The following is a 101,611-nucleotide window of genomic DNA, read 5'->3' as shown; positions in this document are numbered from 1 at the left end:
CATTCTATCTCCCCATCTTCACTTTTGAACAACAAAATATTACTCCCTCCGTCCCACTTTAGAAGTCCCATTTGACTTTACACACAGATTAAGAAAACATTAATTATTCTTGTCTTTTCATGTTTTTTCATGTTTTGCCCCTATTAATGATAGTGGAATTTTCCATAAAACTCTTTTAAGATAACTAAAATAAGGGTAAAATGGGGTATTCAATGGAAAAGTATTCTAAAAATAGTAATGGAACTTTTTAAATGGGACATCCCAAAATAGAATATGGGACTTCTTAAACGGGACGGAGGGAGTAGTACACAGTAAAAGAGTAGTAACTTGTTACCTGCAATGAGGGCTAGTTTATTGCCGGTGATATAGAAAGTTGATTTTTTCTTCTCATTATTTTTTCAGTATTTAAGGAAAAATTCTTAGGTAGACTCAGTTTACCACGTCTTCCGTGGACTAAACCTATCATATTATGACACGTCATTAAATTATCATAATATTCCTATTCAAAAGTGTAAATAAGTAATAAACAAAATTACGATAATGCCATTATTTTAATGACGTGTCATAATGTGATAGGTTAGTCCACGGATGACGTGGTAGACTGAGTTCACCTAAGAATCTCTCGTATTTAAGTTATTGTAATCTCTATTTTCAAAAAAAAAAAGTTACTTTAATTTCTTAAAAAAATGTGAATTTTTTTTTATCTGAATTCTTCATGTAATGGTTTAGGAGTTTATACGGATATAGGAGATCTCTGAATTCGAACCAAAAATCAAAAGAATCCAAAATCATAAAATATTTGTTGATCATTGATTTTTATGAATCGAACCAAAAATTTAATAATTACGGTTCTAAATTTTAGGTAAATCTCAATACCGAAATTGTATCAAATTAAACCGAACCAAAAAAACAAAACCAAAACCAAATGTTTATATATATATATATGATGCAATTTAATAATTTGACATTAACTATTAATATAATTCAGTATTAAATTAGAATGCTTACAGTAATAGTTTTTATTATAAAATCTTCTTTTAAAATTAATTATTAAATTATAAATTTACAATATTATAAGAAACAAATATTTTTTATAATTTGTATTGTATTAACCACAATATTAATATTACTTTGATAATTTAATAAATTTTATAATTTTTTCAAACTTAATTTTAAATAAAATGTATAATTAATTTGTATGCATATTACTATACTACACTATAAAAATTAATTTATAATATAGAAAGTATTTTTCAACAATACTCATGATTTCAATTTTATTAATTTTTTGTTTATTATGAATACACTTATGCTATTTCTCTAAGACCAAATAATTTAGATTTAATAAAAAAATTAATTTTTAATTTAAATTATATTTATTAAATTCCAGTTTTAATAAAACCATGCAGTATCAGATGTTTTACTTCGATAAAAACATGTTTTAGGAGTTCTTTAACTCCTATAATATCTGAAATTCTAATTTGTTGTTAAGTCTGGTTGAAGAGCTATAAAAACTCGATTTAAATTGAAAATATTGTTAAAAAAAAGTTTAGAATCAGACATGTCATATTTGTAGTTATTTTTGATGCTTTTCAATTGGCATTTTCACACGTTTCATTAAACTTGTGTTCTTTTTTTAGATATAACTCGATATTTTACTAAATTTAAAAGTGAATTGCTTAGATGATGCGCTAATAGTCAAACATTTGGAGTCAAAAGATATATGTTTTTCTTAGAAATTTTATGAAATATTGTTTTATTGTAATCAATTACTATTTTAGATTGGAGACTCCTGATAATTCTTTATATACGATCTGTGTATTGTATTGATTTGATCATATTTAAATTTTATAAAATATTATCTTTGTATTTGAAAAGATGTTATTCAATTATTTGAAGAAAAAAATATAGGAGGAATGACGATAAGATTTTTGGTGGTAAAGTTTAACATTTCGTGCTCATTGAATAATTATTATACAATCAAAACAAATTAATTATAATAACAGTTCTTAATTTTTTGATTATTCAAAGATGTTGGTTAAATTTGACAAAAACTACAGCTTATAAATATCATTGATTATCATTAATTTTTTATTTTTCAAGTGAAAATACATGAAAATTTAAATGTATTCAATATTATGATTTTAATATTATATTTTTTAATTTTATTATCAAGTAATGTATTTTTAAAAATATAATTTATATGATTATTCTAAAATGGTTCTAATAATATCCATACCGAATTGTACCAAATTATTAGAACTGAATCTGCGAACCGAACTATACCAAAAAATAAAATTTTCAAACCGAACCGAACCGAGTTATGATAGAGTTTAAGAGATCTCATTTTAAAAATCACTAATATTATTTATCCCTTTATTCACCTGAACCTTACACACCCTAATCGTCATTTTTAAATATTGTCTTTATTCATATGATATCAATCATCCCTGAATTCAGTTTAAATAAAAAAAATCTAAATTTAGAATTTCGTTATAAAAATAATAATTATTGATCATAATTATTTAATTTTTAAATTTAAATAAAATTCAATTATTCACTACTCTGGTCAGGAGTGTGCATCGGTTGGTTCAATTTGATATTAGAAACTAGAGATCAGATTGAATAAAAAGGTAAAATTTGATTTTGGTTTGGTTTTTTATTTAATCGAAATACATGAATAATTTTAAACAAAATTAAAAATTGAAAGATATTGAATTTAAAAATCAAAACCAACTAAATTGCAATGTATCATACATTCTAACACATATGAAAATAATAGAGCAAATTACTCTAAGGCCCTCACGTTTGTCATAATTCATAGTTTGGAACCCATTTTTTGAAAATCAAACGATTTGATACCTCAGTTTTAATTTTGTAAATACTTATAACCTTCTGTTAAATATATGTATCAAATTGTTAACGGAATGAAATGTGAGGTACCAAATCGTTTGAAAATGAGGTACCAAATCGTTTGAAAGTTAATATCAAAAACGGAACTAACAGAAGCCCCTAATTGTCGACGGAACCAAAACTGAGGTATCAAATCGTTTGATTTTCAAACAAGTGGTATCAAACTGTAAATTATGACAAACGTGAGGGGTTTTAGAGTAATTTGTTCAAAATAATATTATTCTTATTACTAAGTTATATCATATACTGTATAATTTAGTTTTTCAAAATTACAAACCAAATCAAACTAAAATTTAAAAATGAATAAACTGAACCATCCATCTTTAATTTAGTTTGATTTTCAGTTGTTTGGTTCGTTTCGGTTCACAACCCTAGCTCCAAGCAACAATGCATGACATGGTTAAGGCTTATTGTAAAGCAAAAAGCAAAAGAATTTGAAACCCTTCTACTTGGAGTGTTTAGAATTGTCTTGGATTCTCTGATAAGTAGAAAGGAAGTGAAAAGAGTAGAAACATAAAGAAAAGAAAATGAGGCAAAGAGGATTAATAAAAGAAGAAGAATTTGTGGGGTTCACTAAAGTAAAGAAAAAGCAGAGAATGAAAGAAAAAGTAGAGTGTCTTTACGCTATAGTAGTAAATGGGTCTCGTGCGCACTTCACTGCTCGACCCACAAATTTACACTTTCTCGAAGGAATATACAGTCTATAGTCTTTGTCATGCATAACCATGCTTTCTTTTGCTTTCCTCATCTCTCCATTCTCTAGGGTTTTACAAATTCTCTCTTCTTCCCCATTCCCTCCCCTTTCTCTTTTCTTCTTAAACCCTATTACCTCCGAGGGTGATCAAGCCAGATCCTAACTTGAGACGGACTATAATATAATTTTTTAAAAAAATTAAACTAAAAAAGATATATTAAAATATTAATTTCTTTAGTTATAAGGTAAGATATTATTATTTTTATCAAAAATGGTAATCGACTATTAGAGTCTCCATTGTTAGTTTTTAGTTACGAAAGCGGGATTGAAACCCACAACCTCTCAATACACTTAAAGATGCATTAGTCATCCAAAATAGGCCAATGTTGACGGAGATTATTATAAACAAGCTAATATTTTAGTTTTTTTAAAAGTAATTCTATTAAAAAAGGATTTGAGGTAGGGTGCAGGCACTACCTGACCCTACCTTGGATCTGTCTCTGACTTCAAAATTTAATCATTTAAAAATATTTCATACTTGTCTTTCATTCAAGAGGGCAAGGGTTCAAATCCCCTTATCTACAAAATGGTGTTTACCAATGGGAGTTGGTCCAAGTGGTAAGCGGCTTAGTATCGTTTAAGTAAGGTCTCGGGTTCGAGTCCTTGTGAATGCAGAAAATTCTCACTGGAAGACACATCCACCATGCCAGGTGCGCGACACGGGTCGGATCCGAATTAGTCAAGGCGAAGCCTTGTAAACCGGATGGGTTTACCAAAAAAAAAAAAAATATTTTTTTGTCATGTATACATATACTTCATAATTTTAAAGAATTTAAGCCATAATTTTATAAAGATAATGTAGTTTTAAATAAAGCTTTCGATGCGATTTAGATTAAAAAAGTATATATTCAGACTCATGGAACCCAAAAAAGGAAATTCTCTAGTCCTAATTAATGGTACTTTTTTAACAGAGATAGAGATTACAATACTACTCTACAAACAAAGTTACAAACAAACTATATATATACTACTATTTATAAATATGTGCAAATTTAAACGTCAAACACGCCATCCACACTGTTTACGTTGAATGCATCGCCATTACAAGTCGTCAACATGCGGGAAACGATGTCGCAGCCGCTGCTTCTGACACTGTGAGCCTTCTCCAAATGCCTTTAATAAACCACAAAAAATTTCTCCCTCTTGTCCACGCGAGAGATCGAACCCAAGACCCTTAGGTCATATAAAAACCGTCCACCATAAATTAAGTTTGCTGAAAAAATTATTTGTTTAAATTTTAAAGAGAACTTATGCCCATTTATCATTTGGATGAGCCACAACACCCTTCATCAATGCATAGCCTGATTGCTTAAATTTAATAGTAGTTCAGTAGTAGGATTGTTCTTTCCAACTTTTAAATCTCTCCATATATTATCATCCAAATGTGCTAAAGAAAGTCAGAATTTACAGCAAGTGGTTGACTCATTCGGCACTATCTAATTACTAGATAGTATCAATGCAGCCTGCACATTCTGATCTATTTTATGGTGCAACCCTATATTCCACTACTGCTCATCTGCTCTATCCACTATGTATATATATATACACACTTCACCCACCAACTGGTTTTTGGATATTATAAGTTTGAATTTGATCTCAAATTCAAATAAATTTAAACTCTCAAATTTGAATTCGAACTCAAACAACATCTAAACTACTTGAAGTCGAGATCAAGTTTTGCTCGAGTTTAGTTAAAAATAAATTTTATTATTAAAAATTACTATATTTGTCAGTGCTCTTGTAGCACAATGGTAATAGCTACAGAAATCTTGGTAAAAGGTCTTGTGTTCGAGTCTCACTCCCCTTCCTTAATTATCAAAAGAAAAATTACTACATACTTCCAAAAATGAAATTCAATCAATTAAAATGATACACCTAAATTTAGAGATATGTAAGATCAGTGTATTAAATATATATTATATAATTTTTATGTATGTAAAAAGTTCGTTTATACTTGCAGCCTCACAAACCTCTTCTTAATTGATATCCAAATTCGGTTCGAGATGAAACTTGAGCAACTCGAACTTGAATCTATCTCGAATTTTTTAAGTCGGTTTCGAGTAAGTTCCTAGTAGTGCATCTCGTTTATATCACTAATTATAAAAATTATAATAATATGCCGAATGATCAATTCATCCAAAATTTCAATTGTTAGGTGCAGTTTCAAGTATAATGGCGAAGTCGCCTCAACCACCTTTAGCTTTAAAAAAAGAAAAAAAATCATATATTTATCAATTTTTATAAATTAACTATTATTTGTATAATATATCGCACATTTTTATTATCGATATTAGAATTTTGACCCCCTTATAAAGTATTTCTGGCTTCGACGTACAAATTATTTTCAAGTTCTGCGACACATAAATATCAATACAAATAATTGTCACTATCATCAAATGCTTGCCCAATTAGTTCATTCTCCACTTTGAAGATCATTTTGTTCATAAATAATTTGTCTTAAGATTACACTTTGGCGATAAATATTATAGGAAAAGTTCATTTATGCCTGTTATAGGCTGTAAAGAGCACTACTGTCCAAACACGACATATAAAGCTTCATTTTTGTACTCTTATATATACTAGTTAATTAATTAACAGTGAAATTAAACACTTTTTATAGTTAGTTAGTACCTTTTCTGATTAATATTTATTAAGTATTAATTATATTTTGTGTCTAATTAAAATGAGATAGGCCTGACGTGAAGCCGACCCAACCCATTTCCCTTGAATAAGGGTTTCTATATCTTTATTTGTAGGGTTTAGTGTTCTAAATAATTATCTAGTGGTTCAAAAGGTGACCACTTATAAGAAAAAAAAAAGGAAAAACTGTTTTTTATGAATAGAAAAAAAACTAATTTTTATTTATATACTTTGATCAATTGTATGAAAGATATTAGACTATTTTTTAATTATTATTATTATCAGAGAAAATGACGCTTATAAAAAATATTGAACTCACGACTTTAATTGAGCCTTGTCCATTATTCATGTCATTTGAATTATAGTTCACTAATTATTTTTATTTTTTTTTAATATGCATTTATTTGTGTGTTAGTATTTTTCTATAAAAAGATAGAAATAAATAACTCCTTCTTCTTTTTCTTCTTCTTCTCATAACGTTATTTTTTTCTTTCGCATCATTTGTTTTTATTCAACACTTTTTCTAATTCTATCAAAAACCAAATAAACAAACATATAATTATTTTAATTTCTATAAGAATCGAAGTTTGAAAATTGATTGAAAAAAAAGAGTGAAAGATTAAATATTACAATTTAAATTTAGTGATATCTTCATCAGTTCATTGATTCTAAAAGAAATTATCATTAATTGTATTATTACAACTGGAAATAAAAAGAGAACACAAAATTACAGCTCCAGAAATATTTTTGCAAGAGAGATAAAAAATCATATGTTTAAGAATTATTTTTTACACAACACATAAAAAAATTACATATAATTTGTTTAAATTATATACATATAGTATATTTTTAATATACTAATTTCGCATTACGTGCTATGCACGTGGCTCATAATGTAACTCCTCAATGAACATATTAGTAAATTTATTATAATTATATCAATTTTTTATTTATAATTAATATTAAATTAGTTAAGAATTTTTATAAAAGTAAATATAATATACTCGGTTATTAAATTTTTTTTCCATACTAAATGTATTTTTCTTTTGGTTTTATAATAACCATAATTAAATAATTAACTTAATTTTATTAATAATATCTTTAAAAATAATAAGATAGAAATTTAGATAATAATATATTGACCAAATATAGTATTTTAATTTTGTAGTTCAACCAAACTAAAATATAGGTATTTCTACTAATTTGGAGACAATTTAGTTACTTTTTACATACTAAAAATTAAATTAGAGATAATTTAGCTACCTATTCTAATTAGGACTTTAATTACAATAGTGATTAATTAAATAACTAATTAATTAATGACTGTAAAACCTTTATTTAGTAGTAAACTGAAAAGGATTATTCAGTAAATTTGTCTGTCCCCCCAGTCCGTGCTTTTATATATAGTACTAGTTTCGCATTACGTGCTATGAACGTGGCTCGTAACGTAACTCGTCAATGTACATATTAGTAAAATTATTATAATTATATCAATTTTTTATTTATAATTAATATTAAATTAGTTAAGAATTTTTATAAAAGTAAATATAATATATTCGGTTATTAAATTTTTTTCCATACTAAATTTATTCTTCTTTTGGTTTTATAATAACCATAATTAAATAATTAATTTAATTTTATTAATAATATCTTTAAAAATAATAAGATAGAAATTTAAATAATAATATATTGATCAAATACAGTATTTTAATTTTGTAATTAAATCAAACTAAAAGATAGGTATTCCTACTAATTTGAAGACAATTTAGTTATTTTTTACATACTAAAAACTAAATTGGAGATAATTTAGCTACATATTCTAATTAGGACTTTAATTATAATAATGATTAATTAAATAAGTAATTAGTTAATAACTATAAAACCTTTATAAAATAATTAAATATAAGATAAAAAAAAATATTTATAATAATTTTTAAATTATGTGCATCTAGTATATTTTCAGTGATTGTTAATTGTAATTTCTTCTTAATGGGGTTTTCTCCAAAACAAAGACTTTTGGGCTGGGTTGAACAGATGAAGCTAATGTAACAAGTCCTATTTCATAGAAGGCCGGGCTCTCAATCCAATAATAATTCAGTAAGCCTCATCTTTAGGCTGTCAAGCTTGCCAATAAAACTCATAACCTATTTTAGGCCTCCGGTAAGGAAGTTGAATTCCATTTCATTTATTTAAGAGGAAAAAATTAGGACTTTTTATATAAAATATTGTTTGTTTTTTCTACATTTACTTTTTTACTATTTTTTTAAAATTTTTATATTTCATATCAATTTTTTTTATTATACTATTTTTTGAAAAAAATTTACTTTTTATATTAACTCCCATTTTCCAACATTTTCTTTCATCATTTTTTATAGGTTAATTACATAAAAAATCACGATCTTTGCATGTAGTTTCATTTTAATCATGACTTTCAAAAGTTGGAGTTTAAAGGCACGACCTTTCAATTTTTTTTTCAAATTCATCATTTCAATGTATTTTTGTTGATTACATTTTTCACTAAACCATTAATTAAAAATTCAAATTATAAATCGACAACAAATATTATTATCTTTCGGTTAGAGTATGTGGATAATGAATTTTTCGTTATAAAAAATTACACCGAATTTCACTTTGGTAATAGATTTGAAACAAAATGAAAGGTCGTGTATATAATGCCAACTTTTAAAAGCCGCGATTAAAATGAAACTATATGTAAAGGTCGTGATTTTTTATGTAGTTATTCTTTTTTAATATTTCTTTCACCATTATATTCTTGCACTTAATATTTATCACATATTTTAATTTTAATGTTTTTAATTTTTTGATTTTTTTTGGAATTTAACTTTTTTTACTATTGATGTTTTTCGTCAGTTTTAATATCACCACGAAATCAACACAAAATCAACATATGTAATAAACTAACTAATTTAATTTTTTCAATCTCTTTTTACAGTAATTTTTATTTTTTCAACTTTTTTTCAATTTAATTTCATTTTTTTATTTTATTTCACATATAATGTGTTTTTTTACGTTAATGTTAAAATCAACTAAATATCAACATAATATCAACATAAAATCAACATTGTAACATTACAAGAATTTAACATTATTGATGTCTTCTTCACCAATGCTAAAATCAACAAAATATCAACCGACAATCAACAGAATATCAACACTATAACATTACGATAATTCAACATCATTATTTGTCTTCTTCCCCGATGCTATTATATCATTATCTAGCCTCAATTTATTTTAATTTAATTTATTTTTTTTAGTTTATTACACAGACAATATTATCTTATTTGTCAATGTTAAAATAAAAAAAATCAGTTGATATCAACATAATATCAACAACACTATAATATTACAATAATTCGGCAAACAATCATCATCAAAAAATCATTCTGCAGAATAAAAAAATACAGAAATACAACAAAACACAAGAAAAATGCAGAAATAACAGAATTTTATTCCATAAAATCACAAAATTATTCTACATAACATGAAATGAATATTATATTCTTTAAATATACTATTTATACATATTTAATGGTGAAAAACAGTAAAATAGAATAAACAAATTACGGATTTGAAAATGAAAAGAATAGAACAGAAAATTCTAGATCTAAAATCAAAAAGATAAAAGAAAGATGACGGCGAGACGAAGGCGGAACGACGGAGGCGGAACAGTGCGCAGATCTGAGAATTATGTGAAAGGTGAGTTGGGACAGAAAGAAGAGGGAAATTTGAAAAGAGAGAAAATAATTATAATTATGATAGTTTGTTTTATTAGGATTCTATTTATATAATGGTATAAAATAATAAATTCTTTCTTGTATGGCAGTTTTGAAATATCAAACATGGTCAATATAAAAATAAATCAAATCTCAATATTGTTTATTTGAGTAAAAATCCCAAAAAATAATGATCCACTTACATAAATATAACAAGTATTGAAATTCTTTTCAATCATAAATTTAAATTATCTATTAAAATAGTTGATCTCAATCAATTGAAAATCCATTTTGTAGTGTATGTTATTCATACAATTTTTTATCTATGCAGATTACATGAAAATCTATATATAAGAATAAAAGTGAACCCATTGGGTTCATTTACTAACATAACCTTAATTTGTCATACATATTTCAGTAGAATAACCTAACACAAATGCTTTATTTGGCCCAATTCCGGAACTTCCTGCTTTTTATAACAGAAAAAGCCAGTCTTTTCTATTTAATTACAGAAAAGTTAGACAACTTTTATGGTCATTAATTTTTTTGGCTTTATGTGTTTATAAAATACCCTTATTTTCTCTTCTAATTTTCAAACAAATATGCATAAGTTTAGACATTTCATGCCCTTTTTAGTAAAGTAACATAAGCTATTCTCTAAAGATTCAAATTTATCATCATTACATGTCCTTCCTACGTGTCATTGCTGATGTTTGACAGCCCAAAAAATTTACATTATCAACTTAATCTTCAAGATAAAGATAAAGATATGCCACATATGTACTTGGTGTCCAAGTTTACCATAACATATCCATATAAAAATAATCTAAAGCATTGCTTAGACTCTTTATAGAAGTTATCCAGATAAATTAGGTTCATTATTTATCTTGCAAATTCTAATAGGGTAGAAGATTTTTACAGCCATGAAACAAATACTAATAAATGTTTGTTTTTATTTATATAAATAATATGTACAAAAATCTAAACATTATCTTATAAATGTAGCCTCCAAAAGAAACTTAGCCTCCAAGATAAAAATAAAAATATATCAACTACTTGGCGTCCAAGTTTACCTCAATTTATCCATATATAAATCATTTCCATGACTCATGGTTTACCTTTCAAATTTTAATAGAGCTTATCACAAAAAACAAGCACCTCTTAATTTATTTTTTCTTATAAATTTATTTTCTCATGATCTTCTTTCTGAAGAACCGAGCAACTTTCTTTTCTTCTTGAGCTTTTACTCTCTTTCTCTCACACCACCACCATCCATCATAACAACAACTACCATCTATTGTTTTATCTGTCTTAATCAATCCTATCGTCCTAAACCCCAAGCCATGATTTTGAGAAACTAGAAGCTTATAATTTGATACTATCTTTTTGACCGAGGATATGTAGTTTTTTTTCTCTCTTTCTTTTAGACATTTTAACAAAAATTAAGTTTGAATACAACCAAAAGATAAAAAGAAAAATAAATAAATAAAAAAGAGAGTCGGCCGGAATTTTTTTTTTTTTTTTTGAGAAAGCTAGGGTTTTTTTCCCTGTTCTGCAGAAAGCTAGGTGTGACTTTGAGTATATATGTCAAATGAATAACTAAGGGTCTAGATTGATCCCTTTTTTTATCCAAAAATTAAAATTAAACCATAAGTTATATGGTAGATGGATTCCTAGAATTTTATGGTGGAAATTGACATGGCTATAATTATAATTAAAACTACTATTATCATTTTTTGCTATTAAATTAAAATATATTTTTCAGTTTATTTGACTACTCTTTAATTAAAACTACTATATAATGATTGGTTTTGTATAAATTTTTGGTGGCTACTTTTATAAACTGTTTCATTTGTCCTGCAATTTTTGTTTACTCTTTTAATTATTTTATAAGAAAAAGATATGTCAACTTATTAATGAAATTTGTTTTATTTTTCAAAATATTTTTTTGATGACAAAATATTTTAAATAGTTTTTGATGACAATATTTTAATTAGGATTAGTATACTTTTTTATTATTAATATATATAACCTAATTTTTTAACTATAATATATATTATTTTATAGTACACTATAATATTTATTTTTATTAGTTTAAAGTTTTCTATATATTAGAGTAAAAAAAAAATCCCCGAAGCAAAGCGAGGGTATTACACTAGTATTATTTAAACACAGTCAAATTAGTTTTTTACTTTTTTGTGAATTTGTACATTTTCATGATTTGATAAGTAATTATGATAAAAAAAAAAATGTGTACAGCTTAAAATTAACGATCTTTTAAAACTGAATTATTTAAATTTAAATCAATGTAATTAAATTTTTACAATTAATTTAACATTTTAAAAGTTGATTTTTTTTCTTTAAAAATACTAGGGATTAAATTATAATTGGCTATCTAATTATTTTTTCGTACTAAATTGATAAATATACATCGAATATAAAATTCAGGTTAACTAGATAAAATAAATAAATCTATAAAATAAATTTTTATTCAATTTAACAATGGCTTTGTATTTTTAATAAATATTTTTAATATATTATAATAAAATTAATGAGATTATATCTAGTGAAGCTTAGTTCAAGTGACTCAGAATATCATTATATTTCTGAAGTCTCGATTTTGAGGTTCAAATAGTTTAAGACTAATTTAAAATTTAAAAAATTTAACTACCAACTACTTTTGTAGTTAGATTCCATCTCCGTAAAAGAGAGAATAAATATATAATCTAATTATTTAAATAATATTTAAACTTTAATAAAATAAAATAAAAAAGTCTTTTTATTAAATTTATACTTTTAAAAATGAGAAAACTATTTTATTAATTTAATCTCTGATTTCTTTTAGTAATTATCCTTTTCAATATTTCAACGAATAAATCGTAATTTACTTTAAGAAAAGAAATAAAATTAATAATTAGTACTAACTTTTTTAAATTAAATTAAATTAAATCAAATTATTATTATTACCATTTATTAACTAAACCCACTCTAGAGAGGATCCGAGCGAGAGAGACCCGAAAGAAAGAGGCGAGGCCACATCTTGGATATTTTCCTTTTCTCATCAACGCTTCGCCGGACTTTCCCTTCCATATACAGTTTTTCACTCTTCTTCTAATCTCAGGTAGATTTTGCTTCTCCCCGTCTCTTGTTTCGATTTAATTTATTTCTATTAGCTTCTCTGTTTGGAGAAATTGTTTGATTTTGGTTACCGAACAAGAACATTAAATAATTAATGTCAAAAAGTGTTTAGGTTCAGCTGATTATCATGATATTACGTTATTTTTCATTAGGTCTTAATTATAATCCAGGATTTATTGGTTGTGCTTTGTGCGTTTTAAATACAGAGGTAGTTAGGGTTTTAATCATTTGTTGATTGCAACTATTCATATAGTTGTTAACTGTTTATTTGAGCTAGTTTTAAGCTGTTTATTAATTGTGATTTTATGTCTTCTTTGTTCAATAATTGACTAGTTGCGATTTGTACGATAAACATGAAGTTCGCTGCTGTATTAATGAACAATTTGCATTCGATATTCAATTGATATATTATATGTGATTTAATAGAATTGATACATGTGATTTAACTTCCTCTGGCTAAAATTTTGTACTCTTCAGGTGAGTATACGTATATTGTGGAAGTGGTGAAAAGACTAGGGTTTTGATCTGTTACTTGCGATGGAGATGGACTTGCCTGAATCGAGGTACGAGGATGGGGTTGAGAAACCGAGCTCTCATTCCACTAGAGATAAAGATAGGAAGAAAAGTAGCCGTGGAGAAGACAGAGATACAGATTATCATAGAAGCAAAGACAGAGAACGGTCCAAGAGAAGTAAGGAAGATATTGGCAAAGATTCCGAGAAGAACCAAGATGAGAATGTTGACAGGGAGCGGGGAAAGGATAGGAGTAGTAGGGATAGCAAAGCAAAAGATAAAGATCATGAGCGGGATAAATCTAGAGAGAAGGATAGGCGAATGAAGGAAAAAGAGTCCGAGAGGGATAGGGATAGGGAAGCTGACAGGGAAAGGGGCAAGGATAAGAATAGGGATAGGGACAGAGAGAAATATAAGGATCGAGAGAAGGAGAGGGAAGTACATAAAGACAGAGATGTCGAAATGGGAAGAGAGAAGCCTAAGGACAAGGAGAGGGAGAGAGGGGCATATCATGATAAAGAAAGGTTAAGAGATAGGGACAGGCTGAACAAAAGAAGTCACGAGGATGATCATGATAGAAGCAATGATAACATAAATGAAATGGGTCATGAAAAAGGCAGGGACGGTGTAGTTAAGCGAGCAAAGGTTTCATTTGATGATAAGAGTGACGATGACCGGAGGATTGAAGGCACATCAGGTGGAGGACTTGCATCTACATTAGAATTTGAGGAGCGAATTTTGAAGTAAATCTCTATTCTATTTTACTCTACATTAGGACTTGAATATCCTTTTCTCATTGCTTATTTCCTTAAAATGAATTGACTATGATATCTCTTCTATGTGACATGGACAATAATAATATAAGCAGTGGCTATGCTAGTACTCACACCTTCTTTATATTAATTAGAAGCAAGAAGACAAAACACACACACACACTAGTTGTTGCACCTGAAGAGTGTTGATAATTTATTTGATATAAAACCTAGTTATTATCTGGCTAAATAATCTAACTATAATTTTCTTAATTGGGAAAGGATTTCAATGAGAAAGGTTTCATTTCTGCTTCAACTTATCCTGTCAAAGTTGTTTAATTTTTTTAGAAATACTTTTTTTTTTGTGGTGAACAATATAGCCATGTCTCACATTTATCAGTTTTTTTCAATTAGTATAGAGATGCCTTACATAAATAGCCTTTCAGTTCAAGAAAAATTATATGATATATGTATCTTTTTAATATGTTCAGGATGAAAGAAGAAAGGCTAAAGAAAAATTCAGATGCAAGTTCTGAGGTCTTATCATGGGTTAATAGAAGTCGTAAGCTATTAGAGAAAAAGAATGCTGAAAAGGAGAAAGTCAAGCAGCTGTCGAAACTTTTTGAGGAGCAGGTCATTAAATTCACCAATGTTCCCTCATTATGTATTTTTGGATATGGCTTTCTTTTCTTGTGATGTTAATCGTCAATCTTTTGTGTTAATAATTTTCAGGACAAGATTGTTCAAGGAGAAAGTGATGAAGAGGAGGCAGACGAGCTTGCTACTAGTATGTTTTTTCATTAGAAACAACTAGTGATTAAAAATGTTTCCATAACCGCTTGAATAAGTATATCTTATAGTTTGCTCATTTATAAAATAGATTACATAGTTGCGCATGTTTGCACAGTTTTAGTCAATAATATGTTACTGTGAAATTGCTCAAATGAGCTGACATATATTTCAGGGTCTATTTAATGCTCTTGATGATTGCGGGCACCTAGTTATAGAACTCAAATTAGTATCAGAATTACAGTAGTTCATTCTAGGGATGTGTATGATTTATGAGACCCAGTTTCATTCTACTTTCTGTGTAGCTTGAAAATATCTTAAATATTTTAGATGTCACAATTTTATAGTTCTAGATGAAGACTTGGTCTTTAGCAAGGACACGTGGTTTATCTAGTGGAATTGATTTGTTTTTTTTATGATAAAACCTGTTGATAGATGATCTAGCTGGAGTTAAGGTTTTACATGGCCTTGAGAAAGTAATGGAAGGTGGAGCAGTTGTTTTGACACTTAAAGATCAAAGTATACTTGCAGATGGCGACCTTAATGAAGGTAATAAAATTGAGCATCACTTGTGCTGTTTCATATTTAATTTCTCTGAAATGACAAAGCATTTTTGGATGACAGAGGTTTTTGGTCTGATATGACAGAGGTTGACATGCTTGAAAATGTGGAAATCGGAGAGCAGAAACGTCGAAACGAGGCTTATAAGGCTGCCAAGAAGAAGACTGGAATTTATGATGACAAGTAATGGGGAAACTACATAGTGCATTTTGTTACTTATATAAATGTTCAGAAAGTACTAACTAGTTTGCCATATTCCAACATTTTAGATTCAATGATGATCCTGCTTTGGAGAAGAAATTGCTTCCACAATATGATGATCCCGCTACAGATGAGGTTCAAACTTTTCCATCCTCTGCTGTTAAGGCTGTGCTTCTTATATTATTATTGGAAAAAGATCATAATAACTGGTGATTGTTACTCAGGGGGTAACCCTCGATGCAAGGGGACGCTTCACTGGCGAAGCTGAGAAGAAACTGGAAGAGGTAGGTTTTGTCAATATAGTGATGAACAGCTATCAAAAGATAAATTTAAGAAATTGTTACACTCTCTGCCAACTTTTTTTTCGTGTTCTTTTATTTTTGGTTAATTTGCACACTATATTCTCCGATATGCAGCTCCGCAAAAGGTTACAAGGTACTCCCACAAATAACCGCATTGAAGATCTTAGCTCTTCTGCAAAAATGTCTTCAGATTACTATACTCAAGAGGAGATGCTTCAGTTTAAGAAGCCCAAGAAAAAAAAATCTTTGCGGAAAAAGGAGAAACTGGATATAGATGCCCTTGAAGCCGAAGCTGTCTCTGCAGGATTGGGTGTTAGAGATCTTGGTTCTCGAAATCATGGGAGAAGCCAGGCCATTAGAGAGGAACAGGAGAGATCTGAAGCAGAAAGGAGAAGCAGTGCATATCAATCTGCATATGCTAAAGCAGATGAGGCTTCTAAATCACTGAGACTTGAGCAAAAGCTTCCTGTTAAACTAGACGAGGATGAGAATCCTGTATTTGCAGATGATGATGAGGATTTTGTCAAATCCTTGGATAGAGCAAGGAAACTAGCTTTCAAAAAGCAAGAGGAAACATCTATTCCTCAAGCCATTGCTAGACTAGCCGCTGCCAAAAAAAGTGAAACTGCAGATGGTCAAAACCCTACAAATGGAGAGTCACAGGAAAGTAAGGTTGTCTTCACGGAGATGGAAGAATTCGTCTGGGGCCTGCAATTGGATGAAGGTATTGTTTTGTTAACGTGTATTTGCATTCATCTAGAGGGAAATAGTAAAACTGAAAAGTCCTTTTTGGCAAGATTAAAATCTGTGTCGTATTGGACTCTTAAATGGTGGTACAATTCACCAACTTGGAAACATCATGGATATAAGATTTTGAGCTCTATAGCAATCACCAAGAATTCAAGATTTCATGTTGCTGACATCTTATTATCCTGGTCAGTCAAGTTTATTGACTTCCCATAATTTTAAGAAATTTTGTATATCCAATTCTGATTTTTCTGTCCACTGTACTATAAAGTCGCTCGTAATTTGAGAAATTTTGTATATTCAATTCTGATTTTTCCATCCACTGTACTTTGAAGTCGCTCGTAATTTTATCTTTCCAGTTATTTAAAATACTTCATGTAAAAGGGTTCACTTGGATTATTTCACTTTCATGTCCCTTCTAGCATCCGATCATTTCATTTAAATAGCTTTGTTTAGGTTGAAGGGATTGAATTTCAGTAGCCACATGCTTCCAAGAATGAGAATTTCTAAGTAGAGTTCGATTGGATTAAATGTCCACAATTTAAGACATTTGAAAAAACTCAGAATGGCTGGAAAAAAAATTAACACACAACTCTTGCAATTTCAGAGTCGCATCAGCCTAAGACTCAGGATGTTTTCATGGATGAGGATGAAGCACCAGTAGCTTCTGATCAAGAAATGAAAGACGAAGATGGCGGTTGGACAGAAGTAAAAGATTCTGTTAATGATGAAAACCCAGTTAATGAGGCTACAGAGGACATAGTCCCAGACGAAACAATTCATGAAGTTCCAGTAGGGAAAGGATTATCTGGTGCCTTGAAGCTACTCAAGGAGCGGGGAACACTTAAAGAAGGTATTGATTGGGGTGGCAGGAACATGGACAAGAAAAAGAGTAAACTTGTTGGCATTGTAGATGATGATGTCAAGAATGAAAAGTTTAAAGACATTCGGATTGAGAGGCTGGATGAGTTCGGGCGAGTTGTAAGTACTTGATTGTGCATCAACTTTCTAGTTATTGACATTACTTAAAAAATTTGCATTTATTTTGTGTGGTGTACAAAGTTTGGCATTTAATCTAGCAGATCCACTTCAGAGGTACTTTATAAGTAAACTTTCTGTAGCATGGAATGAACATGTAGGTTTATCTCAGTGAAACATATGCGGAGACTGTCCTTATATTTGTTCAGTTAACTGGAAATGCTCGGTTAGAGTCTTTAGCCCTAGATATCAATAGAAATCATATGCCAAATTTAAACACTATGTTCAGGTATGCTTTTTCCACAACCGTTTTTGGGGCTGTTGCCATTATTTGCTTTAAAGTTTGTAGGCAACATGATATCTTCTACTGTAAAATTTATGGTCTCACTCGCTATCACTTGTGGATATAGCATTTTCTGTTTGTCATTTGCTATAGTTCCTCTTAGGTTACGAGTCTTGGTCCCACCATTCTCTATTTGAAAAGTGTTAGTATGGCATGACCAATGTGGTGTGCATTAGTTGTACTATATTCATTCTTAGTTATGCCTAACTTCCATGACTATATATTTATTTTGTAACAGATGACTCCCAAAGAAGCCTTTAGGTTGATTTCTCACAAATTTCACGGAAAGGGTCCCGGAAAAATGAAGCAAGAAAAGCGCATGAAACAGTACCTGGAAGAGCTGAAGTTGAAACAAATGAAAAATTCAGACACACCTTCAGAATCTGTTGAACGGATGAGGGAAACCCAGGCTCGGTTGAAGACACCCTACCTTGTCCTTAGTGGTCATGTTAAACAAGGGTATGGTTTCTTGTGTCCATTTGAATTCTCAAATTTATTCTATCTATTGCTGATTATGAATGGGTAAACTCTGTCTGAAGGTTGTTTTTCATGTATGAGTTGCAATATTAAAACTCCCGTGTATTTCTTACAATGAAGTTTCAAGTCCTGATTTTGGATTCTGGATACCTAATCTAAATCTGAAGTCCTGCTTCAGAGAATTGCAGGGTTGATTTGCTACAATGCCTTTTACACACTGAAAGGCTTGGGAAATAAAAGTAAATGTTGAGACCTCGCCAATTCCATTTTGGAACAAAATGATTATAAAGCATGTATAGGTGTATTATTTTATTTGACTTTTAGCAGAACATACTTTTCTGCATAAATTGTCGCTTTACTTACAAATTTTGAACTGTTAGTGCACTAATGACAAGTTTGTGTCATGAAATCTGCAGGCAAACTAGTGATTCTGGAAATGGCTTTTCAACTGTTGAGAAGGATCTTCCAGGGGGATTGACGCCTATGCTTGGTGACAAAAAGGTCAGCAATTCTTGCACTTTTGTGTGAAATTATAATAGTTTTAACTTATAAGACTTCTATATCCTAGCATGCTTGCTACACGTTCTCTTATTTTGTGTGTGCATTAGCTAGAAACTATAGGAATATACTTTATATATCTGTCTAGAAGCTTGAGGAATAATTGGGATGCAGTTTTATTGTGTTAAAACAGGACAATTAACTGAGATTACTTATAGATTGTAAGAAGGGGATGGATACTGTTGCCGTTGTGAATATACAATGATGTGAACATTGAAACTTCGAAGTATTTGTGTGTGGTTCTTTCTATCTCTAGCTGAAAAATCTAAAAGAATTTGAATATGTCTAACTGACTTGATCGCTGTTAATGTAAATTTCAAGTTTGAGCAGAAAGTACAATACAATGGTCCTCAAGCGAGTTTTTTTAATCTTTTTATCTTGGGTTAATTCCTAAAAAAATCACGAACTTTACACGAAGTTTCATTTTAATCATAACCTTTAAAAGTTGCCATTTAAAGGCACGAACTTTCATTTTGTTTCAAATCTATCATTTCAGTGTATTTTTGTTGACTAAATTCTTCAATAAACCATTAATGAAAGACCCAAATTATAAATCGACATTAAATCTTATTATCTTTTAGTTTGAGTATATAGGATTAGGAATTTTTGGTTCGATAAAATACATCGGATTTTACTTTGGCGATAGATTTGAAACAAAATGAAAGTTCGTGTCTTTAAATGACAACTTTTAAAGTTCATGATTAAAATGAAACTTCGTGTAAAGTTCGTGATTTTTTTAAGAATTAACCCTTTTATCTTTGAACAGCCCTCTGTTCTCAAAAGCTAATACAGTAGGATCTTTCTTTAGGTGTTTATTTTAGGAGTAATTACAAAAAAAGTCATGAACTTCAAAATGTGTTTTGCAATTTTAATACGAGTTTTCAGTTTTTATAATATAAATACGAATTATTAAATTTTTGCAATTCGAAACACCAATCAATTTTCTGTATTAAAATGCTAATGTAGAAGCCGGAACAAGGTATTCTAGTGTCCACGTCAATATTTTTTTATTAAAAGATTCTCAGGTGTTCAGAATTGCAAAATAAAATGATAGTTCGTGTTTTAAATTGCCAAAGTTGAAAGTTCGTGTTAAAAGTGTTAAAATTGCAAAAAGAGAGAGTATTGGAAATTTCGTGATGATTTACTTTTAACGTTTTATTTTATACAAAGGAGGCATACTACTTATTGGACTTCGTATCTCCCCAAGAAGGAGAGTATTTGAACTTCAATACTGAATATCGTTTCCAAAAATTACAAATAGCGCAATAAAAATTTCAGATGGAACATATTTATGATATCTTTTTGGAATAACGCCATTTATATGTATATTGCGCCATTTTCTTCTTTCATCAGCATTTAACACATTATTTTTACATCTTTTCAGGTTGAGCACTTCTTGGGAATAAGACGCAAGGCTGAGCCTGAGAATTCAAACTTGGGGAAGAAGCCTAAAAATTGAAAACTGAAAACCAGGTTACAAAGTGATCTTAAAAGGGATAAATTTTGGATAGTGAAATTAAAATCGAGTCGGAATGTGTAACATTTTTTTAGGCCACTGCAGAACCAGAAGATTAGCCTGCAAGTTAGTCTGATAAATACTGTATTGCTTTTAGCTGTAAATTAACTTTTGACTATATAAGGAGTTGCAAAATTTTTGCATGATGAATTGAACTGTTATAGAAATAATTATACAAAACAACCGTTGCGTCATGTCATTCGTGCAACAAACCAATTGCGCGTTAGTTATGTGGAGAATTGAATGATAGAAAAAAGTAATAATTAAAAGATTTCCTATCGCAGATGCTTATTGGCTTGATGTGAAAATAACGTAACACAACAGTTGCATGGTATAAACACTTATGTTATAGTTGAGGTTAAGATTGTGACATTTGTTTTCCAAAAATGACCCTAATGTTTTTGCCTGCGTCTTACTTAAGCCACTAATATTTTTTAGCACTGAAAAATGACCTAATGTTATTAAAATAGAGCATTTAAATCCTTCTATTAAAGACACTTCCAAAAAAGATGGAGAAGATGAGGACCTTGTCTCCTCCGTTAACCTTTAATTGAGGAGACTAGATATGGAAAAATTATTGTATGTACTGTTGCGCTATGTCATTCCTGCAACAAATCAATGATGCGGTAGCTAAATGGAAAAATTAATAAAAAAAATTAACTAATAATTAAAAGATTCCATATCGCAAATACTTATTGGCTTGTTGTAAATATAACATGGCACAACAAATACATGGAATAAACACTCCTAGATATGTTCTCATCTCCTCCTTTAATGAAGGAGACAAGATATGTTCTCATCTCCTCCATTAAAGGAGGGAAAAAACAGATCGTCTCCTTCATGTCATCTTCTAAGAAGAACAAGATAGGTTTGTCTTCTACACATATCTCGTCTTCTTCATTAAAAGAGGAGACAATCAGATCGTCTCCTGTCTAAGAAGAACTAGACTAGTTCGTCTGCTCCAAATGAAGTAGACGAACCTAGATCTATTTGTCTTCTCCATTGGAGAAGATGAATAGTGATCTGTTCGTCTTCTCTATTGGAGAAGACGAAAAGATTTGAGTTCGTCTTTTATGAGACGAACCTAGATCGGAGAAAAAAAAACAGAAATAGTTTTTCGTTGGAGTTGTGGCCGGAGTGGGAGCCGGAATGGTAATTAGAGTGCGAACACCGACAGTGGGAGTGAAAATTTTGGAATAATTTTATTTTGGGATAAAATCCGATTTAATTCAATTAATTGGAATTTATAATTAGATATAAATATTAATAATTTTTTTAATATATAAACAATTTATAATAATAAAATAAATTAATTTGATTTGGAGATATGGTTTGATTGTGGTTTGGTTATCATCGGTTTGATTGGATGAGGAGGCGTTGCCACGTCAGCAATTCGCTGAGTTGGCAGTTATGTGGATGCCAAATTGGCAAAAATTTGGTTCGATCCAAAAAATTGTTAGAAAAATTGTGAATATTTTAAAATGGGCTAATCTTGCCGATTTTGAAAGGTTTGGCTATAACTGGCAAAATTCGAAAGTTTAGTATTAAAAAAATTAGCCATTTGTATTATTTACATTTAACCGTAAAATTTAATTATAGGGTTGTCAACTCAAAATATTATTTTGTTAGTAACCTTATCCTAATAAAAAAATTGTATAATTACCCATATTAGTAAAGCTTATATATATATATATAAATTCAATGGTTAATTTTTTAAGTCAATTCTGGAAAATAGCTAGAGCTTCGAGCAAGCTTACAATTGGAAAAAATCTAAGAAATTCTTGTTTTTGCTATATCTCTCATTACACAAGTTAAAGATAGTTTAAAATTGAGTCTGGCGACAGTGTTGAATTGTTGACAAAAATCTTTTTGATATCTTGTAGCTTCTTGCATGCTCATTTCTGAACCTCAGTTTAGTCTTTTACCAGCTTCTGAGCATAGCTTACAAACCCAATTGCTAGAATGAAAGAACTGAACTTTAAATATATCATGTTGAATGCAATTTTCTTTCAGGAACGTATTATAGGAGCGAATCTACTTCTGCAATGTGTAATATCATTAAGTCCAATAAAACATCTTCGGTACTATACCAAACCAACTACTAGGGTACTCTTAGACGAGATACCACCATTTTCCCACAAGGATATGTTAGTGATATGCACTATGTCAATCATATTTGACCATATTTTGACTTTATCATTTTATTATTTATTGATTGGCAGTTTTTATCATTTTATATTATGATTAAAATACTTGAATGGTTAATTCTTTCTAAACTCATCAAGTATGTGACTTGATAGTAGAACCCTTAGATTTTATAAAAGAATTATATTTCATCTCCCTAATCTTAATAGAACATTGAGACTAGTATGATGTTAACTTATGATTATGTTTTACTAATCATGTATATGAGATATTAAGTCAAATCATAGGTGCTATTTGAGAAATAAGGCACTGGATGACCCACTATGAGAATACTACGTAGATTACTGTCATAAGTAATTCTCATTACAGTTCTATTAGTATAATCCTTTGACCTTGAAATCATCATGGATTTCGATATAGTTATTTCATGTTTTGATACAGTCTTACATTATCTTTAACAGGATAGTGGAATAGATTGTCATTGGATATGAAAGTAACTATGTGAGAAATGTGAGTGACTGAGAAGGAATTTGTCCCTCATTTATTTGAGTAAGATATCTATGGGCCCTTGAAGAAGATATACTGAAGGAAATGCATGGCCATGCTAAAAGAACTGATAAAGAGTTATTATTTTCAGTCCACTTAGAATCAGGAAACTAATGATTGAATATTATAAAGATGACAGGACTATGCCTTATATTCAATCTGGATATCGAGAGACAAAGGGATTAAAATATTATTGTAAATGGTTAAATCGGATTATCGATATTCGTATAACTTGGATAGTCATAATGTCTTGCTAGAGGCCACTTATGACTTGTGTGTTGAAATAGGGATTTCGGGCCTACTGCCAACGTTATATGAACCTACAGGGTCGCACACTAAGAACAGGCTCAAAACAGTTATGGGTTGTACAAGTTCAATGAAATTAAGTGATTAATTATTATATATATATATATATATAATTCGTAATATATATATATATATATATATATATATATATATATATATATATATATATATATATCATTCGAAATTTAAGGATAAGTGTTTTCCTTAAGATATTATCTTTTGAAGATAATAATAATAATTAATATATATGTGTAATTATCAAAAAGAGTTTTTGATAGACATGAACTCAAAGAGTTATAAAAAACGTAGTGTTTGCATATGATTTCAAAACACGTTTTTGAATAAATCCTAGATGTCCTGTTTTCCTATAAATAGACTCTTAAAGTTAGGGTTTTGAGTTATGTGTTTTTCGAAATAAACAGAAGACATAATCACTAAAATTCGAAATTGCTTTGTGAAGCAATAGTGCTAGCACACAAACACTAGTTTTGGCTAAGGTCTGTTCGTGTGGATACTCGTGGAGGACGCATTCTTTTGAAGGCGTTTCTGATCTGAGACCATGTATCACCAAAGTGAACCACCTCATTCCTTCCTACATTGCTGTTTGAATTCGACATATAAGTAAGTATTAATTATGTTATTAATTTATTAATTCGAATTACATGGATCTTGGTTTGGGTTTTAGATAAATTTTTGAAATTCCGCTGCGTTATGAACCTAGAAAATCCAACAGGATATACCCACTGTGATCCAGAACTACTGAGATATATCCACCTAGGACGACCTTTTGGTTAACTAATAACCTTCCTTCGAGATGTAGGCATATTCATATCTAGAAAGACACGCGTCTGGCAAGAAGTTGGGGACCATAGAAGATTTCCTGACACACGAAGTGTCCCCTGCATCTTACGCACCTGACATACAATCCAAAAAAATAATCAAATGCTACAGCTCAACAAATTTGATAGCAATTAGTGAAGAGATCATCCAACAGTTACATGTCTGCCTATATAAATCACCTTATGAGGAAACGTGAAGATATTTCTTTTCATTCCGTTTTACATTTGTTCTTTCTTTTTCTCTCTTCTTTTCCTGCCCAATACTAACTTGAGTGTCGGAGAGAACGACCAAAGTCCTTCAATCTAGTGTTTTTTTCTAACTTCTGTTGCTTGTTCTCAGGGGGCTTGTCTTGCATAGATCATCCCAGAGTAGTGGTGATTTATCACTTGACACCGTTTGCGAGAAAGGTTTTCCCTTTTCGTTGTTCTTTATTCTTGGTTGTCTAGTTACCATCTCCGCCGTGTTGGAGGAGATACAAGATGGAAGAGGTAGACCATGTATTGGTTCAGATCATACCTCCAGGCTAGTCGGGATTTTGGGGAACTGTAACGGTATCCATTAAAGGTGATGGAAGACCTATTGAAATTCCATGATTGAGTGGAGGAACCATCATATCATTGGTAACCGCATGAGTAAGAAGCACTTTGGCCACTGGTAGAAATCCAACCGTCATTCATCCCTACAGTTTGCTAGGGTACCCCACGAATAAACCACCGTTCTGAGCACCGCAATACTTCACAGCACTGCAGTGGGGTGAACCCACCTCAGTTCACTCTTCAACAGTTTCATACACCCACTCAACATGTACCACAAAATTTCTTGCAAAACACTCCACTTATGCCTACAAATCTTAGTTATCCCACTATAGCTACCACCGCCACGACGACTGCCGGAGTAAACTGCTCGGCAGCCGCTCTACCCACTTTGTTATATATATTCAAGAGTACATGGAACATTTGGCAATGCATAAGGCATCTCTTCATCAAATGCAATGATCGTTGTTAACACAACACCACCTAGCCACGCATGCAACTTCATTTACTGGCATACCGCCACCACCTATAATCCCACCAGATTATCAACAAGACAATAACACCCCTATCATTTTAGACGTGGTGGAAATGAATAGATCGGTGTCACCCTTGAGCACTACTTTGCCGCCCAGGACAACATGCCCAAATCTAGTTTGTAATTCCCTATAAGTATGAAAAACCAGGTTTTTAGGTTGTGAATCGAAAGATTAAACTCTTTAAATGCGGAAAAAAAGATTAAGAAAGAGTTTAAAGGACAGAGGATTGACACAAGAGATTTAGAGTGGTTCGGATCATAAATCGATCCTACTCCACTACTCAATCAAAAATTGAGATTTAGAGTCCACTAAATGAGATTCACACGAAGTTTTATAAGGTAACTTCAAACTTAGTGTTTTATAGCTAAACACCAACTATAAGATTTTCCAAAGCTAATCACTACCTTACAAGAGTTGAGTTTTCCCAAAGCTAAACTCTAACTTACAATGATTAGAAGTTTACAAGCTTACTCCAAAACTACAACAAACAAAATGTAATTTAAAGTTGCGTGTTTATTGTTTCGAAGTTTGTAATTCATTACCTTTAAAACATTGCAAATGGATTTATATTTATACTCAAAGAAATCACCAAGTAAAGCACAAACAAACAAAAAACTTTTTGCTAACCGACTCAATTTTGAGCTCGCGACAAGCTTCCTTGTCAAAAAGTCTCTAACGGCTAGTGCCACATGTCAACCATCCATTGGGGCTTTCAAAATATATCTGTTGTGTCTTCAACGGCTCTGAAGTCGCGCCCGTGAAGCCTATTTTTGCGCCCGTGATAAAAACATTAAAAACAGGTGTTGCTAAAATGTCCCTTGTCACGAGCGCGACAATGTGTCGCGAGAGCGACCAAAATCTGTCGTGAGAGCGGAAACCTCTTGGACAACTTTGAATCTCAAAAACTTGATTCCCACTAGAAGGCTCTAAATTGACTCCTGATGGATCCTATGAGTTCCTAGACACTTATAAACAAGATTAGAAGACTCATAGTTGATTGTCAAAGTCAAAATCAAGAAGTATGAAAATATAAAGATCCAACATAGTTGTAGATCCACCTCGGGATAGACGGACGAAATTCATTGATCCCATGCTAGTGAGGGGAGAGCAAGTACACATCTCTGGTGCTGATTCTGCATGAAGAAAACACTGCATGAGGACATATCAAAACAAGCAAGAGCGGAGTTGGAAAGGCAGAAAGGAAACCAGGAGATTCCTGACCAGCAGGGTTCACCAGTCTCATATCACCTTTGTCGAAGGCCATCCGATATGAGCCATTTCTAAATAAGTATAAATTCCTGGCACTTTGAAGAATTTTATTCAACAATCTTTAATTTTAGGTTTAGCAACATGAACTTCCTCTTCAAAATCATCATTAGAGTCTTTTGACTTGATAACTCTCTTTTTCCTACTTGAAGAAAGAAACTTTCTCTGTTTCCTCTTGATCTTTGTGAATGCTTGTCTTCCCTTACTCTTCACTTGGATTCATCTTCCCTATGCTCCGCCACCACCAACCGCCACTACTGATTTCTTCAACTGCGCCTCAGATTCTTCTTTGTGCACCTCCATGAACCGCTTTTTCCAACCCAAAAACATCATCAAGAAACCCCCGAAACCCGCTAGCCACCATCATGAATCAGACCTTCCTTGCAACCCTTTAGACCCGTTAACCATCCAATAATTGAATAAAGTTTGTAAAAGTTTAAAATCTCACGAGCTTTTCAAATCATATTGTTTCTCTTTACAATTCGTAGTACTCGACGAGCCAGAAAAATCTATTGTTCTTAAATGGCGGAAAGGATACCCCAATGCTACCACGAAAAGCACACGTCGTGGCACGAGTGGACGGCAAGTCGCACGTGCTCACAGTGGAATTAGACACAAGCGATGTTTTTTTTCAAGAAAACAATATGCTCACTGTTTATCCGATGATGACATTGGAGGATATGACTTCAGCGACTTACGCTCCACTAGATAACGCTGATTTCAACCGTATAATCATTGAACATGGAGTTGATTTTGAAGACTTGGCTTGCTTGCCGCTTTCTTTAGGGTGGTTCGGCGAAAATGAAGAGAGTCAGAGGTTAATAAAAGTTCAGTGTTTTTTCATAAAAGGTTATGCAAATTTCTACATGAGACCGATCGAAGGATTGACCGTACTTCTTGATATGGACACTAAAGCAGTGGTGGAGATTTCCGATAAAGGTAAGCATATCCCGATACCATCGGCGGATAATATAGATTATCGTTATTCTTATGTAGAAGCGAATTAAGAAATAAAAATGATTAATCTAATTTCTATAGAACAACTAAAAGGACCGATTTTTACGGTAGAAGACGAGCACATGGTGAAATAGGCAAATTGGAAATTTCATCTTAATCTTGACTCGAGAGCTAGAGTGATCATTTCTAATGCTCTGGTCAAGGATCCGGATATTGGAGTGATGAGGACCGTTATGTGTTATATGGATGGTGTTTTCTCCACCGGTGATGGAATTTCATATGTTCGATCAATATGATTTGCATTTTTGAGAGTTACGCTGGTGAAATTGGGTGGAGACACGCTGAAAGTCCAATTACGGGCATCCAGGTAAGAATGTTTATAAAGAGAACTTTTAGAAGTATTTTTGTAAATATTTTCTATTTTTCGCTATCGTGTAAAAATTCTTTAATTTCCTCTTAATTTTATGGCTTAATTGCATAAAAAATCACCAACATTCGCGCGTTTTTGGTATTTAACATAATTTTTTTTCTTGTCATAAAAAATCACAAGCTTTCATTTTTTGGCATATTTGTCCATGGGATTTGAAACGGCGTCGTTTCGAATATAAAACGGCGCCGTTTTGCACTTATTTTTTCAAAGCAAACGGTTATGTAGACGAATATGTCAAAAAATGAAAGTTGATGATTTTTTATGCCAAGAAAAAAAGATTACGTTAAATACCAAAAACACGCGAAAATTGGTGATTTTTGGTGCTTTTATTCTTTCAAAATTCTAATAAAGCCCAAAGAATTGGAATGGCCCAATACACACCTGATTCACCTTCTCCGCTATCACCAGTTTCCCCCTCCAACAGTAGAAAAAGCGAAACTTCACCTTTTGTCTCCTCCGACGATAAAACCATTAAAATGGAAGGTTCCGAAGGCTGCCACCACCACCATCACAATCACAATCAGTCCCCGCCGAAGTCTCCAGCACCACCATCACAATCATCATGCACTAACTCAACTTGCATAAATTGCGGAGGTCCAACTGCCTACCCTCCACCACCACACCAGCAAACTCCATTTCCTTCAATGTCGCCGCCCCCAGCATATCGTCCGATCCGATCTCCGGCGATAAACCTCCCTCCTAACAACAATATACAGCAAGCTATAATCCTCGCACCTGTCCCTCAGTCCCAAAAAGTACTTCCCATTTCCCCTCCTTACCACTTTCAAACCCCAATTAAACACATTCAATCTCCCGACGATATCCGACGCTTCCACAGCTCCACCTCCGGTCAGAATTTCCTCGGCTTCGTCGTCGCCCTCTCCGAATCCATCCGCGGCTGCAAAATCTCCGACCCCTTCCACGAATCAGTCACCGTCGCAACCCTAACTTTCATCCTCCAAACCCTTATTAATTGGATAGAAGAAATCCCTCCCGTCCAGCAATCCGCTCGTTACGGCAACATTTCCTACCGCACCTGGCACAACCGTCTTGAACAAAACAGCGAGTCACTAATGCTACAGTTTTTGCCCGATCATCTTAAACAATCAACGGTCGAGATTATTCCTTATTTTACTGATAGTTTTGGGAATTCTAGTCGAATTGATTACGGGACTGGCCACGAAACTAATTTCGCTGCTTTTTTATATTGTTTAGCTAGAATGGAGTTAATTAAAGAACAGGATTATCAAGCTGTGGTGGGTAGGGTTTTTGTTAAGTATATTGAGTTAATGAGGAAATTGCAGTTGGTTTATTCCTTAGAGCCTGCGGGTTCTCATGGTGTTTGGGGTTTGGATGATTACCATTTCCTGCCATTTATATTTGGTTCTTCGCAGTTGATTGATCACAAGTATATGAAACCTAAGTCTATTCATAATGAGGATATTTTGGAGAATTTTTCGGATGAGTATATGTATCTTTCGGGTATTGTCTTTATTAAGAAGGTTAAAAAAGGTTTGTTTGCCGAGCATTCTCCATTGTTGGATGATATAAGTGGTGTTCCCAATTGGAAGAAGGTTAATAGTGGTTTGCTTAAGATGTATAAAGCTGAAGTTTTGGAGAAAGTTCCTATTATGCAGCATTTTCTGTTTGGGTGGCTCATCAAGTGGTACGTCATTTATTTACGTGTTATGAGTATTTAGTTTATCCACTTCTTCATATGCAACTTTTGTTTTGTTAGATGAGTTGTGTTTTATGGTAACTATAGTTGTGTGTGATTGAGGACAAAGTATATGGGTTCGTTATCTATTGATTTCTGTTTATGTAGATCATTTGATAAGTCGTTTAGCAAGGCAGCAAACTATACATGGTCAAGTACATATTTGTAGATAGCGAGCAACATATATTCATTGTTTTCCATATCGCAGCATGTGGCACTTCATATTTCAGAACATTATCATTAATATTTATTGAAGTTTGAGTAGATGAATGATCCATATAGCTCTACGCTTGTGTTGTTTTAACTATGTAGTATGTAGATTTTAGAAATCTGTCTGCGTGAAGCATAAATCTCTTGATTCTTTAGTCTCAGACCTGTTGTTGCTTTACACCTAATGTCTAATCAGATATATAACACCGGAGTGGTGATGCCTTGCTTCATATTTATACTTTCAAAAATATTTGACATGTATATTTGGGTAATTAATTTTGGTGACTCGTCTCGTCAGATTTTTTGTCCGTCATGTTTGTTCTTTACTATACAAGCATGTTGTTAGAACATGTAATATGTGTGCTGGCTCTGGCTCATACTTGTTTGGCCTGGCCTAGGTTTTGAGATTACGGCCTAGCATGCAAATTTTTTACTGTTACATTATGTGAGTGAAAGATTGCTTTTTTTAGTTGGGATGGTAATTCTGAGAGTAGAAGGTCGTGCTTGTCATGACCTTGCCCCGCCTTTGCATGATGAATATGAAATCGGTTTTAGGGATAACAACTATATTAATTTTTTTGAGTTGCTTGAAAAATCTCCATGTCTAAAACTCCAAATCAAAGATTTTTTAAAGGTTAACTACAAGTTTTACATGCCCTTCATTTGTCATTAAACCATATAGATTGAATTTTTATATTATTTTTCTTTCATTTATACCACATAAATTGTTTTTTTCCATTTGATTGCAAAACCAAACTCCTTTTGTTTTTCTTAGAACAGTAGAACAGACTTTGTAGGCTTGCTTGGTTCTGTAAGAATTTACCTTCAGCATAAACTCATAAGGTCATCAACAAGAACTAATTTTGGACTGATAGTTATGTCACTTTGTATCTAGAACTCGGTAACATGTGACTGATTATTTCCGAAGAATGTAATTGAGCGGCCTCATATTTACACTAGACACCAAGGAGTGCATGATCGTTCATAACTTTCCAGTTATAGTCAGGGCAGGTTCTGTATTATCCATTGTTTAAGATGGCATCTTGCCATCTACAATGGTATACTACGTACTTATATTTCTGGGAGCATCTGAAAGCAATGAAGATCTTGTCCTTGGTGTCTTTTCTGAGCTTTATTCACAAGGAAAGCTACTTCCCATCATATACATATCTTCGCATGGATCCTTTCAATATGAGTAATCTCTAAGACTATGATAATTCAACTTGATGGTAGTTGCTGTTAGTTGATTTCATGGATTTGTTTTTGCAGTGGAAGGCATATTTGAATGCAGTTGTCATAATGATAGTACCATTGAAAGACCACCTATTATATACACTTAGTCCAACTATATAAAGACATTGATTCTCATAAGATGCCAAGATTTATTGCTCATAAGAGCAAGGTGATGAATTCTTCCAGTCATTGTCAGGTTCATGTTGGAGTTTTCCCATTAAGCTTCTATATGGCATTGTGTTTACTGTCCTACCTTTGTGTTTGGGAAAGCATCTCTAGATATACTTTTCTCAAGCCATGTTTTACCAGAAGCACTTACAGAAGCATTTTGAGAACATGTAAAACTAATAGCATTTTTGCAGACACAAGGCTAATAAAACCTATAGTTTTAACTTTTTTTTAATTATTTTATGGATACACCTTTCCTTGGACATGTTTTTGTCTGCATGGTAGTCATACGGGTGCAGAATAAATGTATTTTAGGATTTCTAGGAGAAACTAGTTATACTTAACGGGGGACGTACATTGAGGCACATTGGTAAATTCAAATTACCTTATGGGAGATATTGTTAAATACTTAAATATAGCAACCCTGCAAGCCTGAGTATGTTTCCATACGTTGGTGCTGTAGCAGTAATTATGGTATTTGAGTCCTTTTTCACTTTGATTGTTGCATTACATGCATGATTGTATTGATTATATTCTCCGTAATCCCATGTCTGATGCTACATCTTACTCCGATCGTTGTATTATCTGTTAAAACATCTGATATAGCCGAGCATATTGTTGATTTAAAGCTGACATTTTGTTCATTTCCTTGTAACAGGGAGTAGTGTATGGTTATCAGCTTTGTAGGATCATATGCTACAAAATCAAGAGAAGCGTTTCTTGTTTGTTTTTGCACAGTACAATTATAATTGATCATCATCACTGGAATAGAAATATGATAAATTTTGTACTGTGAATTCACTTGAGGTTCCTCGCTCCCCATTGTTTTTATCTTATCATGCTACTTTGAATGGCGAATGCAGATGCAGCTCCTGCTTTTTTTGCTAACAACTCAAACTCACAGCAGTAAACAATTATATTGAGTTCTATTTTCTTGCTAGGTTGTAGAACAAGTATTGGGGTGTGGTTTTCATTTCCATGGTCGTCAGTCCAATTTATTATGGTTTATAACTTTGGCAATATATATATATATAGTAATTATAGTGTTTGCTATTATAACACTTCCCGAATCAATAGAAGGATCGGCGGTATAAGATACCGTGCTGGTTAGACCTTCAAGGATGGCTTTAACCTGGCCGCTGACGGTGTTAAATGTTCAGTGATATGTAGATCTTGGCTATTATCTGTCAGAATTGGAAATAATTTGAGTGTAATTCAAAATGAAGAAACATGGAGAATCTCTTGAGGTCAAGTCACTCATTCCAATTGTCAATCCAAGATTTGCAGCTTATTGATTTAACAGCTTTGTAGAGTAATTTAACAGTGAACCTACTGCAATATTAACCTCCCAATCCAAAGGCTATATAGTCTTTTCCTTGTTATGTAAGGACTAAAACTGAACTTTTACTATCCATCCGAATTTTTTACGTATTTCTGTAAAAGCTGGACTCTCTCTGGGCCTACTGTCAAAAATCAAAGAGAAGCAGAAGCAACCCTTTGGTGTGTGGGAAATAACTCTATTAATGCATTCTACTGATTATCATGTTTTGGTATTACCATACAACTATTGACCTCATCACTTGTTTTTTCAGCTTTATGACACCAGAAAATTGAGTGGAATAATAAGAATTTTACAGCTTAAACATTTGGGTTAATTACTTTTAACCAATAATTTACATGTGAACTATTATTTTTCCCATCAATTTTAAAAAAAATTACTATTTCTCTCCTTATAATATATTTATTTTTTAACTAAAATCCCCCTTAATAAAAGGGTTTCAGTTATATTACATGAAGGTCAAAGAGATAATAGTGATTTTTTTAAATTGAAAAGGGGACAATAGTTCGGACCTAAACTTAAAGAAATGATGGTAATTAATTCTAAAAAAAAACTGTACAGCAACTAATGCTTCTCTAATACTGAAAATTGCAAATCAAAATTTGTGCGAGTTCAAATTTGATGATAACAAAATAATTTTCAAATAAAAAAAAAGAAAATCATTATGCAAATGGGAATTGTACAAAAGTCTATTCTAGTGAAATATAATGGTGTAGTCACTACACATGTGATTAGACAAGGTAACATGAACTGAAAGGACAGGGAACGTAAATAAATAATTAAAATGGCACAATAACATACGCAATAATTTCCAATATGACCTTATTATTATTGTTTTAGCATTTTAGGTACCTCCAAGATGAGATTAACTTCCATCTAACTCCCAACATCATTTAGTGGACATTAAAAAAGATAAGCGGTCTTTTTTAACACCATAGCCGGATTTATATAGAAGATATAGTAAACAATTGTCTATTTCGTAAAATGAAATTTTTAAAAAATTGATTTATATGAATATTAATGGCATACAAAGACGGATGTAATGTTACACCCGTATTTTATCGTTAGATTATGCATTCATTAAATATTCATTATCATTCATTAAATTGATAGAGTCCATTTAGAATATCAATTCATTGGTTTGAGAATTGATATGACTTAATTGAAAATGAAGTTCGTCGGTAAACTAGGTTAATTTTGTTTGTTTGAAACGAATTGAAACTTTTAGATTTAAATGGAGTTTATGGAATTTTGCAAGGACTAAATGAAATATTATTATTTTCATTATCATTTATATATAATCAATTATTTTATTTTACATAACAAATATCCTTTAGTATAAGTTTAAAAGCACCCCTTTAATATTTCTTTTGTTTAAAATCTAAAATCTAAGAGAACAAATTATCAAGGTCGTGGGTTCAATTACTCCCACAAGCGCTTCCCCTCCCCCAATTATCAAAAAAAAGAGAAAAATTTGAATTTCATCATCCCTAACTCCATTTCAGCAACCTAAATCTCAATTCTTCAAGTTTTAAAGAATTAGAAGGTGTGAGAGAACCTACTTGATAAGTTCTTGTATCAATTTGTGCTCTGAGTTATAATTTGCCTCTTTATTGTTTTGTTTTGTGACAGAAATTATAGCTTCTGCATTTTGCACATAAGTCGAGGTATATAACTCCAAATCAAGTAATTCTTGATTCTAGAAAAATTTTAGAGTGTCTCCTACAGCTTTTGTTCTTTGAGTTTAAATTGGTTCGACCGTTTTGATACCTAAAATAACCCCGACATGCTATTACTTCAAGTGTGAAGGCAGTTTTGACCTCAACTCACTAAAACTTGCATAATTCATTGCTCAGATATTGAATTGATGAAATTCTTTTGATTTGAATTCTAGACTCAGGAGGCTAAACTTTCACTGAAGTGTTTGTTAAAATTATGTCTATATTATTCCCATAACATGTTTGATTTAGGCCTAATGTTATGCCTATTAAGGCAGATTTGTTGCCAAGTTTATAATCATGCATAAATCATATAGAAATTCATTTGTAGGAGCTGAATTTTGGTCAATTCAGTATTAGATATGTGTATAAGTATATATATGTGGTTGGGATGGTGTTTTGTGATTTACATTACTCATTTAGGTGCTCGTTTTGGCAACGATGGTGCAAATATGAAGTAAGGCAACTTGTGACGTGATTTTGGATGAGTTTTGGTTGTTGTGGAGTGAGTAGATATACTAACCCTTGAAACTGAAATCAATTTGCTATTTTGATATTCAAACTGTTAAGGTTTATTGTGTTTTAAATGGTTATATATAGTTGTTTTGATAATGCACGAAAGGTGTTCGATAAAATGTTTCTTTGAACGTTTTAAATGATACATTATGCAATGTTGTTTATAAATGAAAGATGTGTTGATTTAAACCAATATGTGAATTTGATTATGGTTAATATATTATCCTTTGATATATTGACTTATTGGTTGTGAAAGTGTTATGCCTTCCAGCGAATTCAATAGTCATTTAATTTGGTAAATGATGCATGAAAATGTTTGAGTTGGTTAAGTTTTGAATGATAATTTGAAATGGTTTTTTTATTAAATTGTAATGAGCTTTGATGAAATGATTTGAGATTTTTTTTATATGATATGCCTACTCTATAACAATAAATTTATGAGGTATTGAGTTGTGATATGCACCTGGTTATGTGCTGAGTTAGTTATATGCACATGTGAGATATTGTGAGTGTCTATGTGAACACATGGCACTTGATTGATGGACAGTGTAGGGAGAATGGTTGTGCCGTGTTAATGACGGAGAAGAGTTAGCCGTAAAGTGTGCCTAGATATGTTGGTTAGACTGCAGATCAATGTTGTGTTTCTGATTATAAGTCTATGGTGTATATTATTTTATAGAGTAATATATCAATTTTATAGTTGATGATTGTTACAAACTATGTTTCATATTTAAAGTGAAATTGTTTTGATTTTCGTCAATATTTGTAAATGCTTTCGTGGTGGACTTTACGAGTATTTTGTGTTGTATTAAACTGTTTTCTATTATCCGTTTTAGATATACTTATTTTAAGTATATAAATGTCTTATACTTGTTATGTATTCACTAAATTTTCGCTCACTTTAGTTGTTTTAAAACCTTTTCAATGAGCAGGACAATTTATAGTACATTTGATTAGAGATGGAGTTAGGTATAGAATTTGGACTTGAGAAATTGAGGTTGGCCGCACCTCCGAATTTTGAGATGTCTTAATGTTTTGTTTTAGAATAAACTTATTTGTACATATACATATATATTTGTATTATATGTATAAAAGTTTGTAATAATACTCAGTTTTCATATAATGGTTTAAAATAAAATATTGTATACAGACTTTTTATATATTTTAACTTAATTATTTATAAAACACGTTTTACAATTATGATTTGATAAAAATATTTTAAATAACTGTTAATCTCATGCTATGTAAGGTAGGGCCAGACAGGACCTGGGCCCTACCTCCCATATTTTTTTTTAATCTAAACTATTAATATAATTTCCTAAGATAGTTTTAAACTTTGATAATAGTGTTAGCCATGTACAATTTCATTTGATGACGTAGAAATACTACTAAGATTAGGATTGTCCAGGAAATCAAAATGTGTAATAAATCCTAATATTTATATAAATCAACTTACAATTTCTCTTAGGTTGCATTATTAAATTTTAAATCTAAAATTTTCAATATTTTTTTAACTCTTTTCGAATACAGTAAATTTAACTAATTTTTTCATTTTTTTTTCTAAATCCTCTTCCATTAATCTGAACAATTTAACGCCACTCATCGGCCTTTGATTTGAAAGTACGTAAGCTTTTGAATATAAATTTATAACTTAAGTTTAGAACCAATTTAAGTTGATTTATATAATGATTAATTATTGTATGTAACAAACTACTCTTAAAAATCATCAATATTTTGAAAAAGAAAACTAAACATGTTTTTAAAATAACAAAAGAATTGAATTATATATTTTACATTAAAAAATTTACTAATTATATATTTTAGTTATATTTTTTGTGATATGATATTTTGATTTTCTTGAATTGAATTTGTAACTTACCTGGATTTTGGACGGGCTTCGTCACCGATGACATAGGTTTGATTAGTTTTATTTTATTTATCATTTTATAAAATTATAATAAATAGGGTTAATGTCAAAAAAAATCACGAACTTCACATGTTTTTTTCATTTTAATCACGCAGTTTAAATTTTCTCATTTTCATGCGCATACCATTTTTTTTTCAAATTCATACACGGTGCTGAGATGACATTCATTCACTGGTGTAAAATGATCTCCATCTCAGCAAATTACACCAATGGAGCTGTGACACCTCAGTACCGTGCATGAATTTGAGAAAAAGTGATAGTTCGTGCATGAAAATGAGAAAATTTAAACAACGTGATTAAAATGAGAAAACGTGTAAAGTTGGTGAATTTTTATGACATTAACCCTAATAAATATAACCATTTTATAAAATTTTAACAAATATAACAATTCTATAAAATTATAATAAATATATATTATTTTGTTAAACAAAAGATTAACTCCGCCCAGCTGGTGCATAGATTTATGTTTTTTCGCAGGATAGAGAGAAGTAAATAAATTATTACCTCATCAAAATTGACATTCCACATCAGTTAAAATTAAGAGAAAAACTGCCAGGACTTGTGAAAAAATTTAAGTCAATGGAGTAAGATTATGCATTGGAATTCAAATTTTCAATTCCACAGTTTAAAAGATGAAAAAAATATTTTTTCTTGTTTCAAAATCATCTGTTCAATCTTAGTTTTCCATTAATATTTTAAATGCGAAATATATTTTTAAAAACAGCTTTGCTTTTCTATTCAACTTAATGTTAAAGCAATGGCAGTTTCCTTTATTTCCAACAAATATTCTCTTGTAATTATTGTTGGTTCACAATATTTAAAAATCTAAAATTAAAAATCAGAATAAAATAATGTTCACTCAATTTTTATGAAAATAATTCTCAGTTTTGAGAAGATTTTACAATTTTTATATTATAATATATATATATATATATATATATATATATATATATATATATATATATATATATGAAATGTTGATTTTAACCTTTTTATCTATAAGTTTATTTTTGTTTTGAACTTTTTTTTCAATATACTTTTAGGGAAAAATATTCTGAGAACAAAATTATTATTTGAATAGTGATAATTGAAGTTATTTAGTTTACTATTTATTTTGTCAAATAAATAAATGTTTATTTTTTTAATTCATTAAGTAATTTTTTTAAATATAAATTTTTAAACTATTTAATTTGATTTGTCTTTTAAAGATGATTTTTCTAGCTAATAAAAAGTTAGATTCTTTATTTTTCTGAAAATAAAATACATCCAACTAAAAAACTATTTTTTTTAATTTATTTAACTCCAGCTAAGTAAAAAGATGGTCCAGCTAAATAAAGTCTTAATACGACAAACAGAAAAAGAAATACTTACTTGGTTTGTTTTGTACTAATTTCCGAAAAGTTAACTTTCCGGGAAGTATAGTTCCTGGGAAGTTAACTTCCCGAGAAGTTTAACATAAATTGCTTGCTTTGATTTTATTTCTGGGGAAGTACAAGTTTAATTTTAATATAATATATTAATTTTAAAATTAAAAGACAAAAATGTCCTTTTATATATCTTTAAATTGTTACATAAACAAATATTATCTTATTTATATAAAATTAATAAATAATTTAATTATTATTTATTGACTCTTACCTTACGATTCAACTACTATTTGAGTGAGTTTTTAGATATTGAATAAAAAATTATTAATTGTATTATTTGATTTTAAATAATAAAAATATTGTCAATAATATATTACATAAAAAATATTTAATTTTATTATAAACAATAAATAAAAATAAATTAGTTGTATTTTATAAAGTAAAATAAAATATTTTTATATGAATTTTAAAAAAGTAGAAAAAACTACTTAACGATAAATCAAAAAAATAAATAGAATATGCTAAAAAAGTTCTACTTACATAGGTTTTGTTTAGAGAAGTCACCTCCCTTTAATTAGGGAAGTTAAACTGTTAACTTTCCGAGAAGTACAATGCTCAAGTTGAACAAAATACGAAAATTTTGCTATTTTCTGAGAAGTAAAACTTTCCAAACTTACTTACCTCCCATCAAGCGTTAGTTTCTTGAAAATTTGTTAAATTAATACCGGTATTTTTTTATAAGTATAAAAGCATCTCCGATGGTAATTTTTGCAGCATATTATAAAAAATAAAGAACATCTTACATATAAAGAAAACACAATTTTTAACTATAATCTGATAAACTCTTTAACATGTAACACTTTATTTAATAAATATTAATTAATTCAATTGTTATGTTTATTTTCTGTTATTATAATTTTTTATATTTTTTTATGTTGAAATAAATTTAAAACACATCTTTTCAAAAATAAAAAAATAATCCATATGTTTTCAATTTAAAATTTATTAAAAAGATAAAAAAATAGATAGTGAGTTTGTCTCTTCACATGTAGAGAGCCAGATATGTTTTCTATTTTAAATTTATATTATAGAAAATCCATCGAATTTTTATTCTAATATTAAATCTTTAAATAAAGAGTTAACTTTTTTTAAAGAGCTTATTGGAGATATTTTAATATATTTAAAAAAATTGAAAAGTGGATTTTAAATACTTGAAATCCCCACCTAAAAAAAGTAAAAGCATAAAGTCAAAAAAACAAAAAAACTAATAGTGATTACTTTTAGTTAAATAATAAATAAGTATTGAATATTAAAATTTAGAATATGTAAAATCATAGAATTTTTATTTTATATGCTTATATTTTATAATATTTTAACATAAAAATAATAAAATATTAAATATAATACATATTTTAAATTTTGCCTCAATTTTAAAATAATATATTGAATAAAAAACTTTTAATTTTATAACTTACAATTATTAATAGTCATTTTAAATGTGTATGTCTGTAAAAAAAATTAGCATATGTTAAATTTGGCACTAAATTAAATTAGTATGGGTATAACATTTGTAATAGAGATGTGTATTTTATTTTAGGATGGTGCTACTGTTAGAGCAACAAATGATCGAGATACAGTAATATCTTTTACTTTAACAAAATTAGTCTCTTTTAATTTGTATTTATTTATTTCTTATCAATAAAAGAGTGACGTTTTGTTAAAATAAACTTTTTTTTATTAACAATTGTTGCTCTGATAATAATGTTACCAATGCCTTATATGATAAATTTTGACTAAACCCATTTTTGGATTCCTAAACTATACTATTTTGATTTATCAGATCCTTCAATTTTTATTTGACTTCCTCAGCTAAACTTTCATTTTTTATATATCAGGTCCTTCAACTTCTATTTGACTTTCTCAAATCCCTAAACTTTTGTTTTTTTTATTCATTAGGTTCTTAAACGGAAATCTATTTAAAAAACTTAATGAACCAAAAAATAAAAGTTTAAGCACCCAATGAACCAAAAAAATAAAAGTTTAGAGACCCGAGAAAGCCAAATAAAAGTTGAAGAACCTGATGAACCAAAAAAATAAAACTTTAGGGACTTGAGAAAGCCAAATAAAAGTTGAAGGACCTGATGATCTAAAACTATATAATTTAAAAACCCCAAAATAGGTTTAACCATAAACTTTTATCATTGTCATTTTGATTTACCATTGCAATGGAAATATTTAAATGTCAAATTTGACATGACATATAACAAATTGCTAAATTAGCACCAGCAATAGTATTGCATTGATTAAAATTTTAAAACTCAAGATTAAATTACACTCCCTCCGTCTTTTTAATTATCTATTTAGCAAAATATATTTATCTCTAATTAGTTGTCCATTTAAGATTTTAATGTGATTTTAGGTATTATCTTTCAAATTTATCCATCCCTAATAAATGACGAACAATGCTATATAACCCAACACTTTTAACCCACCTTTTTGTACCGTCTGACGTGACAATCAAAAAGTAGATTGATTAAATTATGTTTTTTGACATATACACTTTTAGATGGGAATTGGACGAAATGAAATATTGCCACGTAAGGTGGGTTAAAAATATGTGTTATAAAACATTTTTTATAAATGACTCTATGTTTTAATTTGAAAAGCATTTACTAACTTATGGGCTATATTAGTATGTTTTTTTTATCAACGAGTTATAGCTCAGATGGTATAAGCGTTGGTAGTAAACTGCTAGGACGTCCTCCCACAAGCGCTTTCCCCTTCCCAATTAGCGAAAAATGTACTTTTTTTTATAAATTAAGATAAAAAGAACACTATTTTGGTATGTGCAATATTGGTTAAATGAACAACTAAAAAAACGAGAGAGTAGTATTAATATACTGCAATGCTGTAGTGACACTAGTTGAATGATGAAATACTTTTGAATTTATAGGTTTTTGTTAATTTTAATTGAAATGTATAAATTTTGTTAATCTAAGTTCATATATTTTTGGGCCTAAAACAATGTAGAACTCCTCCACTTGTTGTCGGTAGGGTCATTTAAGATTAGTAGTAGTAGCTTATAACAACAGCAATCACTCTCCAGCAAAGAAATTATTCGAGAAATGAAACTGTAAGAGTAATTTAAGGCTGAACAAAAATCTGATGGATATTTAAAACTTATTTTTGAGAGAAATAAATAGGGTACCAAAATCAAATAAAATCCCATTATTAAAAGGCCAAATGTTGTAAAAAGGCCAAACCTTTTATAAAAGTTTCACAAAAGTCCCGACTTTTCAATTTTGTCGATTTTGGCCAAAAATAAATTATTTGGTTTCAGTTGTGGCCAACTTTCAATTTGATTTCAATTTGCCTATGTGGTGCCTATGTGACGCCTATGTGGCATGCCAAATATTGAAAGGTCAGGACTTTTGTGAAACCAAATAATCCATTTTTGGCCAAAATTGACAAAATTGAAAGGTCAGAACTTTTGTGAAACGAAATAATCAGTTTTTGACCAAAATCGACAAAATAAAAAGGTCATGACTTTTGTGAAACTTTTGTGAAAGGTTTGGCTTTTTTATAACATTTGGCCTTATTAAAACAGTCGTTAACAAGAGCTTGATAGTTCTGTCACCAAGAAATAATAATAAAAGCTATTCATTTTCTTCTCTTTGTTCTTACTAAAGTTTTTAACTTATTGTTTTTACTGTTAATTTGTTGCATTGATACTGTTTTTAGTTAGGTGGGTAGATGGGGCTCTACTAAATTTTGTAGCTTTCTTACTTTTTTTTCTTTCCAATTTACCCTCTTCTTCTCATCCTTTTTTTCCTCGCTCACTCTCTCTCTATTTCTGGTTCTTTCTCTTCTTTTTTGGCTTCTGTTTGTGGCGGATAAATCGGTGACTCTATTTCCAAATCCCAAACAAAATCAAAACAGAAAAGCCTCACTCTTTCTTCCAACAAAACCCATCTTTTTTCCCTTTCCAGGTCTCTGTGTTTTCCATTCTATTTCTCTTTTAATTTATCTGTGTTTTGTGTGGTGTTTTTTGCTTTCAAGATTTGGAAACATGCAATTTTCTTGTGTTTACGTTGTTTATAATCAGTTTTAGTTTTTGTGTTTTGTGGTGTTAGGGATCTGTGAACTATGTTTCTGGTTTGTTCTTCTTTGATTTTCTGTTTATTGTTTAATTTTATCTCCAGATCAATTATTTTTAGTCATTTTCTTTCGCTTTATCCAGATTTTTAGGCATAGCTTTGTTATTATCGGAAATAATTTGTTGGGGCATTTCCAGTTTCTTTATTTGCTATGTTGATGTTGAGTAATAATTTATTTACCTTTTTTTCCTTTCCTCATTTTTGGTAATTTTTTTCTTATCTCTTTGCTTGTTTCTGTATCTGTCTATGCCTATCATTGTCCATAATTCTCATTGTAGCTACTGAAAAAGATCATTTTTTTACCATTTGTTAGCGGCAAGTTCATCTTTTGCTTTGAAATCTTTGTCTCTCTTCTGATATAAATTCTGCATATTTGGGAATTTTTTTTGCAGGTTTAAAGATTAGGGTTTTTTTTGAGTTTGTGATCTTGGATTATATGCAGAGGCTATGTAAATGGAAGGTGAAAGTGAGTACCGCTGTTGGGATGAGCTGATTCCTGATGCACTCAGCCTTATCTTTAGAAATCTTTCTCTGCAAGAGCTACTAACTGTGGTCCCTAGGGTTTGCAAATCATGGAACAGAGCAGTTTCGGGGCCTTACTGTTGGCTAGAGATTGATATTCAGGAATGGAGTGAAAAACGCGACCCTCGTCACATTGATCGCATGCTTAGAATGTTGATCACTAGAAGCTGTGGTTCACTTCGCAAGCTCTGCGTCAGTAGCATCCCCGATGATGCTTTTTTCTCGTTCCTTGCTGACCAGTAAGCTGAACTTAACTCATTTCTGTTCTCGTTGCCAGAATTTTTAGTTTCGATTTGATAAGCTTGTGTTAAATCTTGTAGTTTGCTTAAAGTGCCTAGTTTAGATTGTAGATAGCCTTATTGGTGTTCTTTATGGTCTTCTTGGGATTTACCTATGTGTATAAGAATATTGGTCAGATTTTGATGCTTCTTTGTTTTATCCTATTGTAGCACTTTCTTGCTGTAACTGCGATCACCGTATGTAGTATAAGGAGCTTGTTTTGTGTCGTGTTTAGGGTTAGTGAAATTGATGACGCTTGTTTTTTGTTTTGGTTGGTTTTGCAAGTGCTGGATCCCTTCAAACATTGAGGATGCCAAGAAGTGAAATAAGTGACTCAATTGCAGAGCAGATTGCTGGAAGGCTTTCGACGCTCACTTTCTTGGATGTGAGCTGTTGTAATAAAATCGGTGCTTGTGCTTTAGAGGCTATCGGAAAGAACTGTAAATTGCTTTTGGGGCTGTGCCGGAATGTGGAGCTAACATCTACAGCCGATCAGCTCCCACAAAATAATGAGGCTCAAGCCATTGCTAACACGATGCCTAAGCTGAAGCATTTAGAGATGGCGTACCACCTTCTTATCAACACAGATAGCGTGCTGAAGATCCTTTCGAGCTGCCCTGAGCTCGAGTTTCTGAATTTGACAGGATGCTGGGATGTGAAACTCGATAATAACCTCCTCAAGGAGAAGTTTCCTAAACTCAAGGTGTTGGGACCTCATTTACTGGAGTATTACGACATGAATGATTGGGAGGATTACTGCTCCGAATATTCAGATGCTTATTCCGATGCTTCCGAGTATTTCGCCTGGGAAATCTTTTCCGGCGACATGGAAGACTTTGATGATGACGACGATGATAGTTATGATGGAATGTGGGGTGATGAACAAGGGCTGGAGGAACTCGAGCTAAGGTTTTACGAAGGAATGGACAATGCTGCATTATATGGTTGGCCTCCATCTCCATAGCTTTATGTTTCCTTTGTTCAGTGTTTTTTTATATTTCTGCACTAAATGCATCAACCTAGTACTTGCTTTATGCTCTATGAATATATAAATATGTTTCAATAGAAATGAATGAAGTTGTATGCTTTTGTATCACAATCACTCTCTTGTTATCTCGAGTATATGAATAGATAGTCTCATGAAATAGGACATATGTAGCGGACTCTTCTTCATTCAGACCCAAAATCAGAAATCAGAGCCTCCTGCCAGTAAAAAAATATTAATGGTTAGGCACCCTTTTGAAGTAAAACTTCTCTGATATTTTAAGCAGCGTTTTTAAAATGCCAATTATTGCCTGAATTGAATGAAAAATATTTATTAAGAGAGTCCATATAATTAAATCTTAAACATATACGTAAGACTTTAACTAGTACACATATAGATAGACAAATTAGTACAAAAATCATATTTTTACTAGTAAATAAAGAATCAAACTGTTTTTATGGTTTATCCCGTTTAATGATTTTTGGTTTTGCGGTTCACACAGTTGGACTAGAACGAACTAGATTGATCTCTGATTTGCAACTGAATTGGTAGAACCGGTCGATCTGGTTTGATTCTGAAAACACTAATTTTAAGAGCAATAGAAGTGGGCCATGGATGAATTTTTGAGATGAAAATTATTGATATCCATGACTTTGTGACCAGGTAGCTGGCCACTAACCAAACAACTTTAAACCCAAGCATTGAAATTCAGTGTTCCATTAGAGTGGTGATGAAGTTTGAGGTTGAGTGTCCAGTTGTTCAAGGCGAAAAAGAGCTTAGGCTTTTTGACTTACTTGTTTAGGCTCTGCTCACTTCTGCAGCTGCTATCCAAAGAGTAGCACTGGTTCGTGCGTAGTGTATGTATGTGTAGTGTAGGCTTTTTATTTGTCTGTGATGTATGCATTTGTTCTTTTTTTTATTGTATGTTGATAATTATGGGACTGAAAGGTGGCCAACAGAAAGAGAATGATTAGGTAAAATGTTGAATGCACAAGTCAATAAAGTTTCAAATGTTCGCAATATTTTATCACTCAAATCAACTTCCATACATTTTTAATGATCTTGTATTAAAAATTCATGATGATGACGTCTCTGCAGATATACTTCGCTACAACTTTACAAAATATTAGGAGTTAAAGGTTCAATTCTGTCCCTGAATTTGTATTTTGAAGTCAAACAAATCATTTTCAATTTCTTTGATTAATTAGAGATCCTAAACTCTCTCATATCATGTCAAATAACTCCTTATTTGTATATAATCTGCACGCAATGCACAAAATATATTATGTTAAGGGTTATTTGACATGATTTTAAAGTCTTTAGGATCTGAGTAATTGATCCTGAAGATCACTGAACTTTCGAATTTTTTTATTTCAGTCACTAAACTATTTTTTTTATTTTGATCACTGAACTTTCATTTTTTTTTCATTTTAATATTTTCCGGCAAAAAATACTTAGGTGGCAGCCGGAATTAATTCTTTTTAACCTGAAAACTTGCCATATATGCATTATTTAATCTAAAAAGTCATTTTCAAAATGAAATTATGTATATGTGATAAATTTTTAAATTAAAACTTGTAAATTCCGGTTATCACATGTCAACTTCCGGCTGCCACCTAAGTATTTTTGGCCTGAAATACCGAAATGAAAAAAAAATGAAAGTTCAGTGATCAAAATGAAAAAAAAATAGTTTAGTGACTGAAATGAAAAATTTCGAAAGTTCAATGATGGTCAGAATTAATTACCCTTAGGATCTCATAGGATCTAATCATTAAAATGGACGAGAATAAATTTGTTGACCCCGAACTACAAATTTAGGAACCATATTGACCTGCTCAAATATTCATTCTACTTGATAAAAATGTAAAGTTGAAGAAATACATAAATTCTTATGCATATTTGATCTTGCGGTAAGAACATATTATTCAATTTTATATGAGACTTGTTTATTATTATTATTTAATTATAATATATAATTTATTTTATATTAATTATATCTTAAAATTCTTATAATGATAGTTTGATTCGTTAATTAGATTGGTTGCCGTAGTGGTGAAGTTTTCTTTTATAGATGCAAAATCTTTGATTCAAGTAGTCACCGTCACATCCAAGAGATTTATTTCTTTCAGAGACCTATCTTATATTGATTAAAGATAGTTACAACTTACAAGCAAGTATTCAATCTTGCTCATAAATTAAAGTTATATAACAAAATAAAAATTATCAGCTTGGGATAGATTCTGAACATTTATATTTAACACACTACTCATCGTATTAAAGATATTTCATAAATATTAAATATCTTGACAGATTATCGATCTATCTAATAGCTCAAGTTGTTGAGTAAAGATCCAAAAATTGTAGTATTATTTTAACACATTTTCGAAAGTAAATGCCCATTAATTTTGAAATTTGAGTAAATGCACTAATAGGTCCACCTTACTTTGTCCTTATATATTTTAATTGATCAAATAAGAGTTGTCAAGAACCGAATTCTAAGACCTTTTGGTTATAGAGACTCTCGTGCCATATTAAATTTTTAATTTGTCTAATAGCTCGAGTTCTTTGGTAAGGCCAGGACAAAACCATAAATTTTAGTATGTGAGGCTTGATTGTACAAAAAGAAATTGGAGGAACTAATTATAAAAAACTATAAATTTAATAACCATATTTTTTAAAAAGTAAAAATTTTAAAAGAGTATTTTGTCATAAATATAAAATATATGGGCGGGTGGTTGTCCCTTCATCCCATAAGGCTGGGTCCTCCCCGGATGAGGATCTAATAATAGGATTATTGAGTTGCAATATCATAGTTAACTTAATGATTTACATCGGGAGAGGAGATCAAAACTGGAGCAAAATCTTTGGAATAAATGATTAAAAAGAATTGAGTTGCTACCATTTATCTATATATAGATTAAAATATTTTAAAAATCAATGGCATAATTTACGAAGTAATTGACTGTATCTAGATCGATGTATATACAGTCAGTAAACCTCAATGAAGGCAATGCACATCGTTGTTTAACCTGAAATTCAATGCTTATGAGGCTGGTAAGTCATTAAAATAGTTCTTACAACAACTTTAATTTTGTTCGAAATATTATCAATGGCATATTCATAAAATTTAGTTGAAGAGAGCGAACTATTAGGGAGGAAATTCTAATCGGCAAATTTTTCTTATAAACCATAGCAGAATTTAGAGTCAGGACTTTTTCTAAAGAATTAAGGTTTTCAACTACTTCAACCCGGACGGACGGACGCATGAATCTGCTTTTAAGTGGCTCCGCCGCTACATATTAAAAATCCACAATTTTTGTTATAGTTGCTTGGATATGGCATTATCCACTCCGAATTCTGCACTATACATTTGCTGGAGGATAATATAATTCTCAGATTTGAATATGTTGAATAGTGCCATTGCCAATTTTCTCTATTGAGATCTCGTGTATAAAAAGGTAGGGAGAAAAAGAATTAAAGATAAATATATGTTTTTCGAAATAACTTTTTAGTTATATGTTCATTGCAACAATTGTAAATCGGATTAAAGAAATCACTTAAAAGGAATGAAAACTTTATTAATTTTCAATTTTAGTTTGAAGAAAATAGCTCGTTGGAAGCCGAGGATCACGAGTAATGTACACATGCCTTACTAAAAAAATACTACAAAAGGTCTACCCATAAAAAATATAAAATACTAACAACTAAATTATGTTGGAAAAAAGAATTGACATTGCATGATTATATGATTTGATTTAAAAAAGGATAATTGTACTAAGGAATGTTCACATATGTCTCTCTTAAGCATAAGGTATTTAATTTGTTTGTTTGTCTGTTGTGTTTAATAATATGTTTTTATCGTATTTGATTAAAATTAATAGTGAAGAATATCATCAAAATTTCCCACGAGTAAACTAAATTGTCACATGATTGCATGTGATTTATCTTTGGATCTTGGACTCATACCATCCATTGAAAATACTTCTCTTGAGATGTGGATTTTTTGTCCATCTAATTTAGGCTTGAAAATATATATATATTTTTTTAAATAAAATTACATTTATGTAAATACATTTGTAAAATTATATTAGTAAATGAATTAAAATCAATAAATAAATTACACTTTAACTAATAATTCATTAATCTTGCAGTTTTTATGATTAAATCGGTTCAATAAATTTTTTATATTTTGTACTATTTTAGTTCAAAAATGTCGAACTTTTTTTTTTTTGAATTTATTTTTGAAAAAGAAAAATCAAAATAGATGGTCCAATTCAAATTTTTAAAACACTACTTAAAACGAGAAACCTCTCAAACCCTACTAAGTTTTATCTTTTTGTTCATTTGGGAGGTGGTTTTTGGCCATTCTTGGCCAAAAATCACCTCCTCAATCTCTCAAATTCAGTTTTTTAGCCCTTTTCCATAGTTTTTGTCTTTAATTTTGAATAAAATTTTTTTCTTGGCCAATTTTGGTCTAGATCTAGAAATTATTTTCTACCTTAGTATCTTAATTTTATTAAATCTATTCTAATCGAAATTAAGAATAGTTTTTTTTCATCGTTGGAGATGAAATTGTTTTTTGCGATGCAAGCGATTTGGATCTCTAAAACAATTAGAGCCACCATCTTACGACGGATTTCACCAAATATCGGTATGTTTTGCGTCAGTATATATGATGTCTTTAATGTTCAAGAGAAGAGATATGTCACTGAAGATGTGATTAGGGGGTTTAATGATGAAGTTATAGCTGCTAGTTGTAGCAGTCGTGCGATTAAAGTTAGTATTATCATGGCAAGCGAAGCTAATCTAATTCCCTTTATTTTAAAGGTTGTAATGGATGCCTTCAATAACAACTCTTTGCTTTGTAATATTATCAGTTTGATAGCACATGACTACTTTAGCTTAATTGAGATGCATATATGTTGTTTTAATTACGATAGAAAATCTCATGTGGTAGCATATGACTATTTTAGTTTATCTAATTGGTTGGGGCATGTCCCTCCGATTATCAAATTCTATGTACTGGCTGATCAATCAGCTTTTGATTAATAGAAGTTTTTATTTCAAAAAAAAACACTACTTAAAACTTCAAAAGAAATTGTGACTTTTACATTAGATCTCCAAAAAATTACATAGTCTTCTTAAAACAAACACTATACAATTTTATATTCACCTAATGATATATGCTTATGCAAAGCAAAATTAGATATTAACGTTTGAATGAGGATTGTGAGTTTAAATTTGGCGAAAGAAAGAATAATAATAAAAGACAAAACATATTAAACTCGCAAGATTTATAAATTTATTCTAGACAACTAGAAGAAACATTTTGAAACATGCTCAACACAAGATAACTAACACTTGTTTAAGGCAGTGATTGAAAATTCAGACCGGACCGGTCAGCTGTCCGGTCCAACAAACTTAAAAACGATAAATATCCAATCGGATTGGACCGGACTGAACCGTATAAATCGACATGAACCGCCAATTGAATCGGTGGTTAAATTGATTGAACCAAATTTGAGTTACGAACCAAGTCCAATTTTTTTATTTTAACCAGTAGTTGAATCAAAAACCGGCGGCCACACTGATTCGGCTACCTGTTCGATCTTCAAATCACATAACACTGATTTAAGATCCGAATTTAGGAATTAGAATTTAAATAGAAATGAATGGTCTTCAGAAAAATAAATTCAGCATATACTATTATTATTATTATTATTATTATTATTAGGGATAGTTGTCCCTTTCTAAGGGCAAAGGAATATATGCATTGGCAAGTGGACCATCTCTCATATTCTGGGTTGCCTCATAAGTCATAACTTATAAGTCATAATGCTTCATTATAAACACACATTGGTCCCCTCTTACTTCTTTTACATGTGCCCTACTAAGTCCTAGCTTTAATCTCCTAAAAAAGCAATTAAAACATGAGATTTTTTAATGGATATTTAAAAATCAAAACTATGCTTCGAATATAGATTTTGTGTTTGATGATAATATTTGTTGTTCAAAATAGTTTCAGCAAGAATAATTTTTCTTTTTTTGCTAGAATGTTCGCAAATAGTACCTGCAAGGAATGCTCGCTCTATATCAGGTTTAGTAGTTTGAAATTTGCCTTTTTCGTATTTTCTTTGTAATGTTCTATTGCTTAATTGATTGATTAATGAACTGGGTTTTGGGTCTTCTATAAATGGATATCTGCAATATCATGTAACTGCGGCAAAAGGAGAAATTTTTAAATTTTATGATTAGTGTTTGCATAAGATGACACAGTGGTCCCTTATTGAAAGACAAGATGCAATCATCAATGAGAAGATTCGCCAGTCTCATAGTATTGATTAGGTATTTTATTTTTCTCATTTGTTTTCACTTTCATGCATCAATTTAATGTAAGTGACTCTTAATCTTATGAGTTATGACTTGTCTTGCTTCTGTAAAAAAAGAGGAACTCATTTTTATTAAATATCTATAATTGTTTGAGGGAATGTCTCCTATTGAGTTTGAGAAATGTATTCAAAGAATATTAATTTTTAATTTTTTTCAAATAATGGTTCAGAAAATTATATAAATTGGCAATTCTTGAAAAAGTAAAATTTTAAAAATACAGTTAAATTAGAAAATCAAATAATTAATAAAAATTTAAAAATATATATTTTCTCATATGCGATTTCAAACTTATCCAAAATATTAATTTATTCTTCTACATTATAATTAAAAACTAATATTTTAATTTTAATTATTAATCGTTGCTAATTTAAAAGGAAAAAAATTCAAATATGAGTGAGAAAACGATTGATTCGGTTAAAGACCATTCGATTTAATCAAATTATTTTATCATTTTAAGTGAATTGGCTGAATAATCGAAATTAGAATAATTAAATTAACTAATTTTTTATATATAAAACCGAATCAAATTAATTGGATAATTTGATTAAACCGATAAAACATAATAATAATAATTATTATTAATGATAATTAATGATAATTAATATTCAATTAATCGAATTAACTGAATTCCTTAATTAAATTTAATGAATATAGATCAGGTAATTTTGCTGGCCCGTAGGTGGTCTTCACTTTGGGGTAGAAATGTAAAGAAGAAGACGGTAGTGGGCCAAAACGTAAATTATGTTTGTTTTGCCGACACAATCCATGGATCCAAAAGAAGCATATGGATGGTTACGATGTTGTTTCCTGTGGACTGACTAAGTGGACCACTAATTCTTTTACTCATTTTAGCCTCTACAAACTACTCTTTACTCACAAACTTCATTCATATCATCATATCAAACTCAAAAGTCCTTTCATGTTTTTGCTAATGGGACAATAGATATTTCTATTTTACCTTTCTTACCCTCCATTGACGAATTTTATATTAGACTTCAAGATTCGAAAATTACTTTTAGACCTAAAGGAACATATTAGCTCATATATGGGCCTTGAGCCCTAGTTTTAAATTGGTTAAAGTCAGGTCTATTAGAGGGTGAATAGTAGTAGTTAAACTATTATGAGGCCGGTATGGGCTTAGGCCCAAATAGTCCAGCCAGCGGTGGCAGCAATGAAGCAAAGTCCCAACCCTGATAAATATTTAATTTACGGGTAATTTCATATAAAATCGCGACTTTTCTATCAAATTTCAAAAATAATATGAATTTTAAAACGTGTCAATCACAAACACTACCTTTTATTTATTTTTAAAAGTAACATCGACAAATTTTAATGATATTTTTGCTGACGTGACATGACATGTGCCCATGATAAAATTGAAAAGAAATGAAAGGTGGTGTCTATAATTGGCACATTTTAAAGATTATATTATTTTTAAAACATGGTGTAAAGATCATAGTTTTATATGTAGTTAACCCTTTAATTTAAACATCTATTTCTATTTCAATCAAACATACTCCTTTAATCTCTATTTCTTAGAGCATCTCCAAGGGTGTTTTTATTTTAGAGAGCATCTTTTGTAAAATAAAGAATATCTTCGAAATAACGAGTGTTATTTTCAGTTTTACTCCAATGGCCTCTTTAATATAAATTTTTTATTTTATTTTTATAAAAATAATAAAAATATTAAATATTAATAATATTAATTTAATAGACATTATTTCAGTTTAATTTTTTAAAAAATAATATGTATATTAAATATTAATAATATAAATTTATTTTTATTTTTAATTAATTTATTGAGTTGTTATTAAAAATGAAAAAATATTATATATTTTAAACAAAAATAACCAGTTTATTATTTGAAATTCGAAATCTTATCTCTTAAAATATAAAAATGGCTCTCTATATGTGGACAACCATTTTCACTCTCTATTCTATATTTAAAGAATAGAGAGTTCATTGGATTTTTATTTTATTGTCAAACTCTTTAAATTAAAAAGTGTGACAATTTTAAAGAGTATTTTGGAGATGTTTTTAATTTTTGTGTAAACTCAATTTTATCTATTTTTATTGAACGGAAGGTGTATTAAATTTTTCAATTAATCTGAAGTCAATTTCAACTTCACAGGCACATGCTATTTTAGTTAGTAATTATGGATCTTTTTTTACTAAAGAAGAGTATTAATTTAATTTTATATGAGAGTAGGTTAATCACTCTAGACTCATCAACAAAATTATATTAAAAATAAATCTACCTACCATTAGATTTTTTATTCATTTTCTTATAAATTTAGTCTCCACATATATTTCACATTTCAGCACGTCATCCCTCGTATGAAAAGTCACCTTCCCCTCTTACTAGTAATGCTTTAATGGTCTTCCCCTCTTACTAGTAATGCTTTAATGGTCTGGGAATAGTATACAATCTTTGAATTTTCAATTTTCTATCTCTATTTTCCTCTCAAAAGAATTTTTTTTTCAGTGACGAGTACTCACTCTACTGAGCCGAAACTCAATATCATTGTCAAATCCCGAAATATGAACCGCCCGCAAGCCCACATACCTAATAATTTCGGGTTATAATGACCAATAACCCAACCTCAACCACTCCATATTAAGAAAGGGCGTAGTCGGGGTTCGAACCCACGACCTTTGACGCCTAGATAGTTGAGGCTTAAACCGCTAAACTAAATCCGTGCGGGCCAAAAAAAAAATTATATCTCTATTTTTATCAAGTTTTTAAGACACTTATTAAGGCTAGTTGATTTAAAAATTACGAATTTTATCATGTTTTATAATTTTAACATGAATTTTAATTTTGATAATTCAATCCATAAATTGTTATTTTTTTGCGATTCAAAATACCGAACCATTTGTTAACAACAAAATTTTTGGTGTTTCAAATTATAAAATTAACATTGACAAAATTAAAAAATTGTGTTATAATTACAAAACATGCTATATTTCATAATTTTTAAAGCAATAAAACCTTATTTTTATCAATAATTTTCATGCAATTTTTTTAAAAAAATATTGCCAATGAGGCTAATTTTAAAAGCAAATGAGTTAAACATATTAAACAAATTATTATAAATTTTTGCTTGTGTGTTTTTGTTAGTACTTAAATGAGTTAAGTAACTTTTTTTGTGTATATGGTGAACTATTATTTTATGACATGCACACACACATATAATAGAAAAGTTAAAGAACTTAACAAGTATTAACCCTTGAAATAAATGTGTCGTGATTGAATTTAAATTTTCAATTTTTGTAGTTAAACGTGTTAGACTAGGTAGATGTGTCTCAATTAAAATGAGGTAGGTCACATTTATGACATGACAACATGAAGCCAGCACTAAATATACTGAATTAATTGATATATTTTGTGTAAATTTGATAATTTTTGTTGGTTAATTTGTTTTGTTAGTTTGAATAGTTCGATCAATAAATAAATTTGGCATGGTCACGCCTACACTTTTAAAATTTTGATTAACCAAATTGATTGAATAGTTTAAATATTTTATTATTATTGTTCTTTAGTTTTTTATTGGTTTAAATTAACTGACTAATTCAGTTTTTTTTTCCGATTAAGCTAGTTTTGGTTAAAAATTAAAATTACTAATTTAAACAATTGGACTGAAGAACAAAAATATAAAATACTTCAGTTTTAGTTACTAAACAGGCCGTTTTCACACCCCAAGTTCTACCATTGAACCATTTATACATAAAAAAACAAATATACTACTCCTGAGTCTTACCATATTGATACCAAAGAAAAAAAAATTGGCTTATACAGTGATTGTTCCAAATTACTGCATAAAGTTAGATTCAATTTGACAAATGTTTTTGTTGAATGAAAACTGATTCTAAAATCAAACATTTTCAAGGGGTGTGGTTTTTTTGAGAAATGATTTTTTTTTTTTAACAGAGATAGATTAATTTAAACTAACTACATCTACGATATTACAAATATATACAAATTATACGCCATCCACGCCGTGTTACGTTGAATACATCGCTTTACAGGACTCGCCATTGTGGCGGGACGATGCCGCATCCGTCGCTTCTAACGCTTGTAGCTTTCTCCATAAATCTTCAATAATCTTCATCTTCTTCGTCCACAAGGGGATTCGAACCCACGCCCCTTGAGACTTGATGCCTCACTCTTAACCAACTGGTTCAGAGACTGAAATTTTGGAATACAACATTAGTTATTCATCAAGCAAATATAAGTCTAAATACGTAACAATTGTTTAATAAACTACCTGACAGTGTCAATAAATTTTTATATTGCGCTAAAAATATATACAATTAAGGATAATTTGGTCAAATACTGAAAAAAGGAAGTCAAAAGCTTTACCAAATACCAACCACAGTCTCATCAGCCTCAGGAAAGGATATGGCAATATGCAATTTCATGCAGTATTTTAAGAATCAGACCAACTGGTTCAATCAATTCGATCAAATGCTAAACCAAATGATTTTTTCTTACAAAAATAAAAATAAAATGTACCTATTTGGACTAAAAAATATTAAATAACTTAAAGTATAAAACTGTTCAATTTTTGTTTATCGCTATTACTAATTAAAACAACTGAAAAAAGAAGAATGGATGAATCTCGATTTTTTATGTTGATCATTCGTTCTCTTACTATATATATTTGAATTTTCTTTAGTTGAAAAATGGAGTTTATTAATTAGCACGTGACCGATAATTAATTTTTAAATTTATTTATCAATTAAAATTTAGATAAATATTTAAATTTTAAATATATAAAATTTATTTTAACATATTTATAAATTTATTTTTATTAACCGGTCAAATTAGTAGTCGAACCGATTGAATTATAGATCGATAATTAAATCACCATTTTTTATCAAAAAATAATTATATAAATATAAAATATATCGGAGAAAATTAAATATTAAAATATTAATAACGCTAAATAAAACCTAACATGTAATAGAATAGGTGGGATGGTGCATGAAAGTGGAAAAGGGTAGGTGGGTGTGACTTTGACATTTGCCTCCGATTACTAAGTTTAACCCACACCATATTCATCATCATCAAATTACCTTTTTTGCTTGTATGATTATCCAATTTTTCCATTTTAATTTTCTTTGATATGGACATCCACCAAATTACTTTGGGTAGGTAATCTCTCAAGCTGCAGCTTATATTGTTGGCTTGCTTTAATTCATCTTCTTATTCTGTTTTTTCCTTATATATATGGTGAAATAAACAAAATAAGTTAATGTTTTAAAAAATAGTTAAAAACAAAGTAACTATATGTATACAAGTTTTTTTTAATAATCGGAATCTATCCTACGACCTAACAAATTATTGCCTATAACTTATACCATTAGCTCATTGATTATATATAACACAAGTGCATAGTACAAATATTATTTCAGAAGTAATAAATATAAAATTTCATTTTCTTAGGTATAAATTTAACTAAAACTTGTAATGTTAATATTTTTATACTAATATAAAAGCAGAGAATAATTTTAATCTAATTTCAAAAATATATTTCATTGGTATATGACATAATATATTAAAAAATATTTTTAGAAGTTAAATGTATAAAATTGTAAAAATAAATTAAGAATTATTAATATATATTCTTAATTTATTATTAAAATAACAATATAGATATATAAAACATGAATTTATTTGTTTTAAGTTAATAAATTAGAATATTCTACCAATTTTTATTTTATAAGATTTCAGTTTGTTAATATTTAAAATCCACTAGATGGTCGATTTTTAGCAAGATTAGAAATCGGCTAGTCCTTATTGGTATGGATGAACTGAAATCTAATGACTTCCCGTATTAATAAAAAGTTGAATTAGAATTGATATGAATTTAAATTTTAAATATATAATATCAAATATAAATCTATAAGTGGAATTAGTAGCTTTTTTATAATTTTCCAAGTGAAGGGGGGTTTGATGCTACAATGGTAAGATTATTCTTATGGAGTACAAGAAAAGCTTGTATCATAAAATCAAAAAAGAAAAGAAAATTCTTCCTATAAGAAATAAATAAATTAAAAGTAAACCCATTTAAAAAAAAAATCGGGTGTGGCCTCTACCAAACACATTCAGCCGGCTCAAACTATGTAGCAGCAGCCGCCGCGAAAGAAAACCGGCGATTATTTGAAGTGAACTAAAAGAAGTGGCGATTAGTAGGTGAAGAAAAAGAAACCGCAATCTAACAAAACTGGACTCCTTCTCCTAAAGCTAAAAGTACAAAAACAAAATAATATTCTCAGATATACCCTTTTTCTTTTCCTTTTGGTTCTTTCAACTACCACAACCATCACGTCTCGCTTACCAGACACCACCACCACCACCACCGCCACCCTGGCCCATCATCTTCCCCAACCCATTAACCTACCAAATTCATCCATTGCTTATAAAACCCCTCACCTTCTCTCTCTCGCTAAATTTACATTACAACTCAAACAAAAACCGTTTCTAACAGAAAATAAAATGTCTCTCACAAATACCTCCATTCTTCCCTCTACCAACACCTTTCTTTCTCTTACCAAACCCTCCTCCAATACGCCGCTGTCTTCCAGATCCATCCTCCACATCTCCGCCGTCCACGCCGCCGAGCCTTCCAAAAACCCAATAGGTTCCGACAAAACTGGGAAGCAACAACAGCCTCTAAAGGCATCCGCGACTTCCGGTGCAACAACAGCCGCAGTAGCTACGAATAATGTGGTTTCTGGGAAGTGGAGTATTGATAGCTGGAGATCAAAGAAGGCATTACAGCTCCCGGAATATCCGGACAAAGCAGACCTCGAATCTGTTCTTAAAACTCTCGACGACTTCCCTCCTATTGTCTTCGCCGGTGAAGCTCGAAGCTTAGAAGAGAGACTCGCTGAAGCTGCCATGGGGAACGCTTTTTTATTGCAAGGAGGTGACTGTGCTGAGAGTTTCAAGGAGTTTAACGCTAATAACATTCGTGATACTTTCAGAATCCTCCTCCAGATGGGTGTTGTTCTTATGTTCGGTGGACAAATGCCTGTTATCAAGGTATTTATTTTGTTTTATTATTCTTATTCTTGTGACATAAAGGATTTTGCTTCTTTGATTGATTCATTACTCTTGGTTGGTGTAGGTGGGGAGGATGGCGGGGCAGTTTGCGAAGCCGAGATCGGATGCTATGGAAGAAAAGAATGGAGTGAAGCTGCCGAGTTATAGAGGAGATAATGTCAATGGAGATGCTTTTAATGAGAAGTCCAGAATTCCTGACCCGCAAAGAATGATTAGGGCTTATTGTCAATCTGCAGCTACTTTGAATCTTCTGAGAGCTTTCGCTACTGGTGGATACGCCGCTATGCAGAGAGTTACTCAGTGGAATCTTGATTTCACAGAACAGAGTGAGCAAGGAGACAGGTATAATCACAATACAATCCAAATTTTGTATTTCACATGTCTTTCTGTGTCTATGTTGTTTATGGATTTTGTTATTAATTATAAGCTCCCAAGTGGAGACAAAGCGAATTAATTTACTTTGGATTACAAAAGAAAACATTTTTAGCTGTTTATACTTTGCTGTGATTTTGATAGCATGGTGTTGACATCATTATAGGCTTGTGTACAATATGTTTGGTGTTATTATAACTGGCAATTTTCGTGTTGGAAATTATTGTTTCTTGAATGTCTTTATGAACTTTTGTTTGACTATGATTAACCTCTTATATTTTGCATATCAGGAATCTAATATATTCTTTTCACATGTTTGTCTTTATGTTCTGTTTTTAACAATTCTTGGTAAAAGTATATCTAAGGTGGGACTCATACATGATTACACAAGTTAATAGTGATTTTTTCTTCCATACCAACACTTAATATTTATAGATTTGTAGTTGATTGTTGATACAATAGTTATAGTAACCTCAATGTTTTAGCTGTAATTCTTTTAAAACCTCTCAACAAATTTGGATAATTGGCTATTATGCTTGAACTTTTAGATTTATTGACTATAAATAAAATCAAGCCTCGCGAACTGAAAATTATATTCTTATAACGTTTTGATGGTCTTTTGCCACATTTTTTAAAATTATAATGTTTATTTTATTTTGGTGCGGTAGGTACCGGGAACTTGCACATCGGGTTGATGAGGCCCTTGGATTTATGGCTGCTGCTGGTCTCACTATTGACCATCCTATTATGACGACAACCGAATTCTGGACATCCCATGAATGCCTGCTTTTGCCATATGAGCAATCACTTACCAGGCTGGATTCAACCTCTGGTCTTTACTATGACTGCTCTGCTCATTTTCTCTGGGCTGGAGAGCGTACAAGGCAGCTAGATGGTGCTCATGTTGAGTTTTTGAGAGGAGTTGCAAATCCCCTGGGCATTAAGGTTATATTCTCCTCTTGTTCATGTTTATTATATGCAGTTACTGATTGCTGTTTGTCGATACTAAGATTCGGTTAAACAGTAAATGGAAACTTTTGTTTTCGTGTCGCCTGAAAAATGATTGAGTTTAAATTGTTTATTGCATAATGTTGTGCTAGTCTGCTAGATTAATTTTAATAATCATGCTGCTGGTAAAGTACTTGTTATGGAGATTGGCGACCAAATGAATTTGATTGGTTCCTTCCGACCATATAGCTTTGAAACTTTAAACTGATCAAGTTTATGTTTGATAATTCATTGAGTGGTTTTGTTTCTTATATTATTATTTTTTTGGCTTCAGGTAAGTGATAAAATGGATCCAAATGAGCTAGTAAAGCTCATTGAGATTCTGAATCCTCAGAATAAACCAGGGAGAATAACAATCATCACAAGAATGGGAGCTGAAAACATGAGAGTGAAGCTTCCTCATCTAATTAGGGCAGTACGCAGGGCTGGGCAAATTGTCACATGGGTCAGTGATCCTATGCATGGAAACACCATTAAGGCTCCTTGCGGATTGAAAACTCGACCATTTGATGCCATCAGGGTATGGTTCTTATATCTTTACTTTCCTTTAAAGCATATTGCTAATTGCATGATTAGTATAATCTTGATTTATGAGGCATCAGAGCTCGAACAATAAAATAGGATGTGGGGAATAAAATAAATTAAGTGTGAAGATAGAAAATAGTTAATGATCGAAACAATGAGAATGGGAACTTATTTACAGAACTTAGCAACATAATATATGAAATACTGTAAATGATAATATAAATTTTGAGTGCGAAAGTAATTATAATGCACGCAAGATGAACTACTTTTCATAATATTTTTGTCTATTCTTTATATTATCATGTAGCTACCAACTCTGATGGTAATAAACATTTTTCCTCGTAGAATATGCTATTTAGCCTCAAAATCTGGACCAGAATCACCAATTAATGCTTGCAAATTAAAATGTATTTTATAAGTAAAGTAGTTGTTTATGAATCATCCACGACTGCTGAATAAGCTGCCATTGCTTAAAAATTCTGAATTGTGGGTCATGCTCCAGCTCTCCATAGGGACAACTTGATTTTATAAACACATACAATTATGAACACAATAAAAGTAAGGTGTGGTAGGTGGAAAATTGACTACTTCTATCAGGCTTGGAGCAGAATAGCCGAATAAGATTATTTAAGCCTGTAATGAATGGCTAAGCTAGATATGCATTTAGTGGGTTGGTGGTTATATGTCTTTATCAGCAAGTTGACAACTCCATTTTGAATTAAGAAAATACTGCTATTAGTATGTTGCTTGCCACTAAGGTTCAGTTCTAATAATTAGGGGTGTGCTAAATCCGAACCAAACTGAACTAACACATTCTGTTCTGTTCTGTTCGGTTTTCCATTATCAAAAAGTTTCAGTTTTTATTTTTCGGTGCGGTTTTAGAAGTATTTCAGTTAAGTTTTTGTACAGACCGAAACCTAAAACCGACCTGAATCTAGAAAATCAACTAAATCGACTAGTTTGGTTTGAAATTTTTTAAATCCCTATTAATTTGGTTGGGTTTGGTTTTGAAAAACATCAAAATTTTGGTTTGGTTTGGTTTGCTATTAGTAATTGTGAACCTGGGTAGCGGTACGAGAGTAGTGGTTGTGAGGTAGTTGTCTTTACAAAAGAGAGAATCAAAGTATACACAAAGTTTCTTGCCTACATCAAACAGCTTGCTGATCTAAGTCGAGTAATGTTTGGTTTATGTTGACTTGTGCAGGCGGAGGTAAGAGCATTTTTCGATGTGCATGAACAAGAAGGAAGCCACCCTGGAGGTGTTCATCTAGAGATGACTGGCCAGAATGTAACAGAGTGCATCGGTGGATCACGTACTGTGACGTTCGATGACTTGAGTTCGCGCTACCATACCCACTGTGACCCCAGGCTCAATGCTTCACAATCTCTAGAGCTAGCGTTCATCATTGCAGAACGCCTTCGAAAGAGGAGGATCAAGTCACAACCTGCTATCGCCCCCTTCAGCATGTAGAACGGAAGGCTCAACAATATGTTTGTTCTTTTCAATTATTAAAGCCTGTACTATTAGAACTACATAATTTCTGAGATATATTTATGTTTTGTGTTGTATGTGTATACCGGAAGACAAATGGTGTTCGAGCCCTAAAAAAACAAATGAATAAAAGAAAATTATTAAAGTTGCTGTTAAAAATAATTTTGTAAGTTAGGTGATTTCATGCTAAAAATTGCAATTCTTTGGTTCGATTTCAAGCCTCGGTAAGTTTTTTTTACCGCTATTACATAATGATGGAGATAATTCGATTTTTTAGAATGGCACATGTTCAGGGGCATGGCATGCACCGTGAAATCAGCATATGAGAACGTTTCAGGTTTAGACAATAAATGTGCTTCGCGAATGTGGCAAAAGGAAGTTAGATAGTAGAAGTTAGTTCTACTTGTGATGTCTGTAAGATTGAGAAAACGTATATTCGTGTGCTTCATGATTGTCTTGAAGCTGTTAGGCAGTTAGCATTTGGGACATTAGCACCTGTTGAAAGATGGGAGTAGTTTTTGGCATGTAAAAATTATAAATTTTATTTAAATATTTAATAACATTAAAGTAACTATTACAGTTTTTTTAAAATAAATCATGTCGGCCGTTTTTTAGAATAAAAATACTAGTTTTTAATTGTAATTCGTGTCATCTTACCAATCACTTAAAAAAAAAAAACTCTTTTTTAACCAAATTAAATATTCATTAAAGTTTAATGATTTTTTTTTATGTTTCTGGCTCAAATTATACATTTTATTTTGACAATATATATAAAAACAATATATCCATCTCATTTTGTTGATCATTTTTTTATTGGTCTAGTGTCTTAAAAAACCCCGACCTTTTAGCCCCTTTTCAATCATACCCTGACGTTGAAAATTTGTCAATTTTACCCTATTTTGCATTTTTGTGTTTCAATTGTACCCTGAAAAATTAAATTAACGTCTTTTTCGTTTGGAAATTTGTTTAAAACATTCTTCATGTCTAGCATATATTAATTGTACGTTTTTAAAATTTATTTAAATTTAGTTAAATTAATTAAGAATTTAAGTTAGTGTTAATATGATTATGGGTTTTAGTTAGTTTTTAAAAATAAAGGACTTATTAGTACTTTTTTGAATAAAAAAGAATTTAATTTCATGTTTAAACTTAGTTAATTGAATGATTTCATCATTTAAGTTAAAAAATTAACAAAAATTAAAAAATTGGGATACAATTGAAAACAGAAAATTTAAAAGTGGGTAAAATTGACAAATTTTCAACGTCGGGGTGGAATTGAAAAAAAAATTAAAGGTAAGGGTTTTTTGAGTGACTATGCCTTTTTTATTTTCACATACTAAAAGCACATTAAATATTATAGACATATTTCCTATTATACCCCTCATTTTTGTCTTGTGAATCTGATATATAGACAATACATAATTAATTTCTCTCATTAATTTATGATACTCATTAATGTTAAGGTTAAAAAAGAAAAATATTTATTAATAACACAAGAGTGATATGTTTTTGGGACATCAAAAAATATAAAAAGTGACAAATAAAATGAAATGAAAAAAAATATAGGAAAACAATAATATAAAAAATTAATTATAGTCAAAGGTAATTTTATTTTTGATAATTAAAAAAGGGAGAACGCTTATGAGAGAAATTAAACTCACCACCTAACAGATTGGTGTCTATCACTTATACCATTTGAACAATAGCTTATTGGTATCAAAAGTGATTTATTTGTAACAAAATCAATTTATCATTTCAATAAAAAATAATATGGAAGTGATTTTTATTTTTAGCAAATCATATGAGTGTATGATGTTATGGCGCATGTAATTTAAACAAATAGCACAAAATTTATTTATAAATAATTAAATTAGCCTTTATTTATTTTAAATTTAATCAATACCTACATATTTTTTTGAAAATACATAATTAATTGAACTTATACTGGATGACTAATTTAATAAAATTATTCATAAATAAAATAATATCGATATTAAATTGAACTAAATACAAAAATTACTTTCTCATACAATGGGGTGTTAAAATTAAGAGGGAAAAATGTAATATTTTTAAATAATATGTACAAACTAAAATTATTAAAATTAAAATGATCAATATGTATTTATTTTTCATAATATGTTACATTATAATTCATTCCAAGCAAGTTTTTTGTTTAAACAAAAAAATGTCCCCCTTATTGTCCATGCAATAGAATGTTTTATTTATCTATTTGACATTCAGATATTTTTTGGTAACGTCTCTCAAAGTCAAAACAGAAAATACTAAAAAAGATTTAAAATTAACAAAAATAGAAAAGACATGGAAAAAAAGGTTGCACATGTGGCGTAAATCTGACGCGCACACGGTTTAAAGAGATTCGGTACGCAAAGCGCGCTTTATGAAAACGGCAAAAGTCTCCGCGTTTTATTCAATCTCCGAAAACGTATAAGTAAATGGGAATCTAAAACATTTATCGCTAATTTAGCTTCTATCTTGATTATTCGGTTTGATTATCATCGATGGAGAATTCTCAAGTTCAGATCAGTGATCGTAGAGCAGACGCTTTAGGGAACCTTAAAGTTTTGCCTGATGAGCTGATCTGCGATATTCTGGAAAAAATTTCCCCTCAAGATGCCGCTCGTCTCGCTTGTGTCAGCAGGTCTATAATTTTTTTCTATTTTCCTTTTAAGAACATCTCTAAGACGAATTAGATTAGGTTTTGTATGCCATTGATATTTTCTAGTGGAAAATTCGAAATATGTAGCTGTTCATTTTTATTTTTTCATTAATTTCAGTGTGTTTGAAAAGTCCAAAATAATCTATGAATTTTGAATTCGAATGAACTCTATTTGATAGTCTTAGTGGTTGAGAAGCATCGTATGATTGCATTTTGCAAGAATCAAATCAATGTATTTGAACTTTTTCCGCATGATTTAATTCTAAATTATGCATTAGGTTAAACTCATTTTCGTTCGGTTTTTTGTTCTTTTACAGTGTGATGTACGTGTTCTGCAATGAAGAACCACTCTGGATGAGTTTATGTCTTAATCGACTCAACGGTCCACTTCAGTACCAAGGCTCCTGGAAGAAAACTACCTTGATTTTGTACGTCTCACCATTATTTTCTTGTAAAATTAACTTTAAAGTACTGTTTTTACTTTATGTGACGTATTAAAAAACATTGTATCTTTGTCTTGGTGTATAGAGAAAATGTGGCAGATGAATATAAGGAATATTGTGGGAGAGCTCGTCATTTTAGTGGTGATCTTTTATGGCATTGTTTATTGTGACTTTAACTTCTTGAGGGAACTTAGCTCAATTGCATCTATTTGTTTATGCAGGTTTCTACTCCTTATTCTTGTATAGAAGATTATATCGGTGTCATACCACATTGTCTGGATTTTCGTTTGATTCTGGGAATGTGGAAAAAAAGAAAGGCCTCTCTTTGGAAGATTTTTCCAATCAGTACGATGGGAAGAAACCGGTATATTGTCTATGATTCGATCTTGTACTCTATTATTTAATTGAAGTTGGTAAAATGTTTCACATTTTACATCATTGAACCTGAGAATGTTCTATTGCTTTGTCCTTTGTCCATGATGTAGTTCAGTTTTTTGATGCTGCTTCTTGTAATAGTCTGATTCATGGGTCTTCAATCTTAATCATGACCTTTTATTCAACTTTTCTCATACCATGTACATTTATGTCCATCTGTAAGCATGATTTTCAGTATTTATTTTGATTTAAATATCAAAAATTATGCAAACCATTCCTTTGTCTTGCTTCAGTTCACCGATTCTGTTTTTCTCAATATGGAAACATGAGAAAGTAATGGCTTAAGGACTTTATATTTAGGTGCAATATGAGAATAAATGCATTTGAATGTTTAACTAACTTCCGTTTATTCATATTATTGTTTTTCCTTTTAAGAACAGCTGCTTATTAAATATGTTCTTCATTGTTCCTATTTTTTATATGATAGTAAGCATAAATCAGTAGTAAAGTTTTCCATCTTCTAATTTTTGTACGTCGAATATGTGCAAACCATGTGCCAGGTTATGCTAGCTGAAATCGCTGATGATTGGCCAGCAAGGACTACATGGACAGTTGAGCAGCTGTCAATGAAATATGGAGATACAGATTTTAAAATTTCTCAGAGGAGCTCTCGGAAAGTTTCCATGAAATTTAAGGACTATGTTTCCTACATGAACTCTCAGCATGACGAAGATCCCCTATATATCTTTGATGATAAGGTATTGCTTATGCTTCTGTATTTGTTTCCTTATATATGGTCTTTGTAGCTCAAATCTCACTTTCGACAGTTTGCGGAAGCTGCACCGAGCTTATTGAAAGACTACAGTGTGCCTTGTCTGTTTCAAGAAGACTATTTTGAGGTCCTAGATAAAGAGAAGCGACCTCCCTTTAGATGGCTTATTATTGGGCCAGAGAGGTCTGGTGCATCTTGGCATGTCGATCCAGCACTCACTAGTGCTTGGAATACTCTTCTATGCGGACGTAAGAGGTACATGTCATGCTAAAATTGTCAAAAAGAGTATGTATATATTACTGCTGGTTCTTCCCTGGTCAGTGACCTATTGTCGATGCAACTCATTCTGTCACAATTTCTGTGTGATGGTACTTTATGGTAGATGAAAATTAACGGCATTGTGTCATCCATCAGTTGCCCAAGTTCTTGCAGAACCAATATATAAGCCAGGTTTAACCTGATGAAAACCAGAATGTGATATTGCTAAAACTAAGACTACTTACAATACAAGCCAGGTTTAACCTGATGAAAACTCCGGAGGAGTACACCCTTTTGTTGCACTTGATTTACTCCTATGACTTGAACTTATGTATTGTAGCTGTTGCCTCATAACGAGGAACTTTTGCAACCTTGTGAATCTGACCTACGCTTCTTGCATTTATGGATGTGAGATGAAATCACTATGCAGGCATTTATCGCTGAGAAAATATTCCCTCTTTCTATTTTTTTTTGGTTCCTTCTTAGCTAAACCAACCTTTATGTGCTGAAACGTTTAAACCCTGCTTTGCCAATGTGGCACAGGGCAACCAGGCAGAAATGGGCACTTAATTCTGTTGGTCAAGTACAGAACATTTTACATTTTTTGGGCATATACCAGAAATATTTTTTGGCAACAGATTGATGCCTATGCCTTTCTGTTACCCTCAGACTGGCATTGGAGTTCGAACAGATAGTTTCTGACACCTTTCTATTTTAGCTCTGTCACGCAATAAAAAGAAACACTCAGTTGGAATATGGGACTCCATCATCGCAGTTCCATAGTCATTTTGTAACTTGGATATCCTGCCCCTTTTCAACTTTTTTTGAGCCTCACAAACATAGCTAGTCGCTGTCATGGCCTTAAGGGTTATGTTCATTTCCTTTTGACCAACTGAACGTACTTGTTTTAAGCAATTATTCATATCCTTGCATTTTCAGGCTCTTATCTAGGCCCATATTCATTGTCGGGACTTTATTTATTTGCTTGATGCTATAGCTATTCTTCCAACATGTTTCTTACCTATATAATATGGTCGCAATAGCTTGATACAATGTTTTGCTTCTGTTTGATTAGGTGGGCTTTGTATCCTCCTGGTAAGGTACCTATTGGTGTCACAGTACATGTAAATGAAGAAGATGGTGATGTAAATATTGATACTCCATCCTCGCTGCAGGTACATCTATAAACATTCTAATATTTCAGTTCAGCTTTATTCTTCTTATCCTTTGTAAAGCCTATTACTTCATACTTCCTCTCTATGTATGTATTTCTTTTTTGTTCAGTGGTGGCTAGATTTTTATCCACTTCTTGCGGATGAAGACAAACCAATAATGTGCACCCAGCTACCTGGAGAGACAATATTTGTTCCAAGTGGGTGGTGGCATTGTGTACTGAATCTTGAAACAACTATTGCTGTTACACAAAACTTCGTGAATTCAAAAAACTTTCAATATGTATGTCTGGACATGGCACCCGGTTACTGTCATAAAGGAGTGTGCCGTGCTGGACTCTTGGCTCTTGATGAAAGTGATTTACAGGATGTTGTAAATAATGAAGTTCATAATGAAAATTATCGGAGGTATCCAGATCTGACAAGGAAAGAGAAGAGGGCCAGAGTTCAAAAATCTAGAGAAGATCCAGAATATGGAATGACAATTAACGGTGACTCCAAAAGTTATGAGTTGTGGCAAGAAGAATTTTCTTACGATATAAAATTCTTAAGCAAGTTCTTGGATAAGGACAAAGACCACTATAGTTCCCCATGGAGCCCAGGAAATTCCATAGGACAACGAGAAATGAGGGAATGGCTATGCAAGCTTTGGGACTGGAAACCAGGAATGCGAGAGCTTATTTGGAAGGTATTAGCATCTCCAGATGAACTTTATCTTTGCTTATCCAATAGGTAGTTTTATCTTTCAAATGAAGAAGTAGTTTGTCATCCATATCCCAGATGCACTTATAAAGCTAAGCAGTTAATAAATTTAAGATTGTCATCTTGTTCTGGCCTCAAAATCAAAATTAGTGGACAAATTGTGTGTTTCTATTATTTTTTGGAGTTCTATAAGTTGTCCGAGTAGGATACTTTAAGGCATAAGTATTCTTCTATATTTCTAATTTTGCTTACTTGTCTTAGGGAGCATGCCTAGCACTAAATGCAGATAAATGGTTAAATTACCTGGCAGAAATCTGTGCATTCCACAATTTGCCTCTTCCAAGAGATGATGAAAAGCTTCCTGTTGGCACCGGTAGCAATCCAGTAAGTGTATTTATGGATTTTGGGTAACTGCATAGATCACTAAACCGTAGAAAAAGCAACGGGAGTTGCTTTAGTGTCATTGGGCGCATATTTATTCAGGAGTATTTGCCTATGTTACGAATAATGGGGCGTGGGTTATGAATTTTTTTCCTTTCGATAAAGACACTTTCTAGGCCTAAATATCAGAGGGATCTTAAAATTTTAACTGTTTGAGAAGCTGTTTCTTTTGCAGTAAGTAGTTTTAACTTGGGTTTGTAAAGCATGTGGAGATAAAGCTTTTGGTTCATCTTACATCAGTTGAATATATTGGTAGAGATACTTAATTTGTTAAATAGGTATTCTGAATTCTAGATTTAGATATTCAGGATATGAATATGCCTACTAGCATAGCATTTTATTAGTACATTGACAATTCTCTTTGAGCTGTCGGTAACTGTCCTATTTTGGAACAGGTTTATCTCCTACCTGACCATGCAGTTAAAATATTTGTTGAAGGAGGTCTAGAAGCCTCATTATATGGCTTAGGCGCTGAGGTACAGTTCTCATACCTACATGTATTAGTAGAATTTTGTATCACATATCAAGCATATAATGATATAGTTTCCTTTGCAGCTTGAGTTTTATACTATACTGCATAAAGTAAACTCCCCTCTGAAAATATATGTTCCTGAAACATTGGCAAGTGGGATTCTTTATCTGGAGAATGGAACTCACAAAATTGTGCCTTGGGATGGAAAAGTAATGCCTGATGTGATTGGCAAGTGCAATCTTATCCCAGAGAATAACAAAGAGGATGAGTTTCCATTTGGTGTATGGGCTAAGAAACTATATGAACTCAAAACAGCTGGAATGTCAGTAAATGAACTGACAAGTCCAGCCGGGTGCACACAGATATGGCCATTTATTATCACAAAGCGATGCAAAGGAAAGATATATGCTGATTTGTAAGTAGTTGTAATTATGATATTTTCTTCTAATCTAAGTGCAACGGAACTTAAAGACTTTTATTGCGCTAGAAGTAGCATTTATGCTAGCTTATTGATATTAGCACATATATGATATCTTGGCAGAAGGGATGCACTGTCATGGGAGGATACCCTGAATTTGGCTTCCTTTCTAGGAGAGCAATTGCACAACCTTCATCTTTTACCCTGTCCACCTTTTAATAGGGAAAATTTTTCAAATATCAAACAAGATTTAATGGAGGAAGTTCCCTATGAATCAGACACTCCTCCAGAATGGGAGATCTTCATCAGAACTCTATCTAGGAAAAGGAAGGATGTCTCAACCCGCTTGAAAAATTGGTATGCCTATATTTATCATAAAATAGATTTATTACCTTTTAAATGCAAGCATGAAAACATTGAGTGACATAATATTTATGCAACCTCTGAAACACTCATTTGTATTTGTAGGGGAGATCCAATCCCAGGAGCACTGATTGAGAAAGTGCATGAATATATTCCTGATGATTTTACCATGTTTTTGTATCTCCACCAGGTTTCTCCATATCCAGTCATCTATTTAACCCTTGTTACTTTTTGTTAGATTCCATCTTAAAACCAATTGGTATTAAGTGGAGGTGCCCAACTAATATATAAACACAAATCCATTCACACACACAACCAATGTGGGATTTCCCACTTTAACACTCCCCCTCACGCGTAGCGTGTACGGGCCGAGCAACAAAGTCCCCCCTCACGAAAATCTCACGTGGGCCGGGCCAAATTCAAATTGTGTGAATGGACAAGACTCCGATACCATGTTAGATTCCATCTTGGTTTTAAGATGGAATCTAACATGGTATCGGAGTCTTGTCCATTCACACAATTTGAATTTGGCCCGGCCCACGTGAGATTTTCGTGAGGGGGGACTTTGTTGCTCGGCCCGTACACGCTACGCGTGAGGGGGAGTGTTAAAGTGGGAAATCCCACATTGGTTGTGTGTGTGAATGGATTTGTGTTTATATATTAGTTGGGCACCTCCACTTAATACCAATTGGTTTTAAGATGGAATCTAACACTTTTGGTCCTTTACCTTCACATTCCATGGTGAAACCTCTTCTGGTTGATGCATTATTTGTTATTGACAATCATTAATATGTTTCTCTTGGCTGATTCAGAATGAAAATGGCTTCAAACCTTGGTCTTGGATACACTCAGATATTATGGATGACAATGTTCATATGAAACCAAATCTGAATAGCTCTTGCTTGAGTGGAAACGATGAAGGTGCTTATACACTGGATAATAATTCCAATGATTATAAAAATAGTAGGGATGTTAAATCATGGAGTCCTGGCCACATTCTTGATTTCAGCGATCTTTTTATTGGTGAGTGCTTCTTAATTTATTTGTTCTCTTCCATCTAAATTCCAAAGTATTAATTTCGGCTCGAGATTCTACTGTATTTGTGCTGTATGCTTATATGCTTCTTGAAATATGTGTAGTATTTACTTGTACAAATGATTTTAAATGATGAACTTTTTGATACTCAGCCAAATTTTTTGAGGAAAAAATATCTGCCATGCTGATTAAGTCAGCAATAACCTTCCAAAACTATTTGATACTTAGCCATGGTGATCTTCATGTGCTAGTTGAGTTTCAAGAACCTGAACTTCAAACCATCAACTTTTGAGTATTGGTGTCTAATTGGTCTCCTGCACGTTAAAAGTGGTGTGAACTAATCAATGGACAAAACTTTATTTCTCAGACATGACATCTTCAAACTATATTGATTTCTCATTTCTCCTACAGGTGACCGCATCTATGACTTGATACCAGTGTACTTAGATATATTTAGAGGGGATTCAAGGCTCCTTAAGCAATTTTTAGAAAGTTATAAACTGCCTTTCCTATCAGGGAAGTGTGTTGCAGTAAAGGGCAGTGATGAAAAGTTTGGGCGGCTGTCATACCGTGCTATGTGAGTGCTTTATTTTTCTTTCATGTTCTCAACATGGTATTAGTTAGTTGATGTTAAATATTTCATGTTTTGTGATGTTAACTCCAGAACCTATGGCATGTACAGTGAGTATATAAATGTATATAGATTAATGATGTACGAGAGGGGCATCAAAAAACCAAACATATTTATACCCAGAGAAAATTATGTGATATTTCATAAGGGAGCTTTATGATAGGTCCCAATCAGAGTTGAACTATATTTTGAGATAAAAATTCTAGTTAGGGTGAGAATTAGATCACAAGCCTTTCTTGATTGATAATTTGCTGCCTTTCTCATTTCATTTAAAATACTTTAAATACAAATCAAACAATAACTAACTCTCCAAATAATATGGAACACAACGGATGGTTCCCAAAAAGTAGGCAACATTATTTAAAAGAGAGACATACTGCTGGACCTATTTCTAAGGAAGCACTTCTACCAATTTAACTAATTAAGCAGTAAAATATAAAGACTTTTACGTGACTCAGAACTTCATGGCTTATCACTTTATGAAATGGTATAGGGGTTGTAAGTGAGTCAAGCTAATTCGTGAGCTACTCGGGATTGTTTTGAGAAATACTCGAAATCAACTTGATATTAATCGAGTTGAGCTCGTGCAGTAAAATTATTGACTCGATGGTTTCATGAGCCTTATCGAGCTTATCTAATTTTACCCTTATATGTTACAATAATTACAATAGTGGTACATATGAACTTCTTTTTCATTGAAAATTATCTTTGATATTTTTTTGACCAGCTCGATTAAGCTCGAACTCTATAAAAATTTGACAAACTTACCAAGCTCAAGTTCGAGTGGTTAAAAGCTCGAGTCGAGTTTGAGTATGCTAATTGGATATACCATGTCTGGTATTTGTGGCATTGGTGATTCACGTTTAGTAAAAGTGCAGCATATGCTACCGTCTTTGGAAGGGTGTAATTCATTTAAATGGTTGTACTTGTATTGTTTGCAGGTGCTACTGTATATTGCATGAAGAGAATATATTGGGAGCTATTTTCAGTATATGGAGAGAACTGAGGACATCCCAATCATGGGAGGAGGTTGAGCAGACAGTATGGGGAGAACTAAACAACCATAATGACATCTTTTTATAGGATTCACTTGCCTCTTATTGAGGCCTACACTCAACATTGAGGCATACATTACACCCACATACCTTTCAGTATTTATAACAGTTGGCAATGGCTTGATTTCCGTTTGTAGTTGAAGCCAAATAATAAAAGAATTCTTTTTATGGTTCTGCTTATTTGTAAGTTTTACTTTGGTTAAGCGGTCCCAATGTAATAAGAATCATTCTCTAATTATTTGACATTTAAGTAATGTAAATTATCAACACAGTACTCTAATATTTTGTAGATTTCGCATATTACAGAAGCAAACACATGCTAAACAAATGATATCAAAGATTGTCCCTGAACAATGATCACCCACTGGCCGTAACAATAGAGGGGAGGCAGGTCAATGTTTTTGGCAGGCAAGTGCTAAAAATATGACGACTTTTTATAAGATGCTTCGGCTTCCTGGTTCCAGTATAGATTTAGGAACTGGGCATGTGAACCCTGCCAACCTAAACATGATTCTACTTGATATGAAAATATAGAACAAATAGGTAATTAGCAATGCAAAATTCAATAATATTCCCAGAAAAGTATAGAGAAAGTGTCCTGATGGCTGGAGTACTTCAAAGAAATTAGTGTTCAAGCACTCCTGTGACCATCAAATGAAACCCCTCAATATTTAGAGATACAAATGAAAACTCAGTGACATATCATCTTCACTACAAAACTCAATCGCAGAGAAAACACAAGATCTAAGCTGCAATTGATGGTTTAGAAGCAGTAGAGAGCCTGGATCTCTTCTTTGCCAAGCTTTCACTACGTCTATCCCTCTGCTCCTTCAATCTTGAGGCAAGTAGCTTCTGGTACTCAGCAGCCTCAGCCTTGGCCTTGACAATTCTTTTCTTTTTGTCGGCAATTCTGGCGCGCTTCCTTTGCAAAGTCAATGGAGTAACCAGCCTCTGAATCTTAGGTGCTTTACTAACTTCCTTTCCTGCACCATAACAAATCCATTGCACAATACATTAATACCATTTTCTAGGAAGAATAAGACTTTAAAGTAAACATAAATACTGACAACAAAAGAAACAAGAAGCTTACCAGCTTTTGTTGTGAATGTTCTCCGGTAAGTGTTAACATACTTTCTAACATCATCCTCCTTTGAGAGATTAAACAGCTTGCGGATCTTTGATGCTCTCTTGGGTCCCCTCATTCTTGGCTTCTCAGTGTCGGTCAATCCAGGGAGATCATTCTCTCCCTTCTTCACAATTACCAAGTTCAAAACAGAAAGGTCTTGGCTCACAATGCATCCACGCACAGACTTTCTCCTACGTTCACCATTACGCCTTCCATATCCACGGAAGCAAGGAGTTCCTGTCCAAATAAAAATGAATCATTTTTTAATTATTAAGTGGAGTGATCAAATAACAAAATACATTTTCCAAATAAGCCAAGAAGAACCAACACAGCATATAGAACTTCTGTTTACTATAAACAGAAATATGAACCAACCTCTGTGAAGCAAGAGACGGACACGGCCAGGTGTCAGCACTCCCTGCTTCATGGGGAAACCTTGCTTGTCACAACCTCCCATAATTTTGAAAACATAGCCATTGAATTCCTGTAAAACAAAATCAGCAGTGCAAACCATTAAGCATGCAGTTACAACAGAAAGTATGCTGATGCCAAATTGAAAAACTACAAGATGCATACCTCCCCAAGAGCATCTCCGCTGACCTCTTGCGAAATTCTCTTATCAAAAAAAGCACGACTGCAATAGAACAAGCAACAAGGAAAACAAACATTTATTATGAGAAATATTTCAAAATAATGTATCAAAAATATGATTATCAAGCATGTAGACAATCGGAAACTAACTAGGAGTTAGCAGACAACATATTTGTCACACAACTTCCGCGGATATTATTAAACGATAATATTGACAAAATGCATACAACAAATAATGTATAATATTCTATCATACATCAAACCCATTAATTCAAATTTTCTCTCCATGTGGATAGTAATTATTTATTAACAGCTCTAATGTAATTTTGTAACAAGCTTAATCTACCATACTGATACCTTATAATTTAAACCCAGAACATATTATAAGCAGCTAAAACAGAAAAACAAGCTAAAAAAAGCAGAATTAAAAAGAAAAGAAGAGCATACAGCTTTTGGTCATCGTCAATTTCCAGCTTCTTTTGGCATCCCGTAGTAGGGTTAGCAATGTTGAACTGCCCAACACAACCACAAAATGAGATCAGTTAACTAAATTCATGAATTGAATCTTTACATTAATTTTTTCAAAATTTAGAGCTTCACATTGAATTTATTTGAAATTAAAAATGGTTTTAAGAGACTGAAACCTTCATGTTGATCCGGTACGAGCAGAGACGGCTATGCAGGCGGAAGAGTGCGTTGCCTTGCGGTTTGCCTTCTGCTGCTTCTAGGGTTTTTTTAGGTTAGGTTTTAACTTACTATTTATTCGTTTAAGGTAATGTTCACATGTGTCGCTTATTTTTGAATTGCTTTTGCATCTCTTTTCTCAGCCATACACGTGTATTTATTTGTGATAGGCATGATATAAGCGCTTTGGAGCCCTTCATCTTTAGGGGTGTAAACGAGTTGGGCTGCTCGTGAGTTACTCGAGATCGACTCGAAAAAAGTTCGAGATCAGCTCGAAAAATTCGAGCCGAGCTCGAGCTCGAGTAGCTTCATCTCGAGCCGAGTTCGAGTATCAGTTATTGAGGCTCGCGAGCCTAAACGGGTCTAAACGAGTTTGTTATAAAATAATAATAAAAATTTTATTATTATTATATTAAAATTTTACACCTCTAAATTTAAGTATGCATCATAAAAATTGGTTAAATTGCATAATATATAGTGAAAAATAATTGAAATACATCAAATTTGATTTTTTAAAATTATTTTTTTATTTTTATTAAATTCAACTCGAGCTCGAGTTTCAAAATTTAAGCTCGTTCGAACTCGAGCTCGAGCCTGTAAAACACACTCGAGCTCGAGCTCGAGCTTGGCCTAACTCGGGCTCGGCTCGGCCCGTTTACACCCCTAATCTTTATGCATTATTCTCAAAATTGATGTATCAGATGCACAATTGAATATCATGTCGTTTAAAAGAAACTTCATACCGTTTGAGGCCAATGCATTGCAAAACCAAACCGAACCTACAAATGTCAGTTTTTTTATTATTATTTTTATTTTTATCAGAGTCCGAAAATATCCTTTATTATATTTGATAAAATCATCGAAGTACATTATAAACAAATTAATATACAGAAATCCAAAAAACCTAAAATAATCCTCGAAATTTCAATTTTTGATTCAGTATAATTTCAAAAGTACAATATTTTAATTAAATTTTAATCAAAAAAATCAAACGAACAAGGAGGCGATGCAAGGTTTGCGGGACTTCAAGAACCGTTGTTGGGGACCCAGCCTTCGCCCCCTTTGGACTGGCGCAGAACCATCCTATGGCTAGGGTGGATCCAGCTTTTTTTTTTTAAATTACAAATAAAATTTTGAAAAATAAAAGTAAATTTATATGAAATTGAAGTTAGATGTAGGTTAAGGTCGCGCTATCAGAAAACTAATTAAAAATTAAATCCCGACTAAAAAAAGTCTTTTGGTTCCGCTACTGTCTCTGGATTTCGTTATTAGGGGCCGTTTGGTTCAAGGTTGGGAATCGGAATCGGAATGGGAATCGGAATGAGAAGGAATGGGAATGATTGTTTTCATTTTTTGTTTGGTTCAAAATTAGTGTAGGAATGGGAATGGATAAAGTTTAATAAAAAAATTATTTATTATTTATTAAAAATACTTTTTTTATTTTTTTTAAATATTTTTTTATATAAAAAAATAAAATTATTTTAAGAAAAATTAAAAAAATATTTTAAAAAAATTAAAAAATTATTTTTTAATAAAAATTGATTATTTAAAAAATATTAAAAAAATAATTTTTAAAAAATATTAAATAAGTTTTTTTATTATTTTAAGTATATTTTTTAAAATAAACATTTAAAAATAGTTTTTTTAATAATTATATATTTATTATTTATTATTAAAATATTTTGTGAAATTTTGATTCTCATTCCCAAAAGTCCATTCCCATGGGGTAATAGGGGAATGGGTGATTCCCATTGAGGGGGTAATCACATTCCCATTCCCTAGTACAATTTGACAAAACAAACATAAACAATGGAATCATTCTCATACCCATTCCCATTCCCCTTTTTTTATGGCGAACCAAACGGCCCCTTAGTCTTTTTTGCTCTTCTTTTTTTCAAATGTTTTAAGAGTCAAACAATGATGTCATTTGGCTCTAGTAGTTTAAAAACTCAAGCAATGAGGATAAAATTATAAACAATCTCCCAGTTTTTCAAATCTTCTTCAATAAATTATTTGTTCTCCATATTTTAAATTTTTTGGATCAAAAATGTTACTACCTCCGTTCTTTTTTAATTGTCCATTTAGCCAATATTGCACATACCAAGGTAGTGCTTATTTTGTCTTAATTTATAAAGAAAAATACTAATATAGCCCTATTAGTTAATAAATGCCTTTTAAATTAAAACATAGAGTCATTTATTAGAGATGGGTAAACTTGGAACATAAGTAGTTAATATCGCATGGGATTTTTAAATGGACAACTATTTATAGACAAATAAAATTGGCTAAATGGACAACTAAAAAAGAACGGAGAGGGTATTTAGTGAAAAGAATAAATTAAGAATAATGGAACTACACATTGTTCGGTCTAATTTGCTTTTAAAATAGTCAAATGACATGTTTTATTTATGTTTTTTTTTTAAATAGCCGAACAACAGTTATTGGTCCTGTATTTTTTTGAATATCCGAATGATGAAATTTCGTTCCTTTGGGTCGAAATTCTGATTCCGCCACTTAGTAGCCACTATTACTAAGGTGTGAACCTTGAGCTCAGATGCCAGAAACACAATTGGCGGCTCATCTTAATGATAACAGAATTATTTTCTGTAATTTATATAAAAGAAATACAATGTTCAAGTAAGTAACGAAAAAAACAAAAGTTCAAATAAACTATGCTTCATACCGCTTAACACCTCAATACATCTCTAGGATTTTAACACGTCCCTAAAATATGTAACTGAGATTACTTAATTCAAAAAAAAAAAAAAAACTGATATACATTGAACTGCAAAAGTTGCATAAAGAATTTACAAAAGAGCAGTTATGGACCACTTAGCTAAACAAGTACTCTTACACAACGCAACTCATTCAAACAAACCTTTTATGGTGTTTCAGTGCTCGTAACCATTGAGACTATATATACCTCAGGAAAATTTGATTTTATTTATATAGTTGGCTCATAAAGGGCACACGAAATCGCCACTCGTCTCTGTATCTTCAAAATCTGCATCAGCATCCATGTCATCAAGATCCATGCTTCCTCCTAGCAAATAGCTTCCACTCTTCGGCAGCTCGACAACTTTCCTCGCCTCTTGTATTAAAGTCGCAACTTCTTCGATGCTTTGCGACGGATTATTGACGTCGTGGCTTTGCCAACTGCCTCCTTCCATCATTTCTACAGGCAAGTTCTTTAAGAACCATGGATGATTCTTAATTTCGGGAATGCTTATTCTCTGTTAAGAAAGCGAGCACGAATCCTGAGTCTAGCAAAGGCAGTTCAAGCACAAATTTACAAAACCTGCATTTCTATATACGAAAACCAAACGCCAAGTTACCTTTTCAGGATTCGCCACGAATATTCGAGATAAGATGTGCTTGCACTCGTTAGAAACTCTAACATAATCCGGAATTGAGTAGTGAACAGTCAGTATCCGCTGTAATAAACAATAATGAACATGATTCATTCACTAAATGTAGCTTAACAAGAACTCCAGAATAAATTATGCCGATTTTTAACAATTGATATAACTTATTCTTGCTCTATGATCGGTTTAATCGACCTTATAATTCATTTTATTTGCAAATGAATTGATTCAGAAATTTGTTTGATATAAACACGATCAATTCTACAAAACTAAATAAAATAGAGTTAATAGAATAATTTATAAGTAAACCAAACACAACTATATTCATTTGAGTTCCGCTAAATTTTGTGAAATTCATTTGAAACAAACGCACTATTAGCATTCTTTTGCAAAACCACTCACCCCAATTGTTTTCCTGAAGTTTTTGGGATCAGCGGGATCTTCAAAGGGGTATGCCCCAACTAGCATCACATATAGGGTAACTCCACAAGACCAAACATCTGCAACCTGTAATTCAAGAGACTTAAATTTGATAGATGGCTCTCAAGTCTTAAGCAACTAAAGTGAAAAGCATATAATGAAAAGGGGAATGAAAGGTGAAGATTTATTACCTTTCCATCGTATTCCTTTTTCGACAGAATCTCGGGTGCAATGTAAGCAGGTGTTCCAACTGTAGATTTTGGTTGGGAATGCAATACAGCTGACTAAACAGAAAAGCCAGGATGATTATTTACAAAGTTTACACATATGACTATTATTTTTTTATTGAAATGCTTACTTTTGAATATCCGAAATCACAAATTTTGACACGCGGTGCTGTGCTACCATCAAGCAATGTATTTTCAAGCTTAAGATCTCTATGACAAATTTGCTGCAATATCAAAAACAAATGGGTTAGCTAATGCGAAAGATTATGACAGTCAAATAACTAATTCACTCAAAAGGTCAAGTAATTAGGTGTGGCTCCAACAACAGTATTATCTCCAACTCACACCCGCACGCATACGCTCATTGACCTTATGCATTTTAATTAATCTTATGGGATTGCGAAGGATTGAACTCTAAACCTTTCGATCCCATAAGCTATGATATCATGTCAAATAACTAATTCACCCAAAAGCTGAGGCTCCTGTAATATTATCATCTCTAACAATAACAAGAAGAATCGGCATTTAAGATAAAGACAAATTGAAGAATGAAGAGGTGGAGTTGGTACCATTGAATGGCAGTAGCTGACTCCTGAAATCAATTGCTGGAAGAAAAACCTCGCCTGATCCAATTGAACACAAAACCCCAAGAATGTATAGCATCAATTGAAATATTGCAGCACTCCGTTTTTATTTTATATCCAAAAAAGCTTCTCTTTTTTTAGCAAAAACAAAAATGAGCTATAGCTTACCTCATCTTCACTAAATCTACCAGCAGTACAAATCCTCTCAAAAAGTTCTCCTCCAGCAGCATATTCCATAACTATAGCCAGATGAGTAGGAGTCAAAAGGACCTGCAATCATATATAACTCCTCCATTAGAAACAAATATCAGCATAACTACACAGAGACATGGCTATGAAGATTGGTCCTGTTTTTTGTTAAAACAATCAAAATGAACCCATTGAGCATGCCCTTATGTAGTGCAATGAATCAGCAACAAACAAACCTCTTTGAACCTAACAATATTGGGATGCTTTAAAGACCTATGGTTCATAATTTCCCTTTGCACATGTTCATCAATCTGCAACCACAACAGAACAACCCTTCATCAATCTATGAACCAACAGGAACACAAAACAGTCAAAAAGAATGTAAATTGGAGGGAAAAGAACAGACCTTTTGGCCTCTCTCAATGAACTTAACAGCAAAAAGCTCTTTACTCCCTCTATCTCTAGCAAGCTTTGCCACCCCAAAATTGCCAGACCCAATTTCCTTCACAATCTCATATCTCTCCATAGCTAACTACAAAAACACAATCAAGTTTCAGAAGAAACTGCACTTATTTGTTGTGTGGTGCACGTAACAGCAAGTTGGAGAAGTCATTGGAACAGATAATATAGCCGCACGAAAGCAAAGTGTTTGATATGAGTGCAAAGAATGGTAAAAAGAAGAGATGGAGATGACAGGTACAAAGAACGTTTAAGATATGGATTTGGTAGAGAGTAGAGACACAGCAAGAAAGAAACGAAAAGGTAAGTTAAATGAATTTGTCGGGAGCTGAGCTGAGCTGAGTTAAAAAATGTGCACAAATTGGGTTCTTCAAGAGTAAGGTTTTAAGCCCACCATTATGATTTTACGATTGCAAGTTGAATTTTGTCGACAATAACGACAGGACTACTTGACCCCGCTACATGCCATATTTTGGCGAGTGTTTATCCCATGCATTGGTTGTGCCATGTCATATTTACAACAAGCCAATGAGCATTTGCGATAGGGAATCTTTTAATTATCATTCAATTTTTTTATTATCACTTTTTCCACATGGCTAACGCATCATTGGCTTGTTGCACGAATGACATGGCGCAACGGTTGCGTCTAATAATTTTTCTATTTTGGCGGTGGAGTTTACATTCTATACATGCAAACAATTGTAGTCCCGCTTATTGGGTTGATGTGGCATTCTATTAGAGGTTTCGAATTTTTAACTCTAGTTTAGTCTTCCTTAAGTGAGCGAAAACGAACTAGACCGAAAAATCGAACTGAACCGAACTAAAATTTGTTGTTTTGTTTTGTTATTCGGTAAAAATATTTAGTCCGATTTTTGTTTAGATAAAACTTAGTGTTCGGTTTTTGATCCGGTTTGGACATTTTTAAAATTAAATAAACCGAAAAACCAATTACACCGAACTAAAACATAAAAAGATATTATTTCTGAAAAACTATATAAATATATATCTATTTCTATTTTTCAAGTTTTCGTTTCTTAATTATTATTAATATATAAATTAATAAATTTTATACAATATACAAATATGTTAATAAACATATATAAAAAATTATTAAACACTAATTAACAATTACATGTCTAAATTAATTTTAATTAAAAAATGGTTTTAATGGAACCAAATTTTTTGGTTCGGTTCAATGTGGTTCAGTTACTAAAATTTTGATACGATTTGAAAATTTTATAAGTTTTAATTGGTCAGTTTTACTCGGTTTTCAACTAATCGAACCGGTTGATGTTCACCTCTCTTCAGACTGGTTATTAGTGTTTAAAGATTGTCTATGTGGTTGTAGTTATTTTTTTTTTAATTTTTTAAAAATAGAACAGATATTTTAAATAAAATTAAAAATAATTTAAAATTAAAATTAAAAAATATTTCTTCCAACCTAATCGAGTTTCCCACTTTCTCTGTATTTTTATTGCAAATTTATTGTCCAATTTTAATAATTAACAAATTTTTAAATTATTTTTCCTATATTATTTTATTTGAAACTCACTATTGAGGAAATATTTATTGTCATCTATTAAAAAAGACCAAATGCATATTTTCTTCAGATGTGACTTTGCTAGAAGGGTGTGGTTCGGTTCTACTCTAGCCCTTCAAACCCATCTAATACAGGATGAAATCTTTTCGGTTGTTTGGCAAAAAATAATTTCAGGATTCAAACAACATGATTTCTCGGAATGTAAAATTTCAAATTTTGTATTTCATCTTTGGGCTATTTGGAAGGCTAGGAATGCAGCTATCTTTAAGGATCAAATGTGGACCGAAATGCAAACAATTTCCTTTGCTAATGACTACACAAGAGAATTCCATCAAGCTCAGGAAGCAAAGGAAATGTACATACCAAAATCACCTCAACCTCGTCCGCATCTTTCTTCTCACAGACTTGGACAAGGAGCTCGGCCAACAGATTCAATTCTTATTCGATATGATGCAGGTACAAATAAAGATCACAAATTTGGAGCAATAGCAGGCATAGCAACAGATGCAAATGGCATAACCTTGGGCTCTTTCACAGCAATTTTCCAATTCATTTGGGACCCGGGTATATTAGAATTTTTAGCTCTTCGTGAAGTTATCAAATGGGCACTCCGGATGAACTGGACAAAAGTCTCTTTTGAAGGCGATGTCATCCAAGTATCTCAATCGGTAAATTTCGAAAACTGCTCGAAAGCAGCTTGTTGGGGTATTTGTCAAGATATTTGGAGTCTTCAATCGCTTCTTCAATTTAGTTCCATAGGCTATATTAAGAGATTACAAAATAGGGAGGCACATAGGCTAGCGCAAAGGGCTAAAGCTTTGTATTTACAATCATTATGCTAAGCCTAATTGGTTTATATCTTGTATCGTTTTTTGGGAAAAAAAATCTATTAAAAAAACTAAGAGTTTATGGATGTATTAAATAGAAATATAATAAAAAAAAGATTAACTGTGTTTTTTTAAATTGTGTGATAATAATAAAATGGACACTCTATTAAAACGGAGGGAGTGAGCTATTGCCATTCAATATTAATAGCATTTTGATAAAAACATCAATCTTAAACCCCCTGAATGGGGAACATTGATTTATCAATTTTTATAATAGAAATAAAAATAAATGGGAAATTTTATTTAACTAGAAAATTTTGGACTGCAAAGCCAAAAGTACGTTAATGTAGTTGAAAAAAATACAAGGGTGTCTTTGCAAAACAATCAAAACAGTATTTATTACCCCATCTTTACCAAAACAGATTTGACTAATTCTTTACCAAATATTGTTAAGAGCAATGTTTTAAAACCCGGACCGGTGACAGAACCGGTATGTCCCCCGGTTTAAGGTTCAACCGGTTGAACCGGTTCAATCACTGGTTTAACCGTTTAAATTAAAAACATAAAAAATATCATATAAATTATACTATATGTAAAATAAATCTGAAATATAATACAATGACATTCTGTTTGACTTTAATAATTTCTTTAACTCAAAAGCAAACGCAGCCCTATTTAAAAAAGAGAGTTTTTCAAAAATACCCATACTGTGTATAAATATTCTCAAAAATACGGTTTGACCAGTTTGGGTTGATTTTTACGGTTTGACTTTTAAAAGTTGCGAAATTACACTTTTTGAGTTGAAAAATACGGTTTCTTATTTTAAAAACCCAGTAAGTTTACTATCGGGTTACTAACAGTTTATCACCGGTTTACAAACAATAAATTTACTAACGGTTTACTAACAGTTTACTAACGGTTTTTATTTATAAAAATACGGTAAATCTCCTATCGGTTTACTAACAAAAAGTTTACTATCAATTTACTAACTGTTTACTAAAAGTTTACTTAAAAATCAAATTTACTATTAATTTATTTTTTAACCGTATGGTTAATTCATTAATCATTTACTATCAGTTTACTAAAAAATAAGTTAATTTACCATCCGTTTACTAACAGTTTATTAGTTTTACTAAACATTATAGTTAATTTATTAAATATAAAGTATAGTTATATTTATCAACCGTTTACTAACAGTTTACTATCGTTTTACTATCAATTTACTATCAGTTTATTTATTTATAAAAAAACCATGCCCTTAATTTAAACCCACAGAACAGAGTATTCATAATAAACCATGTCCTTAATTTAATAATGAATTTAAAAGAGCCAAATTGCCTAGTATATCGATATTTTAATCAAAAAATAAACAGAGGAGAAGAGATTTTATCTCTGGTTCTATTTTCTCATTACTTCGCTAAAATAAATTTATAAAACTTTTAGTAAACTACTAATACACCGTTAGTACACTGCATGCCCACTTACTCCCAAAATTATCAACTACCCATTTTAATCAAAAATCCAGCACTGAATTCATCAGATCCACCGTTTGTCAGCAAACCACCGCAACCCATCAATTCCAACAAATCCACAAAATCTGGGAAACCCTCAGCCGCCACAACCATCGATTAACAACCCATCAATCGACGATTGTTCCATTTTCATAAGATTGAGCTGTTGTTGTAGATTTAGACATTTAAATCGACAACCCATCACCGCCGCCATCGCCGGCAACCTATGAATCGGCAACTCATCGCCGTTGTAGTCGCAAAATTAAAGGGAAAGACTGCTGCGCGAAGAAGATGAAGATCAGAAGAAAGAAGAAAAATCCATAGCCATTGTTAAATCCACCGTAAAATCAAAAAGGAAAAAGTGTAAACTTCAAACACGCTGAACTTCGACCGTATTTCTCAAGCCGGAGATGCTTAACAGTAAAACTGAGATTATTTTGGGGTTCAACAGTGTATGATCTAATTTCCTCTTTAAAAAATGAGCCTGGCCCAATAATAATTATTCATACCAAGTTTAACCTAGCTACCATGTTGCTTTTCTCCAACCTTAACAATCACCCAGCCGCCACTGTCATCTTCTTTCTCAACATCAAAAATTCTTTACTAACTTATAAACAACATCCACTACTCAAAACCACAAGTAACCATGAATTTCTAAAAATAAACCTTATGCATAAACCAAAAACATAAACATCGACTAATATCCAAATCCTCGTAAATAAACCTTATTGGGTTCCAATCGGACATTACGACAGTCGTTTAGAATCATCACTTAAGTTCAAGTTTTTTGTGAACCGGCCGGTTATGAAGGGTTTTCCGGTTCAACGGGTTTACGGTTTTTGCGGGTTTTCCCGGTTCAAACAGGTTGAACCGGAAATCCGGGTATTAAGGAGTAATTGACCCGGACTGACCTCCGGTTTCCGGACTAACCGGTTAAACCGGCCGGTCCGGTCCGGGTTTGAAAACACTGGTTAAGAGCATTAACAAATAGTCAAAGCTTTACTATCACTTATAAATATTCCAACATTTATAAAAAGAAAATAGAATTGCTCAAATGTTCTATTTTATCCAACAACATATATGATGGATAGAGATAAGGTTGTAAATGAACAGAGCTACTAACGAGTAATTCAGTGTTCGACTCGATAAGAGCTCGATTTGTGTTTGTTCGTATTATAAACGAACTGATGTTGAGTTTGATTTTATTTTCATTTATTTAAACGAACTAAATATGAATGTAGTGGCGTTTAATTTGTTTACGTTCACAAACAACTCGATTAATTGTTCGTGAACGAGCTCTATTAAAAGTTTCAGAACAAACTCCATTAAGAGTTCACGAACCAGTTCCTATAAGAGCTTGATAAAGAGTTCACGAATTAGTTCGTATAAGAATTCTATGAAGAGTTTGTGACTAGCTAAATATTTAAATCAAATATAAAATATTCTTTTAATAAATTAAATCTAAATTGTTTCAAATCAAATTATGTAGTTTTGTTGATTAAGAAAAATAGAACATTGTAATCTCAGTTCGTGTTCATCTAGCGGCTAAACGAAGGAGTTCAGTAACAGGCTCGTTTAGTACCTTCACAAGCTCATTCGCAAGCTCATTCATTAAACAACTAAACCAAACTTTAAATTTTAAATGAATCGAACATGAACACTTTATTTAAAACTCGAATGAACATGAATCGAACATGAACACTTCGTTCATGTAAAGAACCAAACACGAAACTCAAAACTCGACTCAGTTCATTTACAACACTAGAAATAGGTGACCATGTAGTCGGTTTGGTTAAAATGAACCAAAAATCCCCTAAACCAAACTAACATATCGACAAAATGCTTAAAATTGAACTGACTGAGCACTGAATATTAATCAAAACCAAATCTAAAAAAAGTGAATCAGTTGATTTAGTTAAAATTTATATAAACACAACGAATGATTATGGAAAAAAAATATTAATTTATTCATTCAATTTAAATCTCAAGTGAACTGATAATCAAAATTCAGAATTTTAAAATCCTAAAACTGAACCAGCCAAATCTAAATTTATCATCGAACCGACTAAAGTCATCGGTTCATCCGGTCGAATAAATTGCTCATCTCTAAGGGTTTTTGATATTTGAGGCACCCAAATTTTCATTATTGCGCCTCTTTTGGAATTAATTCCAAAAGAGTGTCTGAACCCACATGTTCCGCATTCTAGGAATGCGGAACCCCACATGTTCCGCACCGCATTTCTAGAATGCGGAACATGTGGGTCCAGGCACTCTTTTGGAATTATTTTCGAAAGAGGCACTGATCCGAAAATTTGGGTGCCTTTGAGGCACCCAAATATCAAAAACCCCATCCCTAATGCTGGAAAATATTTATATTAAAGTAATTAGTTAAATGGCATTTTCAATATAATTGTTTGTTCGGTTGCAAATGCATATATAAATATATAATTATACAAATTAAAGTATAAACTTGATGGAAAATGAAATTTTTACTTGAATTGAATTGAATAATCCACTAAAAATAAAATTTAGTTTATTTTAATAAATTTTGTCAGGTAAATTTATTTGGAGTTAAAGTAAATATAAAATACTTGTATGGAATTAAATAAATTTTATTTAAAAATAATAATCATTTAAATAAATCCATATCAACACGCAAATGGTAGCTGAAGTGTTGGATATTTTTCAAGAGTATGCATGTATTAGTCTATATTAAAAAATATAAAAAAACTTACACGTGAATATTTTTATTATAATATTTAGATGTTTTAACATATATTCACGATTCATATAGAAAATGTAATAAGCTATATTAAATTAATAGCTAATATAAATTTATATTTAATTTAAATACAATCAGCTAGTTCTCAAATTTCTTATAGAGTTTCTATATGAGCCAACTTGTGAACTCTTTATCAAACTCCTATACGAATTCATTTGCAAACTATGAACCGAGTTCGTGCACAAACAATTAAGCGAGTTGTTCGTGAATTTAAGCGAGCCGAACACCACTATGTGTATGTTCAGCTCGCTTTAATAAATGAACATATTATCAAGCTCGAACTTGGTCCATTTATGATAAAACGAACACAAATTGAGCACAAAAACTGGAACGACGAAGGAAAGTTACAAGTACACTCGTTCACATAGTCGAGTCTAATTCAAAGTAGGCAGCACATCATTAAGCGATTCAAACTCAGACTTGAAGACGATTATGGCAAAGGGCGACAAGTAAGGGTTACAACTACAAAAGGGGATCTACGCACCCCCGGTCCCCCGCTGGGATAATGATCGTCGAGTTACAGCTGTAAAAGGGGACCGACGCACACCCGTTGGGACAACGATCGTCAACCTCAGAGTCCAAAATCTGAACCAAGTACACAAGGAGGCAAATGACAGTCCAACAACCTACTTCAAATTGGGAATCGCCAAAATAATGTCAAGCAATGAATTCAATTTTTCAATTTAAGTGACCGATTACTAAATGATTTATGACATGCAATAAATTATGTCTTTTCATCTTTTTTTACATTTAGCTAAAAAGACGTGGGGGAGCTTTGTTTATATTGACATAAAAATAGCTTACATGGTCTAATTCACATTTTTAAACCGAAAAGCCATTTGTTTATATTTTTAGTTATTAGTCATTATTCTATTTATTTAGCTTAGTATTTATCTAAATAAGAGGTTGTATCTCATTATATTAAGTTTTCTATTTTTATGTTTTACTATACTATATTTTATATTTTAGGACTTATCCTCTATAAATACCTATCTTTAAATTTGTATTCGACACAACTCAAATCAATAAATCAAAAACAACTTAGAAATTCTGTGCTTTTCTATCCCCAACTCCCACAATTGGTTAATGTAGAAGTAGAAGTAGATTAAATATTAATCTGGCATGAGTTTTTTAACCTCTAAATTAATTTTATCTTTAAGTTAAATTTAATTTAATCAAAGCTTATTTAACTTTTATGACAAAACTGGTTAAGCATCGAGCCGTACGGTATCCATCTATAAATTTAATGATTCGAGTATGGAAATATTTTTACGCGAATATTATTATTTTAATAAAAAAAACTAACTTTAACATTAAAAAAGAGATATTCAACATCGAAATGCTTGTTTTAAAAGTGTAGATCTTTACTTTTATTTACATTATGTAAATATATGATAAATTAATACTTCATCCATATAGTGAAGATAGAGAAAGTATTTATATAAGAATTGAGAAGTTAGTAAATTGTAGTTAATTTAATAATATTTAATTTTTTATTTTTTAAAATAAATTACTATAATTTAATAATTTATAAAAGATAGAACTGCAATATTAATAATGTATAAAATGAAAGTCATTATAAAAATGTCGTCTAATCAATCAAGTTGACGTCTCGGTGTATTTTAATAATTTTATATTTAAAAAATACTACTTTTTATATGTATATAATTGAAGAATAATTTATAGTGCTCTTGTAGCACAGTGGTAATAGCTATAGGCATCTTGATAAAAGATCTTGTGTTCCAGTCTCACTCCCCCCTAATTATCAAAAAAAAAATGAAGAATATTTTTGTATTATTTTGATAAAATGGATAAAGTAATCATGTTGAAATGGTTTCTTCAAACTTTTATCATAACATATTGTTAATGGCGTTTTGCGACTGTAGTAAATAACTGTAACAATTGTGTGAAAATTGCGGACGTGCCAGAAAGCAGATTTCAAATTGCATAATCTTGACTTCGTAAACAAGTAATTGGGGCTTCGTTAACCTTATAACAAGTACTCCGAAAGATTGCTAAGAACATGAATGAAAATATATAATTTCAACCGTAAATGTGTTTACTGATTGAAGAAAATTGAAAAGACAGAGTGTTTGAGTGTTTAGCCTTTGGGCGTGTTTTTTTGGATGTTTGAACGGGGGCTAAAATCTTCCTGCTCTTCTCTTATTTATAGCGCTTCACCACTTCAGGAAACTGTCTGTCATCTTCAACTGCCCACGTTCCATAACCTCCTCCACTTCTCAAACTGTCCCTAAAGTGTCGCTTTACAAAAGAAGTACGTGAGGATCCGGACAATTAAACTTCTGACAAAAATATCTTTGGGCTTTTGGCCAATTAAACACGGTTTATTGGCCAATTAAACACGGTTTAATGGCCAATCTAATAACAGGCTTATTATTTTGAGAATGAACTTGGGCCTTCTTGATCTCCTGAAGAGTTATTTTTTAGCTTCTATTTTGAGCTTCTAGTCAAACATGTGGAGTTAGCTTAAGGCCAACCCTCTAGAGTTAGCTTCTGGCCAAACCTCTAAAGTTAACTTTTGGCCAAACCTCTAGAATTAGCTTCTGGCTAAACCTTTAGAATTAGCTTCTGGCCAATTAATCACGGTCTTATGGCCTTTCTTACTCTAGAGAAGAATGTGCGCTATATTTTTAATTTTGATGTAAATAATGCCCCCTATACAATTGTCTTTTAAGGTAAAGCCATTTATATCTATACTTTTAGCCAAAATTAAATTTAAGCTTTTCAGTATGGTTAGATCCAAAATTTTATTTTCTGAATTTGATGAACGCTTTTGGAGAGTTGGGAATCCAAGATTAATGCTTCAAAATCGTCTAGAAGTTGAAGCCAAATTGATTCAAAGAACTCACCCAAAAGATTCAAAAAATACACAAAAGACCAAAGGGTGTAGATGTTCTAAAAGATGAAAAGAATTCAAAATCTACTGCTTCCCCAAAACCTCTAGCAAACCCAAATTTGGCCACCACCACCAAGGCATCTACCACGTCGCCGCCGGCGGTCCTTTTTTCGGCCTCAGTTGGTTCGCGCTCCCCCAACAGCTCACGCCTCCAACTGCCTCTCGCCAACCACCCTCAGCGGTCGCTCGCCTATCACCCTTAGCAGCCGCTCGCCAGCCGTTGCGCCAACTCCTGCAAGTCTCCATGGCAGCTGTTCCTAGGTGCAACGACTTCTCCTTCATCAGAAGCCACAACGACAGCTTAAGACAACATGGCGGCCACTCCTTTCTCTGAAAATTTCAAAACTCCTTTGGAGTGGCATAGGTGGGTTCCTCCCCTGGGGAAAATAGTTGCCCCATGTGCCCAGAGGTTGGACATAATTTTGATTAACCTCTGGATCACCCATGAAAGGATGATTGACAGCACTTGCATTATGAAACGGCCTAGAATTTCGTCCAGTTTGATTATTAGTTCTAAAAGAGTTAACTTGAACATGTTCATCTCTTTTATGTGGAGATACATACCTTTCTTTAGGGGATGATGAGTTTGAGATTGGTACATGGCTAGTGCTTCCAATCTCTTGGATTCCTCTAGATGATTGCCCCCCGAGTCGGTTAGGATCTTGTTTGGCCGTGTTAACAGCCTCTAATAAACCACCATGGGATGATAATTTCACAGCAACTATTAATTCGGCCAAGTAGCGTTCCATGTCGAACTGCTTCTTATCCATCACCTCATGCTTCATATTCATCTCAACATGAGCATGGTTGAAACTGACACGAGTCTGTTTCATCTCAACCATGGCCTTTGACAACATGTCTAAGACTTCTGTCAATCTTGGCTCAGAATTTCGCCGAGTTGGTGTTTGTTGTATTTTAAAACCAGGTGGTATATCTTCACTCACCTCTCTAGGGAGAGGTAATTTTTCTCTCTCGATATTTCTGACCATGTGAGCCATATAGTCTCCATGTCCTACATTTGCAGAAGTAGGATCATCCACTGTATCATGAGATACAATCACATCTTTTCCTTTTTCACTTCGAGTTCTCGACATAACTCTAGTTTCCCACTGGGCGTGCCAAAAAATGTTATTGCGTTTTGCGATTGTAGTGAATAACTGTAACAAGTGTGTGAAAATTGCGGGCGTGTCATGAAGCGGATTCCAAATTGCGTAATCTTGACTTCGTAAACAAGCAATTGGAGTTTGATTAATCTTATAACAAGTACTCCAAAAGATAGTTAAGAACTTGAATGAAAATATTAAATTTCAACTGTAAATGTGTTTAATGATTGAAGAAAATTGAAAATACAGAGTGTTTAGCCTTTGGGTGTATTTTTTTGGATGATTGATCGGGGGCTAAAATCTTCATGTTCCTCTCGTATTTATAGCGCTTCAGTATTTTTGGAAACTGTCTGTCATCTTCAACTGTCCGCGTTCCATAACCTCCTCCACTTCTCAAATTGTCCCTAAAGTGCCGCTTCACAAAAGAAGTACATGGGATCTGGCCAATTAAACTTCTGACAAAAATATCTTTGCGCTTCTGGACAATTAAACACTGTTTAATGGCCAATCTAATTATGGGCTTATTCTTTTGAGGATGAACTTGGGCCTTCTAAATCTTCTGAAGAGTTATTTTTGAGCTTCTGGCTGAACCTCTGAAATCAGCTTCTAGACAAACCTCTGGAGTTAGCTTCTGGCCGAACCTCTGGAGTTAGCTTATGACCAAACCTTTAGAATTAGCTTCATGCCAAACATTTAAAATTAGTTTCTGGCCAATTAATCATGGTCTAATGACCTTTCTAACTCTTAAGAAATATGTGAGGGTTATTTGTTTGAGAAGAAGTCAAGTCCTTTCGAAGATTTCATCTTAAATCTCTACGAAAGCAGACTCGAAGCCAAGAAAGCGGGTGATGAAGCTATGACAGCTACGAGCAGAGAAAACATGTGAGGGAGGGAATCAAATCCTCCTTTATAGTTGTCTCATTGCCATATCTCTGAAACAATCATTTTGATATCGTTCCAAAAGGGAACGAGTTCGATTTCCCATTGGTATTTGGAAGTTAGCATATGGAGCTAAGTTCGACACCACATGAGAATATATTTTTAATTTTAGTGTAAACACATACTAATCTAGCAATATTTAACATAATTATTCTTATATAAAACATAAACATTTAACAACAAAATTCTCTTCATGACCTATAGCAAAAACATGCTGGGTAGTGGGTAGGTTATATTATATTGAAGTGGCCCTAATAAGACTATAAAAGTTTCAATAATGATATAATATGAAATAAAAATAAATTATCAAATAAAAAAAAATTAAAAAGTTTCAATCAACTGTGCCAATTCCAGTCCCTTTCTCAAAATTCAAAACATCCAATTAAACACTATTATGATTTTTTAGCCAAAAATAAAAAAAGAAAAAAGAAAAGGAAAAACTTTTTCTATCCTTTTGCTGAAATCAATCTGAATCCCCGTGTTTGCCAGCTTGCCCATTTTGAACCTGCCAGCCAAACAACACCCTAAAAACCCATTGGATTTTGTGAAATCCAACGGCTCAGATTCCATCTCTACCCCAACGCAATCATCGCGTCCCCCTCTTCCCCAAAATTAGCCTCCTCGCCCAATTCTCTCTTAAAAATAGAACTCTCTCTCTCTTTCCCAAATTCAAAAACAAAAACCAGATCCAACTCTCTTTCATTTATTTATTTTTCCAATTCAACAACAGAACAGCAACAACCGCCACCGTAATGGCAGCACCTTCAGCCCGCGAAGAAAATGTTTACATGGCCAAACTGGCGGAGCAAGCCGAGCGGTACGAGGAGATGGTAGAGTTCATGGAAAAAGTCTCTGCCTCCATTGACAGCGAGGAGCTCTCCGTCGAAGAGCGGAACCTGCTCTCCGTCGCCTACAAAAACGTGATCGGAGCAAGACGCGCTTCCTGGCGTATTATCTCATCCATTGAGCAGAAAGAGGAAAGCAGAGGAAACGAGGACCACGTGTCAGTCATCCGTGATTATCGGTCTAAGATTGAGTCTGAGCTTTCATCGATCTGCGACGGGATCTTGAAATTGCTCGACTCCAGGTTGATTCCGGCTGCATCTGCCGGCGATTCGAAGGTTTTTTATTTGAAAATGAAAGGTGATTATCATAGGTATCTCGCCGAGTTTAAAACTGGCGCTGAGAGAAAAGAAGCTGCCGAATCTACCCTCACTGCTTACAAAGCTGCTCAGGTTTTCCTTTTTTTGCCCCCGTTTTTACTGTTTTAAATTTTAGATCTGTTCTCATTTTTTTAGGGTTTTGTTATTGTTTCAGGATATTGCAAATGCAGAGTTGGCTCCAACTCATCCGATCCGTCTCGGATTGGCTCTCAACTTTTCTGTGTTCTACTACGAGATTCTGAATTCACCCGATCGGGCTTGCAATCTCGCTAAACAGGTAGTTTTCATAGTTCCATTTTATAAATGCAGTATCAAACGTATTGATCTATATTGAGCTAAAATTAATTTCATGTTTTTACGATACTTTTATTAGTCTTTATTTTGCATTTATGCTGTGATTGGTGGGGTGGACTGGTGGCCCTATTCTTGACTAAATGTTTTGCAATCTTTTAATCCACCCTTTCTATTGGTCCTTCACTGTTTGATTTGACGTAAACAAATGATAATGTGCTGTTTGTGGGTGGAATTTAACAGTTTATGCCCTTTTTTAAATAGCTGAATTTATGCTGTTTCCATTATGTAATTTCTTTTGAAATGAATATCAAGCAGTGCTTCACCTATTAGCAGGATCTAGCCAATTAGATTAATTCATGTAAATTACATATTTAACTCTTTTTTAATGATGTAAAATATGTGCCCGTTTAAAATATTTCTGGCTTCTCCCCTGCTGTGCATGTTGATATGCAGTTTCCTTATGAAAATCTCGCGTTTTCAATTGTTTTTATCAGGCTTTTGATGAGGCAATTGCCGAGTTGGACACTTTGGGCGAGGAGTCGTACAAGGACAGCACTTTGATCATGCAACTTCTGCGGGACAATCTCACTTTGTGGACATCCGACATGCAGGTAATGCATTTGATTTTGTTACGTTCTTTGTTGGTTCCCCCGGTCATTGTTCTGAAACTTTGTTTCTGTATTTGTTGATTTAGGATGATGGTGCTGATGAGATTAAAGAAGCACCAAAGCCTAGCGAAGAACAGCAGTGACGCAGCGTCGTTGCAAATTAGAATTGAACTTCTCCCTTATATGTTTTTAACAGGAGAAGGTGCTTGTTGCTAATTTGCTTGCTATTCTGAGTTTTTAGGTATTCTTGCCTTGGTTAAATGAATTGTGGACGAACCAAGCCTTTGTTTTCTTTTCTTTTTTCCTCCTTTTATCCTTTTTTTTTTCTTTAGTTTGTCATATCAATTTGTGTTTTGGAATGTGCCTTATTTTCTTAATGCTATGGAAGCTTTTATATGTGCTCTTGGCATTATAATTATGTTGCTTCTAGTAGAAAAATTGCTCAGTTTTTTTTTTTGAGATTTGCAGTTAATGCATTTCCCTTATTATCGCAAGTATTTTAGCTATCTCATCTGACTTCATTATGGCCCCTCTCAAAGTTGCTTTTATCATATTGCGTGCTTGTGCTTTTGCCTTCTGATCTCGATCGTCACAGGGTTTCACTAAAGTCCCTATTGCTCTCCAGCTATGAAAAAATACAATCAAATTTTTCGAAACTGGCTGGTTATGGTTCACCAATTGAGATGATTTTTGATTCAATTCGGTTTAATTGCTTTTTTGATTTTTTAAGAGGAATCTAATCGGATTTGTAATCCGTTTAATGTCCAATTGATTGAAATGGCCGGTTTGGTTCTTAAAACAGTTGTCTAAGCTTCTCCCTCACACTATTGGTTCATAGATTTATCCCATGGTTTCGAGGTTTTATGGCTTTATACAAGTAACTTTTGTCTCATTGATCTTATCCATATAATAGGTGACCGAGTAGTACAATGATGTGGCCCCAAGCTAACGTGAAATAACAAAAATTTTAAAGTTATGATCGCCACAACATTGACCAATTGAGATTATTCGACCACTAACTTATGATTAAGTTGCGTTGTTTAATTCTTTTCTAGAACTAAATGGTAGGCCATATCCTTAGGTGTCTAGCTTTTGAAATATTTACAAACATCATTACAATGTGGAGATAGTTGGTAGAAAAAAAAAATTAACGGTTAAGATGATAGTATGAAGAGATTAAACGGAAAATATTATATTCTAACCCATTGCGTGCATACTTAACTTTAAAATTAAATATTTTCAAAAAAAAAAAAAAAAAAACTTTAAAATTAAATAGATTTATTTATATAACTGTATTTTTAAATCTAGTTATATAAATTAAAAATAGGTAAAACGTAAAAAAAAGACTCTTATAGTTTTCGTAAAAGTATATATTCATATAAGTCCTCTTGAGTTTCAATATAGACTAAATAACTCTTTTCGTCCAATATTATTATAAACACTCGTTAATTGTTGACATGTCTTATAACTATATAGGAAATATGTTAAAAAGTAACTTTAATGTTTAAAATATCTACAAAAAATTTGAGGGGTTAAGCGTCCAAAAAGTATTTCAAAAAATTAGAGGACCTTTTTTCACAAATTGAAATTGTTGAGGGAAGTGGCATAAAAAATTTAAAGGACTGATGTGTTCTTTTTGAATAACTTAAAGAGTTTTTTTGTACTTTTTACCTTAAGAATATAGTGAAATTCCTCTACATTGGAGTTATTTGTATATTAAATTTCAAAATTTCAAATCTGTAACGATTTAATTCTATGTTTTAAAAGGTCGCATTATAGATTTCTATTTTTTTCATTTTTAACATTGTGTAGTATTTCCGATTTATGACGTCGTTTTATACAAAGATGATGCCATTTTTGTGCACATTTTTTAGTTTTATTTTTGGTGGAAAAAGTGCGAAGAATTGAGATGTGCGATTTGATATATCAAAAAATAAAATTAAATCGCTAAAAATGTAAAACATTGAAATTCAATATGCATGTAATCCTAATTTATAATTAAACTAAAAATGTCACTAACTATTTTACTAGTAATTTACTAAAGCATTCTAGAATTTAATTAACAGTAACAAAAGGCATACACATCAAAACATATTTATAATTTACAGATAAATTAAAATTACATTGTTGATAACTTACTAGAATATACTGAAATTAAGGGTTTAATATTTTTTAAAAACCAAACTTTTAGATTGTGGTCCATTTTAACCAAACTTTTTAAAAATACCAATTTTAGTCTCTTTTGCATTTTTAGTTTTTAATTATAGTCATGTATCCAATTTAATAATTCATCTAAAAACAGTCAAAAAAAAATCAAATATTATTAATTCTAACCAAATCTTAAATTTTTTAATCAAAAAATATCAATCAAAGAAAAGAATTTGATGAAATTCAAAAATTTAGTTAAAATTGTAAAAATTAAAAAGATTTTGCTTCTGAGTGATGAATACTTTTTTAAATTGAATAGTTGACTAAAATTAAATTAAATTTATCAAAAATAGGGACTATTTTAAAAACTTCGGTTAAAACCGCATTCACAAAAGTTTGGTTTTTAAGTTATTAAGCCAAAATTAAAATAACAATATATAAAATGTATACACATCAAAATTTATTTAAATTTTATAAATGATAATTTAAAATTATATTATTAGTAAACTCAAACTATATTTTTGATTTATTTTTTTATAAATTTGGACGCAACGATTTTTTTAGTTAATGGTTTGGTGGGTGTTGGTATTGTTGTGAGGGATTCGAAGGGAACCATTATTCAAGCAAAACATCTGAAGTTTTCGGGGTGTTTATCGCCAAGAGCTGCTGAAACCATAGGCATTCGTGAAGCGCTGAGTTGGCGTAAGGGATATGACAAGGTTATAGTCAAATTGGATACTATGTAGGTGATTTTGGAGATCCGTAATCTGAGTCTCATCAACTCTGATTTTCTTGAAAAGATTGTTTGAACTTAGAAAAACACTTATGTAATATTTTATTTATTTTTGTGAGACGTTATGTGAATCAGGCTGTGCATATTCTTGCGCAAAATGCCCGTTTCATTTCAGAACATCAGGAGTGGTACTGTCACTTTCCTAAATACCACGCAAATATAACTGTTTTGGATTATTAATGATATTTTGTTGATTTTAATAAAAAAAGTGAAGCTTTAAATCTCTTTTGTATGGTTTTAAAAAGGAACATTTCTTATTTTTACGGGGTAATAGAAACTGGAGGTATCTATTCATTTTGATTACCGAATTTTGATTTTTTTTTTATTTTGGTTACTAAACTTTAAAATTATTTCAACTTAGATTTTTAGGCTAAAAAAATGACGTGGCAGCTGAATTTGGTAATAACCAAATTAAAAAAAAAAAGAATTTGGTATCCAAATTGAAAATAAATCAAAGTTTGATAACCAAATTGAAAAGAAATTAAAGTTTAGTAACTAATGGATACCGAGTTATATCATGAAATCCATCCTTCGAGATGATATTGAACTCTCGCCCAAAGGGTTAAAACAGATAAAACCGGCAACCGGATCCATGAAATTCGCTTGACCATGATAGTAAGTCAAATTGTAAAGATAAGGCCGGATTCCTTGAAGATTCGGACAAAGCGCGTCGATTAAGGGATTCGCTTAAACGACAAGATTCATGAAGATCTTTTCTATTTAGATATAATCTTCAACTTAGGAAGATAAGCTTTTTTTTTATTTTTACGGAACGGAAGAATTATTATTTTAAAAAATTGATATCATTTTTAAGCATTACTTTACATAAAAAAATTTACTTTGATTTGTTTTTTCGTTTTAAAATTAACAAATATATCTAAATACTACTACAATTTATAAAACCACCCCATAAATTACACTATATCTAATAATTGATTAGTTTCAGAAATAGTGACGTTTGAATTGCAGAAATGAACAGTTTCACCTTCCTAAAAACTCCTCTCCTTGCAGCAACCTTGATGAAAGGATTCAAATCTAACGACAAAATGGCAACTACGACACCCTTCCGATCCAAAACCCACATTCATATTTCCTCTTCAGACCCACTTCAAGGTTAGACCTATGCAATAGCTCTCTTATTTTACAAAATAAATTTTAACTTGGATCCTTTCACAATTTGTGCAATACCTGTTTCAATTTTATTAAATTGATTCACTATTTATTTGTTAAATTCAGGTTCCAATGAAGTCTCCAAGCCTGAAGGCCTTGTTTATGTGAGGAAAAAGAGAGCTAAAAATACGGTACAAGCTGCACAAAATCTGCTTCATTTAGAACCTAAGGAAGAACTCAAAGTAAAGTGTCCATTCCTTTTTTTCTCTTCATTAAATGTTTTTGTTATATGTGTGAGCGCTTGTGTAAGGAAATGAACCCTAGCAGATTGTTGCTTAACGCTTATACCTTTATAAAATGATCAAGGGGGATGATCCATTGTTTTTCAATTGCATTAAACTTTTAGTGGTGTAATTTCTTGTAGTGATTGTAATCCCTTGTGTGCGTGGCTTTGTTCCAGCTGTTTGTTGCTTCTTATTTAATTGATTATACATGTAATGTTAAACTCCAGCAAGCAATTGCAGCGCCAGCCGGTAGGAGTAGGATAATTATATATGTAGGTTAGGCGTTCTAATTGTTATGATTAGTTGTTTGAACTTTTGATTAATTTCTCTACTTGAGGATATATGTTTAGATTATCAATCCAGTTGTTTGTGCTCATTTATTCCCACGTCGTATGCATTGAGGCTGTATATTTGTCAAGCTGATTGAGAAGTTTTCTTAAAGACAGGTATATTTTAACATAATTTTACAACGGCGGATAAAATGAAAATTTTAATGTGGGCAAAATTATATTAATAAATCCTAAATTAATGGTATTAAAAATTTAAATTTATAAGGCGAGTAATTGCTTATTATACGTATATATAGGTCCACCCATGAGTCTACCTACATTACCCTAATATTGCATGATGTATGAAATACCATAATCATTTGACACGATGTTCTTATGTTTCATGCTAAAAGAATGAAGTTTTTTCTCTCTGCCGCAGTCTGCCCCACTAGATATAGAAGATTTTGAATTTAAAAGTTCAAATGCATCTGCTCATCTATGTAAGTACTCTCTTTGACAATGTAAATTTGCTTGTATGACATATCAACAAAAGTTAAGTCCTTCACAATATTTGGTTCATATTGGTTTTTTGGCACCTACTCTTTGCCGGTCAATAACCTATAAGTAATTGTTGAAGATGCAGGTTCATCCTTGATGATTAACTTATTATAGCTAATTGCATCATAGGAATGGATCATTACCATTAGTAAAAGAACATTAAGATGTTTAATAATAAACGCATGTCATTTAATATTAATAGAATGTCTTTATCATATTTGGACCACATTTTTGGGGTTGACAAGGAGTAGTGATTTTTGTTCATCCAATGAAGCTTGCTTTTGTCACTACCGTTGCTGTATGGTTGGATTTAGATGCTGTTTTTTCTTATGCATATGGCTCTGCAGGGAAGTCAAAATCCAGCAGAGATGTTCCTCCTGTGAATTCCAAGTTTTCTTCTACTATCAGGCGAACAAGCATACAAATGTGTAAGAACTCAAATTTCTTTTGGGCTTAACATATACAGGGGAGGAAAATGTAGAAGAAACTAATAGATTAACAAAATCCTCATGAATGAATGCTGCTGCCAAATCTTGCCTCAGCAAGCAGGAAGTATGCATTTGGTTTGGGACGTATGATTTACGCAGGTTAATCTTTGGGGTAACTAATAATGAAAAAGTTGATAATATTTTATGTTTGCCCAAAAAAAAAAATTAGAAATTTATGTTGTTGGCTTGCCAGGTTTGTCTTTGCCTGCTATAGAATTTCTCTTATCGAAATATCTATATTTCACTTGTCTGGACATACATATGTTTGTACATACTCACACTTTATGGCTCTGAAATGAGGTTTACAAACTAGATGAAGTAATAGTTGTTCAACAATAGCATGTACTTTAATTAGGCATCACGTGAACAAATTATTGTTTCATATTTTCTTCTGCTGCCTTTGCTATTGATAATACCAATATACGATTGGAATAATATTCAAGTTATGTTAGCTAACATTAAGTTTCCAAGTGTATTATGTTCCTTGTTATACATAGATCAGATCAGGGGGGGAGATCAAACATTCACATGTTGGATTATTAGAAAATTCTTTGTTTTGTCATGGACATACGGTGCTTGTTTTTTAGTTGTACATTTCTGTTTGATGCAGATGAAGCCCCTGCCAATTGGGAAATAGTCCTCGAAGGGATCCGCAAAATGAGGTCTGCGGAAGATGCACCTGTAGACACAATGGGATGTGAGAAAGCTGGAAGTTCCCTTCCTTCTAAAGTATTGTCCTCTAACATTTTCATAATGTCCTTAGTGAACGTTAGGTGTTTTTCGTAATTCTTCTTCAAATATTTTGCTTTCTCTTTTCCCCATATATTTTTTAGCGTACGAATTCTTTATTCTTTATCTAGTGATCGTGTAAATTCATTTGGACTGTTTGAAAGTCAGATTCTGGTTGCCTTAGGCATGGAATTCCTCACAATGGGATCTTATTGATTGTATTTTATTCCTTATAAGCTTTTCAAAACTTGCTAATTCAATAATGTACGAAGCATGAGTATAAGAAATTGATGGCGGCCTAAGGCAAGTTTTGAAAAGCTTATCACTCACCTTCTATTTTCAAGAGTGCATCTCTTCAATTGCATTTTATACCTTGATGGTGGCCTAGTTCTACTGAACTTCTAACTGTTGATTTGGTCAAGGTATAAAATGCAATTGAAGAGACGCCACACTCTTGAAAATAGAAGGTGAGTGATAAATCCAAGATTTGAACTCCACACTTTTTGATTAGTTTCAATTAATTGGGATCTTAAAAATAGAAGGTGAGTGATACGTCCAAGAAACTTTTTCATTATCATCCTGCTCGTCTATGCAAAACTTTAACTTAAATACTGCACATATCAACATCCTTCCTTCTTATAAAATTCCAATTTTTATCTTCCCTTCTCTTTCGTTCTCCTGGTTTCTTAATATCTCAACTTCTTGTGATATTTTAATTCTTACATCAAACTCTTTGTGTTGTCCCCCTTTAAATTTCAGGAAAGAAGATTTGCTGTGTTAGTATCTTCACTCATGTCAAGCCAAACCAAGGATCATGTAACACATGGTAAGAAAATAAACATTTGTAAAAGGTTTAGTATCTAAAGTCTTATGCTTTCATATAGAACTTTTATTATAAGTGTTTAGGTTGAAGTTATGATCTGCAATGTGACAGTAAGATAATATCATAAGTCTAATTACAATCTATATTTATTATAAATTAAGGAAATATTAGTATCATGGTGCAAGCTGTACCAAAGAGCATAAAAATGAGAAAAATAATGCTGCAGAAAACTGATTAAAGTATCGACAGTGAACAGCTTAGCTAGTTAACCAGAAGCTGATATCACTATTATCTTATGATGAAGAATTTGAGCATTTTAAAGCTCAAGTCAAAGAAAAAGCTTGGCTGCGGACGATTTTTTTGCTTGTATCTTCCATGTTCTATTAGTCCTTTTCTTTTGGCTTAAATTTGATATATCTTACTCAAGGAGGTTCTCTTAGAGTGCAGGAGCAATTCAACGTCTTCACCAAAACAATCTACTTACTGCTGATGCAATTGACAGAGCTGACGAGACAACAATTAAGGACTTGATTTACCCAGTAAGTATTCTCATGAATCATTAAAAATAGAAAGCTTCTTTTTTCATCTGAGACATTCGGAATCCAAATATTTGTATGTTTTCATTCAATTGACCATTCGTCCATTCCCGCTTCTGAAAATGTGTTGGAAACTTGACATTTCGGCCACAAAACTTTATTTTTAACATAAGAAACCTTAAAATAACAACATTTTGCTGTGTCCGCATTCAAGTTTCCCGTTTCCCCATATCTGTGTCTGCTACATTAATTCCT

At 31.7% G+C, this 101,611-nt stretch overlaps 10 protein-coding genes and 1 pseudogene across 12 annotated transcripts in view; 9 read left to right on the top strand and 2 right to left on the bottom strand.

Annotated features, from left to right (window-relative positions):
* Positions 1 to 13,006: 13,006 nt before the first annotated feature.
* LOC126685864 (SART-1 family protein DOT2) lies at positions 13,007 to 21,069 on the top strand. Its single transcript, XM_050379842.2, has 13 exons — positions 13,007 to 13,165; positions 13,660 to 14,438; positions 14,939 to 15,080; positions 15,180 to 15,234; positions 15,672 to 15,785; positions 15,884 to 15,980; positions 16,067 to 16,133; positions 16,223 to 16,282; positions 16,415 to 17,024; positions 17,655 to 18,028; positions 18,607 to 18,827; positions 19,262 to 19,346; positions 20,788 to 21,069. Exons 2-13 carry the CDS (start codon positions 13,720 to 13,722, stop codon positions 20,860 to 20,862), a joined length of 2,619 nt encoding a protein of 872 aa, XP_050235799.1. The 5' UTR covers positions 13,007 to 13,165; positions 13,660 to 13,719; the 3' UTR covers positions 20,863 to 21,069.
* Positions 21,070 to 26,962: 5,893 nt separating this feature from the next.
* On the top strand, positions 26,963 to 28,530 carry LOC126674226 (amine oxidase [copper-containing] gamma 1-like; annotated as a pseudogene).
* Positions 28,531 to 28,828: 298 nt separating this feature from the next.
* Positions 28,829 to 32,746, top strand: LOC126665488 (uncharacterized). Its single transcript, XM_050358304.1, has 2 exons — positions 28,829 to 30,144; positions 32,465 to 32,746. The coding sequence occupies exons 1-2, from the start codon at positions 28,844 to 28,846 to the stop codon at positions 32,469 to 32,471; spliced, it is 1,308 nt and encodes a 435-aa protein (XP_050214261.1). The 5' UTR covers positions 28,829 to 28,843; the 3' UTR covers positions 32,472 to 32,746.
* Positions 32,747 to 42,343: 9,597 nt separating this feature from the next.
* Positions 42,344 to 44,730, top strand: LOC126664592 (F-box protein FBW2). 2 transcript variants are annotated; one of them, XM_050357066.2, is made up of 3 exons: positions 42,344 to 42,662; positions 43,273 to 43,591; positions 43,917 to 44,730. In XM_050357066.2, the coding sequence occupies exons 2-3, from the start codon at positions 43,284 to 43,286 to the stop codon at positions 44,593 to 44,595; spliced, it is 987 nt and encodes a 328-aa protein (XP_050213023.1). In that variant the 5' UTR covers positions 42,344 to 42,662; positions 43,273 to 43,283; the 3' UTR covers positions 44,596 to 44,730. The 2 variants fall into 2 exon arrangements, with proteins under 2 accessions (XP_050213023.1, XP_050213022.1); XM_050357065.2 differs by having other exon boundaries at positions 42,346 to 42,662; positions 43,223 to 43,591.
* A 12,529-nt stretch (positions 44,731 to 57,259) lies between these two features.
* LOC126687606 (phospho-2-dehydro-3-deoxyheptonate aldolase 1, chloroplastic-like) lies at positions 57,260 to 61,620 on the top strand. The gene is made up of 5 exons (XM_050382164.2): positions 57,260 to 58,057; positions 58,143 to 58,420; positions 59,119 to 59,395; positions 59,733 to 59,978; positions 61,188 to 61,620. Exons 1-5 carry the CDS (start codon positions 57,509 to 57,511, stop codon positions 61,452 to 61,454), a joined length of 1,617 nt encoding a protein of 538 aa, XP_050238121.1. The 5' UTR covers positions 57,260 to 57,508; the 3' UTR covers positions 61,455 to 61,620.
* A 2,286-nt stretch (positions 61,621 to 63,906) lies between these two features.
* LOC126680064 (lysine-specific demethylase JMJ21) lies at positions 63,907 to 72,556 on the top strand. Of its 2 annotated transcripts, XM_050375109.2 has the most exons (16): positions 63,912 to 64,134; positions 64,470 to 64,580; positions 64,681 to 64,736; positions 64,817 to 64,959; positions 65,531 to 65,728; positions 65,798 to 65,997; positions 67,076 to 67,175; positions 67,285 to 67,860; positions 68,136 to 68,258; positions 68,711 to 68,791; positions 68,871 to 69,202; positions 69,329 to 69,562; positions 69,674 to 69,758; positions 70,381 to 70,591; positions 71,015 to 71,180; positions 72,176 to 72,556. In XM_050375109.2, the coding sequence occupies exons 1-16, from the start codon at positions 63,995 to 63,997 to the stop codon at positions 72,315 to 72,317; spliced, it is 2,898 nt and encodes a 965-aa protein (XP_050231066.1). In that variant the 5' UTR covers positions 63,912 to 63,994; the 3' UTR covers positions 72,318 to 72,556. The 2 variants fall into 2 exon arrangements, with proteins under 2 accessions (XP_050231074.1, XP_050231066.1); XM_050375117.2 differs by lacking the exons at positions 70,381 to 70,591; positions 71,015 to 71,180; positions 72,176 to 72,556 and adding an exon at positions 70,286 to 70,374 and having other exon boundaries at positions 63,907 to 64,134; positions 69,674 to 69,800.
* A 280-nt stretch (positions 72,557 to 72,836) lies between these two features.
* On the bottom strand, positions 72,837 to 74,760 carry LOC126680077 (40S ribosomal protein S6-like). Its single transcript, XM_050375130.2, has 6 exons — positions 74,651 to 74,760; positions 74,454 to 74,518; positions 73,992 to 74,049; positions 73,791 to 73,899; positions 73,380 to 73,652; positions 72,837 to 73,272 (listed from the first exon to the last, which is right to left on the bottom strand). Exons 1-6 carry the CDS (start codon positions 74,654 to 74,656, stop codon positions 73,034 to 73,036), a joined length of 750 nt encoding a protein of 249 aa, XP_050231087.1. The 5' UTR covers positions 74,657 to 74,760; the 3' UTR covers positions 72,837 to 73,033.
* A 2,687-nt stretch (positions 74,761 to 77,447) lies between these two features.
* LOC126665819 (serine/threonine-protein kinase SAPK2) lies at positions 77,448 to 80,278 on the bottom strand. The gene is made up of 9 exons (XM_050358744.2): positions 79,882 to 80,278; positions 79,712 to 79,786; positions 79,455 to 79,556; positions 79,272 to 79,325; positions 78,834 to 78,926; positions 78,667 to 78,759; positions 78,458 to 78,562; positions 78,026 to 78,124; positions 77,448 to 77,923 (listed from the first exon to the last, which is right to left on the bottom strand). The coding sequence occupies exons 1-9, from the start codon at positions 79,999 to 80,001 to the stop codon at positions 77,648 to 77,650; spliced, it is 1,017 nt and encodes a 338-aa protein (XP_050214701.1). The 5' UTR covers positions 80,002 to 80,278; the 3' UTR covers positions 77,448 to 77,647.
* A 1,249-nt stretch (positions 80,279 to 81,527) lies between these two features.
* On the top strand, positions 81,528 to 82,316 carry LOC126674217 (uncharacterized). Its single transcript, XM_050368636.1, has one exon. It carries the CDS (start codon positions 81,528 to 81,530, stop codon positions 82,314 to 82,316), a length of 789 nt encoding a protein of 262 aa, XP_050224593.1.
* Positions 82,317 to 92,098: 9,782 nt separating this feature from the next.
* On the top strand, positions 92,099 to 94,014 carry LOC126662359 (14-3-3-like protein). The gene is made up of 4 exons (XM_050356324.2): positions 92,099 to 92,788; positions 92,871 to 92,993; positions 93,505 to 93,621; positions 93,705 to 94,014. The coding sequence occupies exons 1-4, from the start codon at positions 92,306 to 92,308 to the stop codon at positions 93,759 to 93,761; spliced, it is 780 nt and encodes a 259-aa protein (XP_050212281.1). The 5' UTR covers positions 92,099 to 92,305; the 3' UTR covers positions 93,762 to 94,014.
* Positions 94,015 to 97,482: 3,468 nt separating this feature from the next.
* Positions 97,483 to 101,611, top strand: part of LOC126687948 (endonuclease III homolog 1, chloroplastic-like) — a 5,165-nt gene continuing 1,036 nt past the window's right edge. The window contains exons 1-7 of the mRNA XM_050382502.2: positions 97,483 to 97,672; positions 97,796 to 97,911; positions 98,662 to 98,722; positions 99,128 to 99,208; positions 99,879 to 99,997; positions 100,757 to 100,823; positions 101,268 to 101,359. Coding sequence (XP_050238459.1) covers positions 97,531 to 97,672; positions 97,796 to 97,911; positions 98,662 to 98,722; positions 99,128 to 99,208; positions 99,879 to 99,997; positions 100,757 to 100,823; positions 101,268 to 101,359 — 678 coding nt within the window. The 5' untranslated portion in view covers positions 97,483 to 97,530. The remainder of the gene's footprint in view (positions 97,673 to 97,795; positions 97,912 to 98,661; positions 98,723 to 99,127; positions 99,209 to 99,878; positions 99,998 to 100,756; positions 100,824 to 101,267; positions 101,360 to 101,611) is intronic.

This window comes from Mercurialis annua, linkage group LG1-X (assembly GCF_937616625.2).
Source record: "Mercurialis annua linkage group LG1-X, ddMerAnnu1.2, whole genome shotgun sequence".
NCBI classification, from domain to species: Eukaryota; Viridiplantae; Streptophyta; class Magnoliopsida; order Malpighiales; family Euphorbiaceae; genus Mercurialis; species Mercurialis annua.
This window is presented reverse-complemented; position numbering and strand designations above follow the sequence as displayed.

What these genes read in the sequence shown, in the direction of transcription:
- LOC126685864 (XM_050379842.2), top strand. Translation starts at nt 13,720, where the DNA reads ATGGAGATGGACTTGCCTGAATCGAGGTACGAGGATGGGGTTGAGAAA. An exon ending in TTTGAGGAGCGAATTTTGAA is followed by an intron (nt 14,439 to 14,938) that starts GTAAATCTCTAT and finishes TAATATGTTCAG; the next exon opens with GATGAAAGAAGAAAGGCTAA. An exon ending in ACTGGAATTTATGATGACAA is followed by an intron (nt 15,981 to 16,066) that starts GTAATGGGGAAA and finishes CCAACATTTTAG; the next exon opens with ATTCAATGATGATCCTGCTT.
- LOC126665488 (XM_050358304.1), top strand. Translation starts at nt 28,844, where the DNA reads ATGGCCCAATACACACCTGATTCACCTTCTCCGCTATCACCAGTTTCC.
- LOC126664592 (XM_050357066.2), top strand. Translation starts at nt 43,284, where the DNA reads ATGGAAGGTGAAAGTGAGTACCGCTGTTGGGATGAGCTGATTCCTGAT. An exon ending in TTCTCGTTCCTTGCTGACCA is followed by an intron (nt 43,592 to 43,916) that starts GTAAGCTGAACT and finishes TGGTTTTGCAAG; the next exon opens with TGCTGGATCCCTTCAAACAT.
- LOC126687606 (XM_050382164.2), top strand. Translation starts at nt 57,509, where the DNA reads ATGTCTCTCACAAATACCTCCATTCTTCCCTCTACCAACACCTTTCTT. An exon ending in GACAAATGCCTGTTATCAAG is followed by an intron (nt 58,058 to 58,142) that starts GTATTTATTTTG and finishes TGGTTGGTGTAG; the next exon opens with GTGGGGAGGATGGCGGGGCA. An exon ending in CAGAGTGAGCAAGGAGACAG is followed by an intron (nt 58,421 to 59,118) that starts GTATAATCACAA and finishes TTGGTGCGGTAG; the next exon opens with GTACCGGGAACTTGCACATC.
- LOC126680064 (XM_050375109.2), top strand. Translation starts at nt 63,995, where the DNA reads ATGGAGAATTCTCAAGTTCAGATCAGTGATCGTAGAGCAGACGCTTTA. An exon ending in AGTACGATGGGAAGAAACCG is followed by an intron (nt 64,960 to 65,530) that starts GTATATTGTCTA and finishes ACCATGTGCCAG; the next exon opens with GTTATGCTAGCTGAAATCGC. An exon ending in TTGGCACCGGTAGCAATCCA is followed by an intron (nt 68,259 to 68,710) that starts GTAAGTGTATTT and finishes ATTTTGGAACAG; the next exon opens with GTTTATCTCCTACCTGACCA.
- LOC126680077 (XM_050375130.2), bottom strand. An exon ending in CCGTCTCTTGCTTCACAGAG is followed by an intron (nt 73,653 to 73,790) that starts GTTGGTTCATAT and finishes TTATTTGGACAG; the next exon opens with GAACTCCTTGCTTCCGTGGA. An exon ending in AACATTCACAACAAAAGCTG is followed by an intron (nt 73,273 to 73,379) that starts GTAAGCTTCTTG and finishes GTTATGGTGCAG; the next exon opens with GAAAGGAAGTTAGTAAAGCA.
- LOC126665819 (XM_050358744.2), bottom strand. Translation starts at nt 80,001, where the DNA reads ATGGAGAGATATGAGATTGTGAAGGAAATTGGGTCTGGCAATTTTGGG. An exon ending in TCATTGAGAGAGGCCAAAAG is followed by an intron (nt 79,787 to 79,881) that starts GTCTGTTCTTTT and finishes TTGTGGTTGCAG; the next exon opens with ATTGATGAACATGTGCAAAG. An exon ending in GTAGATTTAGTGAAGATGAG is followed by an intron (nt 79,326 to 79,454) that starts GTAAGCTATAGC and finishes CAATTGGATCAG; the next exon opens with GCGAGGTTTTTCTTCCAGCA.
- LOC126674217 (XM_050368636.1), top strand. Translation starts at nt 81,528, where the DNA reads ATGCATATTTTCTTCAGATGTGACTTTGCTAGAAGGGTGTGGTTCGGT.
- LOC126662359 (XM_050356324.2), top strand. Translation starts at nt 92,306, where the DNA reads ATGGCAGCACCTTCAGCCCGCGAAGAAAATGTTTACATGGCCAAACTG. An exon ending in CTGCTTACAAAGCTGCTCAG is followed by an intron (nt 92,789 to 92,870) that starts GTTTTCCTTTTT and finishes TTATTGTTTCAG; the next exon opens with GATATTGCAAATGCAGAGTT. An exon ending in TGTGGACATCCGACATGCAG is followed by an intron (nt 93,622 to 93,704) that starts GTAATGCATTTG and finishes TTGTTGATTTAG; the next exon opens with GATGATGGTGCTGATGAGAT.